We start from the raw sequence: 144179 nt of genomic DNA, 5'->3' as shown, positions 1-144179 counted from the left end.
TGACGACCTAGCCGACGGTCAGCACACCCGTGCAAATATGCACACTGGACACTCCCACACCAATCCACACGAAGAACATATTCAGTGCTAAGACGTAGGTGACGGACACACCCACTGACGCGCATCTTTATTATTTTCCACATAGGTTTTTCAAAATGCAGAAACGCAAGACGCACAATGAACTCATCTAAAATGCTTGCTCACGCTTCTCCTAAACCCATGCATTGCAATGAGAAATATAACGAAGACATGATACTGGGGATAAAGCAATATGATACCATAACCTAAAGCGCTGTGCATCAAACGTCTCCACCTATGCACCAGGCCCAAGTAGGCCGCAAGCAAGAGCTTCCATGAACATTGAACAAGCAAGAGTACAGTTGCTGACCCTGCAGAATGAGCCCGGCGAGAGCAGACAGTCAAGGGCACAATGTTGCAAACTCGCATGCTGCAAGCCGACGCCAAGGTCACACCTGCAAATTAAGCCAGGCGCACAGTGGAAAATGCAATATTAAATGTGCAGAATTCTGCCTCAACCACGGTCTCTCCTCACGTGACCAAGCCGAACCTGACAGGGTGCCAGGCCCAGGAGGAGGGAGGCGCCTGGATCCCACGTTTCAAAACACAGGCAGATACAATTAAGCGATTCAATGGACATCTGCGGCGGTGGGAGTAGTCTGCCTTCCAGCATATGAATAAATCCTCACATTGTCTGCACATACCCATAGTAATACATTGTTGCAAATGACAGGTGCACCGCGGGCTGGGAACAGCGATGGTCCCAGACTGGGGGGCTCGCGAGTGGACCAATCAGAACATGGGGCTCTTATCACTGACACCATTACCATTAGCCAATCCTCAGGGGTCTTCATGTAACAATTTTCATGTATCAAATTGAAGGGACAACCCAAGTATACCACCTGACTGACCCTCAACCACTAACAACGCTCTCTATACGTATGCTATACTAACCCTACCACTGGAGGAACCAATCCAGAGTGGCGATAGGTTTTTTGCTAACTTTTCCCAGGTGACGCAAGTAGCGCGTCAGACTAAGGTAAAAAGGGCCTGCGAGCCCCACGATTAGAGAGAGAGCGTCAGGACGGACGCGTACGATCCTTGACCCATCCCTGCCGTTTTGTTCAATAAACAGCAGAATCACCTTGCTTCTTGAGTGTGCCTCATACTCATTTTTATTGGGATATACGGGAGGAGTTGGGGCCTCCCTGCCCGGAGGTCCGCGGACGGCCCAGCCGACCCCGGGAGAATTTCCCCCCGACAAGTTGGAGGCACTGCTGAGATCTGTTTAAGATCTGCTTTTATTTTATTTTTCCGAGTACTCCCGTTGCGAGGAGGCCCGGCGGCGCGGCCCCCTCTGCCGCTGCCCCCTTTTGAGGACTACAGGACCATCGCAGAACTGCGAGAAGACCGGACAGCGCAATCCGGATATTGGCCTTCGGGAACCGGTTGAGAAGTATCCCGCCCGCGGTTGGCGAGTGTTCAGATGTGGTCCAGACGAGGGGAGGTGGCGAGCCGCTTGGAGGGGTGCACGCAGTCAAGCGGCCCCGCATCAAGAGAACTTGGTGAGTATGCCACGCACAACAAGCAATGTGAAATTGTGAGGGAGGGGGGAGGAATTGAATACGGGAGGTGGGAAGTGTTACACAGGTGCGCGGCGAAGGTTTGATAAATTAGTGTTGACGGTGAAGTGAATGGTAGCTGGACAAGTGCGAGAGCAGTCCGCTACGTTACGGAAGAGGAGGGGGCGGAGCATGAAAACATCACGTGCGGCCGCTCGTAGACACTGATTGGCCTAGGTCGCGACCACGTGTAAAGGTGTGTGTGTGTGTGCGGTTTCCTACGATTTGGTGATTATTGATCAATGAGTAGATGAGGATCCCTATTGATCGAGCAGGAAACTCGATAGATAGATAGATGACGTTTCCCTGTAGGTGGTAGCTAGCTGGTTGCCTAATACGGAAGATAATTGGCTGGTTAAGCCCTCCTGCCGAGGGGCGTATCACACGCGAGGCGACGCAGTGTGCGCAGTCCGATTATATTGTTGATTACCTTGTTCCAGGCTTGACAGGAAGACAGCTGTGGGGTTAACAGGGGTAGATTGCAAGCGTATTTTGAACTTTTAAAAACATGTGAAGAACTTACCAGTAGTTTTGAAGAGATCGGTGACGTCACCAGTAGGGCTTTCATAGGATATCTCGAACACAAGGAATTTTTCTTTCGGAGAGTGGTGGGGAAGAGAATTATGGTAAGGGAGTGGAGACGGAGATAAACGGTAACGAGTTGATCGGGGGGAGGTGAAAAGGGGGACGTGGCTGCGCACGGAGAACGCCGGCCATGGCAAGTGAAGAAAGAGGAGGAGGGGTAAGAGAAAGTGGGACAGCTGTATAAGAACATCACACGGGGCACGCAGCCGCAGGGGGCTACGTGCGCATCGGCCGCAGGGGGCCGTAAAGGTGTTTGGTAAAGGAAGAAAAGAAAGAAAAGAATATACAAATGCAAATGCTATATTTTACTATTTTTCCTTAGCGGACAATCGCAAGTCCCCAAAATTACGGGGCCAGGTAAAGATCTAAGACTGTATAGTGTACACTGTTAGCAAGATAACCGCTACCAAATAGGGGAAGGATAACAAGTGAAGTGCTACTATGTCATACGGGACAGGATCGGGAGGGCGGGGGAACACCCTCACTACCCCGCTACAGCACATATGTAAAACACTGTCACCCCATAGGGAGAAACTGATCAAGTATAGCATAGAATGGACACAGGGGACGGACAACAAAATGACGACACCATGGCCGCCTAATGGCAGTTTCGATCCATATACCCAACATTCACTATTAACCCATCTGCATAACACATACAAGGGGAAGAAGTTGATACACCACATGGAGGTGTTTAACTTATGGAGGATGTTCCAAGGGTCCCGACCAGGACCAAACGGAATGTTCATTATGGGGGAAACAACGGAAGAGGAGAAGATTAAGGAGGAAGGAGAGAATGGGGAAAAAGAGAGTGAAGGCACACAGAACACGGGGAACGGACAAGAGGGAGGAGAGAAGAGTAATAACATAAACGAAAAGGAAATTAAAAAGGAACAGAGTGACGATATACCCCTAGCGAAGGTAGTGAAAAAGGAGGAAGGGGGGTTATATCCTTTAACAGAACTACGAGACATGGTTCAATTAAGGGCGGCTGAGGGGTACTCGAACCCGGCATACACCCCGCCACCATATACAGCCACAGGTAGCCACACGGGAAGGGAGCAGACTAGTACGACGGGATCAACTCGTACAAAAATGCCCGCAGGGAAAGGGGGGATCGGCGAAGAGCAGATCGCAGGAATAGGACAGGATGAGTGGGTAGCTGCGCAGGTATTATTAAAATTACGAGGATCATTAACAGAAGAAGAGGAGGAGGTAGTAAGGAAAATGGATGAGGATAACACCAGGAAGAGTGAAAGGAAAGGGGAAGAGGGGAAAAGAAAGGGGGAAGCGCTGTTACGACAAAAAGAAGAGATTTTGGAGGAACCATTAGCAAAATTAAGGGATGAGCAGAATGCACTGATCAAGCAGCTCGAGAGAGAGGAAAGAGAGAGAGCACGGGAAAGGAAAGAAAGCAAGAGTGAGTTGGAAAAAATGAGGGAACGAACTGAGGAGTATAAGAGAGAAGCAGAAAGGGTGAAGGCAGTAGCAGAAAGGGTATCAAGAGCAGCACTGCGTGACAAGAAAAGAGAGGAAGAAGAGAAAGAAAAGGAAATGGAAATATGGAAGAGGAGATTACTATCAGAAACGACAAGGAAATACGAAGAAGGGAGGATGATAGAGGGTATATTAGAGCGGGAAAGAGCGAGATGGGAAAGGAAGAAAGAAGAAGAAAGGATAATGGAAAAGATGAGTAGTGAAGTAATGGAGGAATTGAAAAAGAAAAGAGAGGAAATTGGTAGAGAAATAGCAGCGAAAAATGAAGGGGAAAGAGAAGATAGGAGAGGGGAGAGTGAAGTAAGGAGGTATGTATACGGAGACACAGAAGTAGCAACAACATCAGCACAAAGGAGAGCACTTGACAAAGAAGACAAGGGAGGAACGGATCTAATAGACTTAAAAACAGTAACGATTAGGGGGAAAAGGACAGATTGGGGGTTGCCATTAATGGAGGACTTTTGCAGTGAGGATGGGGAAGGAATGGAGAAGGCAGGAAGAAACTGTGAAAGGGAAAGCTTAGATAAATTATACATCACCCGGACAAATAGATAATCACCATGGATCTGCAGGAGAAAGGAAGAACTGGAGGGAGGTGAGGAGGAAGAGCAAGGAATGGCGACACGTGTAGCTACACCCTCACCATCCCGTCCAACATGCTCCACTACCTCACGCTCATTACGTGTAACATGCCCACTCGCACCCTTCCCCCACAAACTGACACCCTATGCAGGCAGGCTTAGAGACCTCATTGGACGCAGGCAGGGAGAACGAATACACACGCCCACATTAAATAAAGGAAATGATAAAAGAAGGGGAAGAGATGGAGGAGAAACAGTTACGAGCAGGGGAAATATGGACACCATTGACGATGTAGAAGACAGGGAAGAAGAGGAGGGGTGTACGGATTCGATTCTGTGGAACCCAGGGGGCCAACCAGGACACAACTTAATGCCACTTCTGGAGAGGGGAGGGGTTAGACCACAATACGTCCCCTGGAAGCATGCAGACAAGGAAAATATAAAGTGCAGGCTCCCATCATTAAGTGGAGGTGCGGGAAAATGGATATATGAAATGGAAAAACACACCGCAGGACAGAAACTGGCAGTGGGGGATGTAAAGGGCCTTCTAATATCAATATTGGGGGATGCAGCAGATGACATCTGGAAGAGAACAGGTTTCCCCGGGGTCACAATAACAAACACATCACACGATGGGGCACCATTCGCAAACTGCAGACATGCATTGTGGCAAGCGCTGAGGGTACAGTACCCAGACACATCAGACATAGGAGCAATTACCTCACGCAAGATGCGTGAGAACGAAGATCCTGTTGATTATATCCAGGAAATTCAAGAGAAGTGGCGTATGGAAACTAGAGAACAATGGGACAAAACACCAGCAATATTCTATCATATACTAGTACAAAGGCTCCCAGAAGCAGTTCAGAAACAACTGAAGAAAGTAGTGGGGATGGAAGCAAAAGCATAGCCAGAAATACAACTGACGATAGTGTATCATTGTAGGACATGGCAAGAGAAGATGAAACAAAAGGAAGAGGATAGAAAAACGGAAGAGGCTAAATTGGTACAGAAAAAACTTACTAAATACACGATGGAAGGTGCACTAATAACTACACCTGCAACAATGACTCAAAACCCCACACAGGTAGTGGCTGCACAAGATCCCTCCCAAACACAATCATCACAGATTGTAACACAACAGCTGCCGCCACTCCAACCATACACGGCTAACATGGGAGGAGGATACTCAACGCCAGGAGCTGGATATTATAATTACAACAGGGGAAGGGGAGGAATGATGAGGGGGAGGGGATACGGATATAACACACAACAGCAAGGGGGAGGATTTAGAAATTTCCACCCCACCGGGAAACCAGTATACCAGGACAACTCAGGAAGCTTTCCATGGCAGAACAGGGAACCACCAGTGTGTTGGATTTGTGGATTAGTAGGGCACATGTCACGCACGTGTAGAGTGAGACCAGGCACACCATCATGGGGAGAACAGGGACAACAAGGGCCTACACAGGAACAGCAGGGCATCCAGCAACAGCAGGCATTGCAACAGGGAAATGGGCAGCAACAACTAGTAACACAACAACAGCCACAGACATATTCACTGACACAACAACAGGTAGCGATAACACAACAACCCCAAGTACAGCAAGTACAACAACCTGCCCAAATTCAAGACCATAACATAACCTCTACCAATACACAACTACAGCAAACACAACTGGGAAGGGTGACGGTCCTGGGACACAACCCTTACACAGGAAGTGGTCAATCATTATACCCACAATAGGACAGCCCACAGACGGCCTTGGTGTGTCCCATCCTGTCGGTAACACCTAATAGTGCGGAGGAACCACGCATAGAGGTAACGATAGGTGACAAAAAATTATCATTCCTTGTTGATACCGGGGCGACCCGGTCTTGCATAAGGGAAGGTAAATTTAAGATGTCAGGTGAAGCCATGAACACCCAAGGATTCTCTGGGGCTAGGGGGTTGGTTCCCTTTACTGATAACATTCCCTTATCAATAGGGGATTATGACATGTCAGTCCCGCTTTTATATTCTAGGGCCTCACCAGTAAACATACTGGGTAGAGACATAATGAGCAGGTTTAATATGACGATCTCCTTTACGGAGGACGGCATAATTTGCTCCACTCCAGGAATAAACATGCTCACTGCATGACAAATTATGCAAGCATACTGTGGACAGACAGTGATTAGGGCTGAGCTAGTAGATGGTGAACTGTTCCAGTATGGGACAGACATGGCATTTGCATGGATGCCAGGAATAGAAGGAAAGATCTGGAGGAGGCCAGCAGCCTATTTGTTTAGACCAGAAACACCAGCCAATGAACCAGAAGGAAAGGTGATTTCAGTGAACATAGAGAGCATTATAGCAACTGCTGATTACATCGCAGTACATTCCCAAGACAGAGAAGGAAGAGCATGGAGGGCAGTGATAGCCCTAGCAGAGGGATGTAGGCTCACCCAGGTGTCAGACGAGGAGCTCTTCTCAGAAGAAAAGGAAGAAGGTGAAATGGTATTTATGATGAGTGTAGAAATATGGCTAAGAGTGACATACAAACAAGTGGCACAGAAAATTGCAATGGCACTTGAAGCACCCACATCTACCCCAGTTCCCTTCTTTGAGGAGGATATGGCAAAGGTACCAACATCATTATGGACTACTAGTCCCTATGACGTGGGGTGCATAAAAAGTATAGGGGGAGTAAGAATAAAATTGAAAAAAGGTGCAATACTCCCCAGAGTGAAGCAGTACCCACTATCAAAAGAGGCAGATGAGGGCATATATGAAACAATAACGGCCCTTATAAATAATGGCATATTGGTACCATCAGAATAACCATGTAACACAGCTGTATACCCAGTGCGCAAAGCTAAAGGGGGGTCTTGGCGCCTCATCCAGGACCTCAGGCTCTTGAACAACATAGTGGAAGCAGAATACCCCATAGCAGCAAACCCGGCCACAATATTGTGTGGCATTCCAGCAGAGGCATCACGATTTACAGTGATAGACCTAAAAAATGCCTTTTTCTCAATACCTCTGCACCCAGACTCACAAGATCTGACAAGCTTCACGTACAGAAACACAAAATGGAAACACACCAGATTGCCACAAGGGTACTGCGAGTCACCCTCAATTTTCAACAGAGTAATACAGATGAACTTGGGTAACATTGAAGTGGAAAGCACAGTATGTTGATGACATAATAATTTGCAGCACAAGCGAAAAAAGATGCAGAGAGGACTCATTAAAGATGCTGACAATATTGGCTGAAAAGGGTTACAAGGTAGACAAAGAAAAGTTACAGTACTGTCAGGAACAGGTACTTTACATTGGTCAGCTCATATCCCAATACGGAAGAAAGATTGCACCACAAAGAGTACAGGCCATTTAAAAAACGCTGCTGCCCCAAACAGTGAGGGAACTGCAGCAGTTCCTGGGACTGTGCAACTACTGTAGAGCGTGGGTATTTGATTACAGCTCATACATAGGACCCCTACTTGAGGCCTTAAAAGAAGCTAACAAAGGGGAGAAAAAATTGGGGTGGACAATGGAAATGAAAGAGGCCTTTGATTAACTGAAAGACGCAATATCAACTGCTCCGGTACTGGCCACCCCAGATTATGAACGACAATTCTTTATATTTTCACATTGCGACTCAGCAGTAATGAAAGCAGTGTTGGCTCAAAAAACAAGCATGGGATACAAACCAGTAGCGTTTTACAGTGGCCACTTGGATCCTGTGATGTTAGGACATTTCCCTTGCGAACAAGTTCTCGCCGCAGCTGCCTTTGCGGTAGAGAAAGCATCATCAATAACAATGGGGTGCCCAACCACACTATTTGTGGAACATGCACTATTTGCAATATTGAACAAGCCTAAGTCCACACTAACCACGCAGAGGGCGTCAGGTTATGAGATCATCTTATCTAGACCAGAGTTATCAATTGTTAGATGCAGCACAGTTAATCCTGCAAGGTTTATAGCAGAAGTAATTGAGGAAGGAGACTATGCACATGATTGCACACAGACTACCGAAATGTACTCATGTACTAGAAAAGTTGAAGAGGACGCACTAGATGGAGGAGAGCTCTTGTTCATTGATGGGTCATCAACAATAGACCAAAGTGATGGGATAAGGAGAACTGGGGCAGCAGTGGTAAAAATGACAGAGGAACCGGTGTGTCTGGCGGTGAAATGCGTACAATTACCACAGCATTACTCTGCTCAAGCAGCAGAATTGGTTGCACTGATCTTGGCATTGAAGGAAAGCTTTGACAAAAGAGTGACTATATATTCTGACAGCGCATATGTCACGTCTACTGTCCACTCAGGATTGTCCAAATGGAGGAGAAGAGGGTTTAGGAGAGCTGACGGCACCCCAGTACAACATGCTCTCTTATTAGCTGAACTAATTGAAGTAATAAATGACCCCCAAGAATTAGCTTTGGTCAAATGTACCGCACACACTAATGGAGAAGATCATGTCTCAAAAGGAAATGCAGCAGCAGACGCACATGCGAAGTATGCTGCATATTTTGGTGAGATATGGAACCCCCCAGAGTTAGAGAGAGGGAGAGGGAGGGGGATAGCTAAAGAAATGTTGATAAGAGAAGGGTACACCCATCTCCCAGCCACACAGATAATGGAGCTACAAGCGGCTGCACCAATGGCAGAAAAAGAAATATGGGTAAAAAGAGGATGTACAATGTCACCAACTGACGCACTATGGCGCCAGGGTAACACTGGAAAGATGGTAATGCCATTGGCACTATTGAACACCGCCCTGAGCCAACTCCACCACCCAGCCCACACAGGCAAAGAAGTTATTGCAGCACGAATTAGGGAAGATTGGTTCTGTCCCGAGTTAAATTCCCATGTGACAAATTTTATCAGCAATTGTCTCACATGTCAACAGTTCACGGCCGGTCACACGCTGAAAGTGATAAAAGGTACTATACCCCGGCCAGAGGGACCCTTCCTACACATCCATATTGACTATGTTGATATGATCAACGTATGTCAAGGAAATAGGTATATGATTGTAGTAGTATGCCCATTCTCCAGGTGGATTGAGGCAGGACCCTGCTCACACCCAGATGCATTTAGAGCAGCTAAATTTCTAGTGAGGGAGGTTTTCCCCAGGTGGGGAGTGTGCGAGGTACTGCGGTCGGATAATGGCCCGCATTTTGCTAATGAAATGTTCCAGCACATCACATCCTTACTGAACATCAAGTATAAATTCGCATGTGCATATCAACCGCAGGCCAACAGTATATGCGAACGCCTGAATGGCCTACTGAAGGAGGCAATTGCAAAGATACAGCAAACAACAAAGAAGAGTTGGTTGTATTGCCTTCCGCTAGCTCTATTTGAGCTGAGGAATAGACCAGGCTCCGACCACCACTTCAGTTCTCACGAGGTGGTCACCGGACGTCAAATGCACCTTCCTCGAACACCAACATCAAGAGCATTCACAGATTATGAAAACAGTGCAACTGTTCTTGGTGATGAAATGTACCAATATGTGTCTTCTTTGATTACTAGTGTAGTGTTTGTGTCTCAACAGCTCGAGCGCACGCGGGGCGGGTCTAAGAGTGATCAACAAGAAGACGCGGATAAAGAATTGTAAAAGGAAAAACTGTGCAAAATTGCTAAAGGTGACCACGTGCTACACCGCAATTTCAATAGAAAGTGGAACAGCCCACACTTCACTGGCCCCCACCTGGTAGAGGAGGTATCTACGAGAGCAGTAAAGTTGCAGGACAAACGTGCTTGGAATCACCTACACGACGTAAAGATCTGCAAACTCCAGACCCGCCCTTGCGTCACCGACAGGGCCATTGGAAGAACAGCAACAGCGTCACCCACGGAGGAAGAGACTTCTACCACAGCTGACGACCTAAGTGTCTCCATACCCTACCACCCCCCAGATTCCCCAGAGACAACTACTGACATAGAAAGGGGTAATTCCCATACCGCCCACCCCATGGTCACACGATCAAAGAGTAAACAGACTTCCGCCAGTTGAGCCCCAAACCCTCTGCCCATCGACCCCCTACCCACTGCAGTAATAACCCAACTGAAGGACATTGTCTTGCACATATACAAATGTAAACACTTAGATGTGCTCCTTTTTTTTCTTTCTCGCACATGCAGGTACCACGTATTATTGTATTGCTAAAGAAAACAGATAACTAACAAGGTTCATTGCCCAGGAGTAGATGCTACCCCCAGACGATAACTACCCTGAAGAGCTATCACACCAATTTGTCTATCACATAAAAAGGCCAAAGTACCTGAAAAGAAGGAGGGTACGTGTCTACTACACAGCATTTCTCTTGGCCATAGAACAATCAATGCCCCATCTTCACCAACACTTGCCTGCCCTAAGAGATAGATCGCTTAGATTGGCGTGGGAACAGCTCTTTGCCTGTGCACTGAACGACTACTTGATAGGGAGAGCTTGAAAACAACAACTAACACTAATAACAAGCATATTGAGAATTTTCAGGCGGGCAAATTTAACGTCGCAAGAATAAGCTGCCGGACTGCAGCAAGGTAAGAGCAAAATGCAGGTGAGACTAGCCTCTGTAATAAAGATGATAGGGATTTTAATGATCACCGGGTTTTTGGCTGCCTCTGTATGGCAGAAAAGTTATGCTATCAATATTTTGGCTGTACCCAAACCTAATATACCCCCACCCACGGCTGCAACAGGTGTTACGTCAGGTGGTACTAGCAAAATTCCACACAAGGGAAATAGAGTTAAACGCAGCACATACTCAGATAATAAAGGTATTGACAACTACATACAAGATTCAGCTCACGTCTCGAACAACATGTGGTACCAACACATGACCCAAATAGGTAAGCAGACAACAGAAGACAGCTGCTACGTCTGCTCATTGATCCCATACGCCATGAGCGCTTCTCGAACTTTCGTTGACACGGAAATAGATGAAAAGACAGCACGATGTATAGTATACTTGGCACTGTTCCAAACGAAAGGGAGATTTCAAGGGACGGTGGTGCACCTGGTATGGAAAACGCGAGACACATATCCATACGAAAACAACTTCCTCAAGACTTATTTGAGTTACCACAAGACCAGTTTGCATGCTGAAGCATTCAGATACATGACAAGTGGCCCTGAAAATGGAGAAACATAGAAAGTAACACTACAATACCTACCATGTGATTGGTACGCCACTGAAGTTCCTGGTAAACAAGGATGTTGGGAAAGACCACTGGTAACAATAACAGGGAAGGTGTACCTGGACAACAAATGGGACACAGGAGTGGTTGGCAGCAACATGGTAACGAGAGAAAATATTACAACTATTGCTGAACTCAATTACAGATGTTGGATGACTTGGGTGAAGTACGTACCCATGCTAACGTGGATAGAGAAGGATGACCAAATAAAAATACTGCCGCTGTCTGCACCTAAGGTATGCTACCAACATAGAGGAGAAGTGGACGTGGGATACAACACCAACTGTGCAAGCGTGATGGAGTTACCTGAGGGGGGAGCAGGAACAGCAGTATTAATGGACCATTACTAGGCCTGCGGAGACAAGGCATACCACACACTGCCCCCTCTGTGGAATGGTGTTTGCACAATGGTACACGTTAATGTACCATCACTAGTGGCGAACTTCCCTAAAATGGATGAAGGAAACAAGAGGAAGAAGAGATCTGCACAACCTCAGAAGGGGCCAGAGAACCAAAACAACAGCAGCAACACTGTCCTAAATAGAAAGAAAAGACAAGGAGAACCTCTGACAGGAAATTACCTATGGGGAAGGTCGGAAACAACACTCACTTCAATCCCACCAGAACACAGACTATTTAGCAGAGCAGCAATGTTCTTCTCCTCAGTAATACATCCGGGACTACAAGCTTACGCAAACGCAAAATGGCTCCAGATAACTCGATGGGAACTAATGATGACAATTAATTCTACAGTAAATGGATTCAACGCAATAAAAGAGGAACTGCGAGCAGTGAGGATGGTAGCACTACAGAACAGATATGTACTGGACCTCCTCACAGCAATGGAAGGAGGAGTTTGCGCAAAGATAGGACAATCATGCTGCACATTCATTCCTGCTGACAATGGTACACTGACAGAAGCAGTACCACAACTGGCCCAGATGCACTCCCAAATGATCAATGAAAGTAAAGGAGTGAAGAAGGATGACAGCTGGTTTTCACTGTTATGGTCATGGATGCCATCTTGGCTGTTGGACGGACTGAAGATTGGATGCATAATACTGGCTGGAGCTGTACTGATCATAATTAGATTTTGGAAGGCCCGGAAGGCACGCACCACAGATGAGATGATCAAAATGGTTGGTATGCACCCCTTGATGCCGGCAGATGATGGCCAGCACACAGGCACAATAATAAAAGAGAGAGAAAAACTGCGCAAACAGATCATCACCAACCACCTGGACCCACCATCTGTGAAGCTCGAAAACCCAAGGAACCCAAGGAGCTGCATAGGGAAATGGGTATACTGCACACCTGGAGGGACCTGTGTATATATGTATTGGTCATTTGAAGACCATGTCAACCACTATGGACATTTGGGAGGAGTAACTAAAATATGGAGAGTGAGAGGAGATAAGGAAAAGGATATGTTTGTGGTCGACAAGTCGACCAGAGGGGGGACTGAAGTGGGAGAATGGAACAAAAGGCTCCCACCAATCCCCTCACACCCCTGGCCTAGAGGATCGCGGCCCAGACACCCGCCACGAGAGGAGTTTGCCCATCTACCAGATGACCAGATACCCTGGTACAGGAACATACGGATGTGCCCACCAGTCTGCCCACCAGCCTGCCCTGCCCATGCCGACACCTGCGGCATGGATGGACTCGACTGAACCATTCAACAGTAAATGAACACATCGTTAGAGATGCCATGACGACCTAGCCAACGGTCAGCACACCCGTGCAAATATGCACACTGGACACTCCCACACCAATCCACACGAAGAACATATTCAGTGCTAAGATGTAGGTGATGGACACACCCACTGACGCGCATCTTTATTATTTTCCACATAGGTTTTTCAAAATGCAGAAACGCAAGACGCACAATGAACTCATCTAAAATGCTTGCTCACGCATCTCCTAAACCCATGCATTGCAATGAGAAATGTAACGAAGACATGATACTGGGGATAAAGCTATATGATACCATAACCTAAAGCGCCGTGCATCAAACGTCTCCACCTATGCACCAGTCCCAAGTAGGCCGCAAGCAAGAGCTTCCATGAACATTGAACGAGCAAGAGTACAGTTGCTGACCCTGCAGAATGAGCCCGGCGAGAGCAGACAGTCAAGGGCACAATGTTGCAAACTCGCATGCCGCAAGCCGACGCCAAGGTCACACCTGCAAATTAAGCCAGGCACACAGTGGAAAATGCAATATTAAATGTGCAGAATTCTGCCTCAAGCACGGTCTCTCCTCACGTGACCAAGCCGAACCTGACAGGGTGCCAGGCCCAGGAGGAGGGAGGCGCCTGGATCCCACGTTTCAAGACACAGGCAGATACAATTAAGCGATTCAATGGACATCTGCGGCGGTGGGAGTAGTCTGCCTTCCAGCATATGAATAAATCCTCACATTGTCTGCGCATACCCATAGTAATACATTGTTGCAAATGACAGGTGCACCGCGGGCTGGAAACAGCGATGGTCCCAGACTGGGGGGCTCGCGAGTGGACCAATCAGAACATGGGGCTCTTATCACTGACGCCATTAACATTAGCCAATCCTCAGGGGTCTTCATGTAACAATTGTCATGTATCAAATTGAAGGTTCAACCCAAGTATACCACCTGACTGACCTTCAACCACTAACAATGCTCTCTATACGTATGCTATACTAACCCTACCACTCGAGGAACCAATCCAGAGTGGCGATAGGTTTTTTGCTAACTTTTCCCAGGTGACGCAAGTAGCGCGTCAGACTAAGGTAAAAAGGGCATGCGAGCCCCACGATTAGAGAGAGAGTGTCAGGACGGACGCGTACGATCCTTGACCCACCCTGCCGTTTTGTTCAATAAACAGCAGAATCACCTTGCTTCTTGAGTGTGCCTCATACTCATTTTTATTGGGATATACGGGAGGAGTTGGGGCCTCCCTGCCCGGAGGTCCGCGGACGGCCCAGCTGACCCCGGGAGAATTTCCCCCCGACAGGGGGAACGGCGTCATACCCCTGCGGGTCAAGTTCCAGTCTGTGCACAGGTGACGGTGCATCCCCGGAGTCACTGCATGACGCCAGGGCCACGAGGCATGGCTCTGGCCTGTGCATACTGTTTTGGGTGTCCTCCAACATGGGCCCCTGGATGGGTGGCTGGCTGGGCTCCCACTCATCCAGTGCGGTGGCAGCAGCCTCCCCTGAGACGCTCGACTGTGCCGAGCTAGGGGTTTGCACAGTTGCTGCCAGAGATGCTGTGTGGGTTGCTGGTCTGCCAGCTTCAAGTGGCCTTTCCGTAGGCTGGGGGGTGGGTTTTTTTGCTGCTGGCTTCGGCCTGACCCTGCCAGTACCCGCGGAGGTGCTTGGCCGGCTTCCCTGGGGCTCTGTGCTGTCATGGTCTGTGCCTGTGGGGGTAGAAGAGAGGGACAACATTAGTGTTTGTGCAATGTCCTATTTGCATACATGGTTGCATGGACATTTCGGTCATTTACGGTTTGTTCTGTTTGGGGGGTTGCTATGGCAGTGGTACATGTGCATGGTGATGGCATATGCACATGTTTGGGAGTGACTCGTTGTGCCCTGGTCATTTACATTTTGGCTAGTACTAGGCCTACCACGCTGGATAGGGTGCATGATGGGCTGTGCAAGTCAATGCACTATGGTTGATGTGCGTTATGTACTTGCACTTGGGCCAGCATTAGGCAGCACTTGCCTCAGCATTTGTTGGATGGGGGATGCGTTGGATGGGTGGGGCGCAACACGAGAGGGTGCCTTCGATGGCCCCTGGGTCAGTTTACATCATGCAATGGACATTGCCAGTGTACACTGTCGACACTCACCTCCTTCTCCAGAAGTCGTTCCCCCGCACTCCATGGTCCCCATGCCCTCAATGGATTCAGTGCCAATGAGATCCGCACAGGTCTCCTCCCACGGCTCAAGTTGGACTGCGGTACTTGGGCCACCTCCCGTCTACAGGGCCTGGCTGCGGTTGCAGGAGAGGAGGCCCCGCACCCGCACCTGCAGGTCATCCCACCGCTTGTGGCAGTCCCTGGGGGCACAGGGGGTGTTGCCAACAGCGCTCACCCTCTGTGCCAGTTCCGCCCAGATGGTCTTCTTGCGGAGGGTCGACTCCCTCCGCATGTCGCTGCTGAAGACTACATCGGCATGCTCTGCCAGGTAGTCCACCATGGCCTGGAGTTCATCGGGGCAGAATCTCTGCTTGCGGATGCGATCCGCCGCCCTTTTTGGTGCTTTCAACATGTCCTGCGGTGCCTGGCCGGTTCCCAACTTTAGTTTCCTCACAGGGCTGCTGGCAGCTGCGGATGGCAATGGATTGTGTTTTTAAAGATGGCCGCCGCTTTCCTTCCCTTTCCTGTGCGATGTCGTAATTTCCAGTCACCGTTATGCACTGACGCTAATGCTTACAGGGCGGTGTTGTACTTTACGTGTCGCTGCATGTTGGTAGGGGTTTTTCGGGGGGGTTTGCGGCAGGCCGCACGGTCCTTTTCTGGCATGGCAGAAAGCGCGTGTCCGAGGGCTCGGAATGGGCCGAAATTTTCAGTCTTCAACCAGCACGATGTCGTACTTTACGCCATTCCGGAAAGTACCGATACTTATCGGCATGGCTCAGAATGAGGGCCATTCTTTTATTTCTTTTACATCCAATGGACACTGTTTCAGTGTAGATGCTTGGAGCACAATCTGGTCTTCCATTGAAGATACTGTACGCACTGCTGTTTCACATGTCTTTCTTTTCCTTCCTGAAATGCATTGCGCACATCTTAGCACTTTTGGATTTAGATCCACTTTCTTTCTTTGGTGATTTACATTCAATATGCCTTATGTCTGACATCATCATTTCTGTGCTGGCCTTATATTTCGGTGAGCATTTACAAATGACTCTGGTCTCTTTATTTATGGTCTTCAGGGGCTTTATTTCACTGCACAAAGCTCACTGGCAACCTTGTTTCTGGACCAGCAAACTATGTGCCTGCCTGCTGGGGCCACTGATCCCGACCGGTCTTACCCTGCTGGGCACAGTGACCACGGTACGCAGACTGTTCATGGAAGCGCTGACACCGTTAACAACAGTGCCGACTCCTCTGAGTTCCCACTCCCATAGAATCCTACAGGATGCGATGGGAATGGGGACTTACATTTTACTGGCGCCTGACTTCCCAGGATACTGGACTAGTAATCTCCCAGAGGCATCGGGAAGTCAGGCACTGGTAACATTTCAAGAGTCTGCGGCAAATCACTGCTAGCATGGCAGGGTTACCACCAGCCTTGTGATGGGTGCTGATGGTGCATTGCCTTTTGTACTCTTTAACTCCAAGAGATGAGTTACACGCCATCCTGCAGTGTGGGGACTACTCCCAAAACTCATCCTGGACAACCTACTATTGGCTAGCAAGCAGATTGGTCGGACTTGGTGTGGACACTGCAATAGGCAATGGTCAAGACTTATTTTAATGAGTGAGCATTTGTGTGTGTGTAGGTCCGCCAAAAGCTGTGCTGACTGTCCCACCACCATCTACACTACCCCACCCCCATCACCATCACACAAGAAGGAGACCTGCTGATAGGTATTGACAGAGTGAGTACAGGAGGCAGCTGTGACCACCCGTGACTGCATGCAACTCCTACGCATGCCCTTGTCCCCAGCCAACAGATCAGTCACAGATAAGAGGTACCCGTTCTTTGTAAAGGAAACATATACTTGCCCTGTCCCTGTTGTTCCCATTGTATCCGTGGGAGAAGCTTGCATTGCATGATGTACCTTTAACCATGTGTGAGGAAAGCTTCTAGTGTGTGTCAAGCGTAGGCAGCGCTGGCTCAAGGTGCACTCAGAGAGTGTGGCCACACAAGGGGGACCTCATGGTGCAGGGCGCCTTGCCTTCAGCACAGTGTCATGTAAACAGCGCCTGTTAAAGAATCACGCTGGAGGCATGGCACCCTTAAACACACTTTACAAGAACAGCAGGGGTCTCAATAGAATGGAGCCACATGATGTTCTGCATTTGAGGTGGGCAAATCTTGCACAGGGCGCTGGCAGACCTGGGACTGGCACTGGGGGTAGGAGTAGTTGTGATGGTTATTTCTAATCACACATGATATGTTTTTCTACTCTGCCTGATATTTTCATTTCTAATTCTGTCTGAGCTGGTTATTATTTCTAACCCTATCTACATTTTAATTCTAAGCGGTTGTAAAAAAAAGTTTTAAAACATAATGCCATAAGGGGATTTTATGAATAAGATAGACATACGATGTATATAAAGTTTACAGGGCACATTTGGGGGCAGGGTATTACATTGGGCAGTCAGGATCATATGATGTTGGTGATGGGGTGGGATGGCAAAATTCCCTTTTGCATAGAATGGCAAAAGTCTTTGCACCTGTCCTGCCCATGAGTACCTAGGAAATACCCAAAAGAAGGGCAAATTGTGTGGCAGAAAAAGACCAGATGGCTATCAAGGGCTCTACCAGCAGGGTGCGCCAGACAGAACTTACACACATCAAAGGCTGCCCCTTTTCCAGAGGGACATGAATGGTCGGAAGAAAACATCACTTCACCTTGAGTGCCAAAGATTACCCCATTGGCCAGGTGGAATGGTCTGTATTGCTTATTTTAGTTTTAGTTTTGGTAGAAATGCACCAAAGCCACCCAATGTCCAAATAATCCTGTAGTGTGAGCTTTCTGTATTTGTGTAAGGGTTCAGAGGTTTGGATTGCTATTTCCATCATGTTGTTCATTCATTCAATTATGTTTTGCCTGCTCTTGACATGGCAGCATCCTAAAAGTATGAATATTTGTACCATGACATTCCAAACACCACCTCTGGTCCCTGCACCCTGTACCAGCTACATGCTTGAGAAAGTCAAAATCACAACAAATTAGTTGCAGTTTTGTAACCCTATTCTGACTTCAAGAACAGTATGAGTTGGAGTTCAGAAGAGATTAGATCACTGATGAGGATGAGGAGCCCTCCCTATCCAAAATGTTGTGATTCACATCTCAGCATCTTTAAACTCCAGGCAAACATGTGTATCATCCAAAGAACCACTGTGTGGGGTGCATTTAATGGCTCCAAACAGAAGTCCCGTTCACATGAATGGCAGGCATTTAAATACTGCAACAAAAACGGCCTGGCTTTTGCTTTTATTTTTCACGTAAAGTTAAAGAGCCATGCGGAAAGGGGCCTAACCGTCATTACCAATGGACAAGCAGAGGTTTCATTTAGGAGGAATCAAAGATCCCTGTGACATGGAAAACAGGATTTTTAAACATTGAAAGCAAAAAACGACTTGCACATGAGTGTGCAAATAAAAATAGCTTTAAAAAGCCAAAATGGGAAAAAATATCACTGCTCACAGAAAACATGTCAGGAAAACAAAACATGATGTGTGGGTTGACAAAAACAATGTATATTATGTTTCACCCACAAAACTCCAGTGACATTTGAAGAGATACTTTAGTCTTCAGGAAAACATGTTTCTGGCTGAGGGAAAAACTACACAAATGAAAACCCCACTTCTAGCCTGGATGTCACATATCCCATTGAATGACCCCGCAATACAATTTGGTGCTGCTAAAGGCATTAAAATTCAGTATTCTCCAGACCTGCTGGCTAGGAAACCATGATTAAAAGATGTAAAGACTGGTGGCACCCACTTCAAAGAGCACACTACCAACTTCAAAGTGACTAATAAAACAACCTCTGGGCACAGGCTGGCTCAGGGAGACAGATGGCTGTGCTGGATGAGGCAGACCTCCCATTTGCTGAACAGGAACACACCCAATTAATTTAAAGACTATTATCATTTAGGCATTTTGTGCAGCAGCCATACTGTGGATTGATTTAATTTTTATACAATGTTTGATGTAATTTCCAGGTGAGTTTGGGGATATACAATGCATCTACCTGTGACTCTGGGAACTGTAATGGCCAGTTAGACTCGGTGTCTGGTTGATCTGAACAAGTTCCAAATATGGTGAAAAGGTGGAAAATGAAATTAGGGATATGCTTAATAATTTACAGCTTTATAACTGATCTGCATTTTATGGAAATGACAAAAATGTGCCACATGGCCGTGCTACATCGTACAGATTATGCATTTGTGTTTGTATTTATTGAAGTTTATATAGCACTTTTAACCAAAGCGCTCTACAGAGAACAATATGCAATACATGGAGCAATGTGAGTCAATATTTGGAATCAAGCAACAAAGAACAATTTGTAGAACAATTTACAAAGAATAGTCAGTAATGCACAACATATGCAGTGTGGATCGATGTTCGGAATCAGCCGTTGACAGTCAGGCAGGTGACTGGAGTAAGTGCATTTTTAAAGAATAGCAGAAGGAGGACTTGGAGGTAATAGAGATGAGAGAGAGAGGGAGAAGTTTCCAGTGACAAGGAGAAAGGAGTTGGAAGGATCAAAAACGAGATTGTGCACATGGGGCGCGCGGTACAGTAAGTAGGAAGTGATCAGCTGAGCGGAGAGAACGCGAGGGAGAATAGAAGGATAGGAGGGATGCAAGATAGGAGGGGGCGAGGCCGTAGAGAGATTTGAAGACAAGTCAAAGGAAGTTGTACTCTAGTTGAGAGTGAAAGGAGAGCCATCCCAGTGAGGCAAGGGATGAAGAGATTAAGTCCCGATGAGAAAATAGTAGACAGAGAGAATGGATGGAAGAGTGGTAGATTGATTTGAGAGGAGCTAGACGCGAGGAAGGAAGGCCAAAGAAGCACACAGAGCGATAGAAAAGTCGAGAGGAGATTAAGGAAGATCTTATAAGTTTTGTGCCATGGAATGTAAGGACATTAAGAGAGATGTGGTGAGCAAAGGAAAGATTAGTGTCAAAGTGGAGACCAAGATTGCTGGCAGAGAGGGAGATAGGGAGAAGGGAGTGAGGAAAGAGAATGGAAGAAGGAGGAAAAGGGGGAGGAAGGACATTAGCAGAAAAAATAGAACTTCTGTTTTCCCAACGTTCAGGGTAATAAAGTGGGAGGTCATCCAGGATTTGATGGCGCTGAGACAGTATGAGAGTTTGTGATGGATGTTGTGGGTGAAGGATGAGAAAGAGTGAAAAAGCTCAGTGTCTTCAGCATAGAAGTGGTGAGAGACTCCAAAGGAAGCGATGATAGGAGGGAGAAGGGAGGTGTTCAAGGAGAAGAGAAAAGGGCCAATTACAGTGCCTTGGGGGATGCCGTGTGTGAGAGGAAAGGAAGGGGAAGTGGAGCTGCCCCAAGAAATGGAAAAGGTATGATTAGATAGATAGGATGTGAACCATGCGAGGACTGGGCCACTGAAGCCAAAGGAGTAGACAGATTCAAGTAGCAAAGAGTGATCTACTGTGTCAAAGGCAGCAGATAGGTCGAGTAGGATAAGGACAGAAGAGTGTTTAGAGTAGCGGGCAGTGAAGAGGGAGTTAAGAACAGATATACAAGCTGTTTCAGTGGAGTGGCGGGGGCAGAACCCTGATAGAGTAGGTGGGAGAAGAGAGAGATTAGAGACATGTTCTTCAAGGGGCTTGAATATCAGAAGGGGGTTTGCAGTGGTTTTTTTCAAGATGGGAATGATGATTGCATGCATGAAGGCAGAGGGAAAGGTAGAGGTAGCAAGACAGATGTTGGAAAAGGAGGTAAGGAAAGGTACCAGAAGTGGGTAGACTTTGGGAATGAGAGAGGTAGGAAGAGGATTGCCAGGGGCAATGGTAGGGTGAGTTTTACACAAGAGAAGGGAGACCTCAGAGTTTGGGACAGGAGCTAAGTTAAGAACGGTGGTTGAGGGGGTTGGGAAAAATGGAGGGGATTTATGATGGGGATTGCAGAATATCTTGAAGTAGAGTATGTACCTTGGATGAGAAAAAGTTAGTGAAATTGGTAGCTGAGAGAGGTGAGCCAATAGAAGGGTCAGGTGTGGGAGGAGAGAGAAGGTGAGTCAGAGTTTGAAAGATGTGACGAGGGCGAGTAGACTGAGTGTGGAGAAGGTCTGAAAAGTAAGTTTGTTTGGCAGATTTGATGCAGTTGTGGTAGGAGAAGTAAGTTGTCTGGTTGGTTGGAGAGCGGTGCTTGTGCCAGCATATTTCAAGGTGGCGGAGAAGGCAGGGCATAGATAGGAGATGAGGAGAGAGCCAGGGTTGAACGGGTTTGCGGTTGTGGTGGAAGGTGGTGAGAGGGTAGAGTTGGTTAAGACTAGAAGTGAGGGATGAGGAAAGGGTGGATGTAGCCTCATTCGAAGAGAGAGTGGATAAATGAGTGAGAGGGTGCAGGTGTCGTAGAAAAGTGAAGAATCAAAATTGTGTAGGTCGCGTCTGGAGAAGGATGTGGAGGGAGGGGGGAATGGTAGGGGCAAAGCGAGGGGAAAGAGAGACTGAGAGTAAGGAATGGTCCGACAAGTAGTTAGGGAGATCAGATACAGATGAAGTAGTAAAAGAAGAAACAAAGATTATATCGAGAGTGGAGTGGTTGGACTAGGTAGAGGGGTGAGTAGGTAGGAGTCGAGTATTGAGAGGAAGGGGGAAGTTAGGTGAGTAGTGGAGAGATGGAGATTAAAGTCACCAAGCATGATCAGTGGAGTGGGGCTAGGTGAGATGTGACCAAGAAGGTGGTCAATGTCCTCACTGAAAGACCCTAGCGGGCCAGGTGGACGGTAGATCATGAGAAAGGATATAGTGTGTGGTGAGGTGAAGATTTTGAACATGTATTCGAAGGAAGGAAAGTCTTTTAGAGGTACCAGACAGGGAGCAGATAGGTACTCTGGGTGAAATAGAACTCCAAGCCACCGCCACATCCGGAGGTCCGGAGAACGTGGGCAAATGAAGAGAAGTAGGAAGTGAGTGAAACAGGAACTGTTGAATAGTGGGGAGGAATCCATGTTTCGGTAATGCAGAGGAAGTATAGATTTATTCATAGGAATATGTCCAAGACAGCCACAATCTTGTTGCATAAAGATCTTGTGTTCCATTAGGCAAGGCCAATGATGTTGGGAAGTGTCAACAAGTTGGGAATAGATGAGGTTGGTGTAACGAGTTGATGCAGTGGAGCGGTGGACTGTGTGGAGGTTGGAGGTTGAAGGACTGTTGAGTATGTAGACAGTCATGGTGATTAAGCACAGTACCTTGAAGGAAGGCCAGGCGGTGGGACGGGTTACCGTGGAGGATAACAGAAGCAGCAGGCGGGTGGGATGCAGCATGTCTGAGAACCCTTAGGCACAGAACTGCCGTGGACAGCTGCAGACAGGTATGTCACAGTTTGCCTCACTTCGCCCGGAGGCGGAACTTACATGCCGTGGAGAGCGGGATGACAGCAAGGCAGGTGCGTGCGGCCTCCAGCTGTCAGGCATTGCCTGGTAATCAAATGCTATTCCTGGTGGTGAGCCGGAAGAAGGAAGTCAGGTGGTGTAGGGGCCTTGATAGAATTGCCCAAAGGCAGCTATGGAGTAGCTGGAATCACTCCCCGTCTGCAGGCAGGTAGCTCCACGCCTGGAGGTGGATCTTACAAGCCACTGCAAGAGGGATGACAGCTCGGCAGGTGGGTAATTCTCCATGATCAGCTAAAACAGAAAATATATTTGGTATGGCAGTTGCTAGTAAATTTAGGAAGTTGTGATTCATAACTAGATTTTGTCAAAAAGTTGAAAGGAGAACAAAGGGGTGATTACAAATGAGAATTTCCATATGGTGCTCCAAACCTCTAAACCAATCCTGAGCTGGAGGAGGGGTTGAGAGGAGAGAGAGAGGAGTAACTGTCCAATCCTAGTGGCAGGGATTATTGCAGGGTACTTCCCCCAAATTGTAGAAGGGGACTGCACTAGGATAGGAGACACAAAAACCGGGGGGACAGAAAAAGGAGAAAGACAGGAGGACAGAGCGAAGGCTGCTGAAATGTACCATCTGACAGCTGTAAGGAGACACCAGTGAAGATTGTTGAGAGTGCATCTTGGTGGAGCTGTCTATTTCTAGGAAGTTCTCAAAGCTGATTGGGTCCTGTGGTGGAGAGCGGGAGGCCATCTTTGAGAGTGAAGTAACTAGACCCCTCCCCTATCTTTCCAGATTGTCCTGAGATGCTGCTCGGTGTCCTGAACCTTAAACAGAGGCTTGCTATGTAAGTAGAACTAAGCCCTGGAAAACCAAAAGGTTGGGGAGTCTGCTTGCCCTAAATCCTTTCCCTTTATAGTGGGTGGGGGACAGAACTGTGTAAATCCCTAGCCTATGTAACCAAAAATATGAATTTAATGAATTCCCCATTTGGTGGAAAATTACGTGGAGAATTTTGTTAAAATTCAAAATTAACAAAGCTCACTTCCCAGTGTGCCCTGAAAACTATAGCCTATTATTTAATTAAGTGATCCTTGTTGTCCAGCTGACTCCTACTTCTTTAAGGTAGAGGGGTGTCTTTGTTCTTAAATCAGTCCAAACCTTTTTAGCTAGCTTCCCCAACACAGGCCTTTCAGTAAGGGGGTCTGAAATCCCAAAATTCCGTGAAGCATTCCAATCTTTCTGTTTGACTTCCCGACCTAGACCAAAGCAAGGGGCAGTCTGAAAAACAAAGCGAGAGAGCACCATGTGTTTATTTTAAACCAAAAGTGTGGACGAAATTATAATTGCCCTTTATATTGTTTTACCAATCTTGAAATCCTACTGCTAGCCATTTATGCCTGCTGGAAAATCAAAATCGCACAACATTACATAAGAGTCTTCTTTATTGATATGTGTAATTATTTTGTGAAGTGAAGTTTACAGAAATAATTGTGTCTGTGTTCTTTTGAACTCACTTTTGTGATTTATTTGTGGTGAGAGAAGTTGATTGTGTGTCCCATGGATAAAGTGGTGTTTTTGACATTTTCATGCTAATTTCTATTATTTTTATTTAAATAAATACCAATATATTTCCCGTACACCGGCCTGGTTCTTGACTCATTGTTAGCTCAGGGGGGAGGGATCCAAGGGGCATGATATGTGTCTGAGATAGGGCTAAAAAAGAATCTGTTAAACAGTTGGTTGAACAACCACTTGCTTGAGGAGGGAATGGTCACCCCGTGTTGAGGGTGGCTTCTCAATAAACCATTACAAAGGTCATGTGAAAATATGTGGATGAACTGGGAAGCAGAGCACATGTGGATTTTCCAGTGATGTCTTTGGCATGTGGCACAACTGAGGTGGAGGCACGCATATAATAATATTCAGTAAACAAAGACAAAAGAGAAGTTAATTGGAATCAGAACCTAACACGAACAGCAGATATGTCCTTTGCTGACATAGAAGGGTTAACAGCAAAGAAAGCGGAGATTTTAGGATTCTCCGCAGAAGAGGCAGATAAGATACTTGGTCTCATCAATGAATCTACATTTAAAGGATAGTTCCGGGACTTTTTTTTTATTATCCCTACGGTTCGGCCATGTGTTTTTAAGCATAAATCGGTAGATCGTAGAAAACTTTCCTATGGACCTTACCCGACTTTTCGTCCATTAACGCACTCGAAATCAGCCGCCATTTTCTGATAATCCTATCATTTCCCCCCATCGCCCTGGCTCACCTGCTTTTGCGGCACTAAATCAAATCCCCCGCCCCTGAGCCTGACATCAGCAGACACGTACCGCCCATTTCCCAACGCCAAAGCACGTTTCGTGTCAACAATCGCTGCGCCTCAGCTAATGAAGTGTTGCCATGGAAATGGCAGGACGCCTCTTTCCTCAATAAGTATAAACACACCGTTTCACAACACACAGCAGCAGATTTTCGATTCCATTATTCTCTCTGTGTTACTTTGAGTATTCTGTGACTCGTTTCTGTGCTCTGGTCAGCTACCTTCGCTGCTTCTAGGCCTTGTGAACACCTGTACCATCTCTGTAAATTATTTTACTTTCTTTACCACACAATGGCTACAATAATGCCGTATATGTACGAACCCGAGTACACCGAGGAAGAACTACTGGAAAGGCAAGCACGCGAAAACGATGGGGATTCGGACGGCAGTTGGGAGGACCAGTCAACGGATGAAGAGCCTGGACCATGTCGCATGGACGGCGTCTCCACCTGGTGCACGTGCAATCGGTGCGAGCTAATGCCAACTGAGGAGGAAAACTGCTGCTGCCGTGAAAATTCCGGGTGCTTGGCCTACATTTCGGAAGGCGAGCCAAGTCCGCAATGCATCACCGAGCTGCCAGAGTTCAGGGAAGCCTGCCTCTCACGGACCTTGTTGAGGATGATGATGGTGCTTATGCACGAACTTCGCGGCACTGTTCGTCCGCGTAATCCGAGTAACGAGTAAGTATACTCTGGTTGTGATGTCAGTGATGCCACTACTATTTCATGGTCGTCTCCCACATATAAAATTACATCTACATATCATTCGAATGCATGTAAATTGGTTCCATATTGTGCATTTTCTAGATAGGATTTTTTTTAAAGCAGAATGACATTTTTTACCTGAATCGACAGTGATAAGAAAGTTTTGTCATTTTAATAAAGTTTGCATCTTTCATTTTCACAGGTGGTACAGGCTGGTGGCCTAGAGTTGCTTCACTTGGTGGCTTCACGGGAGGCTCGGACACCGCGTTCGGAGAGTAATACCTGCCTGTGCGGTACTTGCCATTAGACAACATTTCCCCAGCGACAGTGGACAATACCGCGGATTTTCCCTGGATGTGCTGCAACCGGAACTTTACAATGTGTAATGTTTATTATTTATGTTCAATTGAAATTAAGATCTAAAATAAAACCCAACATATATTTTAACAATGGTTGTTTTGATTTTTTAAATGAATCTAGTGTGTCTCCATTGAATAGTCTTCCTGTGCCTTGTCTTGTCACACCACATGTCTCCGGCCAGCATCCTCCCTCACGCTGGCCGCCCACCTTCAATCCACATAACCGTTGAACCCATATGCAGCAGACATACATATGTTATTTTGCGGGTTGGCATCAAGCCTCCCGGCCTTGCCTCCTCCCCCAAAAATACTTACCACACCACTTTGTTCAAGCGTTGGCAATAAAAGGCCGTTGGATTTTATTGATACAAAACATGGTTATAGGTAAATAATCAATATGGTTGATCATAATAAATCATCCTTTTGGGCACCGGGTACAGAGATGACCCCCTCTGGCCCATGCCGCCTTGCCACCACAGGCCAGCCTGCTGCTGACTAACTGCCTAGGCATCCAGGGTCTCCAGGGTGAACTGCACCCATATATTCTCCTGGGAGGGTGAGGTATTTATAAACTCACCCCCCTGCCTTCCATGTACTAGATCCTGCAGCCTGCCTCTTACATGCAGTTAGATGGCCTCTCCTTGGTGAGGCCCTGCGGCAAACGAGTCTTGTCTGCACGACCACCGCCCAAATCCACCCCCCCGCCCTATCAAAGGCAGTTCGCACCGGGGTACTTGTGCTGGCAAGTGGAGCTGTCAGGGAGCGATAAAGGCCAAGAGGTGCCAAAGACCATGTACACTTCAAAGTGGTCTATAGAGCATGGGTTGTTGTTCCCATGTTTACCTCCAGACTCCGTGTCTCCTGCCAAGCATCCCCCCTCACGCTGGACACCCCCCTGCAATCCACATAAGTGTGTCTCCATTCACGAGTCTTCCTGTGTCTTGTCTGCACGACCACCGCCCCAATCCACCCCCCGCCCTATCAAAGGCAGTTCGCACCGGGGTACTTGTGCTGGCAAGTGGAGCTGTCAGGGAGCGATAAAGGCCAAGAGGTGCCAAAGACCATGTACACTTCAAAGTGGTCTATTGAGCATGGGTTGTTGTTCCCATGTCTACCTCCAGACCCCGTGTCTCCTGCCAAGCATCCCCCCTCACGCTGGACGCCCCCCTGCAAACCGCATAATGCCACGACATATACACGTCATTCACAAACACACCCCTGTTTCGAATTCTTTATAACCCACTTCATATTTCTAATGAGAACTTCTTTGCGCTTTGCTAGTCAACCCGTGAAGGTGCTGGTTATCTGCTCTTCGTCTCTGTGAACTTCCGTGACCACTTCGAGGAAACTCGTCAGTTTGCAACCTGTGAACTGCTCCCTGTTCTACGACAAGAAACTACTCTGATCCCTGCATCTAACTGTTTGTTCGTCAAGGTAAGGCCATGTACCATAATCATTTTGCGTCCAATTTCTTTTCGTTCAAGACAGTACATGCAAGGAACTAGTCACATGTTCTGAGTTTAGTGAAATTATTTTTCTATTTTTTTAAAGTTATTCAAATACTTATCCGCATGTGAATAACGTGTATAGTTCCAAGAACCAAAACGAACCTTGCATTGAACCTTTTATGTGTCATTTTATTTTTTAACACATTAGTATTCATAGAGAATTGTTGATCTTTACTTTTCAGAACTTTCCACAATGCCTGCCTGTTCCATTGGCGGTTGCCCTTCGAAGACTCATAGTAAATCTGAAGGTACTATAATGCATGTTTTCCCTAAGACAATAAATCAGATAAGAGAATGGGTCCGATATTGCGGATATCCACCGTCTGAGCTTGAAAGTAGAGTCCTAGAAGTCTTTGCGGACAAGAGGGGTGATCGATACCGCATCTGCAGCAGGCACTTTACCTCTGACATGTACTCCACATCATTGCTAATAAAGAAGAACACACCGCGAGCGAAGCGAAAATTGCTCTCAACCGCTATTCCCACTCTATTCGTCCACATCCCTCCACTGGTGAGTCAAGTTTACGTATTTATCTCTCGGCCTTGCGGTAGTGTGTAGCATTAGCTAACAATAATTTCCCTATTTATGTATCCACTCAAAATGAAGGCGGAAGATTCACCATCCGTGTCGTTATTGCAGTCATCAGCCACTTCAAGCGCCTATCGGGTAATCTTACTTAGCTATTCTGCCACTGACTTGTTTTAGGCATGTAAATCAATAGTTTTAATTTATCGTGTGATTATTTTACCTAATGGTACACCCTTGTACTCGTCCTCTAGTCTTTGTTTTCAGTTATAATTATTGTTATCCAAAATAATGCAAGTACTGTCTTTCAGGGAGATGCTGAGGAGTCCAACGCATTGACGACAACCGTTGATGTCACTCAGATGCTCGAGGTACGTTTCCGGACAGTTCCATCGATGGAGATCATCAGATCTTGCATTCTTGTAGCGTGATTGTTACACACAATGTTTCTTTCGTTTTTAGCCATTGATATGTCCTTCTGTCGTCGCCCTCCTATGTGTCTTCTTTTTTCAATATTGTGTTCATTACTAATGAAAGTCCTATGTTTCAGGGAGTCGATGGAGCATTAGTCCAAGAAGAAGGGGGAGCATGCAGTTACGGGTGGGCGCAACAGCTTGCAGAAGTGTGCACCGCAGTTTCATCGTCCCTTGATGTTCTTATGCATTTCGAGGTATGGATACTGACAGTTTGATCAAGCGAAATCATATGACGTGATTACATCCGCTATACTTCCTTCTTTATTAACACAAGTAGTATGTTTCAGGGAGATGACGGAGCTTCTTCTACAAGAACATCACCCCTAGTAGTTGATGCAGATCTCTGGGTGGTGACACTTCCAACGATCGAGCAAATCGAATCATATTTAGATATCCATTATTTATTTTAGACAACTGATCATTTGTGCAGGTCTATTTAGATGAGCCGTTGACGCCTGCACAAAGTGTATGTTCTTTTTAACAAAATAGAAAACCATACTAATGCAATTACTGTGTTTCAGGGAGATACTGAAGCATCATCTTCAATAATATCATCAATGGAAGTCTATGAGGAGCCCGAGGTATGGATCTTGACAGTTCCATCTAACTAGATCAACAATGCATGAATAATTGTCGTTTGAATGTTCTACACAAAGCGTTCATTCGTGTTTTGCTATTGAGATGTACGTGGGTATTGGTCCCCAAGTACATTTTGTGTTTTCAATATTATTATACATACTAATGAAAGTTCTATGTTTCAGGGAGTCGATGGAGCGTCAGTGCGTGATGGATGTGCTTATCATGAAAATATAGTCGTTGCAGCGCAAGAGGAAGTGGAGACATGCACACACGAGTCGGAGCAACAGCGTCCCGATGTTGAAGTTCGAGGCAAGAAAGTTTCAAAGAAAAGAAAGCAAAAGAAGGTTAGTGTCCTGGTCACTATATTATGTTGTTTTTCACTGTTAATAGTTTGATACTGTAAGTTGTGTTTAAACTGAACATCCCTTTTCCAATCTGTCCTCTAGTTGCGAGTGGGTGTACGAACTAGATCTACACAGACAGTGAAGCGAACGAGAGATGTTGCTTGTCAAACCTTTTGGCAGGGACTTGAGACTGGAGATGCATCGTGCCAATGGGAAGAATATGAAGTGATTGACAACGGAGCTATACCACATCCAGCCATTGATAGTGAATGTCCTCCTGGTAGTTCGGATGCAGTCGGAGATCAATTCACAGAATCCACACCCGCAAAAACTAAGACCGCGAGAAAGTTGAAGAAATTGTTTTATTCACCCATCGCCGGAGAAGGAACAGATGTTGCGATGGAAGAGAATGAAGTGGACGACAATGAAACACCATCAATATCACTGAACATAGCGGAAGACGATATCAGAGATTCTACCTTTCATGTGAGTGACATGTCCTCAACGTTACAGGCCGAACCAGCTGGGATGCAGAGTGACAGTATAAGGAAAGAGGCCAAATTCATTGTATTCGATAGTTGTTTGATTGATATTATTATTCGGATGAAATGTGGGCATTCGGTTGGTGGGGAAGTATGTGGGGAGCCATTGATTAATGTGACTCGTGCAATTCGAGGCACTAACCTTAAAATACATGCCACCTGTACAAAATATCATCCTGTCTCATGGTCGGCACAACCCATGCTGGGGCAACTGCCAGCAGGCAATCTACTTTGTGCAGCGGCTGCACTTTTTAGTGGTTCAAGTTTTAAAAAGTTAGAGTCTTTCTTTCAGTTTGTGGGAATCCATTTCATTGCGAAAACTCAGTTCTACAAATACCAAACCGATTATCTATTTCCAGCCATTAGCGAAGCTTGGAGAATGGAAAAAATGTCTATTGATAGTACATTCGCGGGCAAACGGTTCAGGCTAGCTGGTGATGGACAGTGCGACAGCCCAGGATTTTCAGCCAAGTACTGCACCTACCACTTTCAGGACATGGAAAGTAAGAAAATTGTGAGTTCGGTGGTCGTGCAGGTGTCACAAAGTACATCCTCAGTGGCCATGGAGAAAGTTGGCTTTGTAGCATCATTGCAAGAACTACAATCGCGGGGAATGGTGATCGACCTGATAGCCACGGACAGACACGTTTCAATTGCCAAGACAATGAGAGAAGAGTACAAAAATATAAATCACCAATTTGACGTTTGGCATCTTGCAAAAACAATCAATAAAAAAATGTCGGCTGCAGGTAAAAAAAAAGATATGCAAGGTATTTCACAGTGGTCCAAGTCAATCAGCAACCATCTTTGGTGGAGCTCAAAAACATGTGGAGGGTCGTTGGAAATTCTACTGGAAAAATGGCGGTCAGTAATGCTACACTGTAGCAACGTTCACCGCTGGACCACAAACCAACATTTCCACAATTGTGAACATGGCCATTTGTCTACAGAGGAGGCACGGAAGAAGAAGTGGTTGATTCCTTCATCACCCACTCACAAAGCCATTGAAAAGATTGTATTTGATAAAACTATAACAAGAGATTTGAGGGGACTCACGGAATTCTGCCACACAGGAGATTTGGAGGTGTTCCACAATATGTGCCTAAAGTACAGGCCAAAACGATTGCATTTTGGCATGGAGGGCATGATAAATCGGACTCTTCTAGCGGTCTTGGCACATAACCATAATGTTGGCCGTCAACAAAGTAGGACGACCGGAACTTTAGGGACGCTTCGCTACAATAAGGCCTTCACTAAAAGAAGTAAACAATGGGTTATCAAACCAGTGTTTGAGGATATGCAATATGACTTTATTGAGAGACTTATTGTTGATGTCCTAGATAGGCACATACATGGAGTTGTGAACGAACCTGTGCAGGGGACAACTGCATTGCCACCCAACATTGCCTCTGTTCCATGTCCACCTAAAGAAGAGCTAATTGAGAAATACACATCACGGTTTAAATGATTGTAATTTGATTGTCTGTTCTCTCGAGTCTCCTCATGTCGCAGGCCCATTGAATATGTGTAGCTATGTATTGTGTAAATAAAAGTGATTGCTCTGTGAGTCCTGTGAGATGGCCTTACACTGAATGTAGCTAACTAGGAATGTGTGCTCGTTCAAAGTGAAGGTCAGCTGCTTTGATTTTTTTCTCGGGTGCCGGAATGGCCCACGACTCAGTATAAGGTTCTATTGTTATTTGACCTTCACAGGCCGGGACCATCCCGAAAGACTTCTTTTTGGGGTGTGGGGCAATAACGTAAAAAAACGATAATGAATATAATTTCAGAAACGAAAGCCATTTAATGTTCGTTCATTAGAAGAAATAACGTCGGCATAGAAGGAGTGGTATTTCGGGGCTGCCCTACGCACAGACACAATGGAAAATGCAAATATAATGTAAGTAACTCTTTAGATGAGTTTATACCGCAATTTAATTACTATACAGTAGCTTTAAAGACGGGTTAAGGTGTACTTGTTCGTTCTATGTGGCATATTGTTTTGTACCGCGCACTATCTTGAGGAGAACCATCTCCTTTTACGGAAGCACCCCAAAACCTTCCTCTTTGCTTCTGCTTTCTCTCTCCCTCTCCCCTGCTACAACTGGTCCACTGTCTGCGACCTCGGTCCTGGGCCCTTCCACTCTCCACCTGCACTGCCTCCCTGTCAACCCCTGCACTGGGGGACTGTCTCAGTATCCTACAGCCCCCCCCTTGACGTATAATACCCAGTTGCACTGTCCTAGCTATGAAATAATTTCCCGACCTAATATATAAAATGAATAATTTTAATAAAGATCTGATGGTGAGACTAATTTCATTTTTTATGTTTTTAAAACAGGTACATCCTTCATTATTGTATGTGTCACGAGTACCAGACACCGGCGGATGGCTTTTATAACCGCCAGTTGCTTCTCCGCGTGAACAACGTTACCACCCTGACCATTTTATGGGACGATCGCCAAGTACAAGTATGCCCTTACGCGGTACTAACGGCTAGATGCAACATACAGACCGTTGTGGTGGCCTAGTGCCTCGTTGTTGGAACAGCCATGCGATTATCAGTGCGACCGAAGAGCTTATTTTATCGTAAACCAACACCCTGTGTACTGCACACGAACATCGCTTGCCTCAAGACGAACTATTTTGGATCGAGAGCAAAGAAAAATGCAAATCGCAGAATATTCTCTAAACATTTGATGTCCAATAAATGTACTTTGCCAAATGGACAATCTTGCCGTTTGCTTTTAAACCACAGTTTCATATTCCGAATTGTGGCGCTGTATTGTGAGATGATCTAAGACCCTGTGTACAGCAAAGGAACATCGCGTGCCTCAAAACGAACTTTTTGGAACGTGAGCAAATAAAAATGCAAATCGCTAAATATTCTCTAAACATTTGATGTCAAATAAATGTACTTTACCAAATTTACAATCTTGCGGTTTGATTTAAAAGTACAGTTTCATATTCCGAATTGTGGTGCGCTGTGTTGTGAGCTAATCTGTGTTGGTTTCCGGGTTCTGTGTGTAGTCGCGTAGAAGACGCCTGGGCGTGTTTGCCTACGCAGCACAGTCACGTCACGGATAGAGGCGGGGAATATGAATGTTTTGATGAAGTCTGTTTCAGGGGCGGGGGATTTGATTTAGTGCCGCAAAAGCAGGTGAGCCAGGGCGATGGGGGGAAATGATAGGATTATCAGAAAATGGCGGCTGATTTCGAGTGCGTTAATGGACGAAAAGTCGGGTAAGGTCCATAGGAAAGTTTTCTACGACCTACCGATTTATGCTTAAAAACACATGGCCGAACCATAGGGACAATAAAAAAAAAGTCCCGGAACTATCCTTTAAGGTGGACAAAACAACCAAACAAGATCTGGCCAAAAGAATAAAGCAACTTGAATATTTAATACAAAAGAGATAAACCGCAAACTCCATACAATAACTCTAGGTAGATATCACAATAATCAACGTATCCCAAGAGGCCTGCGCATACAATTACGTCCTACACTCTGAAAAGAGAGTAAAGAATTTGTGAGAAAGTGGGAGGCCATTCTAAATAAGTGCTCTCTGTATCTTATTCTCTTAACAATACAAGAATTAGCCAACAATCTCAAGTCTCTGAATATCGAGATCGAGGAAATTGAAAAATAATTAATAGTGACTCTAAGCAAAGGAGAGGTGAATGTAATATTGGAAGACATTAACACAAAATTAGCTAGCAATAAAGCAGACTTGGAAGCCAAGAAAATAAGAAAGTATATCCCTACAGCCCCTGCTAGCAATTGACACTTAAAGGGCAGGTCCTGCTGCCATGACACCTGATGTTAGGCACTTATTCTGCACTTGCCACTACCTGCCCTTTAAGTGTCAATTGCTAACAGGGGCTGTAGGGATATAGAAACAGTCCCGAGTGCAGAGGCTTTCAGGGGGGCAGTGCAGGTGTGCAACCGGGAGGCCTGAGATCAGAGGGTAGCCAGGTAACGTGTGCAGTTTCAGATTCAGTCAGGAGATCAGCAGGGTAGAGGAGGAGAGAAAGCAGAAGCAAAGAGGAAGGTTTTGAGGTGCTTACGGAACTGGAGATGGTTCTCCTCAACTTTCACAGAGGCAGGGAGGCTGTTTCAGATGGAGGCCCCAGCAGATCAAAGAGATCTACTACCAATTTGCTGCTTGGAATAGTGACCAACCCTGAAGGAGTTGGAGGCGGATGAGCGAAGAGCTCAAGAAGGAAGATATTTAGGAAGAGAGAGGTGAAGGTATTGAGGTCCCAAGCCCCAGAAGGCTTTGTGGATAATGCAGAGGGTTTTGAACATACTCCTCACCAGCACTGGGAGCCAGTGCAGAGATTTCAGTCCTGGAGAGATATGTTCCCTGGGCTTGAGTCCAAGGACACGTTTCGCAGTCCCAGAGAGGAAGGACCCAAGTTGCACTTGGGAGGGTCGATCGGAGAGGAAGGAGGTCAGCCAAGCCAAGGCCTGATTGGTGATGCCCAGGTTATGATGGAGACGGTTGAGCAGGATGGCATGGTTGACCGTGTCAAAAGCAGAAGAGAGATCAAGTAAAATGAGGACACAGGGGGAGTTGGAATCAAGGTTGGAGAGCAGGTCTTCACGGATGTGCAGGAGAGCAGTTACCATGTTTCTGGCAGCTCTGAAGCCAGACTGATGGTCGTGGAGACAACCAACAGATTCAGAGTGGAGATTAAGCTGGGAGATGTCCAGTTTTTCCAGGAGTTTGCCCAGGAAAGGAGTGATGGAGATTGGCCGATAGTTAGCCGGGCAGGAAGGGTCGGCAGAGGGTTTTTTAGGAGGGTGCAAGAGGGAGTGCTTCAAGGGGGTGGGGAACACTCCTGTGGTGAAGGAGTGGTTGCAGAAATCAGCCACAGCTGGAGCCAGGGTGTCAATGTGGTCCTTGATAGTTTTGGAAGAACAAGGGTGAACTTGTCTGGAAACCTCGTCTGAGGAGAACAGGGGAAAGGCACAGATGGAAGGAGAGAGGTGGCTGGAGAAGGTCCAGATGAAGAGCAGGGAGTAGAGGGAGGAGGAGAGGAAGAGAGAGAGGGCAGGATGTCCTGTGTTTTGGAGATGAAATGAGAAGCCTGGGCTCTGCAGTGGGCCTGGGAAGGGACAGGAGAGGTGGAGACTGCAGCAGAATTGGCCAGCTCCTTGCAGATTTTAAAGAGTTCAGCCGAGTTGTTAGATGCTGCAGAGATGCAGGCATGGAAGTGGGCTCTCTTCTTGATGCAGGCAGAGAGCCCACATTACCTTTGCAGCAGGCAGCAGGCCAGTTTGCCAGAGGATGTAGCAGAATCACGCCATTTCCTCTCAGCCACCCTGCACTTGTGTTTAAGGGTAACGAGGTCTGAGTCATGCCAAGAGTTGCACTTGGCTTTAGGCTTCAAGCGGATCCTCATAACAGGGGCAACAGCATCAAGATAATCAAAGATAGCAGTGTGGAGCATGGAAAGGGCTGTGTCAGGGTATGAGTCAGCCAAGGGGGGAGGGTGGGATGAAAAAGTGGCGGCTGAAGCCTCATCTGACACACGCTTGATGGGTCGGGTAACAAAGAAGGTAGGTAGGTGGCAGTGCTGGGGTTGACTTGGCCTGGGGCGTAGAGAGGGTGCTATGGGAGGAAACTAGAAAGTGATTACTCCAGAAGAGAGGAGTGGTGAGAGGGGTCGAATGTGGAAGGTCTGAAAAGATCAGAACTTCCAGAGTGTGCACTGTAGAGTGAGTCAGGCCAGAGGGTAGAATAGCGTGAAAGAGAGTCACAAAGGTCACGAAAGAGTCCAGTGGAGGGACAGGAAGCCTCCAGGTGGATGTTGAAGTCTCCAAGAAGGAGGAGTTCAGTGGTTGAGAACAGCAGGGAAGAGGAGAGGTCCATCCTACTCAGAGAGGCAGGAGGAGATCTGACCAGGTGTCCGATAGATGGTAGCCACAGTAAGGGAATGGCCAGGAGAGAGACAGAGAGCCTGTAGACTATGCATTCGAAAGAGGAGTAGGCCTGCGTAGGAATGACCGAGGCATTAATCCACTCAGGAAAGATCAGGGCTGCACCCCCTCCAGAATGGTTGGATCTGGGCGTGGAGAGGATCTTGTAGCCATCTGGGAGGAGAGTTTCAAAGCTTGTGACAGAGCCGTGGCCATGAACCATGTCTCAGTGAGACCAAGGACATTGAGGTCAAGTTCCTCCAGGAGGCGGCAGATGTCAGAGGAGTGTTTGACAGCTGAGAGAGAGTTTAGAGTAGCAATATGGAGAAGGTTGCCGTCCTTGAAAGACTTCCTGGGAGGGGTACAAATCAGTTGTACGCCCTGCAGAGGTGTAGAAGCAGCCCAAGGGGGGGCAGAGGAGGAAGGAGGAGAGGGCAAGGTAGCCAAGGAGGAGACAGCATGGGGAGGCAAGGACGCTGTGGAGGGAATAGAGGGGACAGCAGGAGAAGAAAGGAAATTGATGAGGCACAGGAAGTATCTATCAAAGAGGAGAAGGTTGGCATGAGGGCCTTGGACCAAGACGGTACCATTAAAGTATACATTAATTATGATCTTAGAGGAGTGGAAGGAGGCCAGGAGGGCTTCCCACTGGGTACCACCATTAATGGGAGAAGAAGAGAAGGGAGAGAGCACAGAGACCATATGTAGAGTCCATAGGTCGGTCTGGCGAAGGAACGACAAAGAGGATGTCTGTGAAAATGTGCCTGGAGGAGGCACTGGTATAGGTGTCAGCGATAGGGAGGCCTGGCTGGAGACCAGGATTTCCTTTTTAAACTTCTTCCTACCAGATTTAGGGAGGAGAGCAGGATAGTCGATAGAGAAGCAGTTAGAAAATATATGTGAGACAGACAGCACCATGGAGTAGGTCGGGAGAGGAGAGAAGAGGAAGGGAGTGGGAAGGGGTAGGGAAGAACACTAGGGAAGGACTCTCCTGTATGCGGGGCAGGGAGCAAGCAGAGGAGACAGAAGATGAGACAAGTTGACAATTGGGCTGGACGACAAGCACTTAGGTAGGGTAGAAGGTTCGCTAAGGGTGAGTGCTTTTGCTAGGAGGCAACGCCACAAAATGGCACAACTTTCACAATGCAGATTTAGAGGCAGGGGAAAGAAACACACCTAAGTTTGAGAGTTCTGAATAGAAGGGAAAAAGGCCTAGGTTTCAAACGCAATTTTAAATACTTTCACAATGCAATTTTTTTGAGTACAGGAGAGAAAACACTGTGATGGTGATGGCGGGAAGATATATCAAAGAAGTGCCTAAACAATGTTTTTGAATCCGCTAAATCTATTGCCATTATTAGTGTTTCGTAATGTATGATTGACAGTTCCCTGCATTAACGTTTATATCATTTTATCGTAGATTTCTTTTTCTGACACTTTATCCAATAGGCTTTTAACAAGTGGCTGACGTGTATACAATTTTCCCTGTGATGGTTGCCAAATCACCATAACCGCAAGTACCAATAAGGAAGAGTTGAGCGCCGAGAAATGCATATCTCATTATATGTTCATTACTAGCATGAGGAAGATGTGTTTGCTTTGTTTATTTCGCTCTGGGAGAGTGGAAGATTATGGTTATAGACCAATAACAAGTTTAAAAAGAAACCATGCAAACACCAAAGGGCAAAAGATGAAAATAAATACAAATGTATATCAAAACTGCAAACAATCGCAAACCTATCAAAACAAACAATAAAGTTAACATGCCTAAATTAAGGCAAAATGATGCAGTACCTTTTAAAACTCGGGCTAGAATGCAAAAGCACAAAGCCATTAGTCGGAGAGTCCCCCGGGCTCCAATAACGCTTAAAAAATACTTAGCCAGCAGACTTGCAAGGACGAATAGTGAGTTAAAGTGGACAGTAACACCCTGTAGCAGACCAATGTACAACATGTAAACTATCTTGCTATTATTTCACGTTATGAAGCTATTATTAAGTTTTAGAAAACTACATTCCTTTCTTAATATTGTCAAGTTGATACTTTAGCTCATGAAAGTGCTCTCATTAACTCTTTGGGAAACATCTTCATTTCCAAGGTCTAAGCAGAAGAAAGTCTCTTGTAAACGCGTCAGCTTCGTTTCTCACACAGGGACTTCATTTCACCAAAATGGCAGGGGTAGTGGAAGTGACATTGCATGACCCTTGACCTCTGATGGCATCACAGGAAGTGACAGCTTTGTTTTTAAGTACATTATGAAAAATATGGTTACAATATCACTGCAACGTGATGAACATTTCGTGCAAGAATGCATCATCAGACGTATAGGCAGAAAAAAAACATGCTATAACTGCAACTTGTGAAAAGAAAGATAGAGTCCTTATTCTTTTTTGGGAAGTTTGTGTCTGCATTGTGAATTTGAGTTGTTTAAGAACAAACTAAATCAGTGACTCACCTCCTGAAGTGTGCCTGAAATAAACCTTTAATTAGTTTAGCAATATTGTATATAAATCCAGAAAGACAAATTGTCATTCCTATTCTTTCGTATTTGGGGTCACTACTCGATGTGCTACACTTGTTGAACACTCTGTTTTTTTTTAAGAAGCCTGTACAAGAAAGCAAGCCACTCTAGAAACAAAGAGGCACATGGCATTGGCCACAGCCCAGCAGCTTCAATTTGTAAAAAAAAAAGAAAAGTATTTTTTTAGTACTTTTTTTTTTAGGGTAGCAAGGGAGACCTCAGGGGTCGCAATTGCGACCCCTGGTGAACCCTAAATGACAACCCTGTCCTCACAATGCAGTTTCTGAGTTGTCCTCCTGACACAGCCTTTTTTTTGACATTTTGGTAATTTGACTAAAAGTTCCAGAATTCAGTGTCTGAGCTTTCCTTTTCGCATAATCTCATTTGGATGCTTTCGGACCCAGAATGCAGCATAATTATAATTGGTTATTTATAACGTGCTTAATAACCAGGGTTTTCTAAGCTGCGGACCCAGGTGTCAAACCTTTGTTGTTCTACATCATCTTACCTCCAAGGCGAGCGTGTTGGCCCTGAGTTATCCTCCCGGTGGAACATGAGCTTTACTTCTCTCACCGACTTCATCAGACTCTGAAATATGCAAGTTAACGTGGAGGCCATCAAGTAATTCCTCCGGTTAGTTCTTTTCATTTGTGGTTCAAGTTACTTGGAAATACGAAAATACTAGTAAGATGGAAGGAAAAGGACCCTGATAGAATCGGTATCAGGTAATATTACCCTTACCCCATATATTGTCCCCATATATAATGTCGCCATACATATAGTCGCCGGGAATTATATATGGGGACAATATATGGGGTAAATGGGACCAGGGGTTGTGGGGGTGACCCCTCTCCCTTCAAAAAGAAAAATGTCAGGGGTTGCGGGGATATACCCTGCATGTTCCTAATGATAACGCCTCTGCAGAAAAACGGCAACATACTTGCATGGCGAAATCTTTGCGGGGACATTATCACATGGAACCATAGAATCGTAGACGAGGGAACCCTGTGGTGAAATCACACTCACGGGTAGCATGGCATCACATCATTCGTACATATGCCATGCAGACATGCACACAGGGAGGGGGCAGCAGGATGCTGGTCTTTAGTATTTTGACTAAAATGCCCTGCATTCATTGTCTGAGCGTTCCTTCTCTTACAGTCATTATAGGGCACCGTGTTTTCTTTTACTCCATTTCCCAACATGCAGTATTAGGTCCAACTCATGCATTCAAACCTCCAGGGCCTCTCTTCCACCTGACCTTGTCCTCATACTTCTCATCCCTTTTGGGTGTGTTCATGGACTTCCAGCACCATTGGCTCTTCCATTTTCTCCCAGGATGGCTGTTGCATCACTTTGGATCGTGCAGGACCCCTTGTGGATTACCTACCTGTGTCACCGGTGTCCCTTATTCCTCGATTGATGCTGTGTTCTGGATTATTTCCCAATCTCAGGCTGCAGTAACATGCAGCTCGACCCTTTCCAAAAACCTGGGTTCTCTCTGTACAGTCTTCTCTCCCAGTTGGGTCCAGCCCATCAATGTGGGAGCGTGTCCACTCGCAGCACCCTCAAAGTCTCCTCTCCTCCAGAAATAAACAGATACTGCCTCAGTGTTGCCTTCACAGGTCTCCCCGGACTCTACCCTCTGCTGTGCATATTCCCCTTCTCATGAATTCCTCTCCATTGGAGGGGTAGAGATGGATATAAGTAGGGTTAACATTGGCCGAAAGGAGAAGGCAACACCTGCGCCCAAACTTCTGCTGCACTCCTGCCAGTGCCCTGCATGCCTTTTTGGGTTGCCTTCAAATAAAACATTTGCAAAATTGCAGCAAAGTCTAGGAAGAGAAGCCACTGCTGCAACCCACAACTTGTGATGTTGCTGAGCTTGTCAGTACCCTAGCAGGGGTGAAGCTGAAGGAAAAGGAGGCACGTGGAAGCATTATTTTACTTCTGTGTGGATTCCCACACGTGCCTACATTAATAGAAAGAGTAGCACAGGGCAAGTCGTGCAGCTAATAGCAACACCTTGGGGCTAGCATGTTTGTAAGTTACGGTAATGTAAGAGGGATGCAATTATATTGTCCCAAGCTGGAATTAAAAAGCTAATCAATTCATTGTAGATAATATATGTCATGATAATGTATTTTTACTTATACTACTGGGTGTCTGGGGGCACGTTATAAGACGTTTTGGGATTTATGGTGTGTTTTGTGCGCACTGTTAAGCTACTGAACACTATGTAATAATTGGCAGCACATGGCTTCCGCTTTTCCTTGATAAATCTTAGGGAGGCGGTGCCTCATAAATCTGCCACATTAAAGAATTGCATAAAAAGCCGCCAATTGAGGTAAGCCACATGTACAATACAGTAAAGATTCCTTGAAACAACACCTTGGAGGTTTGTTCCGTGAACTGTGTGGAACTTCACATTGGCTTTATGTCATGCATAATAACATGTCATATAATGAGTACAAGCTGGAGACTTCTCACATCGTTTATTTTCCTGTGTTTCCTGACATCAGGCTCACATTGCTTTGCATTCTGGTGCTAGCAGTCTTCCGTTCAGAGTGGGACAAACACAACTGCAATCATACTCCTTTTGCTTGACATATCTCTGCAAGCATTTCTTATTTGTTTTTTTTTACATGATTTGTTTACTTGTCAAGTCATCACTATTGGATTTCCTTGCCATTTCACTGAGGAGCCGTTTGTTCAGAGGCTCTTGTCTCTCCTCTTCTGGTTTACCTAGGGTGACATACTGTGCTTCTACTTTCACAGGGGTCTGTATGCAAAAGATAAGTCCCTTTTTAGTTTAACTAGCGAGAGCTTTCGCTCTCTCTCAGAGCTCTGGAATTAGTATGCAGATGGACATTTGGAAATCAGCTGACTCGTGATGTGTGTCTGAGTGCATCATGGTGTGGTCTGTTATAGATTGGCTATTTCGTGGTCCTTGTGTTGGAAACTGGGTTTGAGCAAGGTAGCTGTGAAAAAAGGTGTGTCTAGGTTCTGAGTGATGATGAGGTGAGCTGTGGCTGCTACATGAAGTATTGCAGAGTGAGCATTGATGATGTGGCTGCCGGCCTCATCAAAGGTCTACGCAGATACAACCACATCACCCCAGCCCTCATCGACCTTCACTGGCTCCCACCGCATGCAAGAATCACCTGCAAGTCTTGCTGCATCATCTATAAGGCAGCTACCCAAAAGTCACCAAACTACCTTGCAGAGCAAATCACCATCTGTGGCGGACACAGCACCACAAGAAGGCATGACACGTGTAGACTTGAAATCCGCTGCTGCAAAAAGGAAAGGAGCAGAAAACAAGCCTTCTCTGTCTATGCCCCAAGGCTATGATACCTCCTCCCTGTCAGCATCAGACTTGCCCCCACGTTCCTACAATTCAGAAAAGAACTCAAGACCTATTTCTTCAAGGAGTCTCTTCTTCTCAACAGCTAGGCCTTCACATCGCTCCCTGCGCTACATGACTCGCTAAATGCCAACCGCCTCTCTCCTCCCCATATCCCTGGACATGTATCCCCTCCTGTGTGTCCCTCTGTATGCTACCCCCACTGTATAGCTGTTCTGTTGTTACCCCTGAAAAGCGTTCTGTCATGTTTTATACCTCTATGAAGTGCTCTGTTGTGTATCTGTATTGTGGTATACCCCTGTAAAGCACTTTTTTGCTTCTCGAAACTAGGTCCACACTCAATAAATGCCATAATAATAATGAGGTTGTGTGTGTGTCAGAGGCTGATCATATGTAGTGATGAGTGGGATGTGGATGATATTTGAGTGGCTGGTGCATGGGAGAGGTGTGCAGCTGGGATTTGTGCACGAGGGGGAGAGGATAGGGATGAAAAGGAGTAAGTGAGGTGCGATACACATGACGTTGGCCTACCTGGGACGCATTTATATGCATTTGTTGTATTTTATTTTTAAATATTTGTAAAGGGAGCAGGCTGCTCCACAAATAAACAGTCACACGTATTTACTTTAGGCCAGAAAAAGATGCAGCACTACATCCTTTCATCCCATCCCTGCTAAAAATTAAGGGGGACTACAAAACAAGGAGAGGGAGTATTAAACCACTTTAAAAGAAACGAAAAACCCCTAAATGTAGCAAAAACAGCTGCTGGATGCATCATTGTGAATTCCGTTATAGAACCTGTCATTTTGTAGAAGTGCAGATGTCTCTGTAGGTTGGGATGGAGTTTTAAAATGTGGCATGTAAGAGTTACTTTTGTCTACCTGGGCTAGGGCATTGATATTTGTGTCACATGTGTATTCTTTTTTTAAAGAGAACTTGCTCTTCCTTGTTGTCTGGCTAAATACTAACAGGCCTATTCATGGAATGAATGTGTGCCGAAAAAACGGCAGTGAAATAGCGAAAATCACAGTGCAAGTGCGATTATCGCACAGAAAACATCGCACATCAATTCATGGAAGTCCGTGCATGCGCAAAATGTGTGATGTGCGCTGAAAAAGTGCAAGGCGCATGCTGGCGCACGCTGGCGCACAGGTCATCGAACGCCGTGAGATAAGGCCACAGCGAATTCGCACATAGCGTGGCGCACATAACAAAAGTAGGCGTAACACGGGGCGTCACACGCAGAATGGGGAACAACTCGTGAAAATGTGAGCGTCACGGGGGAAGTACAGGAGGCAAGTGCGCAGAACGCCCACACGCTCGCCTGCAACACGTATTCATAGAATTGAATAGGGAAAAACAGCGCACGGCCAAAGACGCGCACAGGCCCATACATGTCCGCCACACGAAAGCAGGCGGTAGCGTCCCTGCGTAGGAAAAAAATGTGCGCCAGAGAAGGCCCACACGCAATCGGGCCTGGGGGAGCGTGTGCGTGTATTTCAGAGGTGCGCAAGAAGTTTCACACGCAATCGGGCCTGGGGGAGCGTGTGCGTGTATTCCAGAGGTGCGCGAGAAGTTTCTCACACGCGATTGACCTGGGCGCGTGTATTTCAGGGGTGCGCGAGAAGTACCACACGCGATTGGCCTGGGCGTGGGTATTTCAGTGGTGCGCGAGAAGTTCCACACGCGATTGGCCTGGGCGCGTGTCTTTCAGAGGTGCGCGAGAAGTTCCACACGCAATTTGCCTGGGCGCGTGTATTTCAGGGGTGCGCGAGAAGTTTCACACGCGATTGGCCTGGGCGCGTGTATTTCAGAGGTGCGCAAGAAGTTCCACACGCGATTGGACTGGGTGCGTATATTTCAGGGGTGCGTGAGAAGTTTCACACGCGATTGGCCTGGGCGCGTGTATTCCAGGGGTGCGCGAGAAGTTCCACACGCGATTGGCCTGGGCACGTGTATTTCAGAGGTGCGTGAGAAGTTCGACACGCGATTTGCCTGGGCGCGTGTATTTCAGGGGTGCGCGAGAAGTTTCACACGCGATTGGCCTGGGCGCGTGTATTTCAGAGGTGAGCGAGAAGTTCCACACGCGATTGGCCTGGGCGCGTGTCTTTCAGAGGTGTGCGAGAAGTTCCACACGCGATTTGCCTAGGCGCGTGTATTTCAGGGGTGTGCGAGAAGTTTCACACGCGATTGGCCTGGGCGTGTGTATTTCAGAGGTGCGCGAGAAGTTCCACACGCGACTGGCCTGGGCGCGTGTATTTCAGGGTTGCGCGAGAAGTTTCACACGCGATTGGCCTGGGCGGGTGTATTCCAGGGGTGCGCGAGAAGTTCCACAAGCGATTGGCCTGGGCGCGTGTCTTTCAGAGGTGCGCGAGAAGTTCCACACGCGATTTGCCTGGGCGCGTGTATTTTAGGGGTGCGCGAGAAGTTTCACATGCGATTGGCTTGGGCGCGTGTATTTCAGAGGTGCGCGAGAAGTTCCACACGCGATTGGCCTGGGCGCGTGTATTTCAGGGGTGCGCGAGAAGTTTCACACGCGAATAGCCTGGGCGCGTGTATCTCAGAGGTGCGCAAGAAGTTTCACACGCGATCGGGCCTGAGGGAGCGTGTGTGTGTATTCCAGAGGTGCGCGAGAAGTTCCACATGCGATTGGCCTGTGTACGCGATTCCATTGGACCAAAGGCCCTGACAGCACAGGCGCGTCTGTGACGTGACACGTGCGGGCGTGTCCCTGTACCCGGGGGAATGTTACAAGACCAAAAACGGCACGTCCGAGTGTCAGCCCGCGTAATTGGAGGATAGTGCCTCAGTGCGTATACGTGGAAGTGACGTTGGACGTGTGGTGCGGTTTAAAAGGTGCGTGTAGTACGTCATTTCCTTGTACATGCTTCCCGTGGAGAGCGAGTGGGTGAAATCTGTACTTCTTGTCGGTTCACACGCGATTTACTTCACAGCGTTTCTAGTTCGTACTCCCTGTTACCTCTGTCAGTATTTTTCTGATTTTCTCTTCGACCTGTTTCCTCAAACAGCGTTGACTTCTCCTTTTGTCCTGTCTCCTCAGACAGTGTACAATTCTTCTTTTGGTGAGGGTGTTGCCAATGCACACACGCGTGTATTTTTCACGCTCTTTTCCCAGGCAGACGGTGAGTCGCGCACGTATTTACCAACTGTGCTAGCCCCGTGTGTAGTGTACCCCTTCAGAGGTCATTGTAGGCTGCGTGTGACACGCATACGTTCATTTTTGTGTTTCTGGGTGCCACAGCATAGTGCAGGTTCCTTTTCCCACGCACGTGGTCTACGAGGGGTCGCGTGCACGTCATTTTCTGTTTTAGGGGTGCCTGTGCGTTGCGTGACCCGTCATCTTTCCCCAGGGGTTCCATACAGCCTTGCTAGAGCACTTGGGTACGAATTCCATCTAGTACCCCACCCCTTTGACCCCCAATTGCCCAGGACAATTGTCCACTGCAACTCCCATACGCACAACTCCATCAGTGCCATGGCTGGGAGGCGAGCAAGTGGTAAGGGTGGCAAACGTGGCCGAGCCTCAAGAGGTGGCCGTGGTGGGCGCGGTAGGGGACATGGCCAGGATTTGCAGACTCCCCCTAGCCCCCCACATGTGGAGGACCAGTCAGGGACACACCCCCCCCCCCCCCCATGGTTGAGGGAAACGTGGCTGACACCATCCCTGCTCAGCCCTTGTTGGACCGGCCCGTTGTGGCACCTGACCTAGCACAGGGTGACTCCCAGGCTGACTTCCAGGTCGCCAAGTCTAGGCCACGGGTGGCGGCGCAAGCCAGTGTCACCAGGCCACGTGGTACAGGGGCAGCCATGTCATCTGCTGCCCCGAGTAGGTGGGGTGGGGAGGCTGCAGGGGCAGCTGCAGCTCCGTCCACCCCAGCCCTGACTCTCCCAGCAAGGACAGTGTTGGTCCCGGTACATCAGACTGAGGTTCCCCCTGCCATCATCACACTTCAGCTAATGCCTGCAGAAAGTCATGTGGTCAGTGTGCCATCGCACACTACTACTACACAGTCCACCGGTGCTCCTGCCTCTAGTGTCCAGAGTGGCGTAGGGCACTCCGGATCCCCACCACCCACAAAAAGAAAGAGGAAGAGTGCTCGTCCAAGACAGGCTGATGACCCCGACACGGCTACACGGTCCGGCACGCCAAGGAAGCCTAGCTTCAATGATGCCGAACTGGATGCACTTGTGCAGTATGCGTCCGAACATGACGCTGAAATGTTGGTCACTTCAGGGTGTAGGATTACACCTGCTCGACGTCAGGCACACTGGCAGTCCATCGCGGACAGCATAAGTGCCCTTGGGTTTATGAGGCGCACAGCTGTTGAGTGCTAAGCGCTGGAACGACCTTAAGCGTAGGGCAAAGAAAAAGCTGGCCTCAAGTCATGCCGCAACTCTGGTGACTGGAGGTGGGTCTCCACAAGAGGACATAGAACTCACTCTACATGAGCATGTTGCTGGGACCTACGTCACAGAGGAGCAGATCCAAGGTGTGGGAGAACTGCCAGATTACGAGGCATTATCTGGTGAGTGCACATGCATGTGTGTGTGAGATCGATGTGTATGTTGTTTGTGGGAGGGCTTCTGGTTGAGTGCCAGGTCAGGGTGTGTGTGCCTGAGTGTTTTGGCCCACCCATGTGCTTCATCCAATGCATTCGGGGCCCCGGGATTTGGGTATTACAGTGTCCCTTCTGGCCACAGTAGGCGTTTTGCACTACATCGCGCCAGTTGCCCTTGAAGTGGCATCTTGCTACAACATTGTTCCGTATTTAGCTGTGTTCATTCAGGCTGATTGTAGGAATTCACCTGGTTCTACTGCGCATCACTCTGCCCTATTGTCACATATATGACATGCCTATGGTACATGCCATCTGTGTGATGACATGTGTCATGTATGTGTATTGGACATGCCACTCACAGGCCAATGTGTGATGGCACTGCTAGCCAGCATGCAGCTGATGTGTTGCTCTCCCATCTTGGTGTCATCAGTGCCTGACATTTTCCTCCCCATCCAACTCATGGACAGTGCATGCATGGGAGGGTTATAGTCATGTGGGACATGTGTAAATCAAGTACTGGTACTGTAGCCTGTCTGGCCTAATAGCGTGCCATGGTGCTAATGCCTGTTTCCATTTTTTGTCTTTCATGTTTTTGCAGAGGATGACGCACCTGATGCTGTTGAGGGAGAGGAGATGGTGCAGGCCCAGGAGGGATCTGAAGCACGACCAGGCACCAGTGGGGGACGTGGTTTGGTGGTGGGGGAGAACCCTCTCTTGCTGCAGGCCATACTGTCCAGGCGTGTCCCTGGCTGCACCTCCCCAGAACTCTTTTTAGGTGTTGATTCGGATGAGGCCTATGTGGATTCGCAGGTATGTGTTCATGGAAGGGATACTGTTCTGTCCGACCCACCTGCACCAGGGGTAGAGACCACTATGGGGATGTCAGTGTTGGTAGGTGCACCTGTGGTGGTTACGGATGCAGGGCCACACTCCGCAACATCTGATCCTGTTCCTGGGCCAGCAGTTCAGAGGGGAAATGCAGTCCTGCAGCCTCAGGCAGTGCCGACACAGCAGGGCGCAGTTCGCCTTGCCCCAGACAGGTGTGGTGCCCGCCAACGCGGTGGCCGTCCGCCACCAGGCAATACCGCATGGGAGCAATCCATTTACGGTATGGCCAACCAACAGGCAGCATCATCAGAAATGATTGCTCAAGCCATGGAGAGGGTGGCCACTTCCATTGTCCCCCCAGAAAGGCAGATGGAGCTACTACAGAAGGCAACAGACTCCATTTGCCAATCAGTCAGGGAGGACATGTTGGCGTCCAACAGGGACAGACAGGCGGCCCTGGACAATCTGAGGGAATCAATTTCTATAGATTTCCAGGGACAGAAGGTAGCCCTGAAGGGAGAGGTCCAGCACCTCAGGCAGACTCTTGTGGACCTTGAGGCTTCCACTGTCACCAGGACGGAACAGCTGCTGGAGCGCGTCACCCTTACGCTCTCAGCAGAGATGCAGGCAACTCGGGCGGAGGTCCGGGCAACACGTTGGGTGTTGCATGGGGATCTCCGCACCATATCCCTCCAGAACGAGGCCTTCCAGACCCGCATGCTTGCTGCCATGGAGGACCAAACTAGGGCTTTGCGTGGGCTGCCTCCCATAGCACCACCACCTCCTGTGGCAGCAGCAGCAGAGGTTGAGGAGAGCGAATCCAGCAGTGAATCTCCCACTATTTAGTAGCCGTGCAGGCCATGAGCCCATGGATGTGTTTTTTTTCCGCAACATTCACACAGGTGGCTGTTGGTGGGCACCCTGTCCTCGGACCTCCTGGGTTGCCTCCCCCACACCCCCTGGCCCACACATGGCCATTTTTGATTTTTGATTTTTGATTTTTTGTTGCAGTGTGTTGCCTTGTGTGGCTCCCGTGGGCATCCACTGTATTCCGGCTGGGCACATGCAGGCTTGTCCTGGGTTTGGGTTAGATGCTTGGGTTTGTGAGACACACACCCCTCCTGCTTCCCGTTTCCATGGGCTTGCAAAGGGTGTGCCCAAGTGACAGTGAATTACACAGTGACGTTGAGCTCATGAGCTGTGTGGGCAGTCTGTAGTCAATACTGTGTATACATTCCTAGTGCATATTGTTGTATTGTGCACTGCATGGTGTATTGATGTGTGCTTGTGCATCCATGTCTCCCTCCTAATTTGCAGGTTCATTCCTCATGTCTTCACAAGGCCGTCCACTTTGGAGCTGGAGCTCATGTTGTGAGCAGTGGACTTCCAGATGTGCGTGGCAACAACACTGTACAGTTGGAGGTGGTGGATGTGCTGGCATTCTCATGTTGTAAGACTACGTATCCTTTGCCTTAGTACTGTCATGTTTATGCTATGTCGATTGTATTGTGGTAAGTATTTGGTCATGTGTGTTGTTGTTTCTACATTTATGTGGGCATATTGTGTGTGGCCAGTTTCCATTAGGGACACTGTACTTTGTGACACGTGTCATGTTTGGGGGATGACTTTGTTTGCTCTCACATGGTGTGTTGGGTGGCGGTGCATGGGAGGGGTTGGTTGACATGGCACTGTTGTCATGTTGTGTCTTGCAAGGGGGTCATGATTTTAGCAGCATAGAAGTGTGTCTTTTGAACACAGCATTGGTGGTGTTTGTGTAGGTAGGGAAGCACACAATGGAACACTTCCAGATGTAAAATCTCAGCCTGGTATGGTTGTGACAGTTGACTGTCCATTGACACATCATAATTGTCAGTTACAATCATCATTGATTGTCAGCTGGTATGTGCCAGGGCTGTGTGCACTCCACAGGGGTGTGATTTTATGTGAAGTAATTAGCCACGAGCTGTGTACGGGCTGCCTCACCCCGTGCCCTTTCCCCTCCCATGCGCAGTGGGCATGCATGTGGTTGGGGATGTGGGGGCACCACCATGTCCACGGCCAGGCCCCGGCGTGTTGCAACGTTGTGCAGGACACATGCTGCCACTATGATCCTGCACACTACTGTGGGAGTGTATAACAGCTGCCCGCCAGAATGGTCAAGGGAGCGGAAGCGTGACTTGAGCACTCCGAATGTGCGCTCCACGATGCCCCGGGTTGCAATGTGGGCTGTGTTGTATCTTACCTGGGGTGGCGTGGTGGGGTTCCAAATTGGCGTCATCATGTGGGTGCTGAGAGGGTAGGCACTGTCCCCTGGGGAGGTGGTGATGGGTATCATCAGTGGGGTTGTGACATTACTCAGTATCTGACATGCATGCATGCGCAGTGGCATTTATACTCGCCGAGCAGCCATGTATCGCCATGCCACCCAGCTTCTATGTCCCGGTTTAGGGTAGACATTCTGTAGATGAAACTGTCGTGGGTGGAGCCTGGATAGTTGGCGTATACTGAGGTGATGATTCCTTTGGCATCACATACTACCTGGGCGTTGATGGAATGCCAGTGCTTGCGGTTTCTATAGATGTGCTCAGTTGCCCTGGGGGGACGTAGAGCCACATGGGTGCAATCAATGGCACCTAGCACTTTGGGGAATTGTGCCACCCTGTAGAAATCCTGGGCAACAGCCTGCCTTTCTGCAGGTGTTCTGGGCAGGTATATGTGCCTGCGGACTGATGGGCGTGCAGTGATGATGGCCAAGACCTGGTGTAGGCAGCGTGACTGCGTGGCCTGTGACACCCCCCCCCACTATGGCACTTGTCCGCTGAAATGATCCAGTGGCCAGGAAGTGCAGTACATTGAGGACCTTCTCCAGGGGGCTGAGTGCTTGGGAGCACAAGGTGGTTGATGTGAGGTCTTCCTCCCACTCACTGACCAGTATTATGTGAGGTGGAAACCTGCACCTCCCATACACATGGTCATCAGGCATCCCAAAAAGGCTGGTTCTGGGTGTAAAAATTCTGGCCCGGACTATCCTCCTCCTCCTCCTGCGGTATCCCACGGCCACTGCTTCTAGGAACGGTATGTTCATCCTGGCGTCTGAGCTTGTTTGTTGTTTGCGTGCACTTTTATGCTGTGCGGGTGGACGTACGCCTACTTCCTGCTGGCGTACGTGTTTCCGGATTGGCCACGTTCGTTTCCATGAATACGTGTTGTAGGCGAGCGTGTAAAATTTCCCGCGCAGCCCTGGAATACCCGCACCCCACTCCCCCAGGCCCGATCGCGTGTAAAACCACCCGCGAGCCCCTGAAATACACGTACCCCACTCCCCCAGGCCCGATCGCGTGTGGAACTTCTCGCGCACCTCTGACCTACACGTGCCCAGGCCAATCGCGTGTGGAACTTCTCGCGCACCCCTGAAATACACGCACACGCTCCCCCAGGCCAATCGCGTGTGGAACTTCTCGCGCACCCCTGAAATACACGCACACGCTCCCCCAGGCCAGATCGCGTGTGGAACTTCTCGCGCACCCCTGAAATACACGTATCCCGCTCCCCCAGGCCCGACCACGTGTAAAACAACTCGCAAGCCCCTGAAATACATGTACCCCGCTCCCCCAGGCCCGATCGCGTGTGGAACTTCTCGCGCACCTCTGAAATACATGCACACACTCCCCCACGCCCGATCGCGTGTGGAACTTCTCGCGCACCTCTGAACTACACGCGCCCATGCCAATCGCGTGTGCACTTCTTGCGCACCCCTGAAATACACGCACACGCTCCCCCAGGCCCGATCACATGTGGAACTTCTCGCGCACCCCTGAAATACACGTACCCCGCTCCCCCAGGCCCGATCGCGTGTAAAACCACCCGTGAGCCCCTGAAATACACGTAACCTGCTCCCCCAGGCCCGATCGTGCGCTCCCCCAGGCCCGATCGCGTGTGGAACTTCTCGCGCACCTCTGAAATACACGCACACGCTCCCCCAAGCCCGATCGCGTGTGGAACTTCTCGCGCACCCCTGAAATACACGCACACGCTCTCCCCAGGCCAGATTGCGTGTGAAACTTCTAGCGCACGCGTGTTCCCGAAACCCGTAATACGCGTTCCCCGCTTTGCGTTTGCTGTTTGCCAGTCCGGTAAACTGGTACAGGGTTGGCACGGCCCTTTATGATGATTTTGCGATCTTGATGGCTTTTCCTTGCGCAAGGGCGTTCTTGGGGGCGTAACTGGCGCTGCTGCAGGGTCGCTGCGCCACTCTGCGCCACGTCTGCTTTTGGAGGCGAGAATCCATGAATACGCTTGCGCGGAAATTGATTTTATCGCACGCGGGTGGCGCAGACATTCGCACGGGCACGCTTTTGTGAGGAATTCCATGAATCGGCCTGCAAGGATGCAACTTTTCCCCCCATCTTGCTTGAGCTGGAACATCTGCTATAGTTAGGGACGGTGGGCTGCCAATCATAGGAGGCATATTTAGTTTTCCTGAAAATTAGCAATTTGCTGCTGATTGCATCGTGGTTAGAACTTTATTATCAGCTATTTTGGAGAAGCCAGGGAAACTGTGTAAGATGAGAAAAGGGGTATAGAGTGTTGAATGTAAGAGCACATATATTGTAATGGCTGAAAATATATCAGTGAACAGGGTCATTGTTATGGTATGGCTAGCAGGACAAAGTTGTCGATCTCTCCTTGAGCTCTTGCCGTGGCATATAGTGGACCCTGGTCTCCATCAGCTGTTCTAAAATGCAGAAGGAGGATGATGGTGAACATCCTGTGACTGTGTTAACCATTTTGTAGAAGCCATACCAACGACTTCAATTGTCTAATTTAAGGGGAGAGAAAGTTCAGAGGTTCCTTTTAAGATACTTGTGTTTCCCTGCTGCTTTGTATGTTCATGTATTTTCCGCTTTCATGCTTCATTTAATGGTTTTTCTATTATTGTTATTTATGTACTTGGGTGCATTGATGTTTTAATAAAAATAAATGTTTTATTTGTGTTCTTATGGTTACATAAACTTTTTAACACAATAATGCACATGAATATCAATACATTTAAATATAACTCCTTTGCATCTATAAAACAGTACATTAACACATCATTATAAAATCATGAAATACATCGTAAGAGCAGATCCCAGAATCAAAGAGATAATGCATTATGGAGTGTGACCACTGTTACTCGTACCTAACTGATTAATATGATCCAATATCCGCAATGAAATGTAGTACATTGTATGATTCTATAGCATATATTTCCCCCAATATAACATAGTCACCATTTAATCATTATAAAAATCAGTCTCAGATAACTGTTTAGGTAAATTTCCTTAATTTCCTCGCAGTTTGTTAACAAATGTCTCTGGGTTTCAATCGCTCCTAGACAAAAACTGCACAAGCGTAGGGAATGTGGTATCTTTTCACATGCACCAGATCTCGATAGAGTGTGAAGGAGCGCCAACCTTATTGACATAATACATCTTAGCTTCATATTTTGACATTTTAAAATATAATCACAGGGCTGATCGACTGGAAATGCTTGCATTACATGATTTTCCTATTTTGTATATTTAGTTAAATAGCTAATATTGTTATATTTGTCACACATTCTAGTTTTTTTTCTAATTTATTTTCCATCACTGCAACATTAGATTCTTTAAAACCAATTTCATCAAAAATAAAAACACATCCTCATTTCATTCTTCAAATGCTCGATTTGCAAACCCCTGAGTTACCACCTTCTTAAAATCAGAAAATATATAATCCTGCTCATCCATTTTACTTCTCATATGAATATAAAATATAGCCAATTTCGTTTGAAAATTTAAGGAGAGCAGTCCTAACTCACAATCCAAACCTGTCATATGGGTATTAGAGGGAACTCCCAATGCTCTCCCCGAAATCTTGCCCTCAATTTTTTCCAACCAGCATGTTTCTCTAACAGTACATATTTCTAGCCAATATCTCAAACAGGGAATTAGAAAAGTTTTGTATAATTTAACCAGATCTTCCAAGGAGTATCCAACTTTAGCTCTCACAAAATTTAACACAGCCTGGAACCATTTTTCAATTTTCTGCCTTATGAATTTCTCATGCGCTGTTATACTCAAGGTATCAGAAATAAAAATACGTAAACATATATAGGTACAAACGACTACAATTCTATTTTTGTCCATTAACTACACAAATGTACTCTTTTTTTTGTCTTTGGCACAATCATCATAATCTTGGTTTTTTGGACGTTTATAACCAATTTATCATCATTAGAATATTGTGCTAATGTATCCATAATTCGTTATAGGCCAATCTGGGGCTATCCAAAAATAGTGTATCATCCGCGTAAGCGATATGCATAAGCAAGCCAGGCCAGAAGTTCATCACCTATCTTAGGTGTAAAGTTTCAACAATCAACGTCACACCCATGTCGGATACATGCAAATTGTAAAGAGTTGGAGCAAATGAACAACCCTGTTTTAAGTTGATATTAGTCACAATGTTTTCACTTAGGGTACACTCCTGATTCAATCTTATTTGTGCAACTGTATCTGTGTAGAATTTCTGTAAAAGGTATGTTACAACATGGCTTAAAGCTCATTTGCCAAGTTTATTCCGTAACAATTGACAGTCTACAGTGTCGAAGGCACCTTTAAAGTTGATGAAACATATAAACAATAAATCATCCTCTTTCAAATTGTATCTTATCACATACAATAATGTCCAAGCATTATACAGAGTGCTCATGCCTCTTTGAAAACCTGTTTTCTGCTTAGATAGTATATTATTCTTTTTAATCCAGCAGTCAACCTCCCGTAAGAGAATTTGAGCGAAAGATTTTTGAACAAGCATCCGTCATGACTAGCAATCTGTAGTTGCGTGGACCCTCATGAGCCCCTTTCTTGAATATAGGGATTCAAATGGTTGCCTTCCAACTAACTGGATAAATCTGGTCACTATAATTGTAGTGAATAGCTGAGTAAATAAATTTGACCAATATCCTGGATTTCTCTTGTATATTAAATTTGGTAATCCATCGGGCCATTGGGTCACGCAAAGGTTTAGTTTTAACGGTTCTGCTCTGATGTCCACACTGTTAAAGGTCAAGTTAATACTCTCATTATTTTCCCCAACTGCATAGGCAATATTAAAAAGTTGCCTATTTCCATTGTATATTTGTTTAATATGCTTAATCCATTCTAACTCTTTTATTGGATTAATATCTTTACCCCCTCCATCGTTTTCCTTATTTTATGCATTGTATATATTCCAGAATGTACAGTGGTTTAACCAATTTATAAGTATCACCCATCGTTAAGAATGTTCGAAGGCCTTGTGTCATTGACCAACGTTTTCATAACCCATTTTTAGATGTTTAATTACCTCCTTTTCTTATATTCGTTGCTATATTCACTCTTAACTGTATTCATTTCCTTATAGTATCTCTTTTTTCCTTAGCAATTACAATATGGAAGGGCTTTCTTTTATACATAATTTTAGCTGTAATACTCCTGGTTCGATCATATGTACATCGCTTAGCAGCTGTAGAGATTTCAATGAAAGTTGTTAGAGCAATACAACTACTTTTATTCATTATTGAGACCATAGCCTTAAAATAGCCCACAAATGTGTTTATATTATTAATAGACCAGTTTATAGAATAACCCGATCTATTTGGAGAGAGTGTCCCTAACATTAACTCTTTTTCTTTCTTGTTAGTCGGCACAGCAAATTAAAATGTATATGTGACATGGTCACTAATAGATGTGGGCATAAGGCTCATTTAACCTATACCATCCAGAAGAGAATAAGAGAAGAATATATAATCGATCCAAGAGAATTTTGTTCCGCTGAACCAAGTATAATGGAAAATGGGATGACATATCTGAATGATCATTCACATACAATTGATTAAGATAATTTGTATTAATACAATTTAACCAAGAGTCCAGTTCATTGGCATCCTCCATACCTGGCAGTAAATTCTTTGCACCAGAACAATATATCAGCCTCTAAAAGGAATGCTGTCCCCATTGGCTCTAAGACAAATGAGTGGTTTCCTCTGGTATTTCATGATATTATCAATAATGTATCCACAATCCATATCTTCACAATTTGCATAGTGTTCTTCAAAACCCTCATTATTATCAGTGTTATACATATTCATATATAAATCAGCAATAATCTTCTTCACTAGATTGTCTATGTCAACCCTGACTCTTTTTCCATAATCTTAGCTTTATTTTCTTTCTTAAGCATTACAGGTTTAGTCTGTTTTTCTTCTACCTTTGTAACCATCTCACAAAATAAATGGGCATATGACAGTATAAATGCCAAAAATAATTGGAGAGAACAAATGTATTATAGACCAATTTGTTTCCCTAGATGTTTGGGGAGGTATTACCCAAATTGACCTTTTACAATTGACCTTTTGTCCTAATTGACCTAATTATAGTGGTCCTAATTGACCTTCTGCACAATTGAACTTTATATTATTTTAGTTATTTTATATATGTATTGGGTTGGTTTTGAAATATAAATTAAATAAGGGGATTGGGTGGGGGGTTGCCAGGGAGTTTTGGGTTTGGTGGGGGGTTGCGGGGTGTTTCCCCCTGCATATTTGTCCTAATTGACCTTTTAAATTAGGTCAATTCTCCCAAAACTCAATTCTCCCGAGGTCAGTTGTGAAAAGGTCATTCAGTATACAACCATTTGGGGAATCTCAACCAACGGCATCTCCTTAATTGTAATCAATTTTAAATCATGTACTTGATGCAGTAATTCAATTACACTGTTCCTTTTCAAAAACTGACTATATGCAGTTGCAAATTCGTCTACAGTTTTGATTTGTGTGACCCTACTTCTAGCTGAACTAAAAATATCACCTATTCCAAGGACCTTTGGAATTTCGTTTTTACTGATCCGTGTGATGTTTTCTCCCTTGTCTGCTTCAGTTGCATCCCATACCTTCTCAAAGGATACATTATCTATGTCAACTATACCCTCTTCATTAGAGACAGACAAAATATTATTTAATTCCTCCTTGTCCACTATCTAACTGTTCAGCCACTTGTTAATAGTCCCTTGCTTAGCATCTTCAAAGTGTTTCATTTTTCTCACCCTTGATCTCTTATATTTTAGTTGAATTTCTTCAACAATAGTAAAATGATCTTCCAACTCAACACAATCAAATCTGGTCAAAGCAGACAGTGACAGTGACAATGTATTTCTAGAATTTTTCTTTTTTTTAGACATCTTTACTTTATGATTAGTTGGCCCAAGATTCTTCCTAATCCTTAACAATAATGTATCACTATTCAAATGTATAGTGGCTGCATCTTTATTAGCGACATTAGCTGGAACATCCTGTAGTATTGTTTTATGTGTGTTCCCATTATGATCAGTCCCCCGTAATTCAACATCAATAATTGCATCAATGAAAGTTAAATCTCTACTTTCAACCCCAGATGTTATTGTGACAAGTTGTGTAGACATGCATAAAACAACATCTGACAACTTTCCAACACCCTCTTTCAAAGATTGTTGTTCTCTCTGTAATGAATTATAGAGAGTAAATAATGCCTTTCAGATTTTAACAGACTCATGTTCTGAAATGTACTTGTCATCTGATACATCAGTAGAGGAATACGAATCATCGTCAATATGCAAAGACACATAGGCCTTTGAGGCAATATATGCCAAATCAGATGATCTCTCCGAATTGGTTGGTGGTATTTGAGATAATGGCATATTTACTGTCTGACGATGGACAACATGCACATTATTCTCAGTCGTAACGCTCTTAAGGCTAAGACACAAATTTAGTAGCAAGTTCATATCAATTGGGTCAACCTCAGAGAGTACAGTCGCTTCCGTACCTTCCTCATGTATCATAACTTCACTAACAATTTTCATTGTTTCCTAAAGTTGGATAATTCACTGGCTGAAGATAAGTAGTTATTTTCTCCTGTGCCAGTAGGGGTTCGCCTCTTTTCTCCCAAACTGCTTCAATCACACCAATGGCAGCTCCAATCGATTGGAGGTTTTTGTCCATTTTACCCACTTGTTTTTTCTGGGCAATTATCGTATTTATAGTGCGCTTACAGGCCTTTTTTAGGGAGCTGCGCAGTCAGTAATAATTACTAACCACTGGCATTACTATGAATCTGCAATCCCACACAGTGCTACCACACAAAATGCATCACAACTACAATTCCCTATAAAATACCATTTCACTGGCAAAAAATAACCGAAGAAGATTCTACATTCATAAGGTACAAATATGAGTATGCAGGTACCTGGACAATGAACACTTGAATATCAACCACAAACGCCCAAACGCCTGAACAGCCTAACAGCACTCGAAGGTGCACTCCTTTCAATGGGCTTTGGCATTCGAGGAATGTGGTCACAGATTTAAAAACAAAATCCAGCAAAATATAGCAGGTTCGTTTCTGTAAAGTAAATAAATAATAACAATTGATGTACTAGAAGTCAGGTAGGTTAAATAGTCCAATCCACATTGTATCCAGGAACAACTCACAAATATTAAAACGAAACTTCAAAGAGATCAACGTCATCTGTGCAGAGTCCCACAGCCTAACAGCACTCCAAGGTGCACTCAGCAGGTGTGCGCACATTGGTGCGCGTGCCTGGTTCCTTTTAATGGCCTTCAGCATTCGAGGGGTGTGGACACAAATTTAAAATATAACAGGTTCATTTAAATATTAAAACGAAACTTCAAAGAGATCACCGTCCTCCGTTCAGTCCCACCGCCTAGCAGCACTAAGTTTTTACTATTGTGTAATATTAAAACTTGCCTTTACATTTCTCTATGGTTGCCACTGTTGGTGTGATGTCTGTCCCCTGAGTATTTTCCATATGTTTGTTAAGTTGTGGAATGTATTCCGAATGGGCGGAATCCAACAGTAACCATTCTCTCTCCTACCCAAGCCTCTTCCCCAGGTGTCTGACCTCCATGGAATCCCCTCTCCCCACCGCTCTCCTCCCCAGCCCATCCAAATGACCTGCTTACCTACAGGGCATCATCGCCCTGGTTGCCCACCTTCTGGTCGTAAATATTGAAAAGGGACTTGATCTCTCTTCGATTTCCATGGCAGTGACCATGTGTGTTTCATTTATTTATGGGCAATCAGGCATGCACAATTCTTCACACCCTGGAGTGAACCTCGGTCTGCCACTATTAATCACCCACACTGTCAGGGCATACAAAGACAGTAACGGCTCTTAGCTCCTGTGGAGACCCTCGCTCTGCTTTGGCCTACCTGAGGCTGTTGCTGGCTGTGTACATTCCTGAATACTGGGGTGACTACTATACTTATACCCACACATTACAGTCATTGATTCTCTGCTTTACACTCTCGTTGAAAATGTTCAGTTACATTTGCGTGTTTATTGCAAGATACTAACTGTCATTGTTTTAAAAAATTCGTGTTTGCCTAACCAGTGCTGAAACACCGTGTGATCCTTCTTTTCAGAAAGAATGAAGCAGTGGCTAATGCAAATAAGAGGTCTTGATGAGTATGCAGATGAAACCTGGCAGATGTATGTAGCATGCATGATAGGTGCTGCTGGTCAGAGAAGTAAAAACAACAATAAGGCCATTCTGCAAACAGTGATCTTGGCAACCTGGCAGGCTTTCTGAAGTGGAAGCATTTGTAATTCTCTTCAATTAATAAATATACAATAATAGGCTTAGGCAAAGCCAATAGGTCTGGCTTTGGCAATGTACAGGATACACCTATCTTCATGGGGCTTTTAAAATATCTCATCCTCTATATTTGCAAGCCAATTGGACTTACAAATGTGTCTTTTTGATATTTGGACAAGTTCAATGCCCATGGTCTTGGCTCATGCGCAGGTGGTCTAAGTGTTCCTCCTATAGGTTCAAGGTACGATGGCTACAGATTGGGCAAACGAAGAGCCTCTGTTCTGCAATCGGCAACGTGCACACTAAGGACAAATGTTCAGGTGAGTCAATGCCCCTTTGGAGAAACAATTGCACGAAGGATCCCCTAAACGGGCTGATGGTAGCTCACGCAAATTCTGACGGAGGTCCTCTCTCCAACATTCTCTGAGGCATTCATAGACATGCGGCTGGGTTCATAAGGTCCCCATGTGTGCTGGTCGCCAAATCTCCATTACCACAGGAGCCAAGAAAATAGAATCCTGATGTTTTTATTTAGTGAGAGAGTTGAGTGCGAAGGCACATATATTTCGGTATTTATTCATTGCTAGCAAGATGAGTTTGTCCTCTACTTCATTCACTCCACTCTGACCTCTCACAAAACTAAGTTCTTTCTTCCAGCACTACCCAGTGATGGAGCCAGGGGAGGGGCAGGCAGGGTTGGTCGCTGTCTTGTGCTTTTCACCCATGCCCCTTGCGCCCCCCTGCCTCCTGCAGGGCTGGCACTGGATGGATTGAGGGCTCCTGGGCACTGCATGATGTACCAATTGTTAGTAGGCAACCGAACACAGCAAGCATGGCCTTACCTTGATCTTTGGGGTTCACAAAGAATCTCTTCTATCCTGCTTTCCCACCCTCTGCCCAGAGAAGCCTCAGCAGATGACTACAGACCCGTCAAGGTAATATTATGTTTACAGTGTTTGAATGTAAAGGTTTGTGTACGTGTATGAATGCAATTGTGTGCATGTGTGCGTAGATGTAATCGATTGTTTAGAGCTGCCCAACGAGGAGCTGGACGTAGGCTGCAGGTAAGAAAATATCAAATGTTTATTTATACTTGGCTGTGTGTGGGATGACTGAGTGTATGCCTGGGTGTGGGTGTGAATAAAAGACGGTAAGTTGTGTTGGTGCGTTGAGTTGATGTGTATATGCATAAAAACTGCAGACAATCACCCCAGGGCCTCCACATCAGAGGCCCGCTTAGGAACAGGCATTTGATGTGGGAATCAATCAGAGGTCTGCTCAATAATACAGTTGAGCATCGTTCACCGTGCTGGGAAGCAGGCCTTTGATTTTGGGATTGAATCAAAAGGGGTCACTCAGAAGCACAGTGAGCCGGTCTCTGCTCTCATTTCACTTTCCCAATGAACTTCTAAGCAAATCTAATGTATCTAGAAATTTCAGAGTGTTCTGTTTTTGTCTTAGAACTAGTGATTTTTACTATTCTCTCTCAGTCAATTCGCAGCCAATGCACTTGTGACTTGTCATCTAGAGCTGTAGTGAAATGACTATGTAAACAACGAAAGGAGGCCCCAAATCAAGAAAGTCACCCTCATTATGGGTCTTGTGATTACATTGTTACTGCCACAGAGTCAACCTTCCAGATTCTGAAGTTGTGTCATTCCCTGTTAATGGAGACTCGACGCTTTCCAGTTGGGGTTAGAGGACTTGCTGCTAGTGGTAATCCCTCCTTTATTTGGATGTAAACTGGAGTAAAATTATCCCACCAAGTGCTAGAGGTTTTTCTTCACTTTCTCTCCAAACTCTGTGTATTGATGTGTGGTAAAGACTCAGTAATTCCAATACCACCACTTTTCTACTCCTCCACCATAATTTCAATGAGTCCCAATCTATCAACATCTTTCTTGCTATCCAAATACAGTAGTTTTGTTTTCGGCTACAGAACTGCCACAGCAACCTGAAGAAATGTTTTTCAGACTCGATAGCAAGTGGGCGTCTTTCTCTTCTGGGTGATTTCAACCAGGTTCCTGCAGGGCGAGAAACAGACACATTGGGCATACCTCAAACTAACAAAACTAAGGCAAGTTTTCAATCAGGTAATCTGGCGCAGTAACCTTGGGGTGCTCTGGCTCCTGCGCACATGTGCAGTAATAAGGAAGTGTTCTTTGCTACTGGTCATGTTCTTGTATGTGGGAGCCACAGGGCGTTCGCTGTATGAGGCGGTGTCACAGCTAGCAGAGATACTCTGGACTGAAGCTGGAGATAAGAGCATACATTGAATAGTATTGTGTATGTCATGTGTGCATGTATGAGTTGGTGAATGATTGAGTGTATGATGTATGCCTGGTTAGATGTACGTGTGAATTGGTGAGTGTGAATTAGTGAGTTTATGGTTGCAAGTGAATGCTTTGCAAGTGTATGTGAATGAGTGCACGTATGTTGTGTTAATGTCTGTTTGAATGAGCAAGTGAATGTCTCTTTGAATGAACTAGTGTATGTGTGTCCTTGTGCCACCCGGGGCTATGATTTGGGTGGGTGAAATAACGTTCTACATGACTTACTGGGCATCTATGACATTTTGATTCAGCCAGTATAATGTGGTGTGGCATTTTTACTGGGCATCTATAATAAAGCAAACATAATAAGTGTCATTTTGTTACTAGACTGGACTGTTGGTGCAGCCAGTCTAGCTATTTCTTACTAAGGCATGACATATTTACTGGGCTTCTATGATAAAAGAAGCATGATAAGTGTTATCACTTGGCTGCACTGGCATTTGGGTGTGGACAGTCTAGCCATTTCTTGCTGTGGCATGGCATTTTGTACTAGCATCTATGGTGAAGCAAGCAAGATATGTGTTCTTACCTGGCTAGACTGTCATTTTGGTGCAGCTAGTTTAGCTGTAACATTTTACTGTCGGAAGCAACTGAGATCTGTATATATGGAAAGGTCTCTGGTGTTGCAAGTAGGATACCGGGGTATCAGAGGAGCGAGGATGGTTGCGGGGAACAGGGAAGGATGGGAGCGCCAGTGGGGAGAAGTAGGGTTGATTGGAACTTCCACTTTGGGTTGTGTACTGCCATTCTCCAGTATGTGTTCATCTGTCTCACCCTATCAGCATGCAAGACAACTGTACTATTTTGAGCAATGGTATTGGGTTGCAATGGGGAGCCATATTCCAAAAGCGTTTCATGAATGTTAAATTGCAGTGCAATGTGGAGTGCTATACCTGTAATTACACGGGACAATGTGGTGGGAGCATAGCTTTCTTAATTATTATTCTCTAGGTGTGCATGCTTCTTTTGACATGACACATTGGATCTAACAAATGTGCATGGGCAGCTACAACATAGTGAAACACTGTCACAAGGTTTCCCTTCACATCAAGAGTAGGCAGCTATATAATCACTTCAATCAGAGATTTTCATCATGCAATAACTGAAAGGGTTGAATAACAATTATGACTATGTTTTTCTGATGTTCCATTAATTGTAACTCAATAGAAAGAAACTAATTGTCTCACTTGGGATAGAAGTCATTTCAATAGGTGTATCCATGTTTGACTTAAGACGCCAAAGCCAATGCACACGCTGAACTTTAGGCAGACCACAAAGTAAAGGCGGGTTCTGAGTTCTTTTTATCAAGTAGAAAGTTTATCTCTGTTCATAAGAACCAAATCAGCTCAGAACATATGCATCCTCCCTCTTCCTAATTATATGGTTAATGATGGGTACCACTTCTTACCACCATAGTCACAATGAATGATTCGATGTAAAAAGGCAATAGCTAAATATGTATGTTAGTCTTCAGGCACCTAATAGTAAACAACTCACATCTGACCTACAGCACAAAAACAGATTGAGAAATATGCAAATCTGTTAAAGTTGAAAGGTAATTGGCAAAATGTGGCAATGTGTTCCTGAATTCCTGTCGACTAAACCTGGATGCACGTATTTAAGTAGATTGCAGAGAGAAGACCCGAAGTGTGGGTGTTTTAGCAAAATAGTGATTTCCTGAACTTCAAAAAGAGTTTGTTAAAAATGGTTCAGAGGGTTCAAACTGATTTGCTATTAAAAGCACATGCATGATTTGATTTCAGGATCAGTCTTGCGTTTGTGAAGACAGTCAAGGGAATATCCCAATTGTTAAATGCATTATATTCACTTACTCTGCCTGTGCAGACTTTTGTCGCCCCAGAATTTCAAGGGCTCTGAGCGACTGCTGTTTTTCCCCATGTTCCCACCCTCCGTGAGAGCTTTGAAACACTTACCTGTGTATAGGCGCTATATAAATAAACATTACCATAGCATGCCATACCAATAGACTTTAGAGATAGAGAATTAAAATAGGATTCAGTTTAGGGACAGCAGGAAACTTAAGATAGGCTGTAGTGTACCAAGAGGGAGGAAGATAAAGTGGGATTTAGGTGAGAGAGATGTGCATATTAAAAACAAGGTTGTATTTAAGAGAGAGGTAGAAAACTGAAGTAGCATAGGACATCTTATTAGCACCCTGGGAGGTTTCCAGAGCCAATGAACATGCTTGGAACATGGGCTGTATTCACAAAGCTAAGCCCACGTCCCAAGCACTTTCATTAAGGTTGGGTGCTTCCCTTCTGTTCCCCGCTCCCCACTCACCTTAGCACCCAAGTAGTTTCCTATACGAGTGCTGAAGGTGTCTTGTCCCCCGCACCCACCAAAAAAAAGAAACATATCTTTCCTGCGTGGCACCGGGCCATGCAGTGCTATTGTACCACAGTCCGTTTTCATGTTGATGACATTATAGTCATCAACAATGAAAATGGACTGCGGCTTTCAGTAGCAATCTCTGGCCTGGTTGGGCCGCAGGAAAGGTACATTTTTTTTTAAATTATTTAAAAATATATACTTTAGCACCCGTGTAGAAAACTATACAGGTGCTAATGGCAATATGCCCCTCAGCGGCTGGCCTACCCTTTACGTAATGAACCTGTGCTCAGGGTCCTACAGGGTAGGCTGCCGCCTCGGGGCATATTGCCTCATTGTGACTACTACGTGAGGAGAGAATCCCAGTGACAATATTGTATAACACAAACACATGTTGCATTTCCTGTGAGAGTGAGGAAAATAACATAATGTATGATATATTTTAGTCAATATAGGATTCTTACCATAGGCAGATGCCCTGATCTAACGCCCCTTACTTGCACAGTCCCACCTCACAATCCTAGGCAAGAAACGGGCAGTGTTCTTAAAACTCGAAATTATTTACATTAACAAGTTCTTGATAAAATTAAAGCAAATGTGGTCCCCAGACTCTATGCACAAGAAGTCATCACAAGAAATCAAATATATAATTAAACCTGGCCTGTCTGTGGCGATCGTAACACATGCAATACATATGTTCCAGAACATATTGGCACCATTAATAATATTTCGAACAATTCTAATCCTAAATCACACCAGGCAACGTCAAAATGGTGCTACTTTCTATGACCACAATATGACTTATCGGCCAGTGCATTAAAATTCTTCAATTAACATTTACCATAACCAACTTCAGTCAGTAAATAGCAAATCAAGTACATTTATTTTCTTCAGTATCATAAACAAGTACTGATACCAGAGAACAGTTACATAGACAGATGCTTATTTTCAAATATGCCTGCAACTTAGACTGGCTTATCACAATTTCTGTATTTTAATATGATCAGAAGGGAGAGGAAATCTCTCTTCAGATACTGTGGGTAGCACTTCCTTTGTTGTCTTATAATTTCTACCAAAACATGCCAATTCAATGAAACGAAGATTGTTGGAATCTATGCTCCAAGATGTATGCAGAGACATGCGGCACAACTTAGTGGCATATTCGATCATAGTTCTATAAAATATCAATAATTTTCTTAATAATTAAAAATGGAAAACAAGTCGGATTTGGTGCCACAATAAAGATGAATCTTTAATCTTCCCAAAGCACTGCCCCATACATGGCTACCTATTACGATCGCTGAGTTATCTGAATTTTAATTTCTAAAAGTAAAATGATTGGTGAATTATGACTGCTTAAATGACTTGACATAAGAATTTCACTCAAATTAACTCATCTATTTTTCCACTTGGGAAAGCCAGTGCCCGTGCTAACAAAAAGGTGTCATCTGTGTATGCCAATATAAGTAATAGCATATTTTTCATTTTCTGGCACATCTGTTCCAAAATCAGTCAAGGAGTCATGCAAACATGAAGGGATAATAGCAGAGCACACCCCTTTTGGACACCTGTGTTAATTGGAACATATGGCTTACATCTACCCAGATCACCACTTTTAAGATAGCCCTTGGTGTCCTGATGAATGTCAATGAGAATGTTAAACATATCTGTCCTGTCTCAAGAACTCGCCACAAGTTCTGAATTTAAACAAATGATTTTTTTAATGTGGAAATACAGAAAAAGAAAAAGAAAGCTCTGCTTTTGCAGTTATTCTTCAAATAAGAACAAATTATAGTATCTCTTCAAATGATACAAAAGAAAAGTACCGGAAAAGTGATATAAATCTCATGTTCCTGAAAGACCAAAAGAAATATCGAGGCTTAGTACCACCAAGTATAAAATACACCAGTCACGAGTTCAGAGGTACATGTACAGTTTTATTGGACAGATAGCTATCTGGCTCTCAGTGCCTGGCAGTGTGTACCAGCAGACACCGTGAGGGGGGAGAGTGCTGGACATTACAAAGTCATGGGTTTATATACACTTTCCATAGTCCCGCTTACATCATCCAGCCCCTCTTCGAGTTACAAATTAATTATGGGTTCATAGCCAGTTCACATAACTAATGCAGGTTCAAACTACTATTCATTATTCAATGTTTCCCTCAAACACTAGACATGTTTTTCTATACATAAACACAATGGTAACATTTGTTTTGAAGCTTAAAGTTAGTCCAGTTTCAAAGAAGGATCACCAAGATTTCTGCAAAGGTACACGGTTTTAGCTCTTCACCATTCTGTTCACTGTTTGCACGAGGATGACGCTATTGGTACAGACAACATCTAAATTACTGTTTAGTTCAACTCTAGTTTTCAAGGTTTCTTAGTTCAGGACAAACAATACATCCTGAGCAGCCACAACATGTTTATCTGCATTGACACAGTGCAAATTTAATTCTTTACAGTTCCTAATTACCCTCCCAATGGTTCAACAATAGTCTGTTCCCGGGGGAATCACAGTGCTTGCATATCTCAGCTTAGCTGTAGCGAAAACTGGAAACAAATGGTTCAGCTTGTAAATACAAAGGAAACTTTAAAAATGTGTGGGTCTGACTGCGAGCTTGGCCAAATCAGCAAATGTTTTAAAGTGAGAGTCTTTGCCGTAAGCAGCAAACTTCCCAAGGCCCTCCGGCAGCACGACAACAGCACCCTCACTTTTACAGCTACAGGGCAGTCATGGCGTAATAGCTGGAAAACAGGAAATCAAACGTAAAGGGCAGTGGTTTCTGTCCAAGGTGAAGAATGCTAACCACACCCATGCAAATCCAGGTTAAAGAGTCATTGCAAAGTCGTTGTCAAAGGGGAAGGCAAGCCTTTTATATGCGTGTCAGTGTACGTCATAATTAACCATACAGGTGCTGCCATTTCAGCCAGAGTTTCCAGGGAGCCGTCTGATAACGCGTAGGTTTCCATGGAGGATTCCTGATATCACTGGCACCCTGAGCAGCTCGTTCCTGAGCTCTAAAGCATTGTACTCCAGCACTATCAGGCATCCTGAGATAGAATCCAGTAACCAAAAGCCTAGCAGACACATTTTAAGTGGGTTCCCAGGACTTTCTGAATTGGGAAATCCTTTCCAATGAACCAAAAACTGAAGTTGTCCTCTGACAATATGAGATCCACAAATTCGAATTACTTCATATTCTTCATTATTCCCTTGCTGTATTCTAGGAAGGTATGAAACCTTGGACGCCGCCTGGTGAGCTGGTTTAAGTAAGGAGGTGTGGAACACGAGATGGATCTTCCACTTTGGTAAAAACCAGTTGATAGGCAACTTGGTTGATTTGCTAGCTCACAACAAAAAGACCCAAAAATCGAGGAGACCATTTCTCTGGAAAGTTGAGCTATTTTGAGATGTGTTGACAACCAAACAACATCACTAGCTTGATAATCAGATGCCTCCTTTCTTTTTCCGTCTGGATTCTGCTTCTAAGCAATTTTTGCTCGCATCAAATGTAATTGAGCTTCTTGCTTTATGTCTCGAGCTGCAGGCACATTCACTTGTAATACGTTTCCAGGTATAGCTTGAGGATGGAAGACACAGGCACAAACAAATGGTGTGCCCAATAAGGAATGAACAGAGTTATGAATATTCTGCAAAAGGAAGCCATGTCATCCAATCATCTCGTCAGTGGTTGATACAACATCTCAAGTATTGCTCCAGTGTAGCGTTTAATCTTTTTGTCTGTCCATGGGTTTGTGAATGGTAACTAGTAGTATAATTATTTTGCAAGGAATACGTTTCCCAGTTTTCTTTCCTTGTTCATCCTTCATTAGCCGACATATGGAATAGGTCTTGATGAAATTCTGAATTGTTTTCTTCATTTTAGGCCACCAAATATATCTCTGAAGCAAATGAAGAGTTTTTTTTGTAGTCCTCCATATCCAGCTGCCTTGTTTGTATAACACCAGTGTAGCAGCTGTTCTTGTGCCTTAGGTAATGGTTTCACTAGTCCTTTTTCTTTAAACCACAAGCCTTCCATCATTTGCAGTCCTGTTATTCCTTGTTTCACATGGTCGTGATTGGTTTCAGAATAGACTTGTTTTATCTTTTCAAAAAGGGACTGAACACTTATCATTGCCAAAAAATGTTAATTCGTAAAACTGAAGAGCTGGTGGTCTGGAAGATTGTTCTGTTTCAATCGTCGGGATAAAGCATCCGCTCAATTATGGCCTATCCTGAGAAATGTAACTCATCACAAAAATAAAGCGGGAAAAAAACAACCAACAACACTTTTGCTAGTTTTTGGTTTAAACATCGCAGGGTTTTCTGGTATTGTACATTTTTATGATCAGTTAGAACCAATATGGCTCCCTAGTTCCTTCGAGGAGATGTCTCCATTCACAAAAGTCTTCTTTTCCATCTAACAGTTCTTTTTCCAGAATAGTATAATGCCCTTATGAAGCTGTTCATTGTCTTGAATAGTATGCTACCGGAAGCTTGTCCCCGGTTATTTTCTCTTCTTGTGACAGAACTGCTCCAATTGCCAAGTCTGATGCATCTGCCACCAACATATATGGGTGTTGAGGATCTCGAGACCTCAGTATGGGAGCTTGAGTGAATGCATTTTTTAGGTCCTGAGATGCTCTTTCTGCTTCAGGTGTCCAGACAAAGCCAGACTTGCCTCGCAAACATTGGGTGATAGGGGTGATCTTTTCTGAAACTCCCCACACACATTTCTGATAAAATGAGGCAAACCCCAAGAAGCATTGTACAAACTGACTTCTCTTCGTGTGGGCCAGTGAAGAACAGCTTTGAACTTAGATGGGTCCATCTCAATCCCTTGCAAGGATGATATATATCCAAAAAATGTGATCTGAGTTAAGTGGAATTGGCATTTAGAGAATTTCACAAACAATTGATTGTCTCTTAGTCTTTGTAGAACCTTTTGAACATGAGGGACATGATCTGACAAAGTTTTTGAATAGATCAGGATATCATCCGAAAAGATAATCATGAACTCGGCTTGGAAATCCTGAAAGGTGGCAGGGGCATTGCAAAGCCCAAAGGGCGTCACCAAATATTCAAAATTACCCATCTGTGTCTTAAAAGCGGTCTTCCACTCATAACATGCTTCTCATCCTCACCAAATTATATGCACCTCGTAAGTCCAACTTTGAGAAGATCTGTGAACCTCATATTTGTTATAACAAGGGTGCAATCAGGGGTAATGGATATTGATTCTTAATAGGCTTTGAATTCAAATCTCGATAATCCACGTACGGTCTGACTTCTTCATCACGTTTCTTTATAAAGAATAATCTGGCTCCAGCTGGTGACTTAGAAGTACGTGTGTATCCTTTTCGAACACTCTCAGTGATGTATTCCTCTAATGTATCTCTCTCTTTTCCTTTAAGTGCATAACCTTTTTCAGGAGATAGAACAGTGCCTGGTCCAGATCGATGGGACAATCAAAATGTTGGTGCGTTGGTAGATCTTGAGATTTGATTTCACTAAAAACATGTTGTTACTCCACGTACTCGGTAGGTATATGTATACTAGCCACTGCAGTCTATTGAGGAATATGCACTATGGTTCGATGTTCAGAGATGGTGTCTTCTGATACATTGCAAAATGTCATACATCTTTGAGATCCAAATGTGATTGTCTTAGTACCCCAAATTATCAAAGGAGTGTGTTTTTCCTACCAGGGTAATCCCAGTATCATTTTAAACTGGGGTGCATTGATGATGTGAAAGACAAGACATTTTTGGTGCTTCTGACATCGGATTAATAGATCTTGAGTTTGGTGAACAATCTCTCCTGATGATAGCGGTGATGCATCTGGTTGGGGTACTGCCTTGGGTATGAATTGTGAGCCCATCCCCTTAGCTTATTCAGGATCAACATGAATCCCCAATGCTCCGCTATCCAATAGTGCTGCTGTACTGATGGCTAGGGCACCATCTTGTTGCAAGGTGATGGGGAGATACACATGTGCTGGACTAACCAGCAAAATTCCAATTAAATTGTGTAATAGGAGGATTTGTCATGCTCACTGCTTTCTCCTGACTTAATGACGAGTGTAAGCGTTTCCCGAAGTCGGTTTGGTAGGGCATGACCTTAAATAATGTCCCTTTTCCCCACAATATAAACAAAGCTAATCTCTTCTTCTTCGCTATCTCTCTTCAACACGAAAGAGGTCCTCGAAGTTCTCCAACTTTCATAGGTTCTGGACTTCCTTCTCGGGGCATTGATCAGTTTTCCGATGTTTGTATAATGGTATAATGGCTGTGACTATTCTTCCTTCGTTCAGCCTTGCATTCTATCAATCTTTGCACGATCTGTTATGTAACATTGAATATCCTGTCCATATTAGGAGGGGTTCTACGTGGACTAATTTATCCTTCATTTTTTCCCTGAGCACCTTTATAAAATGGACTTGCAAGGCTGGCTCATTCCAATCCTTTTCTGCAGATAAATGTTTGTATTTGGCAATATAAGCCCTTAACTCTAGGACTCCTTGAGTTAGATCCATACGTCCTTCTGTGCATGATTGTTGAACTTGACTATGGGAAAAAAATTCACTTGAATTCTCTTTCAAAGGTGGTGAAACTTTGTAACAACGGATTGTGATTAGTTAATAAAGCAGTGGACTATAAAGCTGCGTCTCCTGTTAAATTACTCAAAACAAATGCTACTTTCACTTGGTCTATCAAAAACGCTTGAGATCTGTACAAAAAATGTATTTGACATTGATTAACAAATATTTTACAGTTCTTAGGGTTTCCATCAAACCTATCCAGCAAAGGCAGTCGAACTGTAACTTCAATACCCGGATCCCGAGTTGCTCCTAGATCCACTTGTGACTGTAATCCTTGAAGTGTTCCCAGTAAAGTCAGATTGGCTTGCATTAAGCCTTGCCTCTGTTCTTCCAATTGTTGCAGCTTTGACTGCATGTTTTTTAATCACCATGTGTTTAAAAGACTTCGCAATCTGTCCTGTCTCACGTTCTGAATTTAAACAAATGATTTCTTTAATGTGGAAATACAGAAAAAGAAAAAGAAAGCTCCGCTTTTGCAGTTATTCTTGAAATAAGAACAAATTATAGTATCTCTTCAAATGATACAAAAGAAAAGTACCAGAGCATTGATAGAAATCTCACATTCCTATTTAGCCTCCCAATGGTTAAACAATAGTCTGTTCCAGGGGAATCACTGTGCTTGCATACTTAAGCTTAACTGTAGAGAAAACGGGAAACAAAACAATTCAGCTTGTAAATTCAAAGGAAACTTCAGTGTGCTCGTCTGATTACGAGCTGGGGGAAATCAGCAAACGTTTCAAAGTCAGAGGGCTTCATTATGAGTGTGGCAGAAAGGCAACAACAGCGCAGGTAGTGCTACTGGTGCCGTTGTTACATCTCCACTACACGACGAGTTCTACTCGCGGGTGACGGACTGCACGTCTGGTCTGACCAGGTGTGCATACCGGCACCCATGAGCAGAACTCATGATTGCACCGGCACCGTTATAAACAGTGCCGGTGCAACCATTCTCCCAACCCCCATTCTGCCCTATGGGGCAGAATGGGGATTGGGAGGCCGACCATAACAGCACCTGCGAATGGGCAATTACCGGGTACGCCAAACTCGGCATTACCCGGTTACTGCACATTCGCGGGTGCCGGAAAAAAAACAACTCCGGCGGCAGCCGTGCCCTTAATAAGGGCACGGCTACCGCCAGAGTTATAGTGAGGGCCAGAGTCTTTGCTGTAAGCAGAAAACTTCCCAGGGCACTCCCCGCGGCCCAACAACAGCAGCCTTACTTTCACAGCTACAGGACAGTCATGGCGAAGAAACTGGAAAACAGGAAATCAAACGAAAACGGCAGTGGTTTCTTTCCAAGATGAAGGACGCTGCAGCAAACCACAGAACAGGCAAATCCAAGTTAAAGAGTTGTTGTGAAGTCGGTGTCAAAGGAGAAGGCACGCCTTTTATATGTCCGTCAATGTACGTCGTGATTAACTCTACAGGTGCAACCATTTCAGAAGAGCATTCTGATAACGTGTAGGTTTCCATGGTGGATTCCTGACAATATCACTTGTATATATAAACAAATACATATAAACACTTGAACATTCTAGTGACGTGAGCACCTGCTACAATTTGACCTTATTAACCTTTTCAAAGGCTGTGGTAGGTCCATAAATGCCATATATATTGGTTCTTATCTAATAAAAAGCGAGTGTGCCACAATTGGATAGTCATTCATGATCACCAGTCCCTCAACAGGAGCGGAAGCCCAGATGAATTTTAGCAAGAATATTGATGTCACTTACCCATTGGCCAGTTTATTAAGTAGTGCCCTGGGAGGGAAATGGGTCTATAGACCGTGGGAATCGCTTGCTCACTCCGTTGCACACAATCTAATATTAATAGATTTGCAACACAGACCATTCATTTTCTTGCAGAGTCAAGTTGCGAAGTTGGGTCTTGGTACTTTTGTTGCAATTAAAGTTGGCTATGAACTCATTCCTTTTGGGCTTGCTTGCTTACAGGGTGAGTATGTAGAAATTGCAAATAGCTTATGGCGTTTATCCTTCTTTTCATAATATTTTGTATAAAATTGAATCAAATGAACCACATTTAAAAGAAGCAGTGCAATTGTTTGTGTTTTCAGTACTGTCTCGTAAGGATGCAAATGAATGATGAAAATGTTGATTTCCTAAAATGACATGTTATTTTAGTAGCTTTAGCTTAACATTTTAGGCAGTCTCCATGTCTTGTGTGAGATGCTGCTCATTATACAGCTGAATCAGTTCTGACACAGTTGAAGAAACAGGGAAACCTTTCAGCACCTCTCATTGTATTCCCAGGAATACCTTTTTTTCCTTTGATTTTCTTCACAGATTCGTCCCCACACCCCAGACTGATGTCTTGAGAGGAAGACTGAGGCGCAGGGGTTGTTACATCAGAGCTTAAATAACCTTCATTATATATAATGTTGTTCCTCTCTACTCACTCCATCTGGTCAGATACCCCTAACCCTTGATGCTGCTGTTCCTATTTTTAAGATGCTGTTTCTTCAGGTAAGAATACTCAGATCCCCACCCTTTTTCTTCAATGGGGCACTGTATTGGCACAATTTCCTCTGGGCCTGTTACCCTTCCCCACATTTATCTGGAGGCTGGAATAAACTTGAGTTATTTCACTAAAGAGGATGGTAGAAATTGTGGGTTAGTATTGGGTAATACGAGTTGTCCATTTTGTATCATCCATAAATTCCCTGTATCCTACTGTAATCTTTCCATAAAATCATACATTATTTTAATTATTTTAGAAACATTATACAAACATTCATCCTTTTATCCAAACCTTCTTACTTGCCATTTTACACAGACCCATGTTTTCTTAGTCAGAAGTCGTCTCGAAGAGAGGAAGAACTGATTCATGAATGTATGTCAGGTGTTCAGCTGGTATTCACATGGACCCAATGTTCCTCTGCCTGTTCTGCTTTTAGAATTTTGATTCAGCATGCAATGGGGGAGTTTGTATCTATGATCTCATAAGTCCTGTTCAAAAATGGGAGGAATGTGTGCACTTTTGCTTGATTCCTTTGAAATTATAGAGGTAAACTAGATGGCCTACGTTGAACTCTTTATTGGATATCCACAAGTAATAGTAGGTCTTTGTATTCACAGCAGACTTCTCCAGGCTTCTCTGTGTTCAGGCCCAAACATATCGTAGGTCAGAGCAGGCACCCATACCCTCCTTGTTTTATGGGCTTTGACCTAATGTTTGCCCCAAAAATAAAACTTGGGATGGATCTGGCAGGAAAGTCTGGGGAACAAAGACCATGTTAGTGCTATGGTACAATCCGTGTTTGGTACTTGCGCATCCTGCGACAAGCTCTTCAGTTCATCCCAGCAGTTGACCATCCAGTGGTGATCAGAGAGCTGGTAAACTCCCAACTTGATTACTGTAATGGCTTGCTTTCTGGTATCCCACTTACCCAACTCCACTGCATGCAAAAAGCACAAAATGTGGGTGTGAGTCTCATATTTAGTGTACAGAAATCCTCCCCGATCTCCAACCTACAGTGATTGTTACACTGGCTCTCTGCAAAGGATTGATTGATTTTAAAGTGTTGTGCTCAGTTTTGAAATGTGTTAACAATCTGGCCCCATCATACATATCTAAACAAATATCCAGTTATCAAGCAACCTGCCGGCTGAGGTCAAGTTATAAATTGCTGCTGGAATTTCCACCGGGGTACCACAGTTGGAGATTATGGACCAAAGCTGTATTATAGTCTCCCCCTGAAGATTTGTGCCCTCCAATCTCTCCGTAAGGCCCTAAATCCCCACCAATTTAAGTAATGCAGGGTATCAGAACCCAAGGCTGAGATGTGTGTAACAATATGATTTTCTTCTATGCAGGTTTTGTTTCTGGTTTTGTTTCTGACTTTTCACTCTGTACCTAGATACGATTAACTTCATTAAGTGTGCTATAGAAATGCATCAAATCAAATTAATTGATCTGTGCATACACAAAAGATTGGTGAATATGTTCTTTACAAATTCATGAATGGTAGGTGCCTTGGTCAACATCTGTTTCTGTGTTCAGTATAACAGATGTTAAGGCAAAACCATTTTTCTGCCAGTCATGAGTTCAAAAGGGGACATCTTAGTAAGAAGTAGAGGTAGACCTCTGAGCCATCAAGACTAGTGGCAATCATAATTTCATACTGGGTGCAGAATACACCACAAACATCTTTTGGATTCCTAAAATGGTTTTATAATATAGCTTTTGGGGCAGGGTAAAAAAAGAAAAAATGTGGTTATTCAATAACATAGCTGCTGTCTCCACCTGCATTTCTGAATGGGAAGGCACTCAACCCATTTGGTGAAGAGACAAATAACGATAAACATGCATTTGCTGTCATGGGCAGAATGAATCACTGGACCAATAAAATCAATTTGAAGATCCAAACAAGGTAATGTAAGGCATTGAGATCCTGACTTGTGTGGCCAATAGGTGACCTCATATAGGATTTCCATTGTTTTTTAAATCCCTGATGATCAGTGGTGCTGTGTCGTAGGTATGATTTAACATTATGCTTTCAAATGAGGTAGATATCACTCACTGATCATAACCATATTAAGGGCAAACAAAAAGTCATTCTTGAATATTGAACATCTTCTAAAATGTTATTAAGACTAGAAGATTTACCTTTCCCTGCCAATATAATTCAGATAGTGTTTTCTGGGTCTTCTAAGTATTGGTAAAACCTTACCTGTGCAGCAATTATATCTTGATCTGGAACATCTCTACTCGACGACAGGGTAGAAAGCTTGCTTTCAACTTGGGATTGTGATTGAGTTATTGCTGTTATTTGTAACATGTATTTGTTGATCTTGATCCTGGAGGGCTGCCGTATATAGAATTTCAGGGTATTTCCCTCCAACATGGAGAACCACTCATTAACTAGAGAAAGATTTATTCCCAAAGGTTCAGTAGGAGACACTTCACTATCTTCTTTTTCTTTCACATAAATAATAGTTATGTTAGGAATCTGAGTGTTCTGGAAGTGAATCTTCTCTTGGTCAGGATGTTTTTCAATCAAGTAACAGGTGCCATTTAAAGTAACACAATTGGCACTTCTCTTCAGTTTCATCATCACAATTTTGGGTCCAGAGGACCTGGTGTACGCAATCTATCAGATGGTAAAGCCTCATGTCAGAGTAAAACAGGTTTGCTCTGAGGATCCATAAATATCACTGGATGGGTGAGTCTATGTCATCCTATTTTGATTCCTATTTCAATAACCCCATATACTGGAATCTCCTTTTCATCGAAATTGTACAATACCCCAAGGAGAGGTTTGAGGGTAATACGATGACTTCTCTGTATTCCTTGATTCCAAATTCCAAGTACTTCTTGAGATATCAAGGTTGCCTGAGACTTAGCATCTATGAGCACCAATAAGTCACAATGTCCTTGAACTTGGATAGGAGCAAAAAACCTTATATCTATCATCTCCAATGGTGAAAGTGTGAGTTGGTGGATATTTTCAAAGTGCACTTTGTTGATATTTGGAATTGCATAAGCTCAACCCTGGGAAGCCCCAACTAGGGAATTCTCCTCATGCTCAGGTTCTGGTGGATTGGTCAGGGACACTGTAGGAATAGAAATACATTTGGAAGTCACTGTTTACACCAGGAATGTTTTGCTTTTCTGTGAGCTCTGGGTCACAAATACAGCTTGCGCTGTGATGCCTATAAAAACCTGGGAAGGAAGGAAAATCCTTTTTAATATATCTGCACACTTCTTCGGTTTAATTCCTTTTCGGTCTCTGGTCTAGAGTTTTTTTCTTTAAACTCTCATCCTTTTCATGCAAAATCTTTGTCGTATGTCTCTTAACTTTGATTATCTGCTCTTTTGGAGGAGACATTACATTTGGGAAAGAAGACACGCTGGATTCCATCTCCACAGAGTTCTCCTCATTTTCAAATGTAATTGTCACATACTTCTCCTCACTAAATTTCCCTTACTTTTATTTTTCTCTGGTTTTATTTCAAGGAATGCGCAGGGTTCACAATTAGGCTTTACCAATTTCTCATCAAACTCAGTTGCATTTTTGTATGAGTTAAAAAAAGATTTTATTTTTTTTGAGTCATGTCCACCCAGTCCTCTTCTCCTTGTTTATTTTTAACAGGAAGGATTTCCTCTTCTCATTGTCCATCCTGAACATTCTGACCAAGGCTTATGTGAGCAACAGAACTAGGAATTCCCTGTCTGGAACTCATGAATTGCTTGACCTGTGCCTACATTTGTGGAAATCTTTCTTCGCCCTCCAGACTGTGGGGTGGTCTTTGGTCAGATCTCTGCCCCCTCCAACCCCCACCAAGAAGATTAACTGTCTCTTCTATGGGATTAGTTCTGGTAGTTTGGAGAGCTATTGCTGTTTGACTTGTTGGATCTCCAATCACCCTGGTACTGAGATATGTTATCCTGGAATCTAGTAGGAGGTGGTCATTGTTCATGGTAGTTGGTCCAGGGAGGTGGTGATTAGATTTTCTTCCTGGAAAAAGTCTGACTTGGATTTCCCTGAAACCTAATCCTGGTTTGTCAGTATTTCTCTCAGAATGAGGGTCATATGTGTAGCCCTGGATAGGCCTTGAGTCGAAATACTGCAGACTATTGTATGTCTCTGGTTTTGTGGGATCAGGGGACTAGTTGGCTCTCTCTTGACATAGGGTCTTCTCTCTCTATTAGTATTGTTAAGAGCACACAAATAATTATTTGTCCACCTCTGTTTCCACGTCCAACTGCTGTGGACTCTTCAATTCAGCTATCTTAATTGTGGCTAGAGCACTCATTTGTTTGTGGTTCTTTTCTTTGTTTTTGGCAGTTGTTGGATTCTGCACATAGATCCTGGTAGACTGTGTGATGATCCACTCCAGACTTCTTGACCCATTGAAATCACAAACAGAGTCACTATCTATTAGATGGGCATGGAAGAGTGTACTTTTGAAATCATGACTTTCTATATCAACACATCAAGAAATCTGGGGGCAAATGAGCAATTGAGTTCTTAAAAGAACACTCTACAAGATTAATCCTCAGTGCACATTCAAATATAGGCTGCCGTGTGGGCTTCTTGAGGATTGCTGTTAGTTGAAAGATATTTCAAAATGGCTGTCTTGAAAGAGGACCATTGTATTGATTTTGATCTTCCAGACCATCAAAGAAACTAGGAAACTGGGGAGAGAGCCACAATTGAATGAATTCTATGCTGTTTTGGTCATTGTTTACTGCAAATGCTGACATAATCTGTTTGTACAATTCACAATGTTCCCAAACGGAATATTTTACATTTTTATGACAAAGCGTCAGAACGTTTTTTGTAACCTTCATCTGCTTGATTGGGCAACCTCATAATCTCTGTCATAATTCAAATAGATAACAATTATTACAACACATGCTTCACTCTAGGTCACATCCTATTTTTCACAAATTGCTCCTGATGGTTGATTTCTTTAACAAATTTAAACTGTATAGGAAGTTCAGGATTGCATATCTATCAGTACTTATAGTACTATGAAACAACAGCTCCCATAGTCTAGTATTCATGTCAATTGTGTGCCCATTAAATAGAGACTTAAAATGTAAGATTCTCTGCAATAATAACATTGGGCATTCGGTGCACAGATGCCTCAACGTTTCAGGAGCAACTTGAAAGAAACCACATTTTTTTTACAATTTCTTTTTATTGTGTTTGGTTAAAACAACCTTTTACAAAAACAAATCACAACTAAATACTTTGAACAGACAAAAGAATGAAAAGACAATTTGAAAAAAACAACAATACCAGAAAAAGAGATGGAAAAAAAAATACCACATACACATTGCAAACAAACCACTAGGTATCACATATGAATCCATTTGTTATAAAAACAATATTTAAAAATGAAACAGCAATAAACTTAAAAAGGAGAGACCTTTCCTGTGAAATGTCCATTTGTTCTAAGCACTGTTATGATCCATATGATGGTACTCTAACTCTACAAGCAACAAACCTAAACAGAAATTATAGATTTTTTAAAGAACAAAAGAAAAAAGGAAAGACCTACATAACATTTAGGCATGCAGAAAGAGGAGTTAATCAACATTATTGCAGCTGGCAAGCACCTGCACAACAGCGACTGTTAAAGGATTATGGACACCAGCTATTAAACGGGCCCAAAACATTTATGATATGAAATTAGCACTCAAAAAACCAAATCTAGTAAACAATCGAGATCTGACTTCATTGGTTCCTTCGCAGTCCATTAAAAGATGTTTCAAAGCTTGGGCTTTCAGATTCAAACAGCTTTCACAAAACTTTAAGGCCAATGCCCCTTGGCCTCTTTGTGCCAGGACTTCACCAGTTCCTGCAACATTTAGTCGGATTCTGAGGAAATTATTTCTTATTTTACAGTCCGGAAATTTAACCAAATAGCTTGGAACGAGGCCCAAATTCTTTTCTTCAACTGTGAATTGATTGGATCTTGTTTTGGCCTATATCAAGTCAATTGTAGTGATCCAATACATTTCTGCCAGCTTTTTTTTGCCCTTGCAGGGATTATATAGCAGAGTATACAAATCTGTACTTGCCTTGGATAATTCCTCAATGGCCCATTCTTCCAATTTTCTCAGTCTCTCCGAAACCCCCTCTCTAATGTCCCCGTATAGAGAATTCTCTTGTGCAGCTGAAATAAGCCTAAAGAGTGACACCAGCTTCCATTCTGCAATGGTTTTTAAGGAACTTAACCCTAGTTCGAATCTGAGGAGACTCATTGAAACGACATTACATATCAGAAATTGGTAACAATTTGTGTATACACAAGATTTCCTTGATGGGCCAGATGTTTAAGCGAAATCGCAAGAAATTGTCACGCTGGCGTGATGCAGGCGACCTGATTAAATAGCTCTCTGTTTCACCATACAGTTTCAAGGTAAACGGATTGGGTGCACATTTTTGATGTTTAAGGCACGCACTCCTGGTTTTGATCAAGCCATTTTTCCAAAGGCACTTTTTGGCCTTATCTGGATTTTCAATTAGCAATGTGATGGAGTTGCCTATGTTGTTAATGATCTTTACCGCCATGTGTCTCCAAATCACAGCAAAGACCTCAATTGATCTCAAGAGGTACTCCGCTATGATGCATAAAGGACCAGGCCAAGTTTAGCCCATCACACATTTGCGATAAAATGAGCATAGTTTCCATTTATAAATTGCATAAAGTGAGAGTAGCCCGAGCTTGTGTCTGAGAATACAAATGGGCTCGAACAATAGGATGTTTAAGACACGCTTCCAGTAGCAGCCTTCTATAGTTGACCAGTATTGATAAGATTTACTTGCAAATGCCTGGGTACCATTTAAAATTACTGGAGTTTTTGTTTATAGTATAGAATAACAGGGTTTATCGAGAATTTACCATACTTTTCTTTAATTAGACGTGCTTGTGATATGGCAGTTAGTAATTTGTGCCTTACATGCTGATGATTCACATTCTGATTAGTGCAGTTGGTAACATAAGAGCCCAAATATATATATGACGTAACAGAGGTTAAATAGGGGCCACTGATGAGTGGCAACGCGTTGACTACGATTGCCAAATTGTATAATTTTTGTTTTCATAAGATTAAATGAAATACATTTTTTCTGGGTGTAAATTTCAAGAGCACTTAAGAGAGCTTGCAACCCATTAGGTGTCTTTGAAAAAAGGACCATGTCGTCAGTGTAAAGTAAGAATTTTACATGAACACCATTGCGTTTGGGAGAATACGACACAATAGATGTAAAACTAAAGCCCATGTCAGAAATGAAAAAGTTAAACATTGCAGAAGCAAACAAACATCCCTGTTTTAAACCACAGGCATTGTGGATTGGGTCAGATAACAGGCCTTTGTTAGACAATTTGATTTTTATTATAGTATCGGTATGAAGATCAATGAGCCATTTTTAAATGGACATGGACACCCATTGTCCATCAATTTTTTGTAAAGAAGCTCACGAGAAACAGGATCAAAGGCCATACAGAAGTCTATAAAGGCAGTATAAATGGCCTGGTGTTGGTGTTGTGCTTGTTGAATGATGCTGTTCAAGGTAATAATGTTGTCCCGAGGCCTGGAAGGAAACCTGTTTGGAAAGGACCACGTTAACATTTTTAGTCCAGCCATAGATTGAATTTATTCAAAATGAGGCATGCAAATATCTTACCATGGCAGTCTAAAAGGGCAATGGGTTGGTATGAAGTAGGATTATCTCTACTGTCTTTTTTAAATATTGGAAGTATTATAGATTGCTTCCATGATTTTGGTATGACTCCAGTTGTAAATATGTGCATAAACATCTGATGGAGTATATGCGCCCATTCAAATGGATGGTCCTTCAACATACTATTATGTAGGCCATCCAGGCCCATAGCTCGTGATCGACTCAGATTTGAAATGCAATGGAGGATGTCTTCAATATCATTTGGAAACTGATGAGTCATAAGTTGACTGGTCAGATTTGGGGTCAAATTTTCAAATGGGGAGCAGTATGATTTGTGAACATAGGCTTGCCACAACTCGTTTGGAATGGCATAAATTTGTACGAAACCTTGAGTTTTAGATGTTGCGTCATTCAAGTAAGTCCAAATGCCACTAGACATGAGTGGGGGCCTGGTGGAGGCTGCCCCTGCACTGCTGGGGGGTGGGGGTGCTGGGAGACATGAGTGGGGGCCTGGTGGAGGGTGCCCCTGGTGGCTGGGGGGTGGGGGTGATAGGGGACATGAGTGGGGGACTGGTGGAGGCTGCCCCTGGTGGCTGGGGGGTGGGGGTGATAGGGGACATGAGTGGGGGCCTGGTGGAGGTTGCCCCTGCACTGCTGGGGGGTGGGGGTGATAGGGGACATGAGTGGGGGACTGGTGGAGGCTGCCCCTAGTGGCTGGGGGGTGGGGGTGGTGGGAGACATGAGTGGGGGCCTGGTGGAGGCTGCCCCTGGTGGCTGGGGGGTGGGGGTGCAGGGAGACATGAGTTGGACATGAGTGGGGGCCTGATGGTGGCTGCCCCTGGTGGCTGGGGGGTAGGGGTGATGGGAGACATGAGTGGGGGCTTGGTGGAGGCTGCCCCTGGTGGCTGGGGGTGGGGGTGATAGGGGACATGAGTGGGGGCCTGGTGGAGGCTTCCCCTGCACTGCTGGGGCGTGGGGGTGATGGGAGACATGAGTGGGGGCCTGGTGGAGGCTGCCCCTGGTGGCTGGGGGGTGGGGGTGCAGGGAGACATGAGTTGGACATGAGTGGGGGCCTGGTGGAGGCTGCCCCTGCACTGCTGGGGGGTGGGGGTGCAGGGAGACATGAGTTGGACATGAGTGGGGGCCTGGTGGAGGCTGCCCCTGGTGGCTGGGGGTGATAGGGGACATGAGTGGGGGCCTGGTAGAGGCTGCCCCTGCACTGCTGGGGGTGGGGGTGATGGGAGAAATGAGTGGGGGCCTGGTGGAGGCTGCCCCTGGTGGCTGGGGGGTGGGGGTGCAGGGAGACATGAGTTGGACATGAGTGGGGGCCTGGTGGAGGCTGCCCCTGGTGGCTGGGGGGTGGGGGTGATGGGAGACATGAGTGGGGGCTTGGTGGAGGCTGCCCCTGGTGGCTGGGGGGTGGGGGTGATAGGGGACATGAGTGGGGGCCTGGTGGAGGCTTCCCCTGCACTGCTGGGGGGTGGGGGTGATGGGAGACATGAGTGGGGGCCTGGTGGAGGCTGCCCCTGGTGGCTCGGGGGTGGGGGTGCAGGGAGACATAAGTTGGACATGAGTGGGGGCCTGGTGGAGGCTGCCCCTGCACTGCTGGGGGGTGGGGGTGCAGGGAGACATGAGTTGGACATGAGTGGGGGCCTGGTGGAGGCTGCCCCTGGTGGCTGGGGGTGATAGGGGACATGAGTGGGGGCCTGGTAGAGGCTGCCCCTGCACTGCTGGGGGGTGGGGGTGATGGGAGAAATGAGTGGGGCCTGGTGGATGCTGCCCCTGCACTGCTGGGGGGTGGGGGTGATAGGGGACATGAGTGGGGGACTGGTGGAGGCTGTCCCTAGTGGCTGGGGGGTAGGGGTGCAGGGATACATGAGTGGGGGCCTGGTGGAGGCTGCCCCTGGTGGCTGGGGGGTGGGGGTGCAGGGAGACATGAGTTGGACATGAGTGGGGGCCTGATGGTGGCTGCCCCTGGTGGCTGGGGGGTGGGGGTGATGGGAGACATGAGTGGGGGCTTGGTGGAGGCTGCCCCTGGTGGCTGGGGGGTGGGGGTGATAGGGGACATGAGTGGGGGCCTGGGGAAGGCTTCCCCTGCACTGCTGGGGGGTGGGGGTGATGGGAGACATGAGTGGGGGCCTGGTGGAGGCTGCCCCTGGTGGCTGGGGGGTGGGGGTGCAGGGAGACATGAGTTGGACATGAGTGGGGGCCTGGTGGAGGCTGCCCCTGGTGGCTGGGGGTGATAGGGGACATGAGTGGGGGCCTGGTAGAGGCTGCCCCTGCACTGCTGGGGGTGGGGGTGATGGGGGAAATGAGTGGGGGCCTGGTGGAGGCTGCCCCTGGTGGCTGGGGGGTGGGGGTGCAGGGAGACATGAGTTGGACATGAGTGGGGGCCTGGTGGAGGCTGCCCCTGGTGGCTGGGGGGTGGGGGTGATGGGAGACATGAGTGGGGGCTTGGTGGAGGCTGCCCCTGGTGGCTGGGGGGTGGGGGTGATAGGGGACATGAGTGGGGGCCTGGTGGAGGCTTCCCCTGCACTGCTGGGGGGTGGGGATGATGGGAGACATGAGTGGGGGCCTGGTGGAGGCTGCCCCTGGTGGCTGGGGGGTGGGGGTGCAGGGAGACATAAGTTGGACATGAGTGGGGGCCTGGTGGAGGCTGCCCCTGCACTGCTGGGGGGTGGGGGTGCAGGGAGACATGAGTTGGACATGAGTGGGGGCCTGGTGGAGGCTGCCCCTGGTGGCTGGGGGTGATAGGGGACATGAGTGGGGGCCTGGTAGAGGCTGCCCCTGCACTGCTGGGGGGTGGGGGTGATGGGAGAAATGAGTGGGGCCTGGTGGAGGCTGCCCCTGCACTGCTGGGGGGTGGGGGTGATAGGGGACATGAGTGGGGGACTGGTGGAGGCTGCCCCTAGTGGCTGGGGGGTGGGGGTGCAGGGAGACATGAGTGGGGGCCTGGTGGAGGCTGCCCCTGCACTGCTGGGGGGTGTGGGTGATGGGAGACATGAGTGGGGGCCTGGTGGAGGCTGCCACTGGTGGCTGGGGGGTGGGGGTGGTGGGAGACATGAGTGGGGGCCTGGTGGAGGCTGCCCCTGGTGGTTGGGGGTGGGGGTGCAGGGAGACATGAGTTGGACATGAGTGGGGGCCTGGTGGAGGCTGCCCCTGGTGGCTGGGGGGTGGGGGAGATGGGAGACATGAGTGGGGGCTTGGTGGAGGCTGCCCCTGGTGGCTGGGGGGTGGGGGTGATAGGGGACATGAGTGGGGGGCTGGTGGAGGCTTCCCCTGCACTGCTGGGGGGTGGGGGTGATGGGAGACATGAGTGGGGGCCTGGTGGAGGCTGCCCCTGGTGGCTGGGGGGTGGGGGTGCAGGGAGACATGAGTTGGACATGAGTGGGGGCCTGGTGGAGGCTGCCCCTGCACTGCTGGGGGGTGGGGGTGCAGGGAGACATGGGTTGGACATGAGTGGGGGCCTGGTGGAGGCTGCCCCTGGTGGCTGGGGGTGATAGGGGACATGAGTGGGGGCCTGGTAGAGGCTGCCCCTGCACTGCCCGGGGGTGGGGGTGATGAGAGAAATGAGTGGGGGCCTGGTGGAGGCTGCCCCTGGTGGCTGGGGGGTGGGGGTGCAGGGAGACATGAGTTGGACATGAGTGGGGGCCTGGTGGAGGCTGCCCCTGGTGGCTGGGGGGTGGGGGTGATGGGAGACATGAGTGGGGGCTTGGTGGAGGCTGCCCCTGGTGGCTGGGGGGTGGGGGTGATGGGGGACATGAGTGGGGGCCTGGTGGAGGCTTTCCCTGCACTGCTGGGGGGTGGGGGTGATGGGAGACATGAGTGGGGGCCTGGTGGAGGCTGCCGTTGGTGGCTGGGGGGTGGGGGTGCAGGGAGACATGAGTTGGACATGAGTGGGGCCCTGGTGGAGGCTGCCCCTGCACTGCTGGGGGGTGGGGGTGCAGGGAGACATGAGTTGGACATGAGTGGGGCCTGGTGGAGGCTGCCCCTGGTGGCTGGGGGTGATAGGGGACATGAGTGGGGGCCTGGTAGAGGCTGCCCCTGCACTGCTGGGGGGTGGGGGTGATGGGAGAAATGAGTGGGGGCCTGGTGGAGGCTGCCCCTGCACTGCTGGGGGGTGGGGGTGATAGGGGACATGAGTGGGGGCCTGGTGGAGGCTGCCCCTGCACTGCTGGGGAGTGGGGGTGATAGGGGGCATGAGTGGGGGCCTGGTGGAGGCTGCCCCTGCACTGCTGGTGGGTGGGGGTGATAGGGGACATGATTGGGGGCCTGGTGGAGGCTACCCCTGGCGGCTGGGGGGTGGGGGTGCAGGGAGTCATGAGTGGGGGCCTGGTGGAGGCTGCCCCTGCACTGCTGGGGGGTGGGGGTGATGGGAGACATGAGTGGGGGCCTGGTGGAGGCTGCCCCTGGTGGCTGGGGGGTGGGGGTGGTGGGAGACATGAGTGGGGGCCTGGTGGAGGCTGCCCCTGGTGGCTGGGGGGTGGGGGTGCAGGGAGGCATGAGTGGGGGCCTGGTGGAGGCTGACCCTGCACTGCTGGGCGGTGGGGGTGATGGGAGACATGAGTGGGGGCCTGGTGGAGGCTGCCCCTGGTGGCTGGGGGGTGGGGGTGATGGGAGACATGAGTGGGGGCCTGGTGGAGGCTGCCCCTGGTGGCTGGGGGGTGGGGGGTGATAGGGGACATGAGTGGGGGCCTGGTGGAGGCTGCCCCTGCACTGCTGGGGGGTGGGGGTGATGGGAGACATGAGTGGGGGCCTGGTGGAGGCTGCCCCTGGTGGCTGGGGGGTGGGGGTGCAGGGAGACATGAGTTGGACATGAGTGGGGGCCTGGTGGAGGCTGCCCCTGGTGGCTGGGGGGTGGGGGTGCAGGGAGACATGAGTGGGGGCCTGGTGGAGGCTGCCCCTGCACTGCTGGGTGGTGGGGGTGATGGGAGACATGAGTGGGGGCCTGGTGGAGGCTGCCCCTGGTGGCTGGGGGGTGGGGGTGCAGGGAGACATGAGTGGGGCCTGGTAGAGGCTGCCCCTGGTGGCTGGGGGGTGGGGGTGCAGGGAGACATGAGTTGGACATGAGTGGGGGCCTGGTGGAGGCTGCCCCTGGTGGGTGGGGGTGATAGGGGACATGAGTGGGGGCCTGGTAGAGGCTGCCCCTGCACTGCTGGGGGGTGGGGGTGATGGGAGAAATGAGTGGGGGCCTGGTGGAGGCTGCCCCTGCACTGCTGGGGGATGGGGGTGATAGGGGACATGAGTGGGGGCCTGGTGGAGGCTGCCCCTGCACTGCTGGGGGGTGGGGGTGATAGGGGACATGAGTGGGGGCCTGGTGGAGGCTGCCCCTGCACTGCTGGGGGGTGGGGGTGATAGGGGACATGATTGGGGGCCTGGTGGAGGCTGCCCCTGGTGGCTGGGGGGTGGGGGTGCAGGGAGACATGAGTGGGGGCCTGGTCGAGGCTGCCCCTGCACTGCTGGGGGGTGGGGGTGATGGGAGACATGAGTGGGGGCCTGGTGGAGGCTGCCCCTGGTGGCTGGGGGTGGGGGTGGTGGGAGACATGAGTGGGGGCCTGGTGGAGGCTGCCCCTGGTGGCTGGGGAGTGGGGGTGCAGGGAGACATGAGTGGGGTCCTGGTGGAGGCTGCCCCTGCACTGCTGGGGTGTGGGGGTGATGGGACACGTGAGTGGGGGCCTGGTGGAGGCTGCCCCTGGTGGCTGGGGGGTGGGGGTGATGGGAGACATGAGTGGGGGCCTGGTGGAGGCTGTCCCTGGTGGCTGGGGGGTGGGGGTGATAGGGGACATGAGTGGGGGCCTGGTGGAGGCTGCCCCTGCACTGCTGGGGGGTGGGGGTGATGGGAGACATGAGTGGGAGCCTGGTGGAGGCTGTCCCTGGTGGTTGGGGGGTGGGGGTGCAGGGAGACATGAGTTGGAGATGAGTGGGGGCCTGGTGGAGGCTGCCCCTGGTGGCTGGGGGTGGGGGTGATAGGGGACATGAGTGGGGGCCTGGTGGAGGCTGCCCTGCACTGCTGGGGGGTGGGGTGATGGGAGACATGAGTGGGGGCCTGGTGGAGGCTGCCCCTGCACTGCTGGGGGGTGGGGGTGATGGGAGACATGAGTGGGGGCCTGGTGGAGGCTGCCCCTGGTGGCTGGGGGTGGGGGTGCAGGGAGACATGAGTTGGACATGAGTGGGGGCCTGGTGGAGGCTGCCCCTGGTGGCTGGGGGGTGGGGGTGATAGGGGACATGAGTGGGGGCCTGGTGGAGGCTGCCCCTGCACTGCTGGGGGGTGAGGGTGATGGGAGACATGAGTGGGGGCCTGGTGGAAGCTGCCCCTGGTGGCTGGGGGGTGGGGGTGCAGGGAGACATGAGTTGGACATGAGTGGGGGCCTGGTGGAGGCTGCCCATGGTGGCTGGGGGGTGGGGGTTATAGGGGACATGAGTGGGGGCCTGGTGGAGGCTGCCCCTGCACTGCTGGGGGGTGGGGGTACAGGGAGACATGAGTTGGACATGAGTGGGGGCCTGGTGGAGGCTGCCCCTGGTGGCTGGGGGTGATAGGGGACATGAGTGGGGGCCTGGTGGACGCTGCCCCTGCACTGCTGGGGGGTGGGGGTGATGGGAGAAATGAGTGGGGCCTGGTGGAGGCTGCCCCTGCACTGCTGGGGGGTGGGGGTGATAGGGGACATGAGTGGGGGCCTGGTGGAGGCTGTCCCTGCACTGCTGGGGGTTGGGGGTGATAGGGGACATGAGTGGGGGCCTGGTGGAGGCTGCCCCTGCACTGCTGGGGGTGATAGGGGACATGATTGGGGGACTGGAGGAGGCTGCCGCTGGTGGCTGGGGGGTGGCGGTGCAGGGAGACATGAGTGGGGGCCTGGTGGAGGCTGCCCCTGCACTGCTGGGGGGTGGGGGTGATGGGAGACATGAGTGGGGGCCTGGTGGAGGCTGCCCCTGGTGGCTGGGGGGTGGGGGTGGTGGGAGACATGAGTGGGGGCCTGGTGGAGGCTGACCCTGGTGGCTGGAGGGGTGGGGGTGCAGGGAGACATGAGTGGGGGCCTGGTGGAGGCTGCCCCTGCACTGCTGGGGGGTGGGGGTGATGGGAGACATGAGTGGGGGCCTGGTGGATGCTGCCCCTGGTGGCTGGGGGGTGGGGGTGATGGGAGACATGAGTGGGGGCCTGGTGGAGGCTGCCCCTGTTGGCTGGGGGGTGGGGGTGACAGGGAGACATGAGTTGGACATGAGTGGGGGCCTGGTGGAGGCTGCCCCTGGTGGCTGGGGGGTGGGGGTGCAGGGAGACATGAGTGGGGGCCTGGTGGAGGCTGCCCCTGCACTGCTGGGGGGTGGGGGTGATGGGAGACATGAGTGGGGGCCTGGTGGAGGCTGCCCCTGGTGGCTGGAGGGTGGGGGTGCAGGGAGACATGAGTTGGACATGAGTGGGGGCCTGGTGGAGGCTGCCCCTGGTGGCTGGGGGTGGGGGTGAGAGGGGACATGAGTGGGGGCCTGGTGGAGGCTGCCCCTGCACTGCTGGGGGGTGGGGATGATGGGAGACATGAGAGGGGGCCTGGTGGAGGCTGCCCCTGCACTGCTGGGGGGTGGGGGTGATGGGAGACATGAGTGGGGGCCTGGTGGAGGCAGCCCCTGGTGGCTGGGGGGTGGGGGTGCAGGGAGACATGAGTGGGGGCCTGGTGGAGGCTGTCCCTGCACTGCTGGGGGGTGGGGGTGATGGGAGACATGAGTGGGGGCCTGGTGGAGGCTGCCCCTGCACTGCTGGGGGGTGGGGGTGATGGGAGACATGAGTGGGGGCCTGGTGGAGGCTGCCCCTGGTGGCTGGGGGGTGGGGGTGGTGGGAGACATGAGTGGGGGCCTGGTGGAGGCTGCCCCTGGTGGCTGGGGGGTGGGGGTGCAGGGAGACATGAGTTGGACATGAGTGGGGGCCTAGTGGAGGCTGCCCCTGGAGGCTGGGGGGTGGGGGTGCAGGGAGACATGAGTGGGGGCCTGGTGGAGGCTGCCCCTGCACTGCTGGGGGGTGGGGGTGATGGGAGACATGAGTGGGGGCCTGGTGGAGGCTGCCCCTGGTGGCTGGGGGGTGGGGGTGATAGGGGACATGAGTGGGACATGAATGGGGGCCTGGTGGAGGCTGCCCCTGGTGGCTGGGGGGTGGGGGTGGTGGGAGACATGAGTTGGACATGAGTGGGGGCCTGGTGGAGGTGCCCCTGGTGGCTGGGGGGTGGGGGTGGTGGGAGACATGAGTGGGGGCCTGGTGGAGGATGCCCCTGGTGGCTGGGGGGTGGGGGTGCAGGGAGACACGAGTTGGACATGAGTGGGGGCCTGGTGGAGGCTGCCCCTGGTGGCTGGGGGGTGGGGGTGGTGGGAGACATGAGTGGGGGCCTGGTGGAGGCTGCCCCTGCACTGCTGGGGGGTGGGGGTGGTGGGAGACATGAGTGGGGGCCTGGTGGAGGCTGCCCCTGCACTGCTGGGGGGTGGGGGTGATGGGAGACATGAGTGGGGGCCTGGTGGAGGCTGCCCCTGGTGACGGGGGGTGGGGGTGGTGGGAGACATGAGTTGGACATGAGTGGGGGCCTGGTGGAGGCTGCCCCTGGTGGCTGGGGGGTGGGGGTGCAGGGAGACATGAGTTGGACATGAGTGGGGGCCTGGTGGAGGCTGCCCCTGGTGGCTGGGGGGTGGGGGTGCAGGGAGACATGAGTGGGGGCCTGGTGGAGGCTGCCCTTGCACTGCTGGGGGGTAGGGGTGATGGGAGACATGAGTGGGGGACTGGTGGAGGCTGCCCCTGGTGGCTGGGTGGTGGGGGTGATGGGAGACATGAGTGGGGGCCTGGTGGAGGCTGCCCCTGGTGGCTGGGGGGTGGGGGTGATAGTGGACATGATTGGGGGCCTGGTGGAGGCTGCCTCTGGTGGCTGGGGGGTGGGGGTGCAGGGAGACATGAGTGGGGGCCTGGTGGAGGCTGCCCCTGCACTGCTGGGGGGTGGGGGTGATGGGAGACATGAGTGGGGGCCTGGTGGAGGCTGCTCCTGGTGGCTGGGGGTTGGGGGTGATGGGAGACATGAGTGGGGGCCTGGTGGAGGCTGCCCCTGGTGGCTGGGGGGTGGGGGTGCAGGGAGACATGAGTGGGGGCCTGGTGGAGGCTGCCCCTGCACTGCTGGGGGAGACATGAGTGGCTGGGGGGTGGGGGTGATAGGGGACATGAGTGGGGGCCAGGAGGAGGCTTCCCCTGCACTGCTGGGGGGTTGGGTGATGGGAGACATGAGTGGGGGCCTGGTGGAGGCTGCCCCTGGTGGCTGGGGTGTGGGGGTGCAGGGAGACATGAGTTGGACATGAGTGGGGGCCTGGTGGAGGCTGCCCCTGGTGGCTGGGGGGTGGGGGTGATAGGGGACATGAGTGGGGGCCTGGTGGAGGCTGCCCCTGCACTGCTGGGGGGTGGGGGTGATGGGAGACATGAGTGGGGGCCTGGTGGAGGCTGCCCCTGGTGGCTGGGGGGTGGGGGTGCAGGGAGACATGAGTTGGACATGAGTGGGGGCCTGGTGGAGGCTGCCCCTGGTGGCTGGGGGTGATAGAGGACATGAGTGGGGGCCTGGTGGAGGCTGCCCCTACACTGCTGGGGGGTGGGGGTGATGGGAGAAATGAGTGGGGGCCTGGTGGAGGCTGCCCCTGCACTGCTGGGGGGTGGAAGTGATAGGGGACATGAGTGGGGGCCTGGTGGAGGCTGCCCCTGCACTGCTGGGAGGTGGGGGTGATAGGGGAAATGAGTGGGGGCCTGGTGGAGGCTGCCCCTGCACTGCTGGGGGGTGGGGGTGATAGGGGACATGATTGGGGGCCTGGTGGAGGCTGACCCTGGTGGCTGGGGGGTGGGGGTGCAGGGAGACATGAGTGGGGGTCTGGTGGAGGCTGCCCCTGCACTGCTGGGGGGGTAGGGGTGATGGGAGACATGAGTGGGGGCCTGGTGGAGGCTGCCCCTGGTGGCTGGGGGGTGGGGGTGGTGGGAGACATGAGTGGGGCCTGGTGGAGGCTGCCCCTGGTGGCTGGGGGGTGGGGGTGCAGGGAGACATGAGTGGGGGCCTGGTGGAGGCTGCCCCTGGTGGCTGGGGGGTGGGGGTGATAGGGTACATGAGTGGGGGCCTGGGGGAGGCTGCCCCTGGTGGCTGGGGGGTGGGGGTGATGGGAGACATGAGTGGGGGCCTGGTGGAGGCTGCCCCTGGTGGCTGGGGGGTGGGGGTGCAGGGAGACATGAGTTGGACATGAGTGGGGGGCTGGTGGAGGCTGCCCCTGGTGGCTGGGGGTGGGGGTGATAGGGGACATGAGTGGGGGCCTGGTGGAGGCTGCCCCTGCACTGCTGGGGGGTGGGGGTGATGGGAGACATGAGTGGGGGCCTGGTGGATTCTGCCCCTGCACTGCTGGGGGGTGGGGGTGATGGGAGACATGAGTGGGGGCCTGGTGGAGGCTTCCCCTGGTGGCTGGGGGGTGGGGGTGCAGGGAGACATGAGTTGGACATGAGTGGGGGCCTGGTGGAAGCTGCCCCTGGTGGCTGGGGGGTGGGGGTGATAGGGGACATGAGTGGGGGCCTGGTGGAGGCTGCCCCTGGTGGCTGGGGTATGGGGGTGCAGGGAGACATGAGTTGGACATGAGTGGGGCCTGGTGGAGGCTGCCCCTGGTGGCTGGGGGGTGGGGGTGTTAGGGGACATGAGTGGGGGCCTGGTGGAGGATGCCCCTGCACTGCTGGGGGGTGGGGGTGCAGGGAGACATGAGTTGGACATGAGTGGGGGCCTGGTGGAGGCTGCCCCTGGTGGCTGGGGGTGATAGGGGACATGAGTGGGGGCCTGGTGGAGGCTGCCCCTGCACTCCTGGGGAGCTGGGGGTGATGGGAGAAATGAGTGGGGCCTGGTGGAGGCTGCCCCTGCACTGCTGGCGGGTGGGGGTGATAGGGGACATGAGTGGGGGCCTGGTGGAGGCTGCCCCTGCACTGCTGGGGGGTGGGGGTGATAGGGGACATGAGTGGGGGCCTGGTGGAGGCTGCCCCTGCACTGCTGGGGGGTGGGGGTGATAGGGGACATGATTGGGGGCCTGGTGGAGGCTGCCCCTGGTGGCTGGGGGGTGGGGGTGCAGGGAGACATGAGTGGGGGCCTGGTGGAGGCTGCCCCTGCACTGCTGGGGGGTGGGGGTGATGGGAGACATGAGTGGGGGCCTGGTGGAGGCTCCCCCTGGTGGCTGGGGGGTGTGGGTGGTGGGAGACATGTGTGGGGGCCTGGTGGAGGCTGCCCCTGGTGGCTGGGGGGTGGGGGTGCAGGGAGACATGAGTTTGGGCCTGGTGGAGGCTGCCCCTGCACTGCTGGGGGGTGGGGGTGATGGGAGACATGAGGGGGGGCCTGGTGGAGGCTGCCCCTGGTGGCTGGGGGGTGGGGGTGATGGGAGACATGAGTGGGGGCCTGGTGGAGGCTGCCCCTGGTGGCTGGGGGGTGGGGGTGATAGGGGACATGAGTGGGGGCCTGGTGGAGGCTGCCCCTGCACTGCTGGGGGGTGGGGGTGATGGGAGACATGAGTTGGGGCCTGGTGGAGGCTGCCCCTGGTGGCTGGGGGGTGGGGGTGCAGGGAGACATGAGTTGGACATGAGTGGGGGCCTGGTGGAGGCTGCCCCTGGTGGCTGGGGGTGCGGGTGATAGGGGACATGAGTGGGGGCCTGGTGGAGGCTGCCCCTGCACTGCTGGGGGGTGGGGGTGATGGGAGACATGAGTGTGGGCCTGGTGGAGGCTGCCCCTGCACTGCTGGGGGGTGGGGGTGATGGGAGACATGAGTGGGGGCCTGGTGGAGGCTGCCCCTGGTGGCTGGGGGGCGGGGGTGCAGGGAGACATGAGTGGGGGCCTGGTGGAGGCTGCCCCTGCACTGCTGGGGGGTGGGAGTGATGGGAGACATGAGTGGGGGCCTGGTGGATGCTGCCCCTGCACTGCTGGGGGGTGGGGGTGATGGGAGACATGTGTGGGGACCTGGTGGAGGCTGCCCCTGGTGGCTGGGGGGTTGGGGTGGCGGGAGACATGAGTGGGGGCCTGGTGGAGGCTGCCCCTGGTGGCTGGGGGGTGGGGGTGCAGGGAGACATGAGTTGGACGAGTGGGGGCCTGGTGGAGGCTGCCCCTGGTGGCTGGGGGGTGCGGGTGATGGGAGACATGAGTGGGGGCCTGGTGGAGGCTGCCCCTGGTGGCTGGGGGGTGGGAGTGATAGGGGACATGAGTGGGACATGAGTGGGGGCCTGGTGGATGCTGCCCCTGGTGGCTGGGGGGTGGGGGTGGTAGGAGACATGAGTTGGACATGAGTGGGGGCCTGGTGGAGGCTGCCCCTGGTGGCTGGGGGGTGGGGGTGGTGGGAGACATGAGTGGGGGCCTGGTGGAGGCTGCCCCTGGTGGCTGGGGGGTGGGGGTGCAGGGAGACATGAGTTGGACATGAGTGGGGGCCTGGTGGAGGCTGCCCCTGGTGGCTGGGGGGTGGGGGTGCAGGGAGACATGAGTGGGGGCCTGGTGGAGGCTGCCCCTGCACTGCTGGGGTGTGGGGGTGATGGAAGACATGAGTGGGTGCCTGGTGGAGGCTGCCCCTGGTGGCTGGGGGGTGCGGGTGATGGGAGACATGAGTGGGGGCCTGGTGGAGGCTGCCCCTGGTGGCTGGGGGGTGGGAGTGATAGGGGACATGAGTGGGACATGAGTGGGGGCCTGGTGGATGCTGCCCCTGGTGGCTGGGGGGTGGGGGTGGTGGGAGACATGAGTTGGACATGAGTGGGGGCCTGGTGGAGGCTGCCCTGGTAGCTGGGGGGTGGGGGTGGTGGGAGACATGAGTGGGGGCCTGGTGGAGGCTGCCCCTGGTGGCTGGGGGGTGGGGGTGCAGGGAGACATGAGTTGGACATGAGTGGGGGCCTGGTGGAGGCTGCCCCTGGTGGCTGGGGGGTGGGGGTGGTGTTAGACATGAGTGGGGGCCTGGTGGAGGCTCTCCCTGCACTGCTGGGGGGTGGGGGTGGTGGGAGACATGAGTGGGGGCCTGGTGGAGGCTGCCCCTGCACTGCTGGGGGGTGGTGGTGATGGGAGACATGAGTAGGGGCCTGGTGGAGGCTGCCCCTGGTGGCTGGGGGGTGTGGGTGCAGGGAGACATGAGTTGGACATGTGTGGGGGCCTGGTGGAGGCTGCCCCTGGTGGCTGGGGGGTGCGGGTGATGGGAGACATGAGTGGGGGCCTGGTGGAGGCTGACCCTGGTGGCTGGGGGGTGGGGGTGATAGGGGACATGAGTGGGGGCCTGGTGGAGGCTGCCCCTGGTGGCTGGGGGGTGGGGGTTGTGGGAGACATGAGTAGGACATGAGTGGGGGCCTGGTGGAGGCTGCCCCTGGTGGCTGGGGGGTGGGGGTGGTGGGAGACATGAGTTGGACATGAGTGGGGGCCTGGTGGAGGCTGCCCCTGGTGGCTGGGGGGTGGGGGTGGTGGGAGACATGAGTGGGGGCCTGGTGGAGGCTGCCCCTGGTGGCTGGGGGGTGGGGGTGCAGGGAGACATGAGTTGGACATGAGTGGGGGCTTGGTGGAGGCTGCCCCTGGTGGCTGGGGGGTGGGGGTGGTGGGAGACATGAGTGGGGGCCTGGTGGAGGCTGCCCCTGCACTGCTGGGGGGTGGGGCTGGTGGGAGACATGAGTGGGGGCCTGGTGGAGGCTGCCCCTGCACTGCTGGGGGGTGGGGGTGATGGGAGAAATGAGTGGGGGCCTGGTGGTGGCTGCCCCTAGTGGCTGGGGGGTGGGGGTGGTGGGAGACATGAGTTAGACTTAAGTGGGGGCCTGGTGGAGGCTGCCCCTGGTGGCTGGGGGTGGGGGTGCAGGGAGACATGAGTTGGACATGAGTGGGGACCTGGTGGAGGCTGCCCCTGGTGGCTGGGGCGTGGGGGTGCAGGGAGACATGAGTGGGGGCCTGGTGGAGGCTGCCCCTGCACTGCTGGGGGGTGGGGGTGATGAGAGACATGAGTGGGGGCCTGGTGGAGGCTGCCCCTGGTGGCTGGGGGTGGGGGTGCAGGTAGACATGAGTTGGACATGAGTGGGGGCCTGGTGGAGGCTGCCCCTGGTGGCTGGGGGGTGGCAGTACAGGAAGACATGAGTGGGGGCCTGGTGGAGGCTGCCCCTGGTGGCTGGGGGGTGGGGGTGCAGGGAGACATGAGTGGGGGCCTGGTGGAGGCTGCCCCTGCACTGCTGGGGGGTGGGGGTGATGGGAGACATGAGTGGGGGCCTGGTGGAGGCTGCCCCTGGTGCCTGGGGGGTGGGGATGGTGGGAGACATGAGTGGGGGCCTGGTGGAGGCTGCCCCTGGTGGCCGGGGGGTGGGGGTGATAGGGGACATGAGTGGGACATGAGTGGGGGCCTGGTGGAGGCTGCCCCTGGTGGCTGGTGGGTGGGGGTGGTGGGAGACATGAGTTGGACATGAGTGGGGACCTGGTGGAGGCTGCCCCTGGTGGCTGGGGGGTGGGGGTACAGGGAGACATGAGTGGGGGCCTGGTGGAGGCTGCCCCTGCACTGCTGGGGGGTGGGGGTGATGGGAGACATGAGTGGGGGCCTGGTGGAGGCTGCCCCTGGTGGCTGGGAGGTGGGGGTGCAGGGAGACATGAGTTGGACATGAGTGGGGGCCTGGTGGAGGCTGCCCCTGGTGGCTGGGGGGTGGGAGTGCAGGAAGACATGAGTGGGGGCCTGGTGGAGGCTGGGGGGTGGGGGTGCAGGGAGACATGAGTGGGGGCCTGGTGGAGGCTGCCCCTGCACTGCTGGAGGGTGGGGGTGATGGGAGACATGAGTGGGGGCCTGGTGGAGGCTGCCCCTGGTGGCTGGGGGGGTGGGGGTGATAGGGGACATGAGTGGGGGCCTGGTGGAGGCTGCCCCTGCACTGCTGGGGGGTGGGGGTGATGGGAGACATGAGTGGGGGCCTGGTGGAGGCTGCCCCTGGTGGCTGGGGGGTGGGGGTGATGGGAGACATGAGTGGGGGCCTGGTGGAGGCTGCCCCTGTTGGCTGGGGGGTGGGGGTGAAAGGGAGACATGAGTTGGACATGAGTGGGGGCCTGGTGGAGGCTGCCCCTGGTGGCTGGGGGGTGGGGGTGCAGGGAGACATGAGTGGGGGCCTGGTGGAGGCTGCCCCTGCACTGCTGGGGGGTGGGGGTGATGGGAGACATGAGTGGGGGCCTGGTGGAGGCTGCCCCTGGTGGCTGGAGGGTGGGAGTGCAGGGAGACATGAGTTGGACATGAGTGGGGGCCTGGTGGAGGCTGCCCCTGGTGGCTGGGGGTGGGGGTGAGAGGGGACATGAGTGGGGGCCTGGTGGAGGCTGCCCCTGCACTGCTGGGGGGTGGGGATGATGGGAGACATGAGTGGGGGCCTGGTGGAGGCTGCCCCTGCACTGCTGGGGGGTGGGGGTGATGGGAGACATGAGTGGGGGCCTGGTGGAGGCAACCCCTGGTGGCTGGGGGGTGGGGGTGCAGGGAGACATGAGTGGGGGCCTGGTGGAGGCTGCCCCTGCACTGCTGGGGGATGGGGGTGATGGGAGACATGAGTGGGGGCCTGGTGGAGGCTGCCCCTGCACTGCTGGGGGGTGGGGGTGATGGGAGACATGAGTGGGGGCCTGGTGGAGGCTGCCCCTGGTGGCTGGGGGGTGGGGGTGGTGGGAGACATGAGTGGGGGCCTGGTGGAGGCTGCCCCTGGTGGCTGGGGGGTGGGGGTGCAGGGAGACATGAGTTGGACATGAGTGGGGGCCTAGTGGAGGCTGCCCCTGGAGGCTGGGGGGTGGGGGTGCAGGGAGACATGAGTGGGGGCCTGGTGGAGGCTGCCCCTGCACTGCTGGGGGGTGGGGGTGATGGGAGACATGAGTGGGTGCCTGGTGGAGGCTGCCCCTGGTGGCTGGGGGGTGGGGGTGATGAGAGACATGAGTGGGGGCCTGGTGGAGGCTGCCCCTGGTGGCTGGGGGGTGGGGGTGATAGGGGACATGAGTGGGACATGAGTGGGGGCCTGGTGGAGGCTGCCCCTGGTGGCTGGGGGGTGGGGGTGGTGGGAGACATGAGTTGGACATGAGTGGGGGCCTGGTGGAGGTGCCCCTTGTGGCTGGGGGGTGGGGGTGGTGGGAGACATGAGTGGGGGAATGGTGGAGGCTGCCCCTAGTGGCTGGGGGGTGGGGGTGCAGGGAGACATGAGTTGGACATGAGTGGGGGCCTGGTGGAGGCTCCCCCTGGTGGCTGGGGGGTGGGGGTGGTGGGAGACATGAGTGGGGGCCTGGTGGAGGCTGCCCCTGCACTGCTGGGGGGTGGGGGTGGTGGGAGAAATGAGTGGGGGCCTGGTGGAGGCTGCCCCTGCACTGCTGGGGGGTGGGGGTGATGGGAGACATGAGTGGGGGCCTGGTGGAGGCTGCCCCTGGTGGCGGGGGGTGGGGGTGGTGGGAGACATGAGTTGGACATGAGTGGGGGCCTGGTGGAGGCTGCCCCTGGTGGCTGGGGGGTGGGGGTGCAGGGAGACATGAGTTGGACATGAGTGGGGGCCTGGTGGAGGCTGCCCCTGGTGGCTGGGGGGTGGGGGTGCAGGGAGACATGAGTGGGGGCCTGTTGGAGGCTGCCCTTGCACTGCTGGGGGGTAGGGGTGATGGGAGACATGAGTGGGGGACTGGTGGAGGCTGCCCCTGGTGGCTGGGTGGTGGGGGTGATGGGAGACATGAGTGGGGGCCTGGTGGAGGCTGCCCCTGGTGGCTGGGGGGTGGGGGTGATAGGGGACATGATTGGGGGCCTGGTGGAGGCTGCCCCTGGTGGCTGGGGGATGGGGGTGCAGGGAGACATGAGTGGGGGCCTGGTGGAGGCTGCCCCTGCACTGCTGGGGGGTGGGGGTGATGGGAGACATAAGTGGGGGCCTGGTGGAGGCTGCCCCTGGTGGCTGGGGGTTGGGGGTGGTGGGAGACATGAGTGGGGGCCTGGTGGAGGCTGCCCCTGGTGGCTGGTGGGTGGGGGTGCAGGGAGACATGAGTGGGGGCCTGGTGGAGGCTGCCCCTGCACTGCTGGGGGAGACATGAGTGGCTGGGGGGTGGGGGTGATAGGGGACATGAGTGGGGGCCAGGTGGAGGCTTCCCCTGCACTGCTGGGGGGTGGGGGTGATGGGAGACATGAGTGGGGGCCTGGTGGAGGCTGCCCCTGGTGGCTGGGGTGTGGGGGTGCAGGGAGACATGAGTTGTTCTTTCGAGAGAGGGGCGCCTGCTACCTTTTTTGTATTTGTGAAAGGAACTTGGGGTTGGTCACCCTAGGTTACCTGGGGGCAACCAGACGTGGACTCCCTGCTCACTGTGCTTAGAGAGGCTCAGCTTCACCTCACTGATGATGCCCAACAAGGCTGAAACACGTGTATGGGGTTGCTGATGGTACTCTTGTTCAGAGAGGAATTGCCATAGCATTTTGGTGCTGGACTGCCCTTGTGGGCGGGACAAAGACTGATATGCAAATGGATATTTCCCATCTGTGAAGGTACAGTGAGCAAAAAGCAATGGCTGCAAACTCTCAATGTGGTTAATAACCACTGAACAGGTTATCATGCCTTGTTCTTTCGAGAGAGGGGCGCCTGCTACCTTTTTTGTATTTGTGAAAGGAACTTGGGGTTGGTCACCCTAGGTTACCTGGGGGCAACCAGACGTGGACTCCCTGCTCACTGTGCTTAGAGAGGCTCAGCTTCACCTCACTGATGATGCCCAACAAGGCTGAAACACGTGTATGGGGTTGCTGATGGTACTCTTGTTCAGAGAGGAATTGCCATAGCATTTCGGTGCTGGACTGCCCTTGTGGGCGGGACAAAGACTGATATGCAAATGGATATTTCCCATCTGTGAAGGTACAGTGAGCAAAAAGCAATGGCTGCAAACTCTCAATGTGGTTAATAACCACTGAACAGGTTATCATGCCTTGTTCTTTCGAGAGAGGGGCGCCTGCTACCTTTTTTGTATGAGTTGGACATGAGTGGGGGCCTGGTGGAGGCTGCCCCTGGTGGCTGGGGGGTGGGGGTGATAGGGGACATGAGTGGGGGCCTGGTGGAGGCTGCCCCTGCACTGCTGGGGGGTGGGGGTGATGGGAGGCATGAGTGGGGGCCTGGTGGAGGCTGCCCCTGGTGGCTGGGGGGTGGGGGTGCAGGGAGACATGAGTTGGACATGAGTGGGGGCCTGGTGGAGGCTGCCCCTGGTGGCTGGGGGTGATAGAGGACATGAGTGGGGGCCTGGTGGAGGCTGCCCCTGCACTGCTGGGGGTGGGGGTGATGGGAGAAATGAGTGGGGGCCTGGTGGAGGCTGCCCCTGCACTGCTGGGGGGTGGAAGTGATAGGGGACATGAGTGGGGGCCTGGTGGAGGCTGCCCCTGCACTGCTGGGAGGTGGGGGTGATAGGGGAAATGAGTGGAGGCTGGTGGAGGCTGACCCTGGTGGCTGGGGGGTGGGGGTGCAGGGAGACATGAGTGGGGGTCTGGTGGAGGCTGCCCCTGCACTGCTGGGGGGGTGGGGGTGATGGGAGACATGGGTGGGGGCCTGGTGGAGGCTGCCCCTGGTGGCTGGGGGGTGGGGGTGGTGGGAGACATGAGTGGGGCCTGGTGGAGGCTGCCCCTGGTGGCTGGGGGGTGGGGGTGCAGGGAGACATGAGTGGGGGCCTGGTGGAGGCTGCCCCTGGTGGCTGGGGGGTGGGGGTGATAGGGTACATGAGTGGGGGCCTGGTGGAGGCTGCCCCTGGTGGCTGGGGGGTGGGGGTGCAGGGAGACATGAGTTGGACATGAGTGGGGGCCTGGTGGAGGCTGCCCCTGGTGGCTGGGGGTGGGGGTGATAGGGGACATGAGTGGGGGCCTGGTGGAGGCTGCCCCTGCACTGCTGGGGGGTGGGGGTGATGGGAGACATGAGTGGGGGCCTGGTGGAGGCTGCCCCTGCACTGCTGGGGGGTGGGGGTGATGGGAGACATGAGTGGGGGCCTGGTGGAGGCTTCCCCTGGTGGATGGGGGGTGGGGGTGCAGGGAGACATGAGTTGGACATTTGTGGGGGCCTGGTGGAAGCTGCCCCTGGTGGCTGGGGGGTGGGGGTGATAGGGGACATGAGTGGGGGCCTGGTGGAGGCTGCCCCTGGTGGCTGGGGTGTGGGGGTGCAGGGAGACATGAGTTGGACATGAGTGGGGGCCTGGTGGAGGCTGCCCCTGGTGGCTGGGGGGTGGGGGTGTTAGGGGACATGAGTGGGGGCCTGGTGGAGGCTGCCCCTGCACTGCTGGGGGGTGGGGGTGCAGGGAGACATGAGTTGGACATGAGTGGGGGCCTGGTGGAGGCTGCCCCTGGTGGCTGGGGGTGATAGGGGACATGAGTGGGGGCCTGGTGGAGGCTGCCCCTGCACTGCTGGGGGGTGGGGGTGATGGGAGAAAATGAGTGGGGCCTGGTGGAGGCTGCCCCTGCACTGCTGGGGTGTGGGGGTGATAGGGGACATGATTGGGGGCCTGGTGGAGGCTGCCCCTGGTGGCTGGGGGGTGGGGGTTCAGGGAGACATAAGTGGGGGCCTGGTGGAGGCTGCCCCTGCACTGCTGGGGGGTGGGGGTGATGGGAGACATGAGTGGGGGCCTGGTGGAGGCTGCCCCTGCACTGCTGGGGGGTGGGGGTGATAGGGGACATGAGTGGGGGCCTGGTGGAGGCTGCCCCTGCACTGCTGGGGTGTGGGGGTGATAGGGGACATGATTGGGGGCCTGGTGGAGGCTGCCCCTGGTGGCTGGGGGGTGGGGGTGCAGGGAGACATGAGTGGGGGCCTGGTGGAGGCTGCCCCTGCACTGCTGGGGGGTGGGGGTGATGGGAGACATGAGTGGGGGCCTGGTGGAGGCTGCCCCTGGTGGCTGGGGGGTGGGGGTGGTGGGAGACATGAGTGGGGGCCTGGTGGAGGCTGCCCCTGGTGGCTGGGGGGTGGGGGTGCAGGGAGACATGAGTGGGGGCCTGGTGGAGGCTGCCCCTGCACTGCTGGGGGGTGGGGGTGATGGGAGACATGAGGGGGGGCCTGGTGGAGGCTGCCCCTGGTGGCTGGGGGGTGGGGGTGATGGGAGACATGAGTGGGGGCCTGGTGGAGGCTGTCCCTGGTGGCTGGGGGGTGGGGGTGATAGGGGACATGAGTGGGGGCCTGGTGGAGGCTGCCCCTGCACTGCTGGGGGGTGGGGGTGATGGGAGACATGAGTTGGGGCCTGGTGGAGGCTGCCCCTGGTGGCTGGGGGGTGGGGGTGCAGGGAGACATGCGTTGGACATGAGCGGGGGCCTGGTGGAGGCTGCCCCTGGTGGCTGGGGGTGCGGGTGATAGGGGACATGAGTGGGGGCCTGGTGGAGGCTGCCCCTGCACTGCTGGGGGGTGGGGGTGATGGGAGACATGAGTGTGGGCCTGGTGGAGGCTGCCCCTGCACTGCTGGGGGTGGGGGTGATGGGAGACATGAGTGGGGGCCTGGTGGAGGCTGCCCCTGGTGGCTGGGGGGCGGGGGTGCAGGGAGACATGAGTGGGGGCCTGGTGGAGGCTGCCCCTGCACTGCTGGGGGGTGGGAGTGATGGGAGACATGTGTGGGGGCCTGGTGGAGGCTGCCCCTGCACTGCTGGGGGGGTGGGGGTGATGGGAGACATGTGTGGGGACCTGGTGGAGGCTGCCCCTGGTGGCTGGGGGGTTGGGGTGGTGGGAGACATGAGTGGGGGCCTGGTGGAGGCTGCCCCTGGTGGCTGGGGGGTGGGGGTGCAGGGAGACATGAGTTGGACATGAGTGGGGGCCTGGTGGAGGCTGCCCCTGGTGGCTGGGGGGTGCGGGTGATGGGAGACATGAGTGGGGGCCTGGTGGAGGCTGCCCCTGGTGGCTGGGGGGTGGGAGTGATAGGGGACATGAGTGGGGGCCTGGTGGATGCTGCCCCTGGTGGCTGGGGGGTGGGGGGAGACATGAGTTGGACATGAGTGGGGGCCTGGTGGAGGCTGCCCCTGGTGGCTGGGGGGTGGGGGTGGTGGGAGACATGAGTGGGGGCCTGGTGGAGGCTGCCCCTGGTGGCTGGGGGGTGGGGGTGCAGGGAGACATGAGTTGGACATGAGTGGGGGCCTGGTGGAGGCTGCCCCTGGTGGCTGGGGGGTAGGGGTGGTGGGAGACATGAGTGGGGGCCTGGTGGAGGCAGCCCCTGGTGGCTGGAGGGTGGGGGTGCAGGGAGACATGAGTGGGGGCCTGGTGGAGGCTGCCCCTGCACTGCTGGGGGGTGGGGGTGATGGGAGACATGAGTGGGGGCCTGGTGGAGGCTTCCCCTGGTAGATGGGGGGTGGGGGTGCAGGGAGACATGAGTTGGACATTTGTGGGGGCCTGGTGGAAGCTGCCCCTGGTGGCTGGGGGGTGGGGGTGATAGGGGACATGAGTGGGGGCCTGGTGGAGGCTGCCCCTGCACTGCTGGGGGGTGGGGGTGATGGGAGACATGAGTGGGGGCCTGGTGGAGGCTGCCCCTGGTGGCTGGGGTGTGGGGGTGCAGGGAGACATGAGTTGGACATGAGTGGGGGCCTGGTGGAGGCTGCCCCTGGTGGCTGGGGGGTGGGGGTGTTAGGGGACATGAGTGGGGGCCTGGTGGAGGCTGCCCCTGCACTGCTGGGGGGTGGGGGTGCAGGGAGACATGAGTTGGACATGAGTGGGGGCCTGGTGGAGGCTGCCCCTGGTGGCTGGGGGTGATAGGGGACATGAGTGGGGGCCTGGTGGAGGCTGCCCCTGCACTGCTGGGGGGTGGGGGTGATGGGAGAAATGAGTGGGGCCTGGTGGAGGCTTCCCCTGCACTGCTGGCGGGTGGGGGTGATAGGGGACATGAGTGGGGGCCTGGTGGAGGCTGCCCCTGCACTGCTGGGGGGTGGGGGTGATAGGGGACATGAGTGGGGGCCTGGTGGAGGCTGCCCCTGCACTGCTGGGGTGTGGGGGTGATAGGGGACATGATTGGGGGCCTGGTGGAGGCTGCCCCTGGTGGCTGGGGGGTGGGGGTGCAGGGAGACATGAGTGGGGGCCTGGTGGAGGCTGCCCCTGCACTGCTGGGGGGTGGGGGTGATGGGAGACATGAGTGGGGGCCTGGTGGAGGCTGCCCCTGGTGGCTGGGGGGTGGGGGTGGTGGGAGACATGAGTGGGGGCCTGGTGGAGGCTGCCCCTGGTGGCTGGGGGGTGGGGGTGCAGGGAGACATGAGTGGGGGCCTGGTGGAGGCTGCCCCAGCACTGCTGGGGGGTGGGGGTGATGGGAGACATGAGGGGGGGCCTGGTGGAGGCTGCCCCTGGTGGCTGGGGGGTGGGGGTGATGGGAGACATGAGTGGGGGCCTGGTGGAGGCTGTCCCTGGTGGCTGGGGGGTGGGGGTGATAGGGGACATGAGTGGGGGCCTGGTGGAGGCTGCCCCTGCACTGCTGGGGGGTGGGGGTGATGGGAGACATGAGTTGGGGCCTGGTGGAGGCTGCCCCTGGTGGCTGGGGGGTGGGGGTGCAGGGAGACATGAGTTGGACATGAGCGGGGGCCTGGTGGAGGCTGCCCCTGGTGGCTGGGGGTGCGGGTGATAGGGGACATGAGTGGGGGCCTGGTGGAGGCTGCCCCTGGTGGCTGGGGGGCGGGGGTGCAGGGAGACATGAGTGGGGACCTGGTGGAGGCTGCCCCTGCACTGCTGGGGGGTGGGAGTGATGGGAGACATGTGTGGGGGCCTGGTGGAGGCTGCCCCTGCACTGCTGGGGGGGTGGGGGTGATGGGAGACATGTGTGGGGACCTGGTGGAGGCTGCCCCTGGTGGCTGGGGGGTTGGGGTGGTGGGAGACATGAGTGGGGGCCTGGTGGAGGCTGCCCCTGGTGGCTGGGGGGTGGGGGTGCAGGGAGACATGAGTGGGGGCCTGGTGGAGGCTGCCCCTGGTGGCTGGGGGGTGGGAGTGATAGGGGACATGAGTGGGGGCCTGGTGGATGCTGCCCCTGGTGGCTGGGGGGTGGGGGGAGACATGAGTTGGACATGAGTGGGGGCCTGGTGGAGGCTGCCCCTGGTGGCTGGGGGGTGGGGGTGGTGGGAGACATGAGTGGGGGCCTGGTGGAGGCTGCCCCTGGTGGCTGGGGGGTGGGGGTGCAGGGAGACATGAGTTGGACATGAGTGGGGGCCTGGTGGAGGCTGCCCCTGGTGGCTGGGGGGTGCGGGTGATGGGAGACATGAGTGGGGGCCTGGTGGAGGCTGCCCCTGGTGGCTGGGGGGTGGGAGTGATAGGGGACATGAGTGGGGGCCTGGTGGATGCTGCCCCTGGTGGCTGGGGGGTGGGGGGAGACATGAGTTGGACATGAGTGGGGGCCTGGTGGAGGCTGCCCCTGGTGGCTGGGGGGTGGGGGTGGTGGGAGACATGAGTGGGGGCCTGGTGGAGGCTGCCCCTGGTGGCTGGGGGGTGGGGGTGCAGGGAGACATGAGTTGGACATGAGTGGGGGCCTGGTGGAGGCTGCCCCTGGTGGCTGGGGGGTAGGGGTGGTGGGAGACATGAGTGGGGGCCTGGTGGAGGCAGCCCCTGGTGGCTGGAGGGTGGGGGTGCAGGGAGACATGAGTGGGGGCCTGGTGGAGGCTGCCCCTGCACTGCTGGGGGGTGGGGGTGATGGGAGACATGAGTGGGGGCCTGGTGGAGGCTTCCCCTGGTAGATGGGGGGTGGGGGTGCAGGGAGACATGAGTTGGACATTTGTGGGGGCCTGGTGGAAGCTGCCCCTGGTGGCTGGGGGGTGGGGGTGATAGGGGACATGAGTGGGGGCCTGGTGGAGGCTGCCCCTGCACTGCTGGGGGGTGGGGGTGATGGGAGACATGAGTGGGGGCCTGGTGGAGGCTGCCCCTGGTGGCTGGGGTGTGGGGGTGCAGGGAGACATGAGTTGGACATGAGTGGGGGCCTGGTGGAGGCTGCCCCTGGTGGCTGGGGGGTGGGGGTGTTAGGGGACATGAGTGGGGGCCTGGTGGAGGCTGCCCCTGCACTGCTGGGGGGTGGGGGTGCAGGGAGACATGAGTTGGACATGAGTGGGGGCCTGGTGGAGGCTGCCCCTGGTGGCTGGGGGTGATAGGGGACATGAGTGGGGGCCTGGTGGAGGCTGCCCCTGCACTGCTGGGGGGTGGGGGTGATGGGAGAAATGAGTGAGGCCTGGTGGAGGCTTCCCCTGCACTGCTGGCGGGTGGGGGTGATAGGGGACATGAGTGGGGGCCTGGTGGAGGCTGCCCCTGCACTGCTGGGGGGTGGGGGTGATAGGGGACATGAGTGGGGGCCTGGTGGAGGCTGCCCCTGCACTGCTGGGGTGTGGGGGTGATAGGGGACATGATTGGGGGCCTGGTGGAGGCTGCCCCTGGTGGCTGGGGGGTGGGGGTGCAGGGAGACATGAGTGGGGGCCTGGTGGAGGCTGCCCCTGCACTGCTGGGGGGTGGGGGTGATGGGAGACATGAGTGGGGGCCTGGTGGAGGCTGCCCCTGGTGGCTGGGGGGTGGGGGTGGTGGGAGACATGAGTGGGGGCCTGGTGGAGGCTGCCCCTGGTGGCTGGGGGGTGGGGGTGCAGGGAGACATGAGTGGGGGCCTGGTGGAGGCTGCCCCTGCACTGCTGGGGGGTGGGGGTGATGGGAGACATGAGGGGGGGCCTGGTGGAGGCTGCCCCTGGTGGCTGGGGGGTGGGGGTGATGGGAGACATGAGTGGGGGCCTGGTGGAGGCTGTCCCTGGTGGCTGGGGGGTGGGGGTGATAGGGGACATGAGTGGGGGCCTGGTGGAGGCTGCCCCTGCACTGCTGGGGGGTGGGGGTGATGGGAGACATGAGTTGGGGCCTGGTGGAGGCTGCCCCTGGTGGCTTTGGGGTGGGGGTGCAGGGAGACATGAGTTGGACATGAGCGGGGGCCTGGTGGAGGCTGCCCCTGGTGGCTGGGGGTGCGGGTGATAGGGGACATGAGTGGGGGCCTGGTGGAGGCTGCCCCTGCACTGCTGGGGGGTGGGGGTGATGGGAGACATGAGTGGGGGCCTGGTGGAGGCTGCCCCTGGTGGCTGGGGGGCGGGGGTGCAGGGAGACATGAGTGGGGGCCTGGTGGAGGCTGCCCCTGCACTGCTGGGGGGTGGGAGTGATGGGAGACATGAGTGGGGGCCTGGTGGAGGCTGCCCCTGCACTGCTGGGGGGGTGGGGGTGATGGGAGACATGTGTGGGGACCTGGTGGAGGCTGCCCCTGCACTGCTGGGGGGTGGGGGTGATGGGAGACATGAGTGGGGGCCTGGTGGAGGCTGCCCCTGGTGGCTGGGGGGCGGGGGTGCAGGGAGACATGAGTGGGGGCCTGGTGGAGGCTGCCCCTGCACTGCTGGGGGGTGGGAGTGATGGGAGACATGAGTGGGGGCCTGGTGGAGGCTGCCCCTGCACTGCTGGGGGGGTGGGGGTGATGGGAGACATGTGTGGGGACCTGGTGGAGGCTGCCCCTGGTGGCTGGGGGGTTGGGGTGGTGGGAGACATGAGTGGGGGCCTGGTGGAGGCTGCCCCTGGTGGCTGGGGGGTGGGGGTGCAGGGAGACATGAGTTGGACATGAGTGGGGGCATGGTGGAGGCTGCCCCTGGTGGCTGGGGGGTGCGGGTGATGGGAGACATGAGTGGGGGCCTGGTGGAGGCTGCCCCTGGTGGCTGGGGGTGGGAGTGATAGGGGACATGAGTGGGGGCCTGGTGGATGCTGCCCCTGGTGGCTGGGGGGTGGGGGGAGACATGAGTTGGACATGAGTGGGGGCCTGGTGGAGGCTGCCCCTGGTGGCTGGGGGGTGGGGGTGGTGGGAGACATGAGTGGGGGCCTGGTGGAGGCTGCCCCTGGTGGCTGGGGGGTGGGGGTGCAGGGAGACATGAGTTGGACATGAGTGGGGGCCTGGTGGAGGCTGCCCCTGGTGGCTGGGGGGTAGGGGTGGTGGGAGACATGAGGGGGGCCTGGTGGAGGCAGCCACTGGTGGCTGGAGGGTGGGGGTGGAGGGAGACATGAGTGGGGGCCTGGTGGAGGCTGCCCCTGCACTGCTGGGGGGTGGGGGTGATGGAAGACATGAGTTGGTGCCTGGTGGAGGCTGCCCCTGGTGGCTGGGGGGTGCGGGTGATGGGAGACATGAGTGGGGGCCTGGTGGAGGCTGCCCCTGGTGGCTGGGGGGTGGGAGTGATAGGGGACATGAGTGGGACATGAGTGGGGGCCTGGTGGACGCTGCCCCTGGTGGCTGGGGGGTGGGGGTGGTGGGAGACATGAGTTGGACATGAGTGGGGGCCTGGTGGAGGCTGCCCCTGGTGGCTGGGGGGTGGGGGTGGTGGGAGACATGAGTGGGGGCCTGGTGGAGGCTGCCCCTGGTGGCTGGGGGGAGGGGGTGCAGGGAGACATGAGTTGGACATGAGTGGGGGCCTGGTGGAGGCTGCCCCTGGTGGCTGGGGGGTGGGGGTGGTGGGAGACATGAGTGGGGGCCTGCTGGAGGCTGCCCCTGCACTGCTGGGGGGTGGCGGTGGTGGGAGACATGAGTGGGGGCCTGGTGGAGGCTGCCCCTGCACTGCTGGGGGGTGGTGGTGATGGGAGACATGAGTAGGGGCCTGGTGGAGGCTGCCCCTGGTGGCTGGGGGGTGGGGGTGCAGGGAGACATGTGTTGGACATGAGTGGGGGCCTGGTGGAGGCTGCCCCTGGTGGCTGGGGGGTGGGGGTGCAGGGAGACATGAGTGGGGGCCTGGTGGAGGTTGCCCCTGGTGGCTTGGGGGTGGGGGTGATAGGGGACATGAGTGGGACATGAGTGGGGGCCTGGTGGAGGCTGCCCCTGGTGGCTCGGGGGTGGGGGTGGTGGGAGACATGAGTTGGACATGAGTGGGGGCCTGGTGGAGGCTGCCCCTGGTGGCTGGGGGGTGGGGGTGGTGGGAGACATGAGTGGGGGCCTGGTGGAGGCTGCCCCTGGTGGCTGGGGGGTGCGGGTGATGGGAGACATGAGTGGGGGCCTGGTGGAGGCTGCCCCTGGTGGCTGGGGGGTGGGGGTGATAGGGGACATGAGTGGGACATGAGTGGGGGCCTGGTGGAGGCTGCCCCTGGTGGCTGGGGGGTGGGGGTGGTGGGAGACATGAGTGGGGGCCTGGTGGAGGCTGCCCCTGGTGGCTGGGGGGTGGGGGTGCAGGGAGACATGAGTTGGACATGAGTGGGGGCCTGGTGGAGGCTGCCCCTGGTGGCTGGGGGGTGGGGGTGGTGGGAGACATGAGTGGGGGCCTGGTGGAGGCTGCCCCTGCACTGCTGGGGGGTGGCGCTGGTGGGAGACATGAGTGGGGGCCTGGTGGAGGCTGCCCCTGCACTGCTGGGGGGTGGGGGTGATGGGAGACATGAGTGGGGGCCTGGTGGTGGCTGCCCCTGGTGGCTGGGGGGTGGGGGTGGTGGGAGGCATGAGTTAGACATGAGTGGGGGCCTGGTGGAGGCTGCCCCTGGTGGCTGGGGGTGGGGGTGCAGGGAGACATGAGTTGGACATGAGTGGGGACCTGGTGGAGGCTGCCCCTGGTGGCTGGGGCGTGGGGGTGCAGGGAGACATGAGTGGGGGCCTGGTGGAGGCTGCCCCTGCACTGCTGGGGGGTGGGGGTGATGAGAGACATGAGTGGGGGCCTGGTGGAGGCTGCCCCTGGTGGCTGGGGGGTGGGGGTGCAGGGAGACATGAGTTGGACATGAGTGGGGGCCTGGTGGAGGCTGCCCCTGGTGGCTGGGGGGTGGCAGTACAGGAAGACATGAGTGGGGGCCTGGTGGAGGCTGCCCCTGGTGGCTGGGGGGTGGGGGTGCAGGGAGACATGAGTGGGGGCCTGGTGGAGGCTGCCCCTGCACTGCTGGGGGGTGGGGGTGATGGGAGACATGAGTGGGGGCCTGGTGGAGGCTGCCCCTGGTGGCTGGGGGGTGGGGATGGTGGGAGACATGAGTGGGGGCCTGGTGGAGGCTGCCCCTGGTGGCCGGGGGGTGGGGGTGATAGAGGACATGAGTGGGACATGAGTGGGGGCCTGGTGGAGGCTGCCCCTGGTGGCTGGTGGGTGGGGGTGGTGGGAGACATGAGTTGGACATGAGTGGGGACCTGGTGGAGGCTGCCCCTGGTGGCTGGGGGGTGGGGGTGCAGGGAGACATGAGTGGGGGCCTGGTGGAGGCTGCCCCTGCACTGCTGGGGGGTGGGGGTGATGGGAGACATGAGTGGGGGCCTGGTGGAGGCTGCCCCTGGTGGCTGGGAGGTGGGGGTGCAGGGAGACATGAGTTGGACATGAGTGGGGGCCTGGTGGAGGCTGCCCCTGGTGGCTGGGGGGTGGGAGTGCAGGAAGACATGAGTGGGGGCCTGGTGGAGGCTGCCCCTGGTGGCTGGGGGGTGGGGGTGCAGGGAGACATGAGTGGGGGCCTGGTGGAGGCTGCCCCTGCACTGCTGGGGGGTGGGGGTGATGGGAGACATGAGTGGGGGCCTGGTGGAGGATGCCCCTGGTGGCTGGGGGGTGGGGGTGATGGGAGACATGAGTGGGGGCCTGGTGGAGGCTGCCCCTGGTGGCTGGGGGGTGGGGGTGATAGGGGACATGAGTGGGGGCCTGGTGGAGGCTGCCCCTGCACTGCTGGGGGGTGGGTGTGATGGGAGACATGAGTTGGGGCCTGGTGGAGGCTGCCCCTGGTGGCTGGGGGGTGGGGGTGCAGGGAGACATGAGTTGGACATGAGTGGGGGCCTGGTGGAGGCTGCCCCTGGTGGCTGGGGGTGGGGGTGATAGGGGACATGAGTGGGGGCCTGGTGGAGGCTGCCCCTGCACTACTGGGGGGTGGGGGTGATGGGAGACATGAGTGGGGGCCTGGTGGAGGCTGCCCCTGCACTGCTGGGGGGTGGGGTGATGGGAGACATGAGTGGGCGCCTGGTGGAGGCTGCCCCTGGTGGCTGGGGGGTGGGGGTGCAGGGAGACATGAGTGGGGGCCTGGTGGAGGCTGCCCCTGCACTGCTGGGGGGTGGGAGTGATGGGAGACATGAGTGGGGGCCTGGTGGAGGCTGCCCCTGGTGGCTGGGGGGTGGGGGTGGTGGGAGACATGAGTGGGGGCCTGGTGGAGGCTGCCCCTGCACTGCTGGGGGGTGGGGTGGTGGGAGACATGAGTGGGGGCCTGGTGGAGGCTGCCCCTGCACTGCTGGGGGGTGGTGGTGATGGGAGACATGAGTGGGGGCCTGGTGGAGGCTGCCCCTGGTGGCTGGGGGGTGGGGGTGCAGGGAGACATGAGTTGGACATGAGTGGGGGCCTGATGGAGGCTGCCCCTGGTGGCTGGGGGGTGGGGGTGCAGGGAGACATGAGTGTGGGCCTGATGGAGGCTGCCCCTGGTGGCTGGGGGGTGGGGGTGATAGGGGACATGAGTGGGACATGAGTGGGGGCCTGGTGGAGGCTGCCCCTGGTGGCTGGGGGGTGGGGGTGGTGGGAGACATGAGTTGGACATGAGTGGGGGCCTGGTGGAGGCTGCCCCTGGTGGCTGAGGGGGTGGGGGTGGTGGGAGACATGAGTGGGGGCCTGGTCGAGGCTGCCCCTGGTGGCTGGGGGGTGCGGGTGATGGGAGATATGAGTGGGGGCCTGGTGGAGGTTGCCCCTGGTGGCTTGGGGGTGGGGGTGATAGGGGACATGAGTGGGACATGAGTGGGGGCCTGGTGGAGGCTGCCCCTGGTGGCTCGGGGGTGGGGGTGGTGGGAGACATGAGTTGGACATGAGTGGGGGCCTGGTGGAGGCTGCCCCTGGTGGCTGGGGGGTGGGGGTGGTGGGAGACATGAGTGGGGGCCTGGTGGAGGCTGCCCCTGGTGGCTGGGGGGTGCGGGTGATGGGAGACATGAGTGGGGGCCTGGTGGAGGCTGCCCCTGGTGGCTGGGGGGTGGGGGTGATAGGGGACATGAGTGGGACATGAGTGGGGGCCTGGTGGAGGCTGCCCCTGGTGGCTGGGGGGTGGGGGTGGTGGGAGACATGAGTGGGGGCCTGGTGGAGGCTGCCCCTGGTGGCTGGGGGGTGGGGGTGCAGGGAGACATGAGTTGGACGTGAGTGGGGGCCTGGTGGAGGCTGCCCCTGGTGGCTGGGGGGTGGGGGTGGTGGGAGACATGAGTGGGGGCCTGGTGGAGGCTGCCCCTGCACTGCTGGGGGGTGGCGCTGGTGGGAGACATGAGTGGGGGCCTGGTGGAGGCTGCCCCTGCACTGCTGGGGGGTGGGGGTGATGGGAGACATGAGTGGGGGCCTGGTGGTGGCTGCCCCTGGTGGCTGGGGGGTGGGGGTGGTGGGAGACATGCGTTAGACATGAGTGGGGGCCTGGTGGAGGCTGCCCCTGGTGGCTGGGGGTGGGGGTGCAGGGAGACATGAGTTGGACATGAGTGGGGACCTGGTGGAGGCTGCCCCTGGTGGCTGGGGCGTGGGGGTGCAGGGAGACATGAGTGGGGGCCTGGTGGAGGCTGCCCCTGCACTGCTGGGGGGTGGGGGTGATGAGAGACATGAGTGGGGGCCTGGTGGAGGCTGCCCCTGGTGGCTGGGGGGTGGGGGTGCAGGGAGACATGAGTTGGACATGAGTGGGGGCCTGGTGGAGGCTGCCCCTGGTGGCTGGGGGGTGGCAGTACAGGAAGACATGAGTGGGGGCCTGGTGGAGGCTGCCCCTGGTGGCTGGGGGGTGGGGGTGCAGGGAGACATGAGTGGGGGCCTGGTGGAGGCTGCCCCTGCACTGCTGGGGGGTGGGGGTGATGGGAGTCATGAGTGGGGGCCTGGTGGAGGCTGCCCCTGGTGGCTGGGGGGTGGGGATGGTGGGAGACATGAGTGGGGGCCTGGTGGAGGCTGCCCCTGGTGGCCGGGGGGTGGGGGTGATAGGGGACATGAGTGGGACATGAGTGGGGGCCTGGTGGAGGCTGCCCCTGGTGGCTGGTGGGTGGGGGTGGTGGGAGACATGAGTTGGACATGAGTGGGGACCTGGTGGAGGCTGCCCCTGGTGGCTGGGGGGTGGGGGTGCAGGGAGACATGAGTGGGGGCCTGGTGGAGGCTGCCCCTGCACTGCTGGGGGGTGGGGGTGATGGGAGACATGAGTGGGGGCCTGGTGGAGGCTGCCCCTGGTGGCTGGGAGGTGGGGGTGCAGGGAGACATGAGTTGGACATGAGTGGGGGCCTGGTGGAGGCTGCCCCTGGTGGCTGGGGGGGTGGGAGTGCAGGAAGACATGAGTGGGGGCCTGGTGGAGGCTGCCCCTGGTGGCTGGGGGGTGGGGGTGCAGGGAGACATGAGTGGGGGCCTGGTGGATGCTGCCCCTGCACTGCTGGGGGGTGGGGGTGATGGGAGACATGAGTGGGGGCCTGGTGGAGGCTGCCCCTGGTGGCTGGGGGGTGGGGGTGATGGGAGACATGAGTGGGGGCCTGGTGGAGGCTGCCCCTGGTGGCTGGGGGGTGGGGGTGATAGGGGACATGAGTGGGGGCCTGGTGGAGGCTGCCCCTGCACTGCTGGGGGGTGGGTGTGATGGGAGACATGAGTTGGGGCCTGGTGGAGGCTGCCCCTGGTGGCTGGGGGGTGGGGGTGCAGGGAGACATGAGTTGGACATGAGTGGGGGCCTGGTGGAGGCTGCCCCTGGTGGCTGGGGGTGGGGGTGATAGGGGACATGAGTGGGGGCCTGGTGGAGGCTGCCCCTGCACTACTGGGGGGTGGGGGTGATGGGAGACATGAGTGGGGGCCTGGTGGAGGCTGCCCCTGCACTGCTGGGGGGTGGGGGTGATGGGAGACATGAGTGGGGGCCTGGTGGAGGCTGCCCCTGGTGGCTGGGGGGTGGGGGTGCAGGGAGACATGAGTGGGGGCCTGGTGGAGGCTGCCCCTGCACTGCTGGGGGGTGGGAGTGATGGGAGACATGAGTGGGGGCCTGGTGGAGGCTGCCCCTGGTGGCTGGGGGGTGGGGGTGGTGGGAGACATGAGTGGGGGCCTGGTGGAGGCTGCCCCTGCACTGCTGGGGGGTGGGGGTGGTGGGAGACATGAGTGGGGGCCTGGTGGAGGCTGCCCCTGCACTGCTGGGGGGTGGTGGTGATGGGAGACATGAGTGGGGGCCTGGTGGAGGCTGCCCCTGGTGGCTGGGGGGTGGGGGTGCAGGGAGACATGAGTTGGACATGAGTGGGGGCCTGATGGAGGCTGCCCCTGGTGGCTGGGGGGTGGGGGTGCAGGGAGACATGAGTGTGGGCCTGATGGAGGCTGCCCCTGGTGGCTGGGGGGTGGGGGTGATAGGGGACATGAGTGGGACATGAGTGGGGGCCTGGTGGAGGCTGCCCCTGGTGGCTGGGGGGTGGGGGTGGTGGGAGACATGAGTTGGACATGAGTGGGGGCCTGGTGGAGGCTGCCCCTGGTGGCTGAGGGGGTGGGGGTGGTGGGAGACATGAGTGGGGGCCTGGTCGAGGCTGCCCCTGGTGGCTGGGGGGTGCGGGTGATGGGAGATATGAGTGGGGGCCTGGTGGAGGCTGCCCCTGGTGGCTGGGGGTGGGGGTGATAGGGGACATGAGTGGGACATGAGTGGGGGCCTGGTGGAGGCTGCCCCTGGTGGCTGGGGGGTGGGGGTGGTGGGAGACATGAGTTGGACATGAGTGGGGGCCTGGTGGAGGCTGCCCCTGGTGGCTGGGGGGTGGGGGTGGTGGGAGACATGAGTTGGACATGAGTGGGGGCCTGGTGGAGGCTGCCCCTGGTGGCTGGGGGGTGGGGGTGGTGGGAGACATGAGTGGGGGCCTGGTGGAGGCTGCCCCTGGTGGCTGGGGGGTGGGGGTGCAGGGAGACATGAGTTGGACATGAGTGGGGGCCTGGTGGAGGCTGCCCCTGGTGGCTGGGGGGTGGGGGTGGTGGGAGACATGAGTGGGGGCCTGGTGGAGGCTGCCCCTGCACTGCTGGGGGGTGGGGCTGGTGGGAGACATGAGTGGGGGCCTGGTGGAGGCTGCCCCTGCACTGCTGGGGGGTGGGGGTGATGGGAGACATGAGTGGGGGCCTGGTGGTGGCTGCCCCTGGTGGCTGGGGGGTGGGGGTGGTGGGAGACATGAGTTAGACATGAGTGGGGGCCTGGTGGAGGCTGCCCCTGGTGGCTGGGGGTGGGGGTGCAGGGAGACATGAGTTGGACATGAGTGGGGACCTGGTGGAGGCTGCCCCTGGTGGCTGGGGCGTGGGGGTGCAGGGAGACATGAGTGGGGGCCTGGTGGAGGCTGCCCCTGCACTACTGGGGGGTGGGGGTGATGAGAGACATGAGTGGGGGCCTGGTGGAGGCTGCCCCTGGTGGCTGGGGGGTGGGGGTGCAGGGAGACATGAGTGGGGGCCTGGTGGAGGCTGCCCCTGGTGGCTGGGGGGTGGCAGTACAGGAAGACATGAGTGGGGGCCTGGTGGAGGCTGCCCCTGGTGGCTGGGGGGTGGGGGTGCAGGGAGACATGAGTGGGGGCCTGGTGGAGGCTGCCCCGGCACTGCTGGGGGGTGGGGGTGATGGGAGACATGAGTGGGGGCCTGGTGGAGGCTGCCCCTGGTGGCTGGGGAGTGGGGATGGTGGGAGACATGAGTGGGGGCCTGGTGGAGGCTGCCCCTGGTGGCCGGGGGGTGGGGGTGATAGGGGACATGAGTGGGGGCCTGGTGGAGGCTGCCCCTGGTGGCTGGTGGGTGGGGGTGGTGGGAGACATGAGTTGGACATGAGTGGGGACCTGGTGGAGGCTGCCCCTGGTGGCTGGGGGGTGGGGGTGCAAGGAGACATGAGTGGGGGCCTGGTGGAGGCTGCCCCTGCACTGCTGGGGGGTGGGGGTGATGGGAGACATGAGTGGGGGCCTGGTGGAGGCTGCCCCTGGTGGCTGGGAGGTGGGGGTGCAGGGAGACATGAGTTGGACATGAGTGGGGGCCTGGTGGAGGCTGCCCCTGGTGGCTGGGGGGTGGGAGTGCAGGAAGACATGAGTGGGGGCCTGGTGGAGGCTGCCCCTGGTGGCTGGGGGGTGGGGGTGCAGGGAGACATGAGTGGGGGCCTGGTGGAGGCTGCCCCTGCACTGCTGGAGGGTGGGGGTGATGGGAGACATGAGTGGGGGCCTGGTGGAGGCTGCCCCTGGTGGCTGGGGGGTGGGGTGATGGGAGACATGAGTGGGGGCCTGGTGGAGGCTGCCCCTGGTGGCTGGGGGGTGGGGGTGATAGGGGACATGAGTGGGGGCCTGGTGGAGGCTGCCCCTGCACTGCTGTGGGGTGGGGGTGATGGGAGACATGAGTTGGGGCCTGGTGGAGGCTGCCCCTGGTGGCTGGGGGGTGGGGGTGCAGGGAGACATGAGTTGGACATGAGTGGGGGCCTGGTGGAGGCTGCCCCTGGTGGCTGGGGGTGGGGGTGATAGGGGACATGAGTGGGGGCCTGGATGAGGCTGCCCCTGCACTACTGGGGGGTGGGGGTGATGGGAGACATGAGTGGGGGCCTGGTGGAGGCTGCCCCTGCACTGCTGGGGGGTGGGGGTGATGGGAGACATGAGTGGGGGCCTGGTGGAGGCTGCCCCTGGTGGCTGGGGGATGGGGGTGCAGGGAGACATGAGTGGGGGCCTGGTGGAGGCTGCCCCTGCACTGCTGGGGGGTGGGAGTGATGGGAGACATGAGTGGGGGCTTGGTGGAGGCTGCCCCTGGTGGCTGGGGGGTGGGGGTGGTGGGAGACATGAGTGGGGGCCTGGTGGAGGCTGCCCCTGCACTGCTGGGGGGTGGCGGTGGTGGGAGACATGAGTGGGGGCCTGGTGGAGGCTGCCCCTGCACCAGGCCCCCTGGTGCAGGGGCAGCCTCCACCACCATGGTGGGGGAGGTGGGAGACCCTGGTGGGGGTGGTGGGAGACATGAGTGGGGGCCTGGTGGAGGCTGCCCCTGCACTGCTGGGGGGTGGTGGTGATGGGAGACATGAGTGGGGGCCTGGTGGAGGCTGCCCCTGGTGGCTGTGGGGTGGGGGTGCAGGGAGACATGAGTTGGACATGAGTGGGGGCCTGGTGGAGGCTGCCCCTGGTGGCTGGGGGGTGGGGGTGCAGGGAGACATGAGTGGGGGCCTGGTGGAGGCTGCCCCTGGTGGCTGGGGGGTGGGGGTGATAGGGGACATGAGTGGGACATGAGTGGGGGCCTGGTGGAGGCTGCCCCTGGTGGCTGGGGGGTGGGGGTGGTGGGAGACATGAGTTGGACATGAGTGGGGGCCTGGTGGAGGCTGCCCCTGGTGGCTGGGGGGTGGGGGTGGTGGGAGACATGAGTGGGGGCCTGGTCGAGGCTGCCCCTGGTAGCTGGGGGGTGCGGGTGATGGGAGATATGAGTGGGGGCCTGGTGGAGGCTGCCCCTGGTGGCTGGGGGGTGGGGGTGGTGGGAGACATGAGTGGGGGCCTGGTGGAGGCTGCCCCTGGTGGCTGGGGGGTGGGGGTGGTGGGAGACATGAGTGGGGGCCTGGTGGAGGCTGCCGCTGCACCAGGCCCCCTGGTGCAGGGGCAGCCTCCACCACCATGGTGGGGGAGGTGGGAGACCCTGGTGGGGGTGGTGGGAGACATGAGTGGGGGCCTGGTGGAGGCTGCCCCTGCACTGCTGGGGGGTGGTGGTGATGGGAGACATGAGTGGGGGCCTGGTGGAGGCTGCCCCTGGTGGCTGTGGGGTGGGGGTGCAGGGAGACATGAGTTGGACATGAGTGGGGGCCTGGTGGAGGCTGCCCCTGGTGGCTGGGGGGTGGGGGTGCAGGGAGACATGAGTGGGGGCCTGGTGGAGGCTGCCCCTGGTGGCTGGGGGGTGGGGGTGATAGGGGACATGAGTGGGACATGAGTGGGGGCCTGGTGGAGGCTGCCCCTGGTGGCTGGGGGGTGGGGGTGGTGGGAGACATGAGTTGGACATGAGTGGGGGCCTGGTGGAGGCTGCCCCTGGTGGCTGGGGGGTGGGGGTGGTGGGAGACATGAGTGGGGGCCTGGTCGAGGCTGCCCCTGGTAGCTGGGGGGTGCGGGTGATGGGAGATATGAGTGGGGGCCTGGTGGAGGCTGCCCCTGGTGGCTGGGGGGTGGGGGTGGTGGGAGACATGAGTGGGGGCCTGGTGGAGGCTGCCCCTGGTGGCTGGGGGGTGGGGGTGGTGGGAGACATGAGTGGGGGCCTGGTGGAGGCTGCCGCTGGTGGCTGGGGGGTGGGGGTGCAGGGAGACATGAGTTGGACATGAGTGGGGGCCTGGTGGAGGCTGCCCCTGGTGGCTGGGGGGTGGGGGTGGTGGGAGACATGAGTGGGGGCCTGGTGGAGGCTGCCCCTGCACTGCTGGGGGGTGGGGGTGGTGGGAGACATGAGTGGGGGCCTGGTGGAGGCTGCCCCTGCACTGCTGGGGGGTGGGGGTGATGGGAGACATGAGTGGGGGCCTGGTGGAGGCTGCCCCTGGTGGCTGGGGGATGGGGGTGCAGGGAGACATGAGTTAGACATGAGTGGGGGCCTGGTGGAGGCTGCCCCTGGTGGCTGGGGGGTGGGGGTGCAGGGAGACATGAGTTGGACATGAGTGGGGACCTGGGGGAGGCTGCCCCTGGTGGCTGGGGGGTGGGGGTGCAGGGAGACATGAGTGGGGGCCTGGTGGAGGCTGCCCCTGCACTGCTGGGGGGTGGGGGCGATGGGAGACATAAGTGGGGGCCTGGTGGAGGCTGCCCCTGGTGGCTGAGGGTGCAGGGAGACATGAGTTGGACATGAGTGGGGGCCTGGTGGAGGCTGCCCCTGGTGGCTGGGGGGTGGGAGTGCAGGAAGACATGAGTGGGGGCCTGGTGGAGGCTGCCCCTGGTGACTGGGGTGTGGGGGTGCAGGGAGACATGAGTGGGGGCCTGGTGGAGGCTGCCTCTGCACCGCTGGGGGGTGGGGGTGATGGGAGACATGAGTGGGTGCCTGGTGGAGGCTGCCCCTGGTGGCTGGGGGGTGGGGGTGATGGGAGACATGAGTGGGGGCCTGGTGGAGGCTGCCCCTGGTGGCTGGGGGGTGGGGGTGATAGGGGACATGAGTGGGACATGAGTAGGGGCCTGGTGGAGGCTGCCCCTGGTGGCTGGGGGTGGGGGTGGTGGGAGACATGAGTTGGACATGAGTGGGGGCCTGGTGGAGGCTGCCCCTGCACTGCTGGGGGGTGGGGGTGATGGGAGACATGAGTGGGGGCCTGGTGGAGGCTGCCCCTGCACTGCTGGGGGGTGGGGGTGATGGGAGACATGAGTGGGGGCCTGGTGGAGGCTGCCCCTGCACTGCTGGGCGGTGGGGGTGATGGGAGACATGAGTGGGGGCCTGGTGGAGGCTGCCCCGGTGGCTGGGGGGTGGGGGTGGTGGGAGACATGAGTTGGCCATGAGTGGGGGCCTGGTGGAGGCTGCCCCTGGTTGCTGGGGGTTGGGGTGCAGGGAGACATGAGTTGGACATGAGTGGGGGCCTGGTGGAGGCTGCCCCTGGTGGCTGGGGGGTGGGGGTGATGGGAGATATGAGTGGGGGCCTGGTGGAGGCTGCCCCTGGTGGCTGGGGGGTGGGGGTGATATGGGACATGAGTGGGGGCCTGGTGGAGGCTGCCCCTTCACTGCTGGAGGGTGGGGGTGATGGGAGACAGGAGTGGGGGCCTGGTGGAGGCTGCCCCTGGTGGCTGGGGGGTGGGGATGCAGGGAGACATGAGTTGGACATGAGTGGGGGCCTGGTGGAGGCTGCCCCTGGTGGCTGGTGGGTGGGGGTGCAGGGAGGCATGAGTGGGGGCCTGGTTGAGGCTGCCCCTGGTGGCTGGGGGGTGGGGGTGGTGGGAGACATGAGTTGGACATGAGTGGGGGCCTGGTGGAGGCTGCCGCTGGTGGCTGGGGTGTGGGAGTGCAGGGAGACATGAGTTGGATATGAGTGGGGGCCTGGTGGAGGCTGCCCCTGGTGGCTGGGGGGTGGGAGTGGTGGAAGACATGAGTGGGGGCCTGGTGGAGGCTGCCCCTGCGCTGCTGGGGGGTGGGGGTGGTGGGGGACATGAGTGGGGGCCTGGTGGAGGCTGCCCCTGCACTGCTGGGGGGTGGGGGTGATGTGAGACATGAGTGGGGGCCTGGTGGAGGCTGCACCTGGTGGCTGGGGGTGGGGGTGCTGGGAGACATGAGTTGGACCTGAGTGGGGGCCTGGTGGAGGCTGCCCCTGGTGGCTGGGGGGTGGGGGTGGTGGGAGATATGAGTGGGGGCCTGGTGGAGGCTGCCCCTGGTGGCTGGGGGGTGGGGGTGATATGGGACATGAGTGGGGGCCTGGTGGAGGCTGCCCCTTCACTGCTGGAGGGTGGGGGTGATGGGAGACAGGAGTGGGGGCCTGGTGGAGGCTGCCCCTGGTGGCTGGGGGGTGGGGATGCAGGGAGACATGAGTTGGACATGAGTGGGGGCCTGGTGGAGGCTGCCCCTGGTGGCTGGTGGGTGGGGGTGCAGGGAGGCATGAGTGGGGGCCTGGTTGAGGCTGCCCCTGGTGGCTGGGGGGTGGGGGTGGTGGGAGACATGAGTTGGACATGAGTGGGGGCCTGGTGGAGGCTGCCGCTGGTGGCTGGGGTGTGGGGGTGCAGGGAGACATGAGTTGGACATGAGTGGGGGCCTGGTGGAGGCTGCCCCTGGTGGCTGGGGGGTGGGAGTGGTGGAAGACATGAGTGGGGGCCTGGTGGAGGCTGCCCCTGCGCTGCTGGGGGGTGGGGGTGGTGGGGGACATGAGTGGGGGCCTGGTGGAGGCTGCCCCTGCACTGCTGGGGGGTGGGGGTGATGTGAGACATGAGTGGGGGCCTGGTGGAGGCTGCACCTGGTGGCTGGGGGTGGGGGTGCTGGGAGACATGAGTTGGACCTGAGTGGGGGCCTGGTGGAGGCTGCCCCTGGTGGCTGGGGGGTGGGGGTGGTGGGAGACATGAGTTGGCCATGAGTGGGGGCCTGGTGGAGGCTGCTCCTGGTGGCTGGGGGTGGGGGTGCAGGGAGACATGAGTTGGACATGAGTGGGGGCCTGGTGGAGGCTGCCCCTGGTGGCTGGGGGGTGGGGGTGATGGGAGATATGAGTGGGGGCCTGGTGGAGACTGCCCCTGGTGGCTGGGGGGTGCGGGTGATAGGGGACATGAGTGGGGGCCTGGTGGAGGCTGCCCCTGCACTGCTGGAGGGTGGGGGTAATGGGAGACAGGAGTGGGGGCCTGGTGGAGGCTGCCCCTGGTGGCTGGGGGTAGGGGTGCAGGGAGACATGAGTTGGACATGAGTGGGGGCCTGGTGGAGGCTGCCCCTGGTGGCTGGTGGGTGGGGGTGCAGGGAGGCATGAGCGGGGGCCTGGTGGAGGCTGCCCCTGCACTGCTGGGGGTGGGGGTGATGGGAGACATGAGTGGGGGCCTGGTGGAGGCTGCCCCTGGTGGCTGGGGGGTGGGGGTGATGGGAGACATGAGTGGGGGCCTGGTGGAGGCTGCCCCTGGTGGCTGGGGGGTGGGGGTGGTGGGATACATGAGTTGGACATGAGTGGGGGCCTGGTGGAGGCTGCCCCTGGTGGCTGGGGGGTGGGGGTGGTGGGAGACATGAGTGGGGGCCTGGTGGAGGCTGCCACTGGTGGCTGGGGGGTGGGGGTGCAGGGAGACATGAGTTGGACATGAGTGGGGGCCTGGTGGAGGCTGCCCCTGGTGGCTGGGGGGTGGGAGTGGTGGAAGACATGAGTGGGGGCCTGGTGGAGGCTGCCCCTGCACTGCTGGGGGGTGGGGGTGGTGGGCGACATGAGTGGGGGCTGGTGGAGGCTGCCCCTGCACTGCTGGGGGGTGGGGGTGATGGGAGACATGAGTGGGGGCCTGGTGGAGGCTGCCCCTGGTGGCTGGGGGTGATGGGAGACATGGGTGGGGGCCTGGTGGAGGCTGCCCCTGGTGGCTGGGGGTGCAGGTGGACATGCGTTGGTGGGCAGTACTGCAAGGTGACATGTGGGTTGGCTGGGGGGCATGGCCATGGTGGATGGGGTGCCTGCAGGACATGTGCAGGGTAGGCCCCTTGGTGTGGGCCACCTGCAGGGGCCGTGGAGGGTGTAGAGGGAACACCTGGGAGGACCCACACGTGCAATTCACGTGTGGTGCTCCCCGCGCACCCCTGTAATACACGTACCCTGATGGAATCACGTGTGATACTTCCGGCGCACCCCTGAAATACACATACCCTGCTGCTTTTGCGTGTGATACTTCCCGCGCACCCCTGGAATACATGTACCCTGATGGAATCGCGTGTGATACTTCCCGCGCACCCCTGAAATACACGTACCCTGCTGATTTTGCGTGTGATACTTCCCGCGCACCCCTGAAATACACGTAGCCTGCTGCTTTTGCATGTGATACTTCCCGTGCACCCCTGGAATACACGTACCCTGCTGCTTTTGCGTGTGATACTTCCCGTGCACCCCTGGAATACACGTACCCTGCTGTTTTTGCGTGTGATACTTCCCGCGCACCCCTGGAATACACGTACCCTGCTGCTTTTGGGTGTGTTACTTCCCACGCACCCCTGATGCACACGTACACAGGACAATCGCGTGTGGAACTTCCCGCAAACCACTGAAATACACGTTCCCCGCTTGGCGTTTGCTGTTTGCCAGCCCTGTGAACTGGTCCAGGGTTAGCGCAGCCCTTTGCGATTATTTGGGGATTTTGAAGGCTTTTCCTTGCGCAAGAGCATTCTTGGGGGCGTAACTGGCGCTGCTGCAGGGTCGCTGCGCCACGCTGCGCCACGGCTGGTTTTGGATGCGAAAATCCATGAATACGCTGTGCGCGGAAATCGATTTTAGCGCACGCGGCTGGCGCAGACATTCGCACGGGCACGCTGTGCGCCAGCCGCGTGCGACACTTTTGTGCGAAATTCCATGAATTACCCTGTAAGTGTTTTATCATTGTCCAAACGATTGGAATTGGACAAATGTGTGTCTAGATTTTGTTGTTGGACTTGGGGGAGTCTACGTTCTATGAATGCACCTCCATCTAAATTTGTCATATTAGGTGGCTTCATCAGACTCTCACATCCGGAAATGCTTTGGGTTGTGTATTGTAAGCACCTGCCTTATGACCCCAATATTCCACAAATAGGAGTCAATTGATGACTTTATGATGTTGCGAATCTCTTGAATTAGCAGAATTGTCTGTGCAGATGACCTTAATGAAGGGCCAGGGATAATGGAATTACTCAGAGTTAGATCTTTTTGTAATCATTGGACTCTAGGTGGACTCTAGGTGATGCAGATGGTTGTGAAGTCGAATCACTACACATGATTAGAGGAGTAATTTGTGTAGCAACTTGTGAAGTGGAACCAGAGAACTGTGCAAAGGGGCCATTTGATACAACTGTGGGGTGGTTTTTTGGTGGGGGTCCTGGATCATATAAGCATTAATAGATGCTCTGATCTCTTCTCTCAATTCCTCAAGAGTCGGCGGAACAATTTGCGTTTTACCAAGGCCGAAAGAGGTGAAATGCAATGGTTTTGCACCAACTATGTTGTTATTAGTAAGGTTAATTATGAGGATTGAAGCATTTGAGATAATGGGCTGTGAAACAGACATCGCTGCACCGCCTATTGAATCTCCTTTGGTCATAAATTCCACCAATTCATCTAGAGGCTTGTAGGGCATGAACATCTGGGTGGTGGCCTTATTAAGAGTCGGGATATCCTTGGCTGCTATGTTAGGCTGCGGCTTTTCACGCCTGGTGATCATTTTGATAAACTTGTACACTTTAGCTTTCGACTGTGTGTGCCGCCCTGTTCTGCCCAGTTTCACAGGTTTGCTCTGCTCGGTCTTACAAATCTGAGAGGACAGAGAGCACTTTGTTAACCTCCAGGTTTGTAGACACTGGCACAAAGAGCTTAAAGATGTGCGGCATTGAAGTAGAGATGGTCTTAACATTAGGCGTAGATATAGGGGATTTCACTTCGGCCTCATTAGGGGCAAGAGCATCCTTAGCAATATTGACTATTAGAGGCTTATCAGGCCTTGCTTGTTGAGCATTGATGTCATGACCCAAATCCGCAAGAATCAGTTGTAGATGAGTCATGACATGGATGGGAGGAGACGGCATAGTCAATGCAAAGCATGCCTTACTCGGACTCACTTGGGGCACAACAGGCACATCTAGTATGGACTGGTGAACACTTCGCAGTCTGGGAGTTTAGTTAAGGCATTATCACACTGATCTATACCGGCTGACAGCCGATTAGACTTAGATGTAAGCACTACTTCCGAAATCGATGCTCCTTTGAGAATTTGCTCCAATAACATTGTTTGGTGGATCATCTTTGAATCAAGAATTTCATATAATTTTGCTATTGTAAGAAGAGCAGTATTCATAGCACTCAAGGTGTTATTCAGAGCTGTGGCTACTGGAAAGGAGAAGCGTTTGGATTGTTTTATTAATAAAGAATTCAGAGTCCTGTGCGGCATCTTGAAATCTTGTACGACGCGATATGGGGGCAATAAAAAAAGGTGACTCGTCTACACAATGGGTTTTAGGCTCATTCGGGATGTCTGGAGATTGATGGAAAGATACAGGACTGTTTGAAAGAAGAGATTCATGTACTAGTGAGAGGTTAATTTGAGCTGATCTTATCCTCTGCGTATGATCCTCATGCAACTGGATCAAATCACCAGTACTAGAGCAAATATAGAGAATGTCAGGAGATTGCAGAGGGGACTTATTAGATGTATCCATAATGTGCATAGCCTCATCATCAATCTCACCGGCAATTGTTAAAAGCTCATGTCCAGCACGCAGCTTATGTTGTGCTGCTACAGTGCATCTGATTGGTTCCAATACCGATTGAGGAATTATGTGGATAGATGAAGAAGGTAGACTACAGGTTTGCAATTCTCCTGAGGCACAAGCTGTAATTAAAGTGATATCAGTAACTTCCCCTGTTAATCCTGGAAAGTTTGGTGCATTGGACGCGATTGTGAAGGGCTATTGCATGCATTGGACACACTCTGGAGGAATGAATTAGAACTTTGTTCTAGCGCTGGTGGAAGCGAGCAATCATTGCTAATAGTAACAATGCTAGTTTTAATGTTGGGGCCAGTAGATGAATCATCTTGTGGAAGAATAGATTCACTAGCGCTTAAATCATTGGAGTAATAGGCACGATGTCTGAGGTAAGGGACATTGAACGCTGCATATTAGAATTTCTACGATTCACGCAGCATGAATTTCTGGCTGCCGCCATCTTAAGCTGATCAATGGACAGCGGCTGGCCAGAATAGTAGCCGGCATGCCGGATTTCATTGTGAATCTCTTAAGGACCATGGTAGACACAAAGTATGGGCTTTCTTGCCCAATAACAGCGCCTATACTTAATAAATGTGGAAATACTTGCTCACACAGGGAGGCCTCGCTTGTGCCCGCTGCCCCCTAGACAGCAAGACAGCCCACTCAGCAACCACTCGCTTGAATGCGTGCGCTGAACGCGCAGGAGCAGTGGTTTTGTGGGGGCTGCTGGGGGGAGGGCAGGTTCAAGAACCAAACTGATGAGAAATCCACAAAAGGGATACAGGATACAAAAGAAACTAAAAAAGACAAACAAACACTGATTAACTATTTATCAGTGAAGAATCAAGTAGCAAACAATGTCCAATTCCATAATCCAGAGGTAAGCCTAAACTGATGGCAAAGTAATTACCAATGTTCAATGTTTGCTATTCGCTCAGCGTAACACCAGCAAGACAGTCCACTCAGCAACCACTCGCTCGAATGCGTGCGCTGAACTCACAGGAGCAGTGGTTTTGTGGGGGCTGCTGGGAGGGAGGGCGGGTCCAAGGAGGAGGAAATCCACAAAAGGGATAACAGGATACAAAAGAAACAAAGTTCAATGTTCGCTATTCGCTCAGCGTAACGCCAGCAAGAAAGCCCACTCAGCAACCACTCACTCAAACCATTTTGCTTCTACAGGGTCTACATGGGATCTGGTCTTTAACCATAGCTTTTCCTTGAGAGAATACTCCTTTTTCTTTATCCTCAGTAAATCATTAAACCACTGATTGTTCCTGCTGCTACGTTTATTAGTGCTGATGATGGGAGCAAACATATCACAATTATTTTGAAGACAAGACATAAGATTTGCATAGAGTTCAACACAGCTTAAATCAGTAGTCGAACAGGCAGCAAAATATTACAATAGGTAATTGCTAGTGATCATATCAATTTCTTTTTACTGCGTCTCAACTGAATGCTGCCGTCTGTAGTTTTTCCATTTCGCTTGGAGCTCATCGCAATGGCAAACTTTACCACAAAATGATCCTATCATGTAACTGGTATATTCTGTTGCTGGTGCATTGTTCTCCCTCTAAACATTACTAGGCCTGGACAATGGCCACCAGCATGAGATACCGATTCAGTCAATAGACAAAGATCATGAGAAAACATAATATCCTTGAGCTGTAGATATTCCAGATTATCCGACATATTACACCAGATATTAAAGTCACCTAATGTGATTATATTTTGATATTTTAGGGCTTCTGCTCCAAGATAGCTAACAAGCGATTGTGAAAAGGAGCCACTTGGCCTGGGGTTCTATAGTACAACACTAGATGAAAAGAGCAATGATGGGATACGTGTATTGTACAACTAAGAAGTTGGCATGGTATGTCCCAGGTTAGGACGTGGAAGTTAAGTAGTTCCAAAGAGGATTGAGCATAATGGCGACTCCTCCTCCCCTTGTAGATTCTCTGTTTGCCCATTTAATTTGAAAATTCTCTGGCACCAAGAGGTGAAAATGACCTACGGAGGAGTCATTGATCCAGGATTCAGTTATATAAAGAATATCCAGGTTCAATGAAACAATAAGGTCATTTAGTGTGATAGCATTCTTTAGAGCCGATCTTGCATTAATCATGGCAACTTGTAATGAGGCCATAGAGTGCACTTTTCGGTGCATAATTGGTGTTTAGAATGCCCAGGTGCCTAATTTTATTCAGGGACCTCAGGGTAATGATACTGCCTCTATTATTCAGCTGCAAAGGCTGCAGATTCTTAAAGGAATACTGCAGCATTATTGTTCCCTTACAGCTCAAGATAAGTTCTCAGCAGTATACAGGAGGGATATATCTGAACAGCCCTGTTGAATAAGCTCTAACAATGTGAACACGTCTTTCTGTCGTGTGCCTCTATAGCAGTATACGTGTTGTGTCACTGGTCATAGGCGAACGGCCGGAACAGGCCCAAACAGGCTTTGCGTCAGTGCAAGTCTTTTTGAGCCCGCAGCGTGATTAGATGACACGACCACGGGTGACTGAATCAAGGAAACGAGAAATGGAGTCTAAATGACTTCAAGTGGCTACAAAACTGCTCTCAAATAAGAGCAAAGTGGCATTGTGCAATTCCCATATACATAGTATTTACAACAAGTTAACATTTTTACAAAAGTTAAAAATGATTTTTAACATGTAAAATTAATTTTATAGCATAACAGCATATAACTGGCTTTCTGGCATCATTTTCACAGTGTTATGCCCTGTAGTCACGCAGCAGGACTAAAAAACTGTTGACTCATGCTGACACAAGTATTTTTGAGCTTGCGGTGAGACATTTAAACAATATTTGTCCTCCCACCCAGTCACTCGGGGTGGTCACCATCTCTTCCTTATCACTCTGTCTCTCTTTCTGTCTTTGCATCTCTCCTTCAATCTCTGTTAGATTCACCAGTAATTTGCAGAATTCGCTATATTTATCGCGCATAGCCACTGGCTTTTGGATATTTAGCTTGGCTCCATTCATTGCATCTTCACTGCTATAAGTGGGGGCCCCATACATGTGGTTAGTATACCCTGTCACTGCTTTTAATTCTTTCAATGGGTAAAATTCCTGTCCTTCGTTTGGTGGGTCAAAGCTCTGGGTAGAAGGAGGAGGACGAGGGCGCTTTGCCATCCCCTTTATACTGATTAAGCACTGACTCTCTCAGGGGTGGATCTCCTGCCTATTCCCAAACATTTTCCATAACTCTAAAATGGCTAATCTATTTCACAGCTTCTTTCCTTTATGTGCAGCATGTAAAAATGTTGGCATGTGTTTGCAGACCCTCCTGTCGCCAAGACTTAACCATTTTGGCCACTATATCGTGAACCCATTCCGCGTTATACTTACACATTTTAGCTTTATATTGCGGAAGGGATTTGCACAGGTGCATAAGAGGACTGTCTCCCATGATGGCACATCACTCTTAAGACTGCTAATATTTATTGTAACTTAAAACCCTTCAAATCCAATGTCTCCTTACCCCTCCTTCACAATCTCTTGTCAACAATACTTTTCTCTAATTTCCACACCTTTTTCTAATCCACCCGGACACAGAAATAGTGTGGGCATAAACCACAAATGCTGCCCATGCTCCAGACGCCTCGCTCTGAGTACAAACATAAGCTGTACATGTTCTTATATCAACCAGTATCCACCTTGTTTTTCACAATCCAGACCTGCGTCTCACCCTCCTGCTGATGTAAAACTGTTTATGGGCAAAACCTCTCCTGCTGATTGCCCCATAATCTCGTCATCCCCTACCGCTGGTGCCAGCAATCTCTACACATATGGGTGCACACAACCCTAAATATACAGCTGTCTTCCTGCCCTTATCTGAAAAGGTATCATCTTATCTTCCTAAAGATACCCAAACGGTGCGTATTGCACTCTTCCGTGACCTTGTTGCAGGCTATTTCTTTTACTTCTCAATAATTAATAGCCCATTCTAAGGTTTAGTGCGCCACCTTCTGTAACCGTAGTTACAGGTATCCTCTCATAAATAAACACTTTATCATCTCATAATTCTCTTAATATACACAGACCAATCCAATCTTTCATTTGTCAATTTGATGCTCTATTCTTACATCTGTTGATCGGCCGAAACCATCGGTATCGCTCCTCCCTCAACCAGCCGCTCGGCTTTGCCCTGTGGGGCTGCCCACGCGGATCGGGCAGGACATTCACCAAGGGGGCTCTTGGTTCACGCCTGATTTTCCTTTCTCCACAGGTCACTGTGCAGTCCTCAGGCTCCCAATGGGAAACAGTTGATCTCACTGAGTGCCTGGCAGTACCATCCAGCTCTGCTAGCATATGTAATGGGTGACTGGATATCCCCAGACCAAGGCGCAAAGACGGGCAGAGAAATCCATCGCCCAATAATGGAACAGACAAGGCAATTGACAAAGACCTGTTTTATTAACAAATACTGATAAAACAGGGACACCAGTAATCCAAAATGTTCACGCTCTCAATCCTCTTATGCTTGACAGTGGTTTAAGAATACAAAATACATCACGACTGACGTCACATGACACTCTTGATTACAAAATCCTATGAAGAGATTGGATTGTTCTGGTGAATCGTCTATATACATTATATATGGGTTAGTTCTATAATTGGCTGTTACTTTATCTACTGGCCACACCTCGGACCACCTCTACATAGATTATAGGTAAACTGCATTATCAAAACAGCAAACTATTGGCTATTGCAACAGTTGCAGGGTGGCATCATTTGGGAGCTGGGATTGGTTGGCATTAGCTTCACCAACCTTGGCAATTTGGCAGGTCATCAGCACATTAACAACAATAGTCTCAAGGGGAAGTGGCATCAAGGTGCTACTTTTCCCAATTAGGATACCATCTCTGATTCTCTAGGGCACACGTCAGGACATTTATCTTTCAACTTGGCATTGTCTTGTACCTTTGTCCTGAGAATTTGATTTGAGGGGAGTGAAGGCCTAAGCCTATCTGTCCCTGGAGCTAATTAATAGCTATTATTCTCCAACTATAACCCACATGTGTGAACACCACGTTTTGAGTTATTCTGCTCTGCATTTACTAGGATTTAGCCCTTATTAATGCTGGTGTCTTTACCGTTATAGACCTCTGGAGACTTGTTTGAGCTACTTTCCTTTCAGTATTAAGCCTTCATAATGATCACCTCCCTTTCAAGGGCTGTTTGTTTCTTTAATTAATCTACGAGAAAGGTCTCTTTATGCTTGATAACTATTGTCTTCTGTTCTCTCTGGTGCTAGTCCAAACCTCCCGTTGCTACAGTAACCTTGGTAGGAGCTCTTCAGCTATTGTCTTGCCTGCTCGGATTTGTCTTTTTAGCTAATTCAGTGAGCCGTGTCTCCCTGCAGCTTTGGGGATTCTTCAATGTTTTTCCATTCAATCAAATGTAGCTATGCTTCCCGCCTTATCCAAAATGGCCACTCATTACTGTTGTGTTTCTCCAAATAAGCAAGCTCAGTGTGAGGTTCTTTTGCCTTGGGTTTCAGCGTGCATATTCATTATGATATGTTTTCTAGTGTCTATTGGTGCAGGTAACATTCTACATGTCTAAATACTACCAACAAACAACATCAAAACAACTTCATTTTTAATGATGGCATCTAGAAACGTCTCTGCACCTCATGACTCCTTCAAACGCTATCAGTAATCACTTCAAACGCAACTGATCATCGTTTGAAACATGCATGCATCCATAGGGTAAACTTAACAAGGAAATTAAAAAGTGTGATGCATTTGGTGCAGTTTACAGTTCGTTGATAGGGGGCAGATGACACAAGGGTTTGCACGCATGTTCTGTGTTCGCAATTATCCACACTGCTGTCCAATGTCCTCATATTTTGAAGCTCACCGTGTTGGGTGTCCTGCCCCACGTTTGAGCTATCATGCTGCAACATTTGGTGCTGTGGGCTTAGAAAATCCAAGATGGCCAAAAAGCCCACATGTGCGCCAGAATCCAGGAGAACCACGAAGTTTGTGCACACTAAAATGGTTGCCTAACTTGCCACCCACCAGTGCGAGCAGGATGGGCCGGGGTGCCATGAGTGAAATGTGTGCCAAAGGAAAAACCGCACTTAAAATCACCTTTTGTTTCTCTGAATGCCAGCTCAAAATGCCTATTTTCAAACATTGCAACACATCCAAAAATCTCACTGAACACCAGCGGACATCTGGCAGAATGAAGTATGTGTGCATACTAAATCTGGGAAGTTGAAGAGCCCCAAAACAATGTTCATAACAAGACTGGCTGAGCTCTGCAGGTCTGCAGCAGCCTAACTGAAACTGGATTTAAAACTACCAAAAATCGAAAATGTTTAAATTAACTGAGTGACCTACTTTGAGTGTCACATAGTTTGTCACTGTTGAAATGTTATAGTTTTGAACTTAGAATCAGCATTCTAGCTGCATATGTAAAAATTGTCTTGACTTAAACTGGGGAACAAAAAAATGACATTTTATCTGAAACCTGGCTTAATGAAACTGAATTCTGCCTGACATCTAACCCCACAGGAGTTAAAACCTGCTCAGCCACTCTTCCCCTTGCCAAAAGGAGTTGTCACCTCTCTGATTGGATTAGGGGTGGAGTAGCTACAGGGAGTTGAACAAAGGCCTCTCCTGGGCCCAGGCAGATGGTTTATTAGGGTAGTCGTAAATGGCTTCCTTTTGAAAATTTGGGCCTTCCAGGGCCCAGGCAGATGGTTTATTAGGGGGACTGTAAAATAGCTTCCTCTTGGCAGAAGCTGGGAGGGGCAGGGTCTCTGAGCTTGGCAGAAACTGAATAAACTGGTTTCTACACCATGTGACCTGAAAAGACACACCCCTGTTGGCCAGAATATGATTCTAAGAAAGATGTATAACTCATGGTGCGGACTTGTCAAAATTATTTAAATGATACCATAATTCTTGTGATTTTTCTGTGCACATTTTAAGACGCGTTGGGAATTTGTGTGATGTTATGGGGCAAAACCCCGCTATTTATGGATTCTACAGACTCTGTGTTTAAGCTAGAGACATGGGAATTTACTGGAGTATGTATGGACAGGCCGTGTATATGTGTCTAATTTTTAATGAAGAACCAAGGTTGCATAACCCACTAAAATCAAAAATGTTGCCGTTTCTGAATGCAAGCCCTCAGGAAGAGCAGATTTGGGACAGAGACTACCTCATGTGATAGGTAATATGTACATGCAATGACAAACCACTATGTATTTGAGAAATGTGTATTTTGATCAAATATAGATTTGTGGGCAAACTGACCAGGTGAGGATCCTCTGACCCATAAAACCTACAGCATCACTCTGACTCACAGTTCCTTCCCCAATCATGGGAGAGGGGAGAATTGGGCCAATGACAAGTTCAAAGAGATGCTGCACACACACCCACTTTCAAAAGACATAAAAAGAGCCACTGGAAGCTAGAGAGGACATTCAATTCCATTTGCTGCGGAGCATGCTGATCGACAATTTCACATCCAGAGATCCAGACTTCAAATCCATCAATCTCCAGAACCTGTAGCAGTACCTAGAAAGCAGAGCAGTATCCAGAATCCAGAGAGGCTAGACCAGCAGAGCAGAGCTGACCCAGACCACTGTTCTCAGAACCAGAGAGCTGACCCAGATCACTGTGAAGTGCCGAGACCAGGACCGGAGTCCAGTCCAAAACCTGACCAGATCCGTGGGGAGGCCTAATTCAAAAATATATTGTGAGTACCTAGCAGAACTGTGCAGAACCAATCTCTTAGTTAAAATAATCTAATCCAAACTATTTTAATTTAACCAGAACTGCCTCCTAACTGTCACCTGTCATTTTCTAGCTGCAAGCTGTAACCTGTCTCTTTGAACTTTTAAAATTTCAAATCCGAAAAACTACCTTTATTTAATCGTCTGTATCTCTGGAACCGTTTGGGCTAGGAACTTGGTTTAACTTTCCTCTGAAAGCTTAGAATCTCAGCTTTTCAACTCCTTATACTTTCTCCATAATCACGATTCTCGCACCCGCGAATTTTGCCACGATTTGCGATTTGGCCCGATTTCTTTACTTGTAAAAAGATAGCTGCTTTTGCCTGAACTACTAAATTTCGTTTGCCTCTTAAGAACCATCCCTGAATCATTGCTAGAGTGAGCCTGGACTAATATTAACTAGATACCACTCACCCTGAACCTCCTGAAGGGAATTAAAAGCATTTTCAGCATATTTCTCACTGCATTGTCACCATATTCAAAGCACTTGGGTCTGTGTTTCAAAACTCCTATCTGTTGTATAAGCTGCTGGGGGGGGAATTGAACTGAACTCTATTTGATTGCATTCCTAAGAACTGAGTCCCATTCTATTCATCTCCTTACATTGCATTAAGGGGGGGGGGGTGAATTGTCCAAGAAAGTGATTACATTGTCTTTTGCTGAAATCCTATCAAGTTATTTTCTGTACTGCATTTCATTCCACATTGCATCCATTTGAAACCATAAAAGTATTGTTGCTATCGTATCCATCCTATAACCACTCATCATTGATTATAAAGAAGTGTGCTAGTGCCGGACTATCCATTATTGATTACTGCTCAGATTAAGTGTGATATTCAATTATTAATTTATTATAAAGTGTGATATATGTATATTGTTTAAATTATCAAATAAACCTTTTAAACTTGCAAAACAGAACTACTTCTTGGCTCAGTGGGGTCAGGGGGATTCCAAGAGAGGGGTGTTATATAGGGGTAGTCATCCAGAACTCATGAACTGGACGTAAAGATATATCAATAAGGGTTTCCATTCAGTATCCCAGACTAGGCATTGATTTAGCTGTAGTGTTGAATTGAATCCTCTTACAACGGTCAGCCAGTCCAAACATATTGGGTAACACCTCTTTGGATTTAATGATTTGTAGTTTTACCTTTCCCATTATGAGCATGCTCCTACAATTCCCAGCAAGCAAAGCGCTGTTGGTTAAAAACTCAGACTGGCTGGGGACTCTCTTGACATGCGGTGGGTTGACAGCTGTGCTGATTCACCCTGGTGACAACAATCCCCGTGGTTGCCTCGGGTATTTTTCTTAGCATTTTAGCAGCACCGTATCAGCTGGCAGAATTAATCATCTCTGGATCCTTGGTTATGGTGGAAACTGTCAATTTCTCAAACTTTTCAAAAAGCAAGTTCGTAAACGGCGATGGGGACAAAGTTAATTTAAGTTGTCGCTTCCTGCGCTGAAACTGGCTGCAAATAACTGGACGGTGTCTTGGGATGCGATTAATGAACAAAAGAATAGGTGTGTGGGTGGAAGACCGAATAGCTGTGCATTTACCGTGAGATGACAGGCTGTGAATTTGTCAAAAGCACTGGAGTGTGGTATTTGTAATTGCGAACGCTTTTTGGATATCTCGAGGAAGAATGCCAGTGAAGCGACTTGATGTATCAGCGTAATAGAAATGTCTTCAGTTATTAATATTTTAAGCATTCTGTGGATGCAATTCGCAAGTACCTAATTAATGTAAATAATCCTTTCTTCAGTACCAAGACATGTGATCGAAGTAGGAGGCACAGCTCTTTCAGCAAGGGAATGCGCAGCTGTTGTAACGCGCTAAATATTGAAAGCAGCTGTTTTTTTTATTTTTAAAGCAGATATAATACTTATGTATGTCAATACCATATTAATTTGATTAGTGGGGTGAGTGGTCAGTATTCATCTCCAGTTTAAGAGTCGTGACTGTTCTGCCTAGGCCTGCATAAACTTTCCAGTAGGAAAGTCAAATCACATGGTCTATAGGGGGACTGGAGGTTAGAGCTCCTATTCAGTCTCAGGCAGCTTTCAGAGCGGTCATTGCTGGATTCAGGGTTAGGATATTTTTCAAGGCTTCATAAACTTGATTACATTTGGAGAAGTTGCAGGAAGAAGGATAGGGAGAGAAATTAAGTGACAGGGCCCCATTTAGAGAGCGAGATGTAGAGTTGGTTTTGCCTATTCTCTGCTATGTGACACATGCAGTGATTTGGTGTAGGTTAATAACATAAGTACCTTCATCAGAGATTTGGGGAGGCAGGTAACACATCAATCAGTGTCTATGTTTTGAATAGATGAGACAGGATCCAATAGTAAAAATCTCAGAGGAGAAGCAGGAAGTGCCACAAAACATAGAGCAGGGACTAATTTCACCCAAATACCTGGGGTAGCAGAGGTGACATCACATCACCCTTGACCTCTGATGGCATCATAGGAAGTGATGTCATTTGACCCCACCCCAAAGTGACATCACGTGAAGCGATGGAACACGACCGTTTACTCCTTGACAAAACAGTAAGTGGCATCACATAGCATTGTTTCTAAGTACACTATGAAAAATATTGTTACAATAGCACTGTAATGTGATATGCATTTCATACAAGAATGGATCATCATATGTATTGGCAGAAAAAAACATGGTATAACTGCAACTTGCAAAAAGCAAAATACATAGTCCGAAATGGATGCTTATTCTACTCTAAATGTTTTTGGGAGGATTTTGTCTGCGTTGTGAATTCGAGGTGTTTAAGAGCAGACTAAATCAGTGACTCACCCCCTGAAGTGTGCCTGAAATAAACCTTTAAGTCTAGCAATTATTGTATAGAATTCCAGAAAAAAAAATTATTTGTTACTCCTATTCTTTCTTATTTAGGGTTACTGCTCAAAGTGTTTGTTTTAAGAAGCCTGAAAAAGAAAGCCAGCCACTCCAGAAACAAAGAGCCAAATGGCATTGGCCACAGCCCAGGAGCTTGAAAGCTTGAATTTGTAAAAATAAAAAAATAAAAAATAAAAAAGTGCGACCCCTGGCAACCCCTAAATGACGTCCCTGACCTAGAGGACAGGTTGTGAGCGAGGAACGCTCACCTGATTTGGCTGGGAGGGAGCAGCATAGATTCAGGGTGCCAGGTGACTCACCAGTCAATGTCTGTCTCTTGATGTGAACGGATGAGACATGTGCCAACGGTTGCTACTTGGGAGGAGAAGTGGGAGGAGTCAAGAAGGTCTACGGGCTGTTTGGGTAGTAAGTCTTTCCTGATTCTGCTAGGAGGGGCCAGCAGATATTCATATAACATACATTTGGACACCTTTGGAAAAACATGTTAGCCCCAAAATGAGCAAGAGGCAGGCGCAGATGTGCTGCTTGTGGTCTTGACAATCACTGGGGTGGCCAGATTGCACAACACCAATTGAAGGTATCCACCTCCATCTTTGGTGCATGCCGCAGTACAAGAAAAAGAATAGGTATGAATATCCACCGAGACTGACTCAGTAGGTTGCACTTTCAGTTCCTCTGAGGAATTGCCATCTGGCAAGGGTGTTTAACCCTGGCTTTTTTGATTTAGTATTAACAAATAGAATGATGAGGTTAAGTCCGTCTCAAAAAGTGGTAATATGCCACTTTCAACCTTGCATGGTGATTCATGGGTAGCTTGACATAAAGGTAACAATGAGTGCCTGCTGGCTTTATTTGGAGAGCCATATTTCAAGTAAGGGGGCTGCTTTTCATTTGAATGTCTCGGAGGAGCAAGGCTCACAGCAAACATTACAAGAAGGAGACACTGAACATCTGCAAGGATGTGTTCCTGCAGTGCTTGCAACAGAAATTGTGAAAGAAGTGCAGGCAGCAGGAAAACACCAACCGTGTCAAGCGGTGTCAAGCTCAAGAAAGATTACATCAACGGGAAGTATGTCAATGACACCTGTTGAAAGATTTATGAGCAGTACAGGAGCAGTATAAAGGCAACAGCATACAAGCAGTAGAGTCTGTGGGACCCCGTCCTCTATAACATGATACAGATAGGTCATCAACAGGAACAGACAGTGGTCCATCAGCCGCACTGATGCTTGATAACTGTTTAGTGGGCACTTCACCCATGGGAAGGGATAATGACCCATTACAGTATTAAACATTGTCATCAACTGGTCAGCAGCACTACTTAGAGTTTCTGTTGATTTGCTAAGGTGCCTCTCTAAATCAGTGTGCAGTCAAAGGGAGTTTAAAGTGCAGCTGGGGCTTTCTTCTCTAACGGCAGGGGATTGTTGACCAATTGACATTTATAAAAATGATTAGCCACTTAATTGCAGAAGAGTATAATGACATATACCCTTAGCCAGCTCAGGTGGTAATGATGTGTTAACCAGTACATGTCAGACATGAAAAATGGAATGGGGTTGTTTTGTGGTGTGTGTCTGAGAAATTGATAGTTGTACTAATAACTGCGAGGCCACCCTCACTGAATCAGACGATTGACAATGTGTAGCCCACAGACCACCACCAGCAAAGAGCATGAAGTTCAACCTTCCTTATTCATCATTGGGAAATTCTTCCCTTCTGAGGAGAAATGGAGCTCCTCTTCCTTAAGCCTTCTTCCTCGTCCCTTCCCAGAATTGCATTTCAGAATCCCATGTTTAACAAGTGAATAAACAAGTGACCAAACCATCCTTCTACTGAACTACTATTAAGACTGAAACACATCTCTACTACAATGATATACTAATAAAATACTACTTCAGTACAATACAAAACAGTACACGAACTACAAATGGTGAAACTGAGACAGTGTAAACAAGTTGTTAGTTTTTTTTGGAGAGATGAATTGTCACTAAAAGATCTGTTAATTGCCAGTGGTCCGTGCTTGAGTGGTTCATGAAGCCCTAGTTTTGACTCAGCCTTACTGTAATGGAGGAGTAAAATGAAACAGACTGAAGAGAGGGTCCCTAGAATGCCCCTCCTCACCACCATGAACAGGACGACCCGAAGAGTCAAAAATGCATGAAGCCACTCACTATTCGGACAGCCCGCAGGAGGGCCAGTAACATGCATGTATGCTGAAGATTTCTCCCTTAGACAGCCATTCAAACCATATCCAGTGAATGTCTTTATGGACACAGATGCTCCAACATTAGTTATGGACCCAAATGCCTTGATGGACAATGTTGACTAATGCCGAGAAACCATTGTGCTGACCTCATTAGTGACACCACGACGTAAACACGTTAGTCATGAAGTACATTTGCAACCATGCACAGAGTTACACAAACATACACACGCATACACAAAGTACATGCTTACACAGTTTTGTAGGTAGAGGACAGTGATTTACATATGGCAGAAGCTTTTATTATTTTTCTCATTCGCCAAATGCAGAAAAGAGGAATGCAATGCAACCAAAGAGATGCAAAGCAAGCTTGCAGATGCTTGTGGCAACTAACCCTATGGAACTACAGGATCATGTAAGGAACCTTGAAGGACCAAAGGCCACTAACCTATGGAAAAACAGCACAGTATAGATGTGTAGAAATCATAGTTTAAGTATACTGGGGATTACATGAGGCCACAAGCTGCAGGACGAGAGGCTAGGGAATGCAGAACCGGGCTACACAGAACAGCAGGCCAGGGCTCGCAGCCAAGGTCAAAGGCAAGCAACACATTGCAAACCTAAGGCGACAAGGGGCCATCTGCAGAAAACAGAATACATCCTCATAAATTGCAGACCAGAAGAGCTCGACTTTGTGGTCCTTAACCATGTGGTGCAGCTGAGCTAGACAATGGTCATTCATCCATGGTGGGAAGACGAACAGTTCTCAGCAACACAGATGTGAAGTGAAACATGAAGTCAGTGCCAACGTTGCAACGATGAGGGTACTCTCACAGGGAAAGGTGGTACTGATAACAGGTACATTGGGAACACATAGTCATTCTCATCACCTTGAGAAGTTGCACAGAGCACTAAGAACAGAGCTGGGCCCCAGGCTTGAAGAGACCAGTTCCAGCCAATCAGGGAACAGAAATCCAGGGGTAGATGGCAGCGAGGAAGGGCTAATGGTAATCCTGCGACCCTGCAACAATGTAATAGATAGTTTCGGGGGAAAGGGCAGGCTAGCCACCTGACATGTGAGGGCCAATTAACTAAGGTATATAGGGGCTCGCTATAAGTGATACCACTCTGATCACCCTACCAGCAAGACTGATAGGGTTTTCGGGGAAGGGCCCATATTTTAAGGCGAGAGGATGACAAAAACAGACGTTGGAGCTGTGATTCTGGAAATTTTCGAATGTCCTGTATGATCCCTGTCAGGTTTTGTAATAAACGACAGTTCTAACTTGTCATTGACTGAGTCCTCCATTTGTTACGGAGTCCTCCATTTGTTACGGAGGGAGGGTTATTGGGCCCTGGGAGCTGAACTGATAAGCTCGTGGTAACCCCCAGACCTCTGGCATACCTAAGCCAACAGGTTGAAAGTAGAGGTATGGTGAAATACGCCTATTCGGCATAAGCACAGAAAGCGATCCCAGTGGGGCTGTGCACCCCTATGCAAAGGCCATCAGAAGCCACCTTAGAAATATCCTGCCCGTGGTCTGTGAGGAGTTCAGCAGTCCAGAAGGGTGATGTGGCCACTTTGGGGGAACCGGTAGCCGAACAGCGTCATGGAGCCACGGAGTGTAAGTATTGACTCAGCCACACAGCAACTAAAAGGTGGGTAGTAACAGTGGGTGTGGGGTTGTAACACGTATTGTTGAGCATCTTTGGAGTATTGGTGGGTATTGTTTAGTAGTGTAGAGTATTGTGAAGCATAGTAGGGAAAGGGGAGGAGGTAGATGTCCTTTCTGTGGTTAGGGAACATTCGGTCTTGAGGTAAAAGGTCCTGGTGAATAACCTAGACTATTGACTTACGGGCACGGTTGACAGAAGCCATGTGAATATTGGAGTCTCTGTGAAATGGGTGTTTTACCTCGGGTCATGGATGATGGTAGCCACATGTAAAGGTTTAGCAAAGGGAGCTAGCCTAGATTGTGGAAAGTGTTCATCTAGTTAAGGCTTGTGGAGACGTATTATCTACAAGGCTATGCTGCAGATACAGATTGAGGATGCAAAATGATGGTATCCCCTGATAGGCGGCAGGAAGACAGCTGTGGGTTCATGTTGGAGTTGTGTAAATGTTTGTGTAATGGGATATTGGCGTTGTAAGCATTGTAAGTGACCTGTAGCACTCCCTTGTTTAGTGAAGCGGTGACGTCACCCATCAGGTCAGTGCATTGGATTAGGAGAGCACGAGCAGGTACAGAAGTCGGTGCTGAGAGTATAGAATTGGCAGAACGGGTTGTTCGGTGGCAGTATGCGGAAGGTGCATGAGCAAGATTGGGGTGTATGCCTGAGGGTGCAGAGAGGCATAGAAGGGTGTTGAATGAGCACACCTAAGAGGTTGTTTGGGAGCCAGAGAGGCTCGGGAAGAGTTGATGAAAACTGGTATTTGTGAATTTAAGAAAACTTAATTTAAAGCATTCATTGTGCACTGTGCGTAACAGGGGTGTCAAAAGCCTCAACTAGAGGTCAAGTAAGTATGAAGCAATGTATCAAGGGAAGCGTAGGGGGATACACCCCTACATCATCTGTGGAAGGCCCTGCCGCAATATAAGGACACGATTTGAAAATATAGGGCGGAATGGACGAAGAGCAAAGAGGGTAAATTGTCTAAGCAATGGCCACAATGTGGAAGTTTCTCCAAAAATGTGCAGCAACCATTACAGACACACATACAAGATACTTAAAAAGGGGAAGAATTTGGCCAGTTGCATTGCAAAATTCTAACTCTGGAAGATGTTCCAGGAGGACGAGGAGGAAGTAGTGAGGCATCAATGGATGCTGAGCTAGGAGGAGACACCAGACGCAGTGCCCTCGGCCCCCACTCCTCCACCTCCTCCTGAGCATGTGGAAGCAGGGGCTGCAGCAGAGTGCAGGGGCTATACCCTATAAGGGAGTTAAAGGCAGCTGAAGAGTACACAAATGCAATATTTCAGCCTCCACCGTATACTAAGGAGGAGGGGCAGAAAGGGGTCGAACAGAAAAATGGTGGGAAAGGAGCACACAACGGGACACAGACGAGCACCCAGTTGGGACTAGAAGGCATAGCATCGAATGAAAGGGTAGAAGGGCAGATACTTCTGAAATTGTATGGGAAGACAATGGGAGAGTCAGCGGGAGTGAGTAAAGAAATAGAGGGTCATAAGTGGAGCAGCGATGGGCGGACTGCGCAGAGATAATGGAAGAGGTGGAAAGAAAAGAGAAGGAAGAAGAGGAGGGACACAAGAGAGTGCAAATTGACAAGCAAAGGGAGCAAGAGAAAGAGCGGGAATAGCGGGTGATGAGGAGATGGAGAGAGATCGAAGAGTTAGAAATGCAAAGGGAGGAAGACGAGAGGGAAAGGCAAGTAAGATGTGAATGGAGGAAGTGGGAAATAGAGCGGCTCATAAGAGGGCGCACATGCAAGGAGGAGGACAAGCGCCCAGTGAGAGACATAAGGACAAAGTGGGAAATGGGCATGATAGATGACAAACTGGGAGGAGATAGGCAAATAGAGCAAGACAGCAGCACCACACAGGTCAGGACTGCTACACCATCGGACCAGACAGGCGCAGGGTCCTACGGGAGAAGGGTAGTGGGAACTTGATTGACTTTGAGGGGAAGCTAAGCGAAGACACACCCTCAAGGAAGCTCAGCTTAGCAGACGATGTCGACAGTGACATGTGGGACAGCGAATCAGATGAGGACGCAGAAGGAAGTGAGAACAAAGGAAGGGGGCGAACCAGGCATCGATCGATGTGGAGAGGGACAGATAGAAGTTTGACACGGGAAGTAGGAAAGAAAACAGGGGGTTCTAAGGTTGACAAGGACAACAGATCACGACACCTCAGGGATGCATCCTGCAGTATGGACAATCTAATCCCATTCGTGCAGAGGCTTAGGGAACTCCATGGGCAAAGGGAGGGGGAACCGGCAAGGGTATGTACTGATATTAAGGATGCCGAGAGATTGGATAGGCAGATCAGGCTGACATGAGGGACGAATAGGGAGATTGGGTTTACACAGTTGCCCCTACTGGAGAAGGGGGGCAACCTCAATACATACCATGGAAGAATATAGATAAGGAAAATTGAGGTGTAGGCGACCCTCATTAACCGTGGGTGTGGGGAAATGGATATTTGTGCGGGACTCAGATAACATCCCGAGTACCCTTATTAACAACAAATCGATTATACAGCACACAAGGTTTTCAACCTTATCTCCCATGTACATATCTTACCAAGTATGCTCTACACAGCTGAAAAGATTTATGACCTATCTATGGTTCAATATTCTTCTGATATGTCTGCACATTGTTAGATGGACCGGGATCTTACGTAAGGATAGATTGTGTTGCCTGTGCCATTGGACTTTAGAGACTTGTCGTCATATTCTAACTGATTGTCCTAAACTAAAAAATGTATATACAAAGGGGTTTATAGATCTCATTCCAACATTACAGTTGTTGAGATGGAGCAATTCTGGAGAAGCATCTATGGGGCTGAATCTCTTGTGATAACGGCAGCAGCTTTTTATATTTGGAGGTTCTGCACTTGGTTCACACTCTCCCAGACACTCATTTCCAAGAAAGGTAGCAAGCATGTTTAGACTTCCTTGGAGGTAAGCGAGCCATAAGTTAGAAATGTTGTATATCCTATCTATACTTGGACTTGTTTACCAAACTGGTTAGATTGCACAATGCACTTAAACAAACTTGATGTTAAGATCTTTTATAATGCTATGTTACATGTTACATTTTGATAATATTTCATGATTTTTAAGGATATTTACGAAATGATTTTGATATGTGTATGAAATGTGATATTTAATGGCCTATTCATTAATTGCTCTTTTTATTAACTATGCATTTTTAGTATGTGTTTTAATGCTAAAGGTTTTGTTGTTTAACCAAACGCACTAATACATTTCTTTTTTTTAAAGAAGTGAGTACTCTACACCTACGAATATAAAGGAAATGGCGTAGATTTGGATAACTTCTACGCCGCTCTCCCGATTCCGTGCCTCCCTTTGGAAAAAGCTGAGCCCCTAGAAGTGCATATTATGGCTCAGGATATTATAGACACAATAAGTAGCATGAAAGGGGGGACAACTCCTGGGGAGGATGGTTTTAAAGTGACCTTTGTTAGGAAAGATTCTCTTTACTGCCCCTATCCCATCTTTATGGAACCCCCAAACCATTTGCTTTTATTTTTGAATCCGACCTGTACTTTTCAGTGAAGCCTTAAGCTTCACTGCACTGGCCTTTGCTCACATGGTATGGGGTAACTGATATGTCCTTAAGGTTACCAGTCCTGGGAAACAGTGTTTCCCTTAGTCGTGTTACTATGTTGCTACTTGTGGTTACTTTTGTATCACATGTGGTAACTTTTTATCATTGCACAAAGGAGCTTACACTGCAGTGCAAGGGGGCGCATTTTTGTTTTGCCCTAGACCAGTGGTCGAAGTGAGCAGGAGCGGTCGGGAGTGGTGCTACTCTACTTTTTTAAATTACCTTTTACAGCTCCTACACTTTTATTTTGAAAAGAAACGTTCCAGAATGGTCTGTTTTAAAATAAAAGTGTAGGAAGAAGTTGAGACTTGCCCTTTCAGTGCACTGCACTGAACGTTCACTTAAACAGCAGGTGCAAGTGCTTGGTGGTGTGTATAGATGGGAGGGGATGTGATGATAGGGTTTGTGGGGAGTGGGTGCAGGCCAGCAGGGAACATAGTTCCACTACTTCTTTTCGTACACTTCGACCACTGCCCTAGACTAACACTCAAATGATTTTTGGTTACTCTAGATTTGCTTAAAAGATGGGCTGGTGGCAGCAGTGACTTTTCCCCACTTTTTGGGGAATTTCGTTCTAGCTTTAACGCGTTTACCGCATTTGGCAAATGACTGTGGCTACTGGCCAAACACGGCCGTGCCACAAGGTTTTTCGCCCATTCATTTTGCATCTTGTTATTCAGCCTTCTTCCTGGTCTCAGAGTCCAGGAAGATCCTTATAAGGATTTCCAGTGCCCAGGAAAGCAGCAGTTTTTGGCAGTCTACTGGAGGGCTTTGTGTGTTTGACAGGCAGGATGTGGGCTGGGTTGTCTGACCCTAATCCACATACTGGTTTCTGTGTGTCTGAGTGGTATGCATGAGTGTTCCCGGCATTTGTCCTGATTTGGGGGTGGGGGGTGTGGGCTAGTTCTGCCATTGGCTAGTGAGAGTTTCGACTCCTACCTGGCTTTTAGGATAAGAAGAGGACCCCTGCATGCATTTTTCAGAGATCCTAGAAGAACCTGAATTTCACTTATGAAGGAGCCAAGTATCCTGTCCAGCTGAGAAGACCCACAAAGAAACCTGAAACCTGACTGAAGGAGGCCTGGCTATAGACTTCTGCTGCAGCTCTGGTGGAGCCCTGTCTTGCTCGTGATCTTCAGTAGGCCTGCAAAGGTGCTACGACCCCTGGAGTGGAGGGACCATCCGTTCCCGATGTCTGCTCGGTGCCCAGCACAAAAAACGCCTTCGGATGTTCCTGGGAATCACACAGTGGCTGACCAGCTTTGTTTTTGAGCTACCAGGTTAACTTCATTGCCTGACACTGCAATGACACCCTCTGCGAAGTTTTGGTGTCCTAGCACCAAGTGGACCCGAGAAAGACCGGAAAGTCCAACAGCACTACTGAGTCCTGTTGCATCACTGTGCCTGGCGTGCTTCATTAAAAACCTGATTTTCCGACACCAGTCCAGTCACTAGAAGGGTGCTGCATCATTTGTTTTTGCATTCTTCACTGAGACTCCTTGCACCAGCAAAAGATCCCAATCGGAGCCATTCTCGAACCTGCAACCCCTGGAAATCGAGGACCGGGGGGAAAAGCAAGCCAGGACACCCTTCCTTTGTTCTACAAAGACTTGGGAAGATTCGGAGTAAGGGGGTATATTACAAAGCTTTTAACATGCCCCTAAACTCCCATTATAGGTCTATGGGCTCATAATAATCCCATTTCTTATACTATTGCCTTTGCCATTACTTGCCTTGGCAAGACTTCTGACTGTTGGGGGTAATTTTGGGCACTTGTCTACATTGAACCCTAACTCTAAGAATCCATCACTGGACCCCAGAGACCCTACCTACATGTTTTCTTGCATCCTAAGTTGTGTGGAACTGTATCCTAATCAATAGGGCACAAGGCCCCAGACAATTTAGGGTTGGACAATTTTAGCTAGGGATGATCTTTGTAGACCTTTTTGTGTATGATACTTATCTATTCAATACTTTGCAGGAGTATTTTGAATTGTATTGTGCATTTGAACCTGTGAACGTATATATGTAATTTAGTTTGATGGTATTGGTTGATAATTCTACCTGCTTGTATTTATTTTCTTATAGTGTGTTTTGGCCATAATTAAATAACTGTATTTTTATACATCCTGTCTAAGTGCAATTTGTGATTCCCATTGTGTGACCTCATTGTGGACCCTTTACACTCTCATCCCTCTGAAGAATTTAGCCTAGACCGTCTGTCACTGCTACCGAAACTGGTTTGGCTACATCTTCCCAGAGTTGTCCCAGTCACAATATAGGTTGGCCTTCTATACATCTGTCTACCAGGCCACAGTATAGAAAATCAGTCCTAACAAATTGGTGTACAGCGGTGGGATGACCCTCCCCACATAACATCTGGGTGTTTTGTGAATAGGATATGTATTGGGTACCAAAGTGTAGGTCACTGGTGCTATGTCCAGATTATACTTACACAAGTCACTATAATATTTGATTGCCTTGTGGATAGAAGTCATCTACTATACTAAATAGCATGAAAACAATCACTTTCACCCCTTTGAGTGCCTTAAAAGTGGAGCAATTGAGAAAGTTATGTGTTGAAAGAGGCTTGATAGTCTCTGGCTTAAAAGCTGAGTTAATTGAAACAATTTTGGATTTTGAAAGAGATAAAGATGTGTCTTACTTAACTAATGGTCCTGATAGTGGAGCTGTGGATAGACCCAGCACCAGTAATGTCATTACTGTCACTCCAGTGACTGGTGTTGAGGATGAGGAGGGGGAAAGTGCATCCTCTGGACTACTGGTTGAGGCCTCCTCTAATGCTGAGGCATTGTTCAATTTGAAAAGAGACTCCCTCATGTTCAAGGAAAAAGACCTTGAGTTTGCCAAGGCCAAATTGGAAATTGAGAGGGTTGAGAAGCAGAAAGATATGGATCACCAGCTGGAGCTTGCCAAGATT

The sequence above is a fragment of the Ambystoma mexicanum genome, chromosome 6p, assembly GCF_040938575.1.
Source record: "Ambystoma mexicanum isolate Mex_15411 chromosome 6p, UKY_AmexF1_1, whole genome shotgun sequence".
Taxonomy (NCBI): domain Eukaryota; kingdom Metazoa; phylum Chordata; class Amphibia; order Caudata; family Ambystomatidae; genus Ambystoma; species Ambystoma mexicanum.
The sequence above is the reverse complement of the archived record's forward strand: the minus strand, read 5'-3'. Positions refer to the sequence as shown.